Raw genomic sequence first — 137163 nt, 5'->3', positions numbered from 1 at the left:
TGGGCAATCATAAGAATTTGGCTTTTACTCAGATAGGAAGCCACTAAAGCATTTCGAGTAGGGGAGTGTATACCTCAGTTAAAAAAAAACAAAACAAACAGCACAGAAGAATGTCAAAAGTCTCACTAGCTGCTCTAGAGAATAAGCTGGAGTGGACAGAATCAGGGAGATCAGTTAGGAGGTTGTAATAATCCAGGTGGGAGATGACTTAGGTTAGAATGGTAGCAGTGTAGATGAGAAGTGGTTCAATTTTTGAATGTCTTGAAGCTTGAAGCAACAATTTGTCGTTTGGATGTAAGGTGTGAGCAATACAAAATTTTGAGGAAGACAGCATGAGTATTAACCTAAGCAACAGGAAAAACGGTGTTAATATTAACTGAGATGGAGAAGACTAAAAGAGTAGACTTGGAAGGGAAGATGAGGACTTTGATTTGGAACATATTTTGAGTTTGAGATGCCTAGTAGATGTCATAGATATTCAGGTATATGAGTTTGGAGTTTAGGGGGAAAGTACAGATTGTCAGTAATTTAATTTTTTTAAAGTCATAAGACTGTGAGATCACCAAGGGATACAATAGTGGTAGAAAAAGTACAGGATCCACAGACTGAGCTCTGGGGCATCTAACAATAAGAGGTTAGGGAGATGAGAATCAGCAGAGGAGACAGGGATGACCAGTGATGTGAGAGGAACACCAAGGGACTGGCAGTCCTTGAAGCCACAAGTGTCCTATTTCTAAAACATGTGTGCTAACTTGTTCTAGACTTCTGGGATTCTATGGTTCTATTTTGTTTATACCTAAACATCAGTTATAATTTGTTCTTATGAGAAACTGAATTAAGAGTGCCACATGCCACTGTCCCCAATTAGCAGAAATGGATTCTTTTGACCTTGAGAAAATTGAACGCCCAATTACTCCTAGGCATGGTTAACTTGCTGCATTTGCTCTTGTAAAAGTAATGTTCTTCCATGTCCATAAAGTATCTAGGGCTAACACTAATGTCCATAATTTATAAGTGGTCTGCAAAACAAAGGTTCCATTGTCTAATAAACTTAGAAAATCCTAGGTTAATGTTAAATAATTATTAGGGGACTTTTCATGCTGTGGCCTATGATTTTCTAAGAGAAGATTTAGGGTCATTTATTTGACCCTGAGATTTTCCCCCCAATACATAGTAACTTTTGTAAAATAAATTTTAATTTTGAAATGATTTCAAACTTATAGGACAGTTGCAAAAATAATACAAAACTCATACAGAGGGCCCCAATCAATATGATGGAATGAGATGCTTCAGGGCTCCTTCCCCCCACAGAAGCTTTGAACAACCAGTAAAAACTGACAGAAACATCTTTTTCAAAGTTCCAGAAAACAGTTGAAGGACTGCAGGAACAAGGCCAGTGCTGAATCAAGAAAAAGGTTGCTTAAAAAGTAGTAGGATCTCATGGTGCCCTAGGTGGTCCCTCCCCTACCTCACTGGCGTGGCATAGAGCTGGCCTGCACTTACACTGTGGACCCCTGGTCCCAGTTCTGTAGGGATCAGAGTAACACTTATGCACATACTGGGAGCATGTATGTCTGGCCCAATCTCTTTGGCTGCCAGCCAAGGGACTGAACTGGGACACTCAGCTCAGGCTTAGCATTTCAGAACTTGCCCTGTGTGTAGAAAGCAACTGACAGCTCTCCTACAGAATGCTGTGGGAGAACAGTCAAGTTGTGGCAGCCTGGGGCAAGGGATTGCTAGTGGTAAGACATAAAGTGCAGTGCACAGGGCCATGAGGGAACTGTTTCCTAGGGAAGAGAGGACACTTGTATCCACGTGAATGGGGGATTTCCTAGAGCCACATGTGCACACCCAAGACAATGCATACACAGAAAGAATCAAGGAGGCCCCTATACTTTGACATGGAACTATTCTCGAAACTCATTGTATGGATAAGTTCTGAAAGAGAGTGCTTGCACAGGTCAATGTGCAAAGACGAGGAAAGATGTTTTCTTTTTTTTCCTTTTTTGTTTTCAGTTTTTTGTTAGCTCCTGGCATTCAAGGAAAGTTCTGTCATAACTCTAGCTGGATACACGCTTAAGGAACACATGCCTCAGAGTCTAAATTCCAGCAATAACACCTTAAAATATTAAAATGTCCAGATTTCAACAAAAGGTTACAAAACATACAACAAAACGAGAAGCAATGGTCCAGGCAAAGGAGAAACCATCAATAAGGAGGACCAGATCTGGGATATACCAAAGACTTAACAATGGTCCTAAATACACTCAAAGAGCTAAAGGAAAACATGCAAAAAGAACTAAAGGAAATCAGGAAAACAATAGATGAATATAAAGGAAATATCAATAGAGAAATGAGAGGAACCAGATCTGAAGACCACAGTAAAAAGAAATTTAAAATTCCCTAGAAAATATTTGAAGAGTCTTCTGCACTTTCTACATTTTTTTCTTAAATTGCTCCCGTTTTTCCAGCCTACAATTAGTGTAATAGTCACAATATTCCATTAGGGATTCCACACCAGGTCTTCATGAACAGTAAGTAGTCATCATCAAACCTTGGCTCCGAAAGGAATTAATGCTTGTGATGAAATACCCTAAATAAAAATTTGGTTATGATTATTTCAATATATTGGTACTAGAGAGAAAATATGGCAAGTTATTTAGCTGGTTATATTTTAACCTAAGTTCAACACTGTCTTAAAATGATTGATCTCTTGTTAAAAAAAAACTCAGTTTGTGGCTCTGCTGGTTTGGATGTATTATGTCCCCCCCAAAATGACATGTTCCTTGATGCAATCTTGTGGGGGCAGACATATTAGTGTTGATTAGATTGGAATTCTTTGAGTGTTTCCATGGACATGTGACTCAATCAACTGTGAGTGAGATGTTTGGATAATTTCCATGGAGTTGTTACCCCACCCATTCAGGGTGAGTGTTAATTGGATCACTGGAGTTGTATAAAGGAATTAACAGACAGAAGGACCTCAGAGCAACTGAGAGTGACATTTTGGAGAGTAGCTGCAGCTGAGAGACACATTTTGAAGACGGTCGTTGGAAGCTGACACTGACATTTTGGAGAACGCCATTTTGAACCACAACCTGGGAGCAAGCAGACGCCAGCCACATGCCTTCCCAGCTAACAGAGGTTTTCAGATGCCATTGGCCATCCTCCAGTGAAGGTACCCTGTCGTTGATGCCTTACCTTGGACACTTTATGGCCTTAAGACTGTTAACTTTGTAACCAAATAAACCCCCTTTATAAAAGCCAATCCATTTCTGGCATTTTGCAAAACAGTAGCATTAGCAAACCAGAACAGTGGCATTTTCTATATTAAAGTTATAGGAAACAGGGCCTTTGTGTAATTTTGACTCACTTAACAAGATCTCTCTTAGCTTTGGGAAAGACATTGGCTGGTAATGTGAATTAGACACTCAACTTTTCATTATAGATTTCCTTCAAAATCTATTCCTCAGGTATACTCAACCTTGCAATGACACAGGCTCAAGAACTTTGTTGAACTCAGCCACCAAGTTATATCAGTTTTCTTTACATTCATCCAGCCATCTACACATATTCACATCCTGTAACCATTAAGTTCCTACAAACTGCCAAGTACAGACTTGGGAAATTAATGCATAAAACATAGCTTCAAGCCTCTACAGCCCTAGTTTAGTTAGTGGCAGCCTCAGAATTTGATGCAGGAGGAAGCACTTTGGCTGCAAGGAGGTGGTGGCAGGGGCTAAGGGACTTCTCCTGATGTCTGTACTACCCAACCCTAACTGTTTTAAACTTAGAATATATCTTATCTGGGGGGAGGGCTGAAGGAGGTGGGGGGCAGGTCCAAAGCCTCTCTAAGCCACTCATTGACTTTTCCTGAATGGAGAAAAGGACACTGGAAACAAACAGAAATGAAAGAAAGTGTAACATACCCAGCAAAACATGGCACCATTCAAACAGAGCCCAAGAGTTATTAAAAAACACCACCACCAACATTCAAACAACTTCCCAAAAGGAAACTTCCCAAAGTTTGTACACTTTACTAGAAATGATCTGTGTATGCAGTGTGCATTAAAATGGCCTTATACTATTCCTGCTACATGGCTACGGACATGATGCTAAGTGAAATAAGTCAGACACAAAAGGACAAATACTGTATGATTCCACTAACATGAACTAACTAGAATATGTAAACTCACAGTCTTAAAACATAGAATATGTGGTACCTAGAGATAGAAGCTAGAGAAGAGGAAGCAATTACCTAATATGTACAGAATTTTTAATGAGATTGAACTTAAATGTTTGGAAATGGATAGAGGTAGGGTAGCTCGTTATTGGGATTATAATTAACAGTGCTGTATTGTAGGTGGATTTTATTGAAAGAGTTGTTTAGAGTCATGTATGTCACCAAATAACACTACAAATATAAATAAGTTTCTGCATGAACTAGTACAAATGTACAACACTTGTACAAAGAGTTAATAATAGAGTGATATATGGGGGAAATTTATCTTTTGCAAGGTACAGACTATAGTTAACAGTAATACCTTAATATTCTTTCATCAATAGTAAAAGGTGTACTACATCAATACTAGGGGTTAATAATGGGGGGGAGGATAAGGGATATGGGGTGTTTGGGGTTTCCTTTTTTGTGTGTCTATCTGATAGTTTTCTTTTTGGGGCAACGAAAATGCTCTAAAATTGAGTGTGATGATGATTGCACAATTAGGTTATGATACTGTGAGACATTGATTGTATACTTTGGATGGAATATATGGTATGTGAATATATATCAATAAAATCTGCAGACAAAAAAAATTATGAGGGAAAATTTAAAAAATGGAATCACCCTAGTACATTTCTCTGCAACTTGCTTTTCTCATGGACAATCTAGGTCAAAGATTAACTTTTTTTGAGCAGTTAGCATGTACCAAGCACTGCTATAAGCATCTCACATGCATCAACTCAGTCACTCCTCTTAATAAGCCTAGAGGACAAGCACTATTATAATGCTTACTTTACCAAAGAGGAGACTGAGGGTCAGAGAGGTCACGTAATATGCCCTGTAATTGGTGGAACCCCAATCTGAACCCTGGCAGTTTGTTTCCAGACCCTATGTCCTTAGCCACTGTACTACATTGCCTTTCTAAACAGAGTAGGATCTGCCTCATTCTTTCAGATAGCTGAATGATGGGCCATGGTTTTGATATAACACCTTTGAACTTTTCCTATTGTTAAATTTTCACATTGCTTCTAATTTTTTGCCACTACAATTTTGCAATAAACATCCTTTGTACACACACACACACACATGCACACACACACACAATTCCCCAGAGGGGTTCAACAGCAGATTAGAGCTGGAAGCAGAAAGAATCAGAGAACTTGGAGGTAAGACAATTGAAATCACTCAGTCTGAGGAGCAGAAAGAGGAAAGAATGAAGAAAAATGAACAAAGCCTGGGGAACCAGTGAGACACCACCGAGTGTACCAACATATGCATTGTGAGAGTCCCAGAAGGAAAAGAGAGAGAAAGGGGCAGGGAGAATATTAAAAGAAATAATGGCTAAAAACTTCCCAAATTTAGTGAAAGTCATGAATATTCATATCCAAGATGCTCAATGAATGCCAAACAGGAAAACAGAAATAGACACACACCGCAGCATGCAGGTGAATGCCAAAGTTGAAGAGATAATTCTAAAGGCCACAACAGAGAAGCAACAGGTCACATGCAAAGGAGCCTCAATAAGACTAAGTGCTGATTTTTCATCAGAAACCACGGAGGCAAGAAGGCAGTGAGATGATGTATTGAAAGTGCTTAATGTAGGGAGCCCCAGGACTCAGTCCCTCCATCTAAACAGCTATTAAACAGGCAGAAACTGTCTGAAACAACTCTTCTGGGGCTCTGAAGCCAGAAGAACCCTATACAGCATCCAGGGAAGAGCAGGAGGAAGAGGTTGATAAACTACAGTAAAGAACAGTGAGTTTCTCTCTCCATGTTGAGCAGCTGCCAGTGCCCATCCCCCACTCTCATGGTGGGCCACCTTGGGGTCCAGTCCCTGGCTACTTCACTGAGGACAGAAAGGGACATAAAAATCCTTTTCCTGAGGAACAGGGTGGGCATGATGGATCACTGATCACTGCTTTTGATTAACGAATTTGGATTTCTGTGTCCCAGCTCTGAACCAGTGTTTCAACCCACCCTGGACAAAGTTGATGGCATCCATTGTTTCAACCCCACCCTGGACAAGGGTGGAGGTGGTGGAGATTTAAAGATGCAACACTTCCTCAGGGCTCCAGGGGATGGTTACCTGAAGAGCTGAATTTACTGGGCAGGCCAAGAAAGCACAGATTTGGGGAGCCATCAAAGAGGCCTTTGGTGCCCTTCCTGATCCTCTCCCCAGGGCACTTTGGAGCCAGTCTGCACCCTCTTTTTGGGTCCCTGATCCTGTTTTGACTGGGAAAGACTCACTTGGGAAAGTCCTCTCCTGGGTGACCCTCCTCCTAGAATTTGCGCTCTAGGCAAAAGCAGCTAGAGACAAGGAAAGGAGTGTAAAAGCTATAAAGGCAATACAAAATCAAACAGAAAAGATCAAGATTCCCAGAGAAGGAACAGATGAAAGGAAGCTTTCTCCTGGAGGTGAAACAATTGCACAAAAAATGCAATCTTAAAAATTGTGCCACATATCCAGTACAAAAATCAGATGAAGAAGAGCTGAAAAAATCTGATCAAACATGGACTACTCTAAAGGTTTAGACTAAGGCAGACTAAGAATCAAAGAAGAGCCTAAACACAAAGCCAGCCAACAGTGAAACCTTAGACATGAGAGAAAAACTGACCTTCAGAGTAAACTAATCAAGATAATCAAATGCCTAGACATCAGCAAAAAAATTGCAAGCCATGAGAAAATATGGACTAGTCACAAGAACAAATTAAAACTTCAGAGGATACTCAGAATTTAGAACAATATATCAAAGATGTTCAGACAAATCTCCCAAATCAATTCAAGGAGATGAAGGAAAACGTGGCTAAAGAGGTAAAGGATATTTTTAATGCAATTTTATTGAGATATAATCACAAAACATACAATCACTCAAAGTGTGCAATCAGTTGTTTACAGTATCATCATATAGTTGTGCATTCATCACCACAATCAATCTTTGAACATTTTCATTACTCCAAAAACTAAAATAAAAATTAAAATAAGAAAGAACACCCAAAACATCCCATTCCCCTCCTACCCCATTGTTCATTTACTTTTTTAAAAAATGCAGTTTTATTGAGATATATTCACACACCCTACAGTCATCCACAGTGTACAATCAATTGTTCACAGTACCATCATACATTTATGCGTTTGTCATCAGAATCAATTTTTGAAACTTTTCCTTACTCAAAAATAAAAATAAAAGCAAAAAAGATCACATAAATCTTTCCAAGCCCTCCATCCCACCATATTCTTCATCTAACTTTTGTCCCCATTTTTCTGCTCATCTGTCTACACAGTGGCTAAAGGGAGTGTGAGCCACAAGGTTTTCACAGTCACACAGTCACACAGTGCAAGCTGCATAGCTATACAGTCCTCTTTAAGAATCAAGTGGATATAGTAGGAGCAAGTTCACAGAAATGTTGCTATATTAGGTAACTTTCTTGGGGTAAAGTAGGAACATGTTGGAAGTTAAGCAGTTATCTTAGGTTAGTTGTCTTTTTCTTACTCCCTTGTTATGGTCTCTTTGAAATGTTCTTTTATTGTATGTTTGTTTTCTTTTTAACTTTTTTTTCATACAGTTGATTTAAAAAAGAAGGGAAAGTTAAAAAAAAAAAAAAAAAGAAAAACAAGGAAAAAAAAAGATGTAGTGCTCCCTTGAGGAGCCTGTGGAGAATGCAGGGGTATTCGCCTACCCCACCTCCATGGTTGCTAACATGACCACAGACATAGGGGACTGGTGGTTTGATGGGTTGAGCCCTCTACCACAGGTTTTACCCTTGGGAAGATGGTTGCTGCAAAGGAGAGGCTAGGCCTCCCTATGGTTGTGCCTAAGAGCCTCCTCCCGAATGCCTCTTTGTTGCTCAGATGTGGCCCTGTCTCTCTGGCTAAGCCAACTTGAAAGGTGAAATCACTGCCCTCCCCCCTACGTGGGATCAGACACCCAGGGGAGTGAATCTCCCTGGCAACGTGGAATATGACTCCCGGGGAGGAATGTAGACCTGGCATCGTGGGACGGAGAACATCTTCCTGACCAAAAGGGGGATGTGAAAGGAAATGAAATAAGCTTCAGTGGCAGAGAGAATCCAAAAGGAGCCGAGAGGTCACTCTGGTGGGCACTCTTACGCACACTTTAGACAACCCTTTTTAGGTTCTAAAAAATTGGGGTAGCTGGTGGTGGATACCTGAAACTATCAAACTACAACCCAGAACCCATGAAGCTTGAAGACAGTTGCATAAAAATGTAGCTTATGAGGGGTGACAAGGGGATTGGGAAAGCCATAAGGACCACACTCCACTTTGTCTAGTTTATGGATGGATGAGTAGAAAAATAGGGGAAGGAAACAAACAGACAAAGGTACCCAGTGTTCTTTTTTACTTCAATTGCTCTTTTTCACTCTAATTATTATTCTTGTTATTCTTGTGTGTGTGCTAATGAAGGTGTCAGGGATTGATTTGGGTGATGAATATACAACTATGTAATGGTACTGTAAACAATCGAAAGTACGATTTGTTTTGTATGACTGCGTGGTATATGAATATATCTCAATAAAATGAAGATTAAAAAAAAAAAAAAGAATCAAGGTCACTCTGGCGGTTTGATGTGCTGAGCCCTCGATCATGGGACTTGCCCTTATGAAGCTCATTACCGCAAAGGAGAGTCTAAACTTGCATGTAATTGTGCCTAAGAGTCTCCCCCTTAGTACCCCTTTGTTGCTCAGATGTGGCCCTCTCTCTCTAACTGAGCCATCTCAACAGGTGAACTCGCTGCCCTCCCCCCTACGTGGGACCCGACTCCCAGGGTTGTAAATCTCCCTGGCAATGCAGAATATGACTCCCGGGGATGAATGTGGACCCGGCATTGTGGGACTGAGAGTATCTTCTTGACCAAAAGGGGGATGCAAAATGAGACGAAATAGTTTCAGTGGCTGAGAGATTTCAAATGGAGTCGAGAGGTTGCTCTGGTGGACATTCTTATGCACTATATAGATAACACCTCTTAGGTTTTAATGTATTGGAATAGCTAGAAGTAAATACCTGAAACTACCAAACTCCAACCCAGCAGTCTGGACTCCTGAAGACAATTATATAATAATGTAGATTACAAGGGGTGACAGTGTGATTGTGAAGACCTTGTGGATCACACCCCCTTTATCTAGTGTATGGATGAGTAGAAAAATGGGGATGAAAACTAAAGGACAAATGGGGTGGGATGGGGGGATGATTTGGGTGTTCTTTTTTCACTTTTATTTTTTATTCTTGTTCTGGTTCTTTCTGATGTAAGGAAAATGTTCAGAGATAGATTGTGGTGATGAACGCATAACTATGTTATCATACTGTGGACAGTGGATTGTATACCATGGATGATTGTATGGTGTGTGAATGTATTTCAATAAAACTGAATTTAATAAAAAAAAAAAAAAGAATCAAGGTCACTGAGTTGCAGTTCGACAGCTTCAGGTATTTCCCTCTAGCTATTCCACACTAAAAACTAATAAGTGGTATCTATATTGTGCATAAGAATACCCACCAGAGTGACCTCTCAACTCCATTTGAAATCTCTCAGACACTGAAACTTTATTTTGTTTCATTCCACTTCCCCCTTTTGGTCAAGAAGATGTTCTCAATCCCATGATACTGGGACCAGGCTCATCCCCAGGAGTCACTTCCCACCTTTCCAGGGGAATTCACACCCCTGGATGTCATGTCCCACGTAGTGGGGGAGGATAGTGAGTTCACCTGCTGAGTGGGCTTAGAGAGAGAAGGGGCCACATCTCAGCAACACAGAGACTCTCTGGGGGGGGGGATGATTCCTAGGCACTATTATAAGTAGGCTTAGCCTCTCCCTTGCAGCAACTAGCCTCACAAGGGAAAGCCCTCAGCTCAAGGGCTCAGCCCACTAAATTGACAGTAGAGGTAAAGGATATTAAGAAGACAATGTGATGAAGTGGGTAGCTGCCTCTTGCCTGGGGCTCACACTGCTGCCTAGGGTGCCCCAGGGGCTCTGTGGAGGCTCATCCACTGCCGTAGCTCCGGGGCCCATTGGGACCCAGTGAAGCCCATGCTGCACCGACGGCTGTGCTTCCACAGCCTGCACTTGCCCTCCTGCTCCTCCTCTTGGTGGCAGCTTTCAGATGCCAGAGGGAGGCCCAGACCATGGACTTGAGGGCCACCCTTAAGACCATCTGGAATGGCTTTCACAAGCTAGACATGTTCCTGAACACTGCCTTGGACATCTTGGAGGTGAGGAAAGGCTCTGCCAGTACAAGTGCAGTGGCAGATCTAAGCCTTTCACATGTTATGGTTATAAACCCTCCTGTTCTAGTTTGCTAATGCTGCCAGAATGCAAAACACCAGAAATGGATTGGCTTTTATAAGGGGGGGTTATTTGCTTACACAGTTACAGTCTTAAGGCCATAAAGTGTCCAAGGTAATGCATCAACAATCGGGTACCTTCACTGGAGGATGACCAATGGTGTCCAGAAAACCTCTGTTAGCTGGGAAGGCACATCGCTGGCATCTGCTCCAGAGTTCTGGGTTCAAAATGGCTTTCTCCCAGGATGTTCCTCTCTAGGCTGCTCCTTCTGTCTGATCTTATATAGTGCTCCAGTAATTTAATTCAGGCCCACCCTGAATGGACAGGCCAATACCTCCATGGAAATTATCCAATCAGAGTCATCACCCACAGTTGGGTGGGGCACATCTCCATGGAAACACTCAAATAATTACAATCTAATCAACACTGATACATCTGCCCACACAAGATTACATCAACGATAATGGCGTTTTGGGGGACATAATACATTCAAGCTGGCACACCTCCCCACCGAATGGACGTGGCTCTCTGTTGTTTGGTGTTCACCTTAACATTGGCATCCCTTCTCTGACAAAGTGCTGCAACCAACATGATAGGTGCTACAAGACCTGTGGCAAAGGCAAGAATGACTGTGATGAGGAATTCCAGTATTGCCTTTCCAAGATCTGCCAAAACATGCAGAAAACACTAGGACTAGCTCAGCGGACTCGACACATCTAAGACTCGCGCGTGTGCGCACACGCACACACACACACAAACACGGCCCACGGTTACACCCTCAGTCACATGTGTGAGACCCACACAGACAGATGCACACATAGGCAGGCAAGGGCCTACAGATACCCATCCCACACACAGACCCACACACACACTCACACACTCTCAAACACACAAACCAGAAGCAGCAGCCGAGTTGGATGGCTTCCTCAAAAGAGGGCTGGAAAGTTTGTTTGTTGCCAGCAAAGGGGCCTAGACATTCTATGAAATGACTCATACTGCACCTTTATGGACATTAAAAGTTGCATTTTTCTGGATTAAACAACAATAACAACAGCAACCTTTGAACCCTGACGTGTGAGGGGCAGGGTGGGGAAACTCTAGGGTGGCTGCGTTCCCACTGGGCGTCTGCTATGCCTCTGCCTAGCAAATGTCTCAGGTTCATCCTCGCTTCCCTGTGGGATGAGGGTGACCCTGAAAGAGTAGAATCACCTACCTCCTGGTACATCCTCTTGGCAGAATATGAAAGGGGTGAAATTGAAGGCTCAATGAATCCCCTCATAGACTCACCCTACTCACCCCCAGCCCCAGTCTGGGGTAACTGGGATCAGACCTGGCGCCCTCCACCATGGTGTCACAATCTGAGCCCTTCTTAATCTCTCCTCCTATTCGAGCACCCTTCCTCTATAATGACACCTCCTTGCACAACTCCAGGGGGCACCATTGTCATTATATAATATATGGAGCCACATGTGATGCAACTGGGGCCCATCTTAGGAGGGAACTCAGGCTTGATGGCTGCTTGTGTGCCCTGTCACCCAACATACTCAAGCAATTACTTGGTGCCCCTCTCCAACAAGGCTGCCATGTGTTGGCATTCTGGTTCACCTGCACTGGGCTGCTGGGCAACTGACCAAGGCCAGGGCATCCCCAACTTCACTTTGTGGTCACATCAGAGGTCAAAGAGACAGGCTAACCAGACTGCTGGTCCCTCTGCCTCCCCCCACTGGCCCCCATCCCTGCACCTTCCCTGCCCCCCTGTCCTTGCCCTCTAGCAATAGCTCCTTGGACTAAGGCCTCCTTGTGCTCACTTGTTTTTCCTGTTTGCCACGTGGGGAGGTGGCTTTGGGGCATCATTGGGAATCCCCGTGGGATCACAGGGCATAGCAAGGCCACCCCTCACAACACAAGACAGGTGTGGGGCTAGCAGATGTCAGGTGCTGAGAGGTTCCCTCTGGCTCTTCTAGATAGTGGCCTGAAAACCCTGCATGCTTTGCTGCCTCTGATGGTCGCCCTTCTGCCCTAGTCCCACAGACTTTTCTAGGCCGAGCCCAGAGACTCCCAGGTGTTTGCCTTCATTTCCTGAACTCTGCTGGAAGCCACTTCTTCCTTATTTTTTTTCCAAATGAACCATAGCTTTGGGTCCCCCTTCCCTACACACACACGCACACACACACACGCACGCACATGTACATGCACATTGGTCCCGCCAACCCAAAGGGCACTGAATCTCTGTTTCCCCAACACCAGGCCCACTTCCTGGCTGTGTATGTGGTGGGGCAGCACCTCCCAGCAGCCACCACACCCAGGGTTGACCATGTTGACTGTCCGCTCAGGGCCAACAGCACCACCTAGGTCCAGCCCATCCTGCTCCTCCATGCAGCACCCCCTGAGCTGCTGTCCTGTTTGTCAAGAAGTGAAACCCACTGAAGCCTGAGGCTCCTCTGAAAATTTTGTAGGGGCTGTCATGATGCCTAGAAGCAAAAAAGGGAAATAAACATATATCTCTCCATTTTAATAATAGTAAACTGAGGAGGGGAATCAAGTAGCTTTCCCAGGGCCCCAAGCCAGGCATGCTCCCCAGCCAAGGAAGTACACCAGTCAGATTCTCACCTGCAGTTCCTGTGTTTTAGCCTGAGCACACCCCTACCCTCAATAGGTGCCAAGGCAACAGACCATCATCCCAGGTGGTATAAGTTGTCCCAAGGAATTCTATTTTGTAGCTACTCAGCAACCTTTTTTAGAACAAGCATTCCTTATGCTGACAGGTTCCAACCTGGGACTTAAAAGTATTTCTTTCGGCCATTTGGATATCTAGGGCCTGGCCACAGAAACCCAAGAGATAGAATCTGGAGTTAATCAAGCACTTTAACAAAGGGGTGATTACTGGCTTTATGGAAAGGATTATTGGGGGCTTCTCAGCTTTTCCAGGTAGGGAGCATTCCTTTCAAACCATAGCTTCTCCCAGCTTTTGAATATGCTTCTCTTTCCAAAAGTTTGATCGATAGGCAACTTTTCTGGTGTGTGTCTGTGGCGGAGAATAAGGGCCATGTCCACAGAAGCTGTGGTATTACAGTGTTTTGTTCTGGTCCCAGGTTTGAAAACAATTTGTCAAGGCCAAGTGATTTTAAGTGAAACAGGGAAGCAACTGACCACCTTGTCCCCTAAGAACCCAGGGTGATTTGCAGAAGAACATGGGCTAGCAGGCACTACTTGTAAAAGGGGACAAAGAGGAGGTCAGAAAATTGCCAAGGTGGAAGGGCAAGTTGAGTGCAGATGTGGCAAGGTGACCCTATGGCAGCTGTGGGCAGCCAGGGGGGCCCCTCCACTCCAGGCAGGAGCCAGGTTCTGAGAACTGAGGAAGTTGAGTTGGGGTTGGAGTGTGGGGAAGAAATGGGACTGGAAGGAGAGAGGCTGAGAGTGCACGGCTGGATGGCACAGCCTGGGCATCCGCGGGCAACCCGAGAAGGGGAATTCTGCCAAGTCAGGGAATGAGCCATTGGCAGAGACAGCATGGCTGTGGTCAGGAGAGTGGTGATCTCAGCCTGGCTGGCCCCGCCTGGCTGGGGCTCACCCAATGGGTAATTGGAAGAGCAGGGAGCCAGGTGGGAAAGGACCCGGCCGACTGGGAAGCAGCGAGGCCATCTGGGAAAGGCAGCCCAGCTGACCTGGAGCCAGGGAGTCAGGAAGGTCATAAGGTTGGCCCATGGCTCCCCAAGGCGAAGTTGCAGAGGGTTTTTTTTTTTCATCGCGGTGGGTGGGGTTTGCTTTGGCTTCAACTCTCGCATCATGGGGCTTCCGGTCAGCTCTGGCTGCAGAAGGTGGGAACTTATGGGATTCCCATGAGCCATGGGCTGCAGGTCACTGGCAGGCATGAGGGCCAGTCACCATGAGCTGGCTGTCCCCGTGCTGATCTTTCTCCCTGCCCTTCCCAACTGAAAGACCTCTCCTCGTGCTCTCCGTAGAAGGGATCCGCCATTAGCCATCAGCAGCTTCTGCCCTGGCTCAGTCAGACTTTCTCCAGAGAGATGGGTTGAGAAAAGAGAAATGACGCTGAAGATGATCCTGAAGATAGCTAACATTTATTGAGGGCTTACCAGGTGGCAGGCACTGCCATAGACACAGGTTGTCTCTATCAGTCCTCCCCACAACCTTGTGAGGTGGGCTCTTGTTCTCTCCAATTTAAAGATGAGGAAAGCGTGGCCCAGAGAGTTTAAGTGCCTTGCCCAAAGTCACACAGCTTGTAAATAGTGCAGCTGGAATATGAATCCAGGTCTGTCTGAAGTTAAAGACAACTGAACTCTTAGCAAAATGGGACAGTGTGTGTGTGTGTGACCATTAGTGAGTTTCAAGGTCAGTGTAAAAGGTGCTTAGGGATTCTAGGACCTGCCACAGTTTTCAAAGGTGAGCCTTGTGGGCAAGAGGCCAGCAGAGAACTGTAGGTCTCCAGGATCCAGAATCCCCTAGGGGAATGAGTGCCCATTTATAAAAGAAAAAGAAGTGGAAACCTGCTCTGGGAACTTGTTTCTGGGACTTGGCTATGGATAGCAGGGAGATCTCAGGGGCTAGTGTCCCAGTCCAGCCACTAGGTGTTTCCCTAGAAACCTGGAATCTGTGGCTGCCTTCCCTGCCATCATCCAACACCACTCCTGTCCTCCAGTCCTCTGTGTGTGTGTGTGTGTGTGTGTGTATGTGTGTGTGTGTGTGTGTGTGTGTGTGTGTGTGTGTGTGTGTGTGTCGGGGGGAAAGCATCCTTTCTCAAGGCTGGTGAAATGCAGACGCTGGTGACTGAGAAGGTCCCTGAACCTCAGGCCATTTGGCCATCCCCACGCCTCAGTGGGCCCTCCTCCCCTGGGGCCCCTTCAGCTTTGCAGTTTTCTGCCAAGAAGATGTCAGGGCTGAGGCCTGGCTGGGCCCTGCCCCCAAACCATGTAGAGCCATAAGGAGTGAATTCCCAGCAGAATCCCTCCCAGAGCCTCCCAGCCATGGGACCAGGTGGGAGACTGGTATGGATGCTGAAACAGGTCAGAGGAGGGGGCAGGAAGAGGGAGATGGAATGGGAGACTGAGGTTCAAGTGCGACCTCATGTAGGGCAGCCTAGCTTTGGACTGGAGAAGGGAAGCCTTTGCACCTGCTGCCCGCCAGCCCCTCCCCCCGAGCCCCTCTACCCCCAGCCCCTCCCCTGCGCTGGCCGAGTCACATCCTCCCAGACCCTTCCCCCCAACCTCACCCCGCCAGGAGCTCTAGGCCCGACTTCCCTAGGAAGTCCCCGAACCTCTCCAGTCGCCCCAACCGCACAATATATTTGGCTGGGATTCAGCAGTGTTTGGCATATTGCTCTCGAATTGTATCCTCTGGGCATCTCCTGGCCTCACCTACCGCCCTGCCCTGCCCATATTCGCGCTAGGTCCGCACACAGCAGGCGCTCAATAATCTGGAGTGCAGGGCACCGGCCAAAGACGTCAGGCGAGCGTAGTGCACGGGTCGAGGGGGCTGGACATAGCCTGCCAGAGTCCCCCGGGAGGGTATTTCTCTCCGGGGCATTGTGTGGGGGCTTCCGGCTGCGGAGGACCGGGACAGGTAGCTGAGAGCCCCGGGGTTCGCCAAGTGCGAGCCCAGTGGGGGACTTTGGCCAGGGCAGGGGCGCGCGACGTGGACTCTAAGGGAGCCCTGTTCTCGCCGTCACCCCCGCGGCGACCAGCCGTAAGGGGAAGAAGAGGCCTCGCGGGCCCCTGGCACGGCTCTCCCTGCCTTGCTGGCGACCGCGGCGGGCCGGGTGTGGAGGGGCGCTGTTTCCACCAAGATGCCTCGTCCCTCCCTCGCTCCCTCCCCCACCCTGCCCGCCCGCGGTCCCTCCCGTCGGTCCCTCCCTCCGGCTCTTCCCTCCCTCCCGCCCTGCCTCCTTCGCGCCCGCCCCAGCCGCCGCCTGCGGGGACGTGTGTTTCTCTGGTGCAATTTCCCCTTTCGATCGGTCGTTTCGGTGCAGGGCTCCGCCGGCTCGCGCCCCCCTCCCCGGGCGCCCCGCCGCCCCACTGCCCCCTCTTGGCCTGGCCCTCCGCCGCGTCGACCCGGCTCCTCCAGCTCTCCACCCCGCCCCCCGTGTTTTATCCGGGGCGCCGCCGTCTCACCTGGTATTTGCATCTCGCCCTCCAACTTGCCTTTGGCGGCGCGACGTGTGGGAGAGCCCTGCGCCTCGCCCGCCCGGACCAGCCTGCCCCGGCGCCGAGGTGAGTCACGGGCGCGGGGCCGCGGGGGCAGGCGGGCAGGGAGGAGAGGAGGGAGGGAGGGAAGGAGGGAGGGGGACGGCGGCCCCGGCGGCGGCCGCAGGGACCGACCCGGCGCCGCGCTCAACTTCCACTTCTCCTTTCGCCGGCGCCGAGGTCCCGGCGCCACTTGCCCAGCCCGGCTTCCAGAGGGAGAAGGCGAGCTGGCCGGGCTGGGGACCGGCGATTCGGCCGCTGGAGCGGGGAGGGGACCGCGGCGACCGAGCCTGGCCCGTAAGCCACCCGGCCCCCAGGTACGTCGATGGCGCGGGTTCTTCGTGACTTCAGAGACCTCGAAAAGTTTGTCTGAGGGCGGGACCGAGGACGCCGGGGGCCCCAAAGCGTAGGGGTTAGGGGCCGGCGAAAGGGTGGGAGAGACGCGGCGTGTTGAGTTCGGCTCTTTGCTTCGCCCCACAGCGTGTGTGTTGGGGAACCCGGGGTTAGAAGTGGAATCGATTTCTGGAGTTGAGGGTGGGGGATCAGTTTTTCGGCGCCCGGGGCAGCCCGGGCTCGGTAACAGGGCGGATGGTGACACGGGCCCCCAGAAGCTCGGTGCCCGAGGGTGGGAGGCTGGGCCGGGCAGGCGGAGCCTTAGGGCTTCAGAGGTCAGGCGCTTTGGGGTTAAAACAAGCCCAAACCTATGACTTGGATAATTGAATCGCCAAAATAGAGACCTCTTTGGCAGGGGCCGGAGTTTCCGTGTGAGCCAGCCGCCAGCCTTCCCGCTCCCGAGTTCCCGCTCTCCCGGGTTCTCCCGCCTCCTTTGCTGCCGCCAAGGGGACTCTGCAGCTGCATAGCGCGGGGTCGTCGGCCGTCAGCGCCTTGCTTTCGGGGGCTTTTGAGGAGGTAGCCGTTCTATGAATTCCTGGCCCCTCCACCGCACCCTAACCCTGCCGCCCTTCCCTCTATGCCGGGACGTGGCCTTCCCGACCCGAGTCACCTCCTGACCCCTTGGCACCTCGGCTCAGCGAGGTTCTCTGGCTGCCCCCCACCCTTGTCCCCCACCACACCCAAGCCGAGGGATTTGATGGCCATTTGATTCCCGCCCCTCATCCCTTTGCCCGAGATAGAGGCCTGTCTGGTCCTGCAGCTTCTTCTGGTTAATGTTTGACAGTTCGTTGTGGCTAATCATTTTAATTAGCTCTTAAAGTGGGGAGGAACAGTTAACCTTGGACTTCTCTATTTTGGCCTGGTGGGGCCTCAAATGGGAGGGGTACTGGGGAGGTGGGGAGGTAGGAGCGGAAGTGAGGTCACCACCCCGAGGGCCTGAGCCACCACTGCTGGGCCCCAACAGCTGGAGGGCACGCCCATCGGGGGACTCAACCTCTGCAAGCTGACCCCTAGCCTGAGTGCCAGTTTGGGGAGGGGGTGAAGGGAACAGCTCTAGCTCTCTCCCTTGGGGGAGACAGGACATCCTGGCACTGCAAATGCCCAGGGAACCCGTATGCCCAGCAAGAATGCAAATCCTTCCTCGCAGGGTTTTACCAGTTATAAAGCACTTTCTCAACCATTAATTCAGAGGACCTAGTGCAGAAACAGCCTAGCGGGAGCTATCTTTAAGTGAAGATTATCAGGGAGAATTTCCTATGCCAGCCAGTGTGGGGAAGAGGCTACCTTGCATGTGGTTGTCTCTGGGGCTGAGTTCAAAGCCTGGGATGTCTTGTTTTGGGGTGAGGGGCATGGAGCAGGCTCCACGTTGCCACACTCACCCAGGCTGTGAACCGAAGGAGTGGCTTGTTTGCAACTATGTCTGGCATTCCTCCCACTGCTGCACTGTGTTTGCTCGGTGGTTGCTCAGGAACTGGCGCCCACCCCTGGGCAAGCTGGGGGCCCCAAATCCACCCTCCCCCTGCCTAGCTTTAAGGGGTGGCACAGTGACTTCTGTCTCCTCTATATAGGGATCTAAACACGAGGGTGCTGTGACCTGTCATTCACAGGTCTGATTGATGGGATGTCCCAAATGCCCCTCGCCTGCAAAATCCAGGACTTTTGTCGCCAAGCGGCCCAGCCAGAAGCAGGCGGAGGGAATTGCTTTCTTTGGGGAAACCTCTGCTCCTAAGTTTGGCCCTGGCCCTCCAACTTTGCCTCCAACCCTTAGAACTCAGTTATGTTTCTAGCTTTGTTATCCCAGTCAATTGTATGCCTCATTTTCTTCCTCTGCCCAACGAGACCTACCTCATAAGGTTATGGCGAGGATCAAACACATTAATTCATATAAGCTGCTTATTAGGACAGCATGTGGCACATAGTAAGCAGCAGCAAGCATTACGATATTGTCTTATATGGTGCCTATGACTCCGGTTCCATTCAATTCAGCACACATTTACCAAGAGCCGGTCCTAGGACTGGACATTGGTGAGATGAGAGTGAGGAAAATATGGAGATGAAGACCACCTGCCTCCCAGGACTGTGTGTACCTTCTTGTGTGGGCAGGGGTGGGGGTGGGAGATGTGGGAGAGGTCAAGGAGAGCAGATAAATAACCATAATGCAAAGCCAGGCTCTAAAGGCCAGGCCAGTACAGGGAGCCGGGCACCCCGGACTTGGCAGCTTCTCCTAGCCAGGAGACTCCTGCTGGGTTCTGGTCTGGACAACTCCTCTGGGCAAAAGCTTGCGCTGGGATTTGGGAGAAAGAGGAAAAAGAGAGCAAGCAGGTAGCAAGCATTCTGTAGTGTGGTTTGTTGGGTTCCAGGGCAGGATGGCATCACTTAGCGCCACTCCCAAATGCCCCTCTAGCCCCCTGAAGTGGCAGGCCCAAGCCTGCCATGCCCCTTGCCTCCCACCAGGGTTTCCGCATTGAGCTGGAAGGGTCCTTGGGCAGCCTTCTCCCCCCAGCCTTGGGCCTGTCCCCACCTGGGCTTGGTTCTCTCGCCAGGATTTCTAAGCTGCAAAGACGTTTCTGGCTTCACTGCCAATTTATTCCTTTTGTGGTTCTAAGACTGAAAACTAGTCCCGCAGGGGAGAAAGGAAACTCATCCGAGGTACCCAGAAGCCCTGGGCGCTTTCCTAGGGGTCAGGGGCTTTTCTCATCAACACCAACCTGCCTGAAAATCTCTGGCCGCTGAACCTCGTGTGGTGTAATAGCAGATGCGCCACTAAATGCCCTGTAGCTTGGCCCCCAGCACTGGTTGCCAAGGAACTGCTGGTCAGGGGACTTATGAGGTTTTCTAACCTCATAGGGGCTGCTGAGTTGCAATTCAACAGACAATAAATGTTAACACCTACTGTGTGCTCAACCTGTGCTAGGCTCTATGGGGGAGCCCAGAGAAGGAGGTGGTGGGAGAGAGATGACTAAGCCACTGGAACAATCAAAGGCAAGGCCAGGCAGCCAGGCCAGCGGCTGGTCAGGTGCTAATTGTGCTCCTTGGAGCAGGGGACAGAGGCTGCCAGGACTCCGAGGTCAGGGGCAGCTGGAGGAGGGAGGGAAGGCTTTGTGAGGGACTCAGGGCTTGAGCTAGACCTTGAAAGGAGGGTGGGGGCCACACGGAGAGATTTGGTAAGCAGAAAAGGGAGAAAAGACTCCTTTCTCTCTATTCCCTGGTTACAGACTGACCTTAGAAACCTGGGTAATTGTTTGGCAAATGCATGCCACATAAAAGACCCGGTCAGTGAGTGGGGGTGGCTCGGTGCAAACCCTGAACTCCACTCCAGGAGATACAAAGTGGCTGGCCCAGACAGTGAGACCGGCGTGTATTGATAAGACACAAAGGGTGGCCAGGCTTCCCTGCCACCCAGGCTGAGGGGATTCACTTTGAAACACCCCTCCCCATCCCCCACACACATACACACAACCCTGGGGGAGAGAATAGGGGAGAGATGCAGGGGACACTGGAAGACAAGGAAACTGACACGCCACAGGTGTTCAAGGCAGGCACGGGCTGGCCAGATCCCACCTTTCCCCAGGGTTCTGGGATTTCTCTAGAAGCCCAGAGGTTCAGGCGGAGGACAAGGCTTTTCGTAATTGTTCCCTCATCGGCCAGCTGGGAACTTAAGGGTCTAGAGAGTCCCACATATTCCTGCCTAGACCACCCGTGCAAGGGCAAGGACTAGCCATATATTTGTTCTGTTGCTTTTGTGTCTCCCATGGTGAATAGAACATGACTGGGTGTAGAGGGGGGCATGGCTGTTGGGTTTAATTGCACACACACATATACACGCATGCACCACTCATCATCTCTTCTCTCTCACTGCCCTCTTGTCCTGTCTTCTCCCCAGCACGTTTAACACTGCAGGCACAAACCAGAGTGCCACAACTTCTTGTCTGGGAAAGGTGAGTTTCTTGGTAGAGAGACCACAGCCTGTGCCCAGGATGGGGAGGAGGGTCAGGTAGCCGGGGAGGGTGTTTTGTGCAAGAGAGTCTGCAAGGGAAAGCGCTGGGACATTTGTCAGAGAGGCTAACAGGAGGTTAAGCATCTTGCTTGATGGACCATTTTCTTGTCCCAGTGCTGGCACCTCCTGCCTCTCAATTTGCCAGCCCTTCCCGGAGCTTCCTTTTCTCTTCTGATATGACCCAGTAGCCTTCCCAAGAAGCACAGGTTCCCTGAGTTCATATCCCAGATCTACCACTTACTGGCTTTGTGACTGTAGGCTAGTTACTTAACCTCTCTGAGTCTCAGTGCCCACCTCACAGGGTTGAAGTGAGGATTAAATGAGATAAGGCATGTAAAGCACTCAGTGTAATGCCTGGCACATGGCAACCCTGCAATAAGCATTAACAGTTGTAATTCCTGTGGTTATTATTGTTGTGGTCATTTCCCCTTCGCACACACTTGACTTTGCCAGGTTCCAGGGATCAACCATTTCTCGGGCAGTGCTGGCAGGACACACCACACCCATTCCTGAAACTGAGGGGGAGATTTTCCAGGTTTTTCTGCTAACTTTTTGTTAACTCTGCCATTGCACAGGATGAGGAGGGGGTGTGGGGTAGGGGGGAGGTGTGTGTGTGTAATATATAAAGTCTTTCTGAGTGGCAGGCTGTGCTGTGGTGAAAAATGAAATTCAGATCTTTAATATTTCTATTAACATTATCATCTTTATCTCTTCACTATTTTCCTCTTGAGTATCATTCTCTGCAGAAATAAGAGTGAGGCCCTTTGAGAAAAGGCCCACCATTCCACCCCTTGGAACTATTTAGCATTTGTCCATTCAATATTATTATTACCCTACCGAGGGTAGAATTCTGGGAGCTGACTGGCTAACCACTGATCACTTTCTCCCTCCTTTTGCTAGAAATAGATGATGAGTCTGTTCTGGGCCAATGCCCAGAGACCTTGGATTGGGGCTGGGGCACTTCCTTTGCCCAGAGGAGCTCCCCAGGAGGACAGAAGCCATTCTCATTCCAAAGGGCCCCTCTCCCCAGAAAGTAACTTAGAGGTTCCATCAGCTATTGAATGGATTGTGTTTGCTTGAGGAGTCTGTGGCCACCCAGGCAGCCCAGGATAAACTGGACCACCCCTGAGCAGAGCATTCCCGGCAGGTTAGAACTGCTAGGCCTTGGGGGATGGGAGAGTGGGCAATTATTCTTAACCTCCCCAAATTCCCGATGACCTGATAACAAGGAGGAACTTAGACATCGATTTAGGAGATAATCTGTCTTTTACCCACAATGCCCCCTGAGGATAAGAGAGGCTAGTTCAGCACTGCTGCTTGAATCCATGCAAAAAAAACACCTGTCTCATTAGGTGACCATTTTCTCGGCACCATGCTGATCCTAAAAAAAAAGAAAAAAAACAAAAACACAACAGTCCCGCCCCCTGCTCTGAAGGGTCTCAACGCAATTCTGGGGCATGCACTTAGCCCCATAGCAGACCGGAACTGACATGCCAATGAGCCTATGGCACTTAATGTTTGTAGATTGAATGGGTGTGATGGCTTGTCTAGAGAAAGAGCATTCTTTTCCTTCCTCAGTTTAACTGGGGAAGGCTTCTTGGGGGGGGAAAGGGCAGATGGCCCTTCAAAAGAGGAAAGACAGCTTACTGGGTATGCTATAGGAACAGTCTAGGCAAGGGGGGATGATAAAGTTGGCAATGGGAGGGAGCAAAAGAGCAAACAACACAAGCCCATTAGAATCAGCTCCCTCAGTAAGCCCCAAGGTTCAAAATTTGTCTCTCATACTGGTGGCACTGAGGAATGTGTTTTTTAGGAGAGCATGGGTGTTCTGGCTTCTTTCGTCATACTTTTTAGGTGTGTCTCTTACAGGCAGAATAACATTGGGCTTGATGTTTTTTAGGATCTCAGAGGGTTGTTCTGAGGATCACTATGTGTAAAGCACTTAGAAAAATGCCCAGGACATAGAAAGTGCTTTATTGTTCTTACATAGTAATATTACACAGTAAACTTACATAGTATTTGCTGCTTTGTTACTGTTACTTTTACTTTTACTTTTGCCTTTTTCTTTCTTTTTTTGAATGGCTTTATTGAGGTATAAAGGACATACAGTAAACTGCACATATTTAAAGCATACAATTTGATAATATTTGAATACATTTATACCTGTGAAACCATCACAACAATCAGATAGTGAATAGATCCATCACCTCCAAGTTTCCTCTTTGTAATCCCTCCCTTTCATCTTGAGGCAACCACTGATCTGTTTTCTATCACTATAGATTAACTTGCATTTTCTAGAGTTTTATATAAATGTAATCATATAGTAAGTCCTTTTTTTGGTCTGGCTTCTTTCATTCAGCATACTTTTTTTTTAAGATTCATCCCTGTCTCTTGCTAAGTAGCATTCCATAGTATGGATATAACACATTGTTTATCCATTCATCAGTTGATGGACATTAGGTGTTTTTTCCCCAGTTTTTGGCTATTACAAACAAGGCTGCTACAAACATTTGCGTATAAATCTTTCTACAGATAGCTGTTTCCTTTTCTCTTGGTTAAATACCTAGAAATGGAATGGCTGGGTCATACAGTAGTTGTATGTTTAACTGTTTAAGAAACTGCAAAACTGTTTTCCAAAGTGGTTATACCATTTTACATTCCCACCTGCAGTGTGTGAGAGTTCCACATCCTCATCAACAGCTGAGTATATTCAGTCTTTTTAATTTTATCCATTCAAATAGGTGTACTTTGGTGTCTCTTTGTGGTTTTAATTTGCATTTCCCTAATGACTGATGAAATTGAACATCTTTTCATATGCTTAGTTGCCACTCATATCTTTTTTGAAGTGTCTGTTCAAATCTTTTGCCCACTTAAAAATCAATTTGTTTGTTTTCTTGTAGTAGAGTTTTGAGAGTTCTTGGTATATTCTGGATACAAGACCCTCATCAGATACAGGCTTTGCAAAGATTTTCTCCTAGCCTGTGGCTTGTCTTTTCATTCTTTTTTCTTTCATTTTACAGTGTCTCTTGAAGGAAAGAAGTTTTAAATTTTGCTGAAGTCCAATTTATCAATTTTTCTATACTTTTGGTGTTATATCTAAGAGCTCTTCATGTAGCCCTGGGTCGCAAATATTTTCTCCTATGTTTTCTTCTAGAAGCTTTGTACTTTTAGGCTTTACATTTATGTCTATGACCCATTTTGAGTTAGTTCTTGTATACTGTGAGAGGTATGGATCCAAATTCTTCTTCGTTTTGTTTACAGATGGATATTCAATTGTTCCAGCACCATTTGTTGAAAAGGCTAGTGTTGGTCGACTGTAATTCCTTTGCTTTTTTGGTAAAAAATCAGTTGTCCTTATGTATGTGGACTTACTTCTAGACTGTAAATTCTGCTTCATTGATATATTTGTCAATCTTTACACCAATATCATATTGTGTTGAATATCGGATAATTCCTGAAATCAATTAGTGTAAGTCTCCCAACTTGGTTATTTTTCAAAGGTGTTTTTGGGTATTTTAGGACCTTTGCAAATCTATATGAATTTTAGAGTCAGATTGTCAATTCCATTTTCTTTTAATACTTGAACTTATCCAATTTATATTAATTGTTATAACAGATACATTTGGACTTGCTTTTGTAGTTTTATCTTGTAATCATGGTTGACCCTAGTGTGTTACTCTCATTTTAGAAGATGCTTATTTTTTCACTGATATCCTTAGGCTAAAGAGTTCTTAATTTTACTATGCATTTGTATTTTATTATTTATTACTTGTCCTTAATTTATAACCTATTTTTGGTGAATGGGTCCATGATTATCTGCTCCATGCCTGATTTTATAGATGCCAATCATATCCTTTTTCAGCCTTGTCTGCTAGACAACAAATGGCCTCAAAAATATGTTTCTCCTCATATAGTTATCTTTACACCCAATTTTCTTGAATCATTTCAATTCTCTAGACCTCATCCAGCATCATGAAGTCTTTCCTGAGAGTCCAGTGATCAGATCAGCACCCAATATTCCCAGGGTGCAAGCACTGTAATTTTGTACCAAGAGAGAATGCTTTGATAATGACCTGATCATCAAGTGCCTTCTTGATTCTGCTTGGAATAAATGATTCTAGCCAGTATGTGTTGCCCCTAACAGAGGCTTGGGGCAAGAGAAGAAGTCATGTTTGAGCCCCAGAGACTTTTGCCCCCCCCCCCCCAATCTATCCCCACTCCCATCCATAGATCATAGCCCTAAGATCTATCAGGATCTCTTTTCTAGAGCTTTCACTCATGTTGGGAATTTACATGGACTTAATTCACAAATTTCCAGACCCATGTTAGAGTCAGGAGAAGATGAAATAGGCTTTGCTCCCATGGATTTTACTGCTTGTTGGGGAAACAATACATACACATGAAATAATTAAAGAGCATTTGGAATTTGTGGTAGAATTTAAGAGTTATGGGAGTTTAGAGAAGGGGGCAATAGGTGTGGACTATAGTGATCAATAATGGGATTGGGAAGCTTGATTGGGACCATGCTGGATGGGCACTATTTGATTAGCCAGAAAGAAGCAGCAAGGGCATGGCAAGCCTGAGAAACTCCGTGAATGAGCCTGGAATGTTCCCTCAGGGGAACATGAGGAGACCACTGGGCTTGAAGCCCAGGCTTGAGTTGGGAAATCATGGGAAATTAGGCTGAGTAGGTAGGGTGGAGTCAGACTGTGAAGGACCTTTGGAAACCAAGCAGATGAGTTTGGACTCTTAGGCTCTGCTGGGTATGGCTGGTGTGGCCACAGCCGTGGATCTAAATGTGTGCCCTGGAGTAGGAGTTGGCACCACCTCAGAGCTGCAGGAGGAGCTAGCAGAGGCAGGGCCAAGACGGAACTTGGGCTTTTTGCTACACCAAGTGGAGGTTTTAGCTCTTCAAACGGCTTCCACATCCGCTCCCTATAGCTTCCTAACAGAGAGAACAGGTATGAAAAGGAGATGGTGAGGCCAGCTCGCTCCATGGCTAATGGTGTGACAGGAGGCAGGATCACCTACCTACTGGTCTGCCCCACTATTTGCCCCAGTGCCAGGTCTTAGGTTAAAGCCAGGTAGCTCCAGGTGGTCTTTTAAAATGCGAATGTATAAAGGAGAGAGGTGACACATTAACCCAATATCAGCTATTAAGGCAGTCACACCAAACGGTTTATTATGATTTTTGTGAGTGGTGGGGCAGTAGGATCCTGGGGAGATGGGATGGCTGCCTGAAAGTTTTGGTAGGGGGAGAAACGAGGAGCCTTCACTGCCACGGGGTAGCACGAGGGCAGCAGTCAGCGGGGAGGGAGGCCTGAGGCTGCAAGAGCCATGTGACATGGCGTGCCTGTGGTTACATAGCCCATTAATGGCCAAATTGCCTTAGCAGAGTTTTTCCAAACTTTCCCACCCAAGTGTCCCAAACGATTGAATTGTATCCTAGAGACCTAGAAGGATACAGTCTGGTAAAATTTCTTTGATGTGTGGTGCTGTTTCTCAAGTGTGACTTTTACAATCCATGGCCTAAAATATTGGTGATTGTTTAAATATAAAATGTTCAAAATGATTTATCATCGAACAGAAGGGAAGCCCCGGAGAAATGATCGGGTTTGTACTGTGGCTTTGACTCCTAGTCTGGGACTTGGTCAGTTTTTGCAAGCAGGTCCTGTCCCTGTGGTGTCTGCCTATCAGCAGGTTAGAACTTGATCTTTCAGGATCTTAGCCCAAAGTGCTGTGAGGGAATTTTATTACTCTCAACATGTTCATTTACCTGCCGTCCCTATCCTTGTCCCCCTCCTTGGTTCATACCCACTTGATGGAAAAATCTCAGCATTCTGGGGAAAAGTCGTTTGACTTGTTCAGTGGTTAGCTCTGGCCTCACCCCAGCCTTTGGGTGGGTGAACAGATCCCAAGGTGGGATGGAGACAGCTTGGAACCTGTGAGGCTATGAAGTCTGGGTGGGGGTTGGCCAAGGTTGTGCCCAAGGATTGCCCACCCCACCTCCTCCTCCACACTCATCCTGCAGCCCCTCATTCAGCCCCACTTTTAGCTTGGAGTATTTACAGTGCTCTCCAATTAAAACAAACAAATAAAAAAACCCGCGTGTACTCTCGGAGCCTTCTAGCCTAGTGCTGCCTTCATCTCTTGGCAGCTGGGGATGGAAGAGCCATAGAGGGGCTAACTTTGTGCAGCCTGGGCACTCATTCCTGTCCCCGTACCCTGCAGATAGAGAAGATGACGATTTACAAAGCACACATGCCCTCCGCAGTTTAGGCAAGTTGGATAAAGTGCTAGGAATATTCAGGGTTCACTCTGATAGGCAGGGCCCCAGGCACTGAGGGCCTGTGCCAGGCAACAAGTTTTCATCCACACCCCCTGCCTGCCAGGAGCACAGTGTGTGGGGGGGGCGGGGGGGGGGGAGCAGGGGCTCCAGGTTGTGGGTGCCTGTAGTGACGAAACCAGAGCAGGTAGGGCCCTGGGCAGGCTGTCTGGGCTGGGTGGGGTGGGGCGGCCGGCTGGGTGAGGCCCAGATTCCCCAGTCTGATAAAGGAGCCTGTAAACACCCAGCAAGGGGAGGGGGCAGAGGGCAGGCGACCAGATGGCAGGAGAGGGGGAGGGACCGGAGCCCAAGCCTAGCTGCAGGAAGTGGGGCTTGATGTGGAAACATCCTGTCCAGCAGGGGCTAGACCAGTGGCTATCAGCCATCACTCCCTCCACCATGGAGGCAAGTTCAGCTGAAGGTGGGGCTGCCTGGGCACCGGGCCAAGAACCTGATTCCTGACATCTCAAAAAGATATGATCTATGGGTCTCCATTAGGGGTTGCTTCACCATGCAGCACTGCTGGGGGGCGGGGTGGAAATCAGGACCCAAGTTACTTTCCTTGGAGGAACTCCCCAGTAGAATTGTCCGAGAGAATTTGATTCTCACGAGAAGAACCACACGTGACATTTAATTCTAGTCTGCCTTGTAGTGCTTTATAATTAGAACCTCAGAGTGGCAGAGCTGGCAGAGCTGTCAGCAAGGGCTCCCCAGACTTATCCCCTGCACTTTAGAGATGGGGAAACTGAGATCCAGAGAGCGGTGGAGACTTGGCCAACGTTAATGGCAGACCTGAAATGAAAGCCCCTGGTCTAGAGCACTTCCACTGCCTGTTGCTTTGGGGTCCCCCACCCAATGCTCATGCATAGGGTTGGACCTGCCTTGCACACTTCTGACCTCAGTAGCTATCCTTGCATAGGGTTACAGAGAGGCTGGTAGGAGGAAAGAGCTTCGGAGTCACAAGTCAGGAGACCTGGGGTCTCTGGGCCTCAGTTACTGTTTTGAGATATAATTCACAAGCCATCCAATTTACCCATTTAAAAATGTACATTTCAGTGATTTTTAGTATATTCACTGAGTTGTGCAACCATCACCACTATCTAATTCCAGAACATTTTCATCATCCTAGAAAGAAACCCTATACCCACGAGCAGTTTTTCCCTATTTTCCCCCAATCCCTGGGCCTCAGTTTTGAAGAAACATTTGCTATAGGGTGTTATTGTTTAGGCAGATAGGCTAGCCCAGAGTACTGGGAACTTAGATACCAAGAGAACCTACAACAGAGAAGAATAAGGTGGATCAAGCCCCTGGCCATGGGCCTGGCACATGTGTGCTCAGGGCTGGCTTTCCATAAATACTTGAATAAACATGTGAACCAACACCCCAAGGTAACCAGACTTACATGATGTGTAAGCCAAGAGCAAGTGTATATTTATGGGGCAGGGACTGTGCCGTGGCTACTCCAGATCTGGGGCCAGATTAGGAGGAACTCTCTGGAAGCAGTGGGCTCCTGAGGAACAGGCATAGGGTTCCCATCCCACCTCAACAGAGCTGGAAGCTTTCTACTCCCCAATCCTCTTCCTCTCCTCAGTTGGGCACAGGAACTCAGATTGTTACCCTTTGGGGGTAGACTTGGCCCAGGAAGTTAGGATTCGGTGATCAAAACGCTTTGGTTGAGACTGAGGATGGGACACAGGCCTGGGCAGCTTTGGATGAGGGGGCATCATAGAGGGTCTGAGCCTTCCAAGTCGGGTATCTTGAGCAAGCCCTGATCTAGGGATCCTTGTAGATGGTCTTCAATATGGGAAAAACATGGACTTTGAGATCAAGGACAGCCAGGCCTGGGTTTGAGTACTGCCTCCATTCTTGACAGGCAGAGTGACCTTGGCCATGTTACTTAATCTCTTTTGAGTTTCACATCTACCATTTTGAAAATGGAAATATTAAAACAGAATTATTATTAACATAGATTGTAAGGAAAACAAAATTCAAAGAGTATCATCTTTGGAAATAAATTTGGGTTCAAACCCCAGCTCTGCCACTTACTACTGTCCCAATTAAAGAATATAATGTATGTAAAGTGCTTGGCACAATGCTAACCCCCAAGCATGCACCCAGTAAATGTAAAGCCCTGCCACCCTCCCTATGCTTCTTTCTGTCGCCCTGTAATTTTTGCTGTTTGACTCCCTTCCCCAGAAGCAGGGGGAGCAACTTAAAGTAGCATCAGAGAGTCCAAAAGAAAATTTTGCGCACCTTTAAGCAAGTACCCACACCCCTCTGCCCCTCCTCCAGCAGGCCCGTGGCAGAGGCTGCAGCGGCCACACCCGCCGCCCAGGGCACAGCGCTAGCTCTGGTCAGTGCCAACCCCTCAGGCGCTTATCCAGAGCTGGCAACAATCTCAAGTGCTTCCCTCTCCTCCGCCCAGGCTAGATGTGCTTTCCAAACACGTGCCACCAGCTTGGAGTTGGGCTTGTAATCAAACCCTCGCTCTGGGTTTGCACTGCAGATGTGGGGAGGGGCTGGCAGGAGCCCAGGTGCACGTCCAGATGTTGTCTCCAGGGCTTCCTTGGCGGCCCTCATACCAGCTGCGAAATAGCATTTACTCCGACTTGCAGGGTTGTGCAGGCCCTCCCCTTCGGGGCAATGGGGCCCTAGCGCCAGGGGGATCTGGTTCCTATTTATCCTTGGGGGCATGGAGGAAAAGAGGAGAGGGAAAAGTGGGACTCAGCTCTCTTGAGAGGAGTCCTGGCTGGGCAGGGCTCTGGCCAAAGGTGCAAGAGGCTGACCTCTCAGAGATGAGAGAGGGATCAAGACCATCTTCCCATCCATACTTTTGCTGGCCCATCCAGAACAATCATTTCTAGGGGTCCCCTTAGCTTCTCTTGCCATTGCTTGAAACTCATGGAAGAATACTACCATGCAGAGGAGGGGGAGTGGCTAAAGTGATTACTTTTAGGCCCCTGTCCCAGGCAGCAAGGTTTCTAGAATCATCCTCATGTAGTTTCAACCTGTCTCTAAGAGGTCAGGCAACTGGGCAATGGTCCAGGACCTCGGGCTGCTACTACAGTTCTGGCCCATTGCCTTGGGAAGGTCTTGCAGAGCTGCTCATCTGCCCTCAAGGTCCCTCCTGGGCCCTACCTTGCGAGGGCAGCTGTGGAGGGGAGGGGGTATTTACAAGCATAAGTCACCACACCAAATCAGCAGCCACTACTGAATGTGATTGTTCCCCATTCCATAACCCAGAAAATGCCACTACCCTTGACCCGCATGTGAGACAATACTTTGCTCTCCATTGTTGCCTCTGTCTATTGGTGCTAGGGACAAGCCCTCTGCAAAATCGGAGTGTGACACTGATCTCAGTGTTACCTACCCCTCCACATTAAAGCTCTGCCCCCCATCCTTGGCTTGCTGTCCCCAGGCCCTCTTGCTTCAACTCCTCCCTCCATCCAAAGCCACCCAGGGTTGGTCCCTACTGGACCTTGCTCTCAGCCACAGCATTTCTAGTCCAGTTTTTTTTTTCCCCAGTCCTCCCAAGGCCAGGCTTGCTCGGCCCCCCCAAAGCGATAACCAGTTAAAGTGATAAACTCATTCCTGCTCATCTGGTAGCAGGAGAAAGTTTGCCAAGACTGCTGTAGTCCCCCTCCCAGGTAATCCCTCCCTCTCTCTCCTAGCCTGAAGCAGGTTGAGAGAGCAGCTGCTGGAGCGTCCCCTGGTGTAGACAACTGTCTCTTCAGCCATCCTGTGAGGGATCCTCCCTACTCCCCACTCAGGGGCCCCTCCCCTCTCTGCACTCTCGGACCTGTGTGGGGCAGGGGCGGGGCTGGGAAGGCCAGCAGGCCCTGAAGGGGAAACTGCTGAAACCCCTGGGACAGGAAGTGGCAGAGGGGCTGTTTCCTCTGACAGAGCAGGGGTGCAGTGAGGGCTGGCCCTCTCTCCTGCTCCACTGTGTGTCTGCTGTGGGCCCTGGGAGGTTGGGTAGAGGTAAGAGCCCTCTTCCTGCCCCCATCCCCAAAGGGAGGCTTCTGGCCCACTGAGGGGATGGTTCTTTCAGAGGCGGCCATTTTCATTTTGCAGGAAGTGGAATTCAGAGAAAAGGGTAGACAGGTCACCAGAAAGGTTAGGGAGGGGCGGGGCAGGTGAGTTTGGAGCCAGGGGGGCCTGACAGTGGTAGCGGAAAACCACAGCCGGGCAGGGGAACCTTCTGTAAGCCCTTGCCCTAAGAGTGAGTGATTGGGGCTGTGCCTGCTCAAAACTGTGAGTTGGAAATACAACAGATTGCAGGCTCTGAATCCTAGAGCTAGAAAGGGCCTTGGACTATCTAATCCAACCCTCTCATTGTGCAGATAGGGAAGCCAAGGCTGACTAAGTAGAAGTGACTTGCTCAAGGTCACATCGTGAATCAGGGGCACAGCCAGGGCCAGAACTCAGGTCTCCTAACCCCTAGACCAAGGCTTGCTTTCTGATGAAAATCTGCCGAGTTTGTATTTGGGGGCCCACATCTCCCTCCAGGCACCTCCACTTCCAAGTGCTCCGTGACATTCTTCTCAGAAGCGAATTTGATGAATTCATTCACATTGAAGGGAGGTGAGGGAGTAAAGCCTTTAGTTCAAGAGTCAGCAGTTTTTTCCCATAAAGGGCCTGAAAGTAAATATTTTAGGTTTTGTGGGCCATACAGTCTCTGTTGGAACTACTCAACCCTGCCATCATGGCACAGAAGCAGTCACAGGCAATACATAGGTGAATGAGCATAGCTGTGTTCCAATAAAACTTTATTTATGGGCACTTTGATTGGAATTTCGTACCATTTTCTTGTGTCATGAAATGTTCTTCTTTTGATTTTTTTTCCAACCATGTAAAAATAGAGAAACCATTCTTAGTTCACCGGCGTACAAAAAGACGGTGTGCCACCTTTGACCTGTGGGTCATCATTTGTTGAGCCCTGATTTAGTCTGAGAAGTCAAGCTAAGGTGTTATGAGAAGGAGGAGAGAACATAGGAGGCCGGGAGGAAAAAGGTAAGGCTTTCAGGAGGTGACATTTTGCTTTGGATCTGGAAGGATGTGTGAGAGCTGGAGAGGTTTCTGAAGTTGGATAATAAGAGGATGGATACAATGACCTTTCAGCTCTCTTTTACATTTGATATCCTGGAATTCTGATTGAAGGAGGCACTTTCAATAGTGGGGATGAGAGGCAAGGAGGAACCCCAGGAGCTCGTGATGAAATCTGGAGGTGAAGCTGCTTTCCCTGTCTGGCCAGGTCCTTGAAAGGCTGTCTTTCCACCTCATCCTTTCTTGCCCCCTCCCCTTTGCATAGGCAACGCGGGAGTGTGGCTTTGCCCCTGTGCCCTTTACTTTCAGGGGCCTGGGAGGCAACCAGCGGGAGAAGGGGGAATCTGGGCGGGGCTCACAACCTGCTCGCTGCCCCGCCCACCTCGTGGAAACCCGGATGTGAGTGAGGTGCATCCGCCTCAGTTTCTAGGACACGCGCTGGCTGGGGCCTTGACGAAGAAAACTGTCCTTTCAATAAATGTTATCTGCCTTAATATCCTGTTGGTGTGGAGTCACATGTTACCCCAGCTTCTAAAAAACCCATTAATGAATTTAATTAGTTTCTGGTCAGTGTTCCCGTTCCCTGCCCCCCCTCCCCAACAATGAAAGCCAGCAGGGCCTACCCACCTGGGGGTGGGGATGGGGTGCTTGCCTTTCGAAGCCACTGCTCGTTCAGCACAGGTAAGTCGCTGCCACACTATTTACCCGGATAATCGGCTGTGCCCCGCCAGGCCTGCTCCTTCGGCCATTGATTGCCTGGGGCCATGATGGGTGGGAGTGTACCTAAATGACTCTCTAGGTCCTCCTTTTCCCGATGAATCCTGTGTTTGAGGAGATAATCTCAACTAAATTGTCCAAACAGAACTCATCTTCTTGCCTTATTTCCTGCCCCAGCTACTCCATCTCTTTTAACATTCCTACAGTGAGAACAGGTGACAAATCTAATGTATACCCCATAGTCGTCACACACACACCCCCTCCTTTTTCGTGGATCTAGGATTCACCTTCTGGGTTCCAGCTGCCTCACCCAGTCTCATTCCATCTCCTCTACACACGGATCCATTCACATGCCCACACCAAACGTATCTTCCTCAAGGACTGCTTGCTTTCTGTCCCACCCTTGCCCAAGAATCTAGAGTAATCCCCAGCTGCTTACCATAGTAAGTTCAGATTCTACTGCCTGCTGAATCAAGGCCCTCTCCACTTGGCCAACATATTTCCCTGACTCCCCAACCAATCCCCTCCTCTCCCAGCATGGCCAAGCTGGTTTCCTCAACCTACCATAAATTTTATAGTTGTGGCTTATGTCCCCCCTCTTTTCAGCCTTCATTTCGTCTTATCCCATCATCTCCATTTCCCTTTATTCCTCTCCATCTATCTAAAGACATGCTGAATACTTCATGAGCAGCCACAGCCAAAAGGACACAAATCAGACCAGGAAATTGAAAAGAAAAAACAAAAAAAACCCACCTTCAGGACATCACAGAGAGCTTTTGCCAACATTAACTCACTGGCCCCTCACAAGGACCCCCTTGATCAGGTACGACGTTGTTATTCTGCTCTCCGTTTTACAGATGAGGAAAGTGAGGCTTGGGAGTCCAGTGGCCTGTCTAAACCACGAGGCAAAGCTGGATCTTCTAGCGGGGAAGCCCATGCTTAGTCTGCAGGGACTTCTAGGGGCCCTCTCCTAGACTGTACTTGGCTTTGGCCCCTTTCCTGTGGCATGTTCTCCCCATCATTGGCTGGTTTTTCGCTTCCCAGAAGAACTTTGTGCCACTCTGCTTCCTCCTGGTTCCTGGAGCATTGGAGAGGAGGAGATGGTGGACTGCAGGCACCTCCAGGAGATGCTCTTTTGGCTTTCCCAGCCCTGAGGAGATAAGGCAGCTGGGGAAATTAGGTTCCATTTGTCAGTCACCCTGCTCCTCCTCCCCCCTCCCCTACTGGGGCTTCTGTAGTGCTCTTCTTGCCACATAACCACAACCCAAAGGGCTGGGGTGGGGTGAAGGAGGTGAGGACGGGGAGCTGAAGCCCTCCACCAACCGCAGCTGTCTGCCCCTCCCCGCAGGGCCCCCAACTCAGGCGAGGAGTCAGTCCTTTCCAAGCCAGCAGCTGGTACCCTCCAGCCCCTCCTGTCTATTTTCTGGAGCCAATGGGGGACTTCTGGGGGTTTATGGAGAGGGGGGATTGGTCCTCTTGTTCTCAGTGTGGTCACCTGAAACTCATCATCTGGTTGAGTGCTTTTTAATTTTCAAAGTGCTTTCCCACCGCCATCTTTATTCACCCGAGCTTCACTGGTGAGTGCCTGCTAAGCCTGGATTACATTCACCCCTCACCCACTTTTAAAGAGGAGGGAGAGCACAGCTCGGAAAGGTGGCTGACTTTTCCAGGGTCACACATCTTGTTGGGATGCAGCCAGGAGACTTGCTTACCCCTCCCACCTGGGCCGTGTACCCCATAGATGGGCCGATGGGACCTCCAGAGAAAGAAGGGACAGCATCTTTTGCTTGTCATCTCCTGTGACCCTGACCTCTGGGACAGGGCAGGGCCTTGGAAGGTAGGGTAGGACTTGAGCCAAGAAAGAGGGCAGCGGGCAGCTGGGGAAGAGTTCAAGGCCTACCTCACCACTGGAGTTCTGACAAGCCCTATGCTGGAATCGGGCAGTGACCAAAGGGCAAGGAAGGAAACTGGGTTTCTTGTAAATAAGCACAGAGAAACCCCAACCAAGAGAGCTTGCAAAACCTTTATTTTTTTCCCTCCCTCTTCCTGATTTCATCTCAAATGGTGGTGGGGGGGAGGGCACTAGTGGAACGAAAGGAGTAGAGGAGAAGGAGCTGACAAAATAGCTGCAGCCAGGGCCGCTTCTCTGGGCACCTGCCAGAGGAGGACACTTTAGTCCAGCCCTAACTGGGCCAAGGTGGGTTGGAATCCCTTGGATGGGTTCATTCTGCTCCATCCATGACTACAGACTGAGTCCCTTACTCTGGCCCACTATCTCTTAAATACTGGTCACTTGGCACAGCATACTATTAGCTGGTGGAGGGGCTGTTTTTAAGTAGAGGGTACAGCTGTTCCTGGGGTAGTTTCCATTTTGTTTGTGGCCATGGGGGCAGGGGTGTTGAGGGAGTGGGAAATGGCATGAAGGAAATTGTCACTTCCTTTCCAGAGAATTCCAGCAAGGTTTCATGGAGGACAGGGTATTTCAGGAGTGAAAACTGGCTCAGAGAGGATGAGGGACTGGAAAAGAATTCTGCTTTGTGGTCTGGCTGACCATCTGGCCCCCAGGTTTCTTGGCATGTGTGAAAATGCCACGGGTGTTACCAGTAATTTTGTGAGAGCCATTGACTCTGCCGAATGGGTGTAGATTTAAACTCACTCCGCAGGGACTGTGGATGTGGCTTCCACATAGGGGCTGTTTCCTGTAGGGGAGGCCTAGATGGGTGGGCTTTGGACACTGCTTGACGTGTTCCAGTGACAGCCCCCAGAAGGGTGTCTGTATGTCTGTAGGGGGCCTGGCCGTGGTGAAGCAAGAGCAGTCCAATCCACTTCTATTTTGCTTTGGTTTTGAAATGCAGTCAGAACCAGAACCACAAAGAGCAAGAAGTGTACATTTGCAGGCCGTGGACATAGGCATCTCATTTCCCTGCTCACTGTTGTGGCACACATGCTCCCACCCAGCGTCCAGGGGCCATAAACTCTCACAAAAGGCTTCACTTTCAGTCCAGGTAGGGCAGGCCCTGGGAGCCAGGGATCCTGCAGTGTCTCGAAGGGAGCTCTCCTCTCACCACCCTGGGAGCTGGGAGCTGTGCAATGATGGAGGGCCAGACAGGGAACTTCACCACCCATTGCTAAGGGTTCCCAGACACCTCAATTCCTTGACCCAAATGTCTGTGCTGCCCCCCCAACCCCCAAACACACACACCCCTCATTCAGCCAGCAAAGCAGTGTCCAGGACTCTAGGCCACTGAAGCTGCATCCCAGCCAAAGGGCTCTGTAAGGACGCCAGAGAGGGGAGCCCCTGATGTGGGCCTCTCTGGCCTCCAGCAGGGCGGGCCTTCTGTGGTGGTGGCTTCTTTGGTTTCAGGTTCCTGGGAGAGGGAGGTTATTTTGAGAGACTGGGGTAGGGGGTGGTTCACTCCTTTGCAGGGGAGAGTGAGTGAAGATGCAAATGAGCCTCCCCCCACCTCTCACTTTCAAATCCTCAAACATCTGAAGGGGAAAGGGGGAAGCTTTCTAGACTGGAAGGTTCCACTGGGGGTGGTAGAAAGAGTTTTCTTAGCCTTGGGTAAGGCAAGAAGGTAGGACAACTACCCCTTCCTTCTACCCTTTTGGAAGTCCCCTGCCCCTTCACCTTAGCTTCAGGCTAGAGCCTGGGGCAGAACAAGATCACCAGGGTGAGCCTTGAATACTGGATACAACTGCACTATACTTCACCGTCCTAGACCAGCAGAACCTGCACCAACCGAGTCCTGAATTTAGACACTTAACACTAGTCGCCAGCTAAAAAAGAGTGACCAGATTAGCCCCTTTCTTTTATATCAAGCCTCTTCTCTTCATGATAACTGCCACAGGTTTTATACAATACAGTGCAGTACTCCAGCTGCCTTCCTCTCACTCCACCCCCACCTCCCTAGTAGAGTAGATCTTGAGGGGCTTGCCCCAAGGACCACATTCTTAGCCTGCTGCTGGCATTCTCTTCCTGGGAAGCAAACAACTTTGAATTTGTGGTGTTGGTTGGGGGTGGGGGAAGGCGGCAGCAGCCCTTTCGCCAGCAGAATGCTGGGCCCTGCCCCCTGTCTCCCCCACCTTCACCGCAGCCTCTTTGAGCCAGCTTTGGCTTGGGTTTGTCATTCTCATGAAGGAGGCCCAGGCTGGCCTGGAGGGGGAGGAACTGATGACTTAGCTTGCGGCTTTGCTGGCCAGCCCAAGGCAGCCCTTTGACACACAGAGACGGCCCCACATATGTTCTCACACCGGGGACACACGCATACACCTTGCATGCATGCGTACCCTACGGTGTGTGTTTGCACACTCACAGCAAACACAGATAGTGTGCTTGGGTAATCAGCAGTGCAAAAAGTACACAGATGTAATGCACATAGAGTGCACACATTTCTCTCATTCTTGCATAAGACCAGTACATGACACCCCCCTCTGCAACAGCCAGCGTATACACGGCTATGCTTATTGTCCAGTCAGCACAGCTGCTGAACGACCGTTCACACATCTATTCATGCATCCATCCCACAAACACGCATCGAGTGGGCTGCTACACGCCAGGCATGATGCAAAGTGCTAAGGTTTCATCAGTGACCCGTGTCAGGGCATTGTCAAGAATGTCAGGAGTCTTCCCTGCCTTCAAGGAAGCCACTGTCGAATTGGGGCAGTAAGGAACCTTCCTTACTGCCCAGGCAGGCAGCAGGGTCATTGCGGAACGACCTTAGTGGAGGGGCGGGCGGTAGGGGGTGGGGGTAGTGGCAGACACAGGAGTTTCGTGTTTAGACAAAGTGGGATTAGGTGAAAGTGATCGCCTTGCCTTTGATTAGTATGAGAATGCTTCCCGGGGGGGCAGACAGACAGGCCTGTGGGAGGGTGAGGAGCTTCGGAATGCGGGCCTTGGGGCGCTCTTGCTAGGGGAGACAGACCTTCCAAGCACAAATGGCCCTGGGAGGCCTTGCAGGCCACCGGCAGTGTCAGGCGGGGGGAGGGGTGGAACTCAGGACAAGGACCGACAAGGACTGCAGTTTCCCCACGGCCTCCTCTGACTCCTGCTGGAGGTGGACCTGGCAGGGTTCGGTCTCTCATTCACCCCAAGAGAAACTCAGATCTGACAGGTTGTGTTGAAGGACTTCTCAAGGGTTTTTTTTGGGGGGGGTGGAAAGGGGTGGGGGTGGGGGTGGGGAGAGGGCAGAGCCAGCCTTGTGGGCTAACGGAAAGGAAGTGGGAGAGGCCTGGGTGTCTCCTGGGGGGTTGGGTGAGGGGGGAAATGGTCATCAGGGAGGTCATCGTGGTCCCCTTCCCTTTCCTCCTCTTTCCCCCTTCCTGAAGTTCCTCATTACTTTCAAGGCCAGGAGAAGGTTTTGCCATCCTGGCACTGCCAAAGGAGTGTCGAGGAGGTAGGGGTCAAGTGTGTTGCTCTTGTGGTGGAACCAGGCTGTTAATAGATCACCCCCCCCACCTACACACACACACGTGCACATGCCACCAAAACAGAACTCTGAGAACCAAAGACATGGTACCTGGAAGCTCAGAAACCCAAGGAGGGAGGTCGGAGTTGAAGCTGGGGATTTGGGAGGCAGGCATGGGTGTGACCCGCTGAGAACATGTTGAAGTGCAGCAAGGGAGCTGACAGTCCTGAGGTGTGGAGACACAGGAAACTATTGGCGGGCGGATGACCTGTGAGCTCCTTTGGAGTTGCAGGCTGTGAGCCCGTTCAGGGAGGGGAGGGCTTCAGCAGACAGGGAAGATTTCCTGGAAAAGGGGCCTGAGCCGGCCCTGGAGGCTGGGGAAGTTTCCGCCGGCCCCTCCCCCAGCTGGGGTTCTCCTCACAAGTTCCCAGGGTGACAGTTCAGTCTTGAAACTGAAAGCAAAGCTGAACCAAGAACGCAAACCCACCCATAGCACACAGGCCTTCCTCTCCGGCGGGGGTGGCGGCGGGGCGTGTACGATCACATAGGACATCTGGGCCACCTGTCCTTTCTCCAGGCCCTCTGGAGGCGTGGCTGGGAGTCCCATTGCTGTCCCTGAACCAACTGGAGCCAGGCTGAGTCTGGAAGAGTACTCTGTGTACCCACGTGTCCCCCCCACACACAAAAGATTCTTTCCCAAGCCAAGGGAATTTTACGGATTCGTCATGCCCCATCCCTGAGGCCAAGCCGGGTCCCTGGCTTTTCCCATGGCCCCACCCTTGGGGATTAATTAGTCTTTACAGTGGAGAGAGGCTAAAGTCCCTCTGTCACCTTCTGGAGGAGGGAGGGAGGCTGTGCATCTTCGAGGCTCGCTCGGGGTGCAGATGCTGGTGACCCGAGCTGGCACCTCGGTTTGCCACTTCCCACTGGCGGTGACTCAGGTGACTTCTTCTTTTCTCCTCCTTCCTTTACCTGCCTCCTTTCCTCTCCTTCCCCTTTCTTCTCTCATTGTCCTCCTCTGTTTGCTTTGCCTCTACTGGCAGTCTGCCCTGCCATGGCAGGGCCCCTCTGGTTCACCAGCTGGCCTGGGAATAGAGCTCAAGGCAAGTGACTTCCTCACTGCCCTCATCTCTCCCTTTTCCCTAGGTTGCTCCTGCCATTGGCCCAGCCCAGCATGCAGCCTTGAGCCTGGCTTAGGCTCCCACCTACCCCAGCTCTCTACATTCCCAGTTTTCCTGCAGCTCAGGGTGTTGGCTCTAGGCTCTGAGGGACCTGAGCAGCTTCTCATCCTCAGGAAAAGTCCACAGCTCCAGAGGGCCTGGCAATTCCTGCTGTCAGCTCCCTGAGGACACAGTATGGCTATTACCCTGCAGCCCAGTGACCTGATCTTTGAGTTTGCAAGCAACGGGATGGATGATATCCACCAGGTACGGCCCCAGAGCACAAAGCACAGTCAGCCAGTGCAGACAGACAGACCCAGACAGGCAGGCAGACAGCCAGAGATCTGGCTAGCTGGGAGGCTAGCCAGTCAGCAAATACTGGTCAAGCCCCTACTATGCTCAGTGCACTGGGCCTGCCTGCCAGCCAGACTGGGCACCAGCTAAGTCACTTGTGCAGCCAGTGAATACTCAGTGGGCAGTCATTTCATGAGCCAGTTGTCCATGTGCAATTACGAGACACGTGCGATTACCAAGCCGGCCAAGCAGCTGCTAAGTAAATCAGCTGAGCTGTGGGTCAGTCAGCCATGTGGACTGGATGCACAAGGTGTAGACTGACAACCAAATGATTTTTCGGCCCTTCCCTTCACCTGCTGGGATGACCACATAGCAAGGGTGTGAACACTGCCAGCTGGAACTGCAGGTGGAGTCCAGCCCCTGGCGTCTTCACACTCGTGTCTCCAGCCAGGGTTACATGGGCCCTCCCTCATGTAACTGTTTTTTCAGCCCTAATCACCTGAGGATCCAGGACAAACTGAAAACCAGGTCCTTGGGTGGGAGGAAGTTGGAAAATGGGACAGAACTCTGGCACTCGGGTCTCCACTGCTCCATACTTTGCCCTGCTCTTGGCACTGGGCCCAAGAGGGCATGTTTTCCCTGTGCTTACATGTCCCATTGAATGGGGTCCTGGCACACACGTGCCTCCCTCCACTCCCCTCTTTCCACAGAATGGAGAAAGCAGAGGCAGTCAGTAGAAGGAGTGAAAGATTAGGAGTCAGGAGCCCTGGGTTCTGATCCCAGTTTGGTCACAGAGTCACCTGGGCAAGCCCTGCAAACCCCCGATCCCCGCAGTCTGGGCTGCCATCTCCCCATCTTCACAAAGAGGAGATCCAATTGGATTTTCTCTAAGGACACCCCAGCCTAACACTGGTGCTCTTTATCCTAAATCCTTATGAGGATGAAAAACTTTTCCAATCCCTACCGCTCTGCTGAAGGCTGCCCCCTAGTGGGCTCTTAGCACATCGCCTAGCTTGTTCTTATATCGTGATTAAGCAATTTATTGAATACCTCTGTTGTGCCAAGGTTCGTGGAAGCCATCGTGTGAGAAGGGAAGACAACGTCCGACCATACCTGGGCTCTCAATGCTACTTGCCGTATTTTACTTGTTTCTAGTCTGCTTGGTAACCATTTCTGTGCCTCATAGAAACTGTTCTTACCTCCCAACCCCACACCTGCCCCTTCATCCTCAGCAGAGAATCACTTGCCCAATCTAAAGAGAAACTCAAAGTCAAGGGTGCTCTCAATTGCTCTCCCTTCTCCCTTTTATCTTATCTATAACATTGCTTGTTCTTATTTCCTTTTCCCCGGCCTGGGAGGAAGAAGTGTCCCTCTTCCTTCCTAGGGCAACCCCCTACCCCTGTACATAGTCTGTTCTCTCCTGCCTCCTTTAAGACCTCAAACCATCAGTCACATCCTCCCTTTCTCTTGGATCTTTCAGACCTTCCAGATCTTTTTCCTCAACCTAGAACATCTTCAGGTCTCCCCAACCCCAAAAGAAAACCTTCCCTCCCTTCTGCCTCCCTCCCCCAGCTCCGCCCTGCAAAAATACCACCTTCTTAGCTCCACCCTCTGTTTCTACTTTCTCACCTCCCTTTCGCTCTTTTTAGGAAATGCTTTTTATTGTGAAATGTATCAGGAATACAAAAGAGTGCATAAATCATCTATGCACAGTTTAAAGAATAACGATAAAGCAAATACCTATCTACTTATCACCCAGGTTAAGAAATAAAACATCACTTGTCTCCTAGAAGCCCCCTGATACCTAGCACTTAATGAGCATTTACTGTAGGCCAGGCCCTGCTTTAAATGCTTCATGCATATCGACCTGTTGAAACAACCCTCGAGGGTAGAGACTCTGGTTACCCCAATTTTGGAGATGAGGAAACTGATACACAGAGAGGTTAGGTAACTTGCTGAAGGTCACTCAACTACTAAGTAGCAGAGTAGGCTTTTTGAACCCAGGCAGTCTGGCTTTAGATCAAATCAATCCAACAGATTGTTCTGAGGTCCTGGAAATGTTCTCCATTTGTGCAGTCCAGGATGGGAGCCACTAACCACGTGTGCCTATGGAGTGCTCAAAATGTGACTAGCATGAACACAATGTTGAATTTGAAATTTTATTGAAATTTTAATAAATTCACACTTAGATTTAAGGAGCCACCGTGGCTAGTGGCTATCTTACTGGACAGCCCCAGCCCTAGAATCCATGGCCACAGTCACTACCCTTGACTGCCTGCTCCAGTTTGTCCTCTCTGAGATCCATTGTGACCTGGCTTGGGACACCAGCATGCTCCTGAAACTGCTCTAGCCAAGGTGACTGCCTGGTGGCCAAACCCAAAGGCCTTTCATCCATTTTTATTCTTCTGGATCCCTCAGGAACATTAGACAGAGCTTGCCATTCTCATTCATGGGAAGAAAGAATCCACATTCCCACTCAAGAAAATTGGGAAAATACCGAAAAGGAGAAAGAAGGAAAAAAAATCACCCAAAGTCCCACCAACCAAAATATAACTATTATTAACATTCTGGTTTACTTCCTGCTCTACATAATTTAGGAAAAAAACGTAGTTGCAATCACACTCCTTTTTTATTTAACATAGCTCAATTTCAGAGCAACTATATTCTCCATCTGTCTAATTCTCATCCTGATCTTATCCACTCTAAGGAGTTTAGTGACCACCAGCAAAACCTTTTGTGCTCTTGGACACTTATTTCTGACTCCCTGTTAGGCATCTCTGTTTAAAATATCCCAAAGATACTTTGGAGTCACCATATCCAGACACTCCACCCCTTATCTTTCTCCCAAAACCTCCTCCTCCTCTCATGTTCGCCATTAACTTGAACAATATCTCCATCCACCCACTGAATCAAGCTGGAAACTTGAAACCCTCTTCCCCATCCAGGCTGTTACTGGGCCCTGCCCTTTCTACCCCTATAATGCCTCAGTTCTTCTGTCTTCATTCCCACCGTGGTTGCCACAGACAGAGCCCTAGGATGCCTGCCAATCTGAGCCCCTTACACTGGCTACAAGCTGGGTCCCCAATCTGAATATAGGCTGAGTCCCTTACCCAACTACAGATCGAGCCCCTTGCCCCTGCCATTGACTATTCCTTTCCCAGTGGCTTCAGAATGAGCCCAACCCTTCTCAACTGAGCCCTGATCCTGGCCACAGATTACCCATAGTTACAACCAATGAAAATGCCTGCCCTTGGTTGAGGGCAGGTGGTGCAGAGCTAACCCGTCTCTCTCAATCAAGAGCCCACTCGAATTACTGTCGAGTAATGTTAGACCCAGGGCTGTATCATCCCATATCAAGGACAGCCCCCCAAGGGCTCCAGGAACTAGGAGTTGCAGGAAGGGCCAGTTTCTGGTAGAGAGGGCTTCCTAGAAGAGGAGGGTGGCCCTTGAACCAGATCCCTATCTTCTCCATAGCTGGAAGACCCCTCGGTGTTCCCAGCTGTGATCGTGGAGCAGGTACCCTACCCCGAATTACTGCATCTGTACTCAGGACTGGAGCTGGACGACGTTCACAATGGCATTATAACGGATGGGACCTTGTGCATGACGGAGGATAAAATCCTGGAAGGCAGATTTTTGCTGGCAGGTCTGTTCCCTTCCCAGGCAGGCAAATATGGTGGAGAGAGGGGTTCTGTCTCCAGGGAACAGTAGCTGGCTGAATGGCTTCCAGGGGGTGGTTAGGACAGGCAAAAGGTAGTGCTGCTTTACAGAGGAGGGAACCATCTTAATGGGTGCATGATCATTAGAGACAGGGTGGGACAATGAGGTGTGGAGACCAGCTGGGGAGGTGTGGAGCAAAAGGTGGATAGTGAGGGCAGGAGACTAGGGCCCCCGCGGTTCCTCTGCTTACCTCTCCCGTAGCTTCTTAGCCTTCTTAGCATCATCCTCCGGGCTGGTTCTAATTATAGCTGTAGCCCCTGTCCTCTGTGCCCTGAGGGGACTTTTCTTCTCTCCTCTCCCTCCTCCAACCTGGGGCCAGATGACAATGAGGTAACCTCGCACACCATGTCATCCACCGAAGTCTTGCTCAATGTGGAGTCTCCCAACAACATCCTGGATGAGAAGCAGATCTGTAAGTTTGAACTCCAGTGCCTTAACTCAAGACAGCAAAAAAAAATTCCACTTGTAAATACCTCATATGTGTAATGGATTCTCAGGCACGTGTGCATACAGGTTTATGAACCCTCACCTGCCAAAATATATGGAAACACACTCTTGAGCTGTGGGTGGGATGGGAGGGGGGGCAAGAGGGTGCTAGAGCCAAGGAAAAGATGGCCAGGGTGACTTATCAGGCTTCTCTGTTGTCTTGCCTGGCTCCCAGGAAGACTAAGAAATGCAGGGTGTGACATAGTTGGGGTATTGGCATAGGATTTTAGAAATGTACTGGACTGGGAACATCCTCGTCCCTTCCCTGTTCTTGGAGGCCAGCCCCTAAGAGGGCTCCGATCCCAGCTGTCCCCACCTGACCCCTACTTCCCAGAGGGCCCCCAAAGCAGGCTCCTCCCATAGTCCCTGATGCCCTAAAGCCACCGGAGGATCCCCTGCCCTAACTGCTCTTTCCCGGAAAGTGCTGTGATATATTGGGGAAACAAAGCCCTGAGGCCAAAAGCTAAGAGTCCTAGCTTTTTACTCCTGTCACTAATGTTCATTCAGGATTCAACAAATATTTACTGAGTGCCTGCCCATAGCATGCCTTGCCATCTCTGGGTTTCAGCTTACTCACCAGTAAAGCAGAGGGCTAAACGGTTTCTAAGGCCCCTTCAAGTGGTAAAATGAAGTGAATGACTAAATCGAGGTGGCCCTTTACCCTGGATGTAGCCCAGGAACTTCCCCACTGCCACCAGTGGGCTATAAAATGTGGCAGCTGTGATTGGGGGCAGCACGTGCCCACAACATTTGCAGATGTTTCCTCCTCTCATGTGAGGCATTTTCAGGTGTATCCTGCATCTGGGGCTGTGTGGACGGGCACCCACCCCCTCTACCCCACCCTGCTCCCCATATGCACCGGGCCCCAGCCACCTCAGGCCTTTCTTCTTGCAGTCAGCACCTCCGAAACGCCTCCAGACTCAGACCCTGCTCCAGCTGTCACTCTGCCCAACTACCTGTTTCCTGTCTCTGAGGCCAATGCCCTGAACAGGCAGGGCGACACTGGTGGCCAGGAGGGGCACTCTCTGGAGGAGAAGGTCTCCAGAGAGGAAAGTGCCAAGAAGACTGGGAAAATAAAGAAGAGAAGTAAGTATCTCTGTGTGTGTGTGTGTGTGTGTGTGTGTGTGTGTGTGTGTGTGTGTGTGTGTGTGTGTGTGTGTGTGTGTGTGTGTGTGTGTGTGTGTGTGTCTGTCTGTGAGGGGTTGGGAGTAGGGGTGGAGGATCAGGGAGACCATAAGGGGGGAGTGAGCCAAGGGTCACAGAACCATTAGGATTAGGAGGACAGTGCTCTGGTAGATGGGGATGTACCAAAAGGCTTCCCTTCTGTAAAACCTGTTTCTCCACCACTGACCTGCCAGAAGCCTGCCATTTTTCTCCCACCCCCACCCCTGCCCACTCCTGTCTGCTCAGTTTATACAAGAGCTCCTCCAGAAAGGCAGAGAATGCCCACGGGTTGACTCCTTGGCTGGGAATCCAGGCACCAGGCTTGAACCCCAGGCCTGTCCCTGGACCTCTGGTGGCCTCTGACTATAAAAGACCAGTCATGCCATGTGCTTATCTTCCTTCTTTGAAGCTTAGGCAGCTTATAGAATTGAGGCCATATATGGGAGAGGACTTTGGGCTTTCCCAGGCTCCGGTGTTATTGATTTACTCAGGTAATGGCTGGTTGAGCCTGCCCTGTCAGCATGGCAACTAAAACCCCAGTACCACACACTTGCCTGCACAACAGTCACACTTTAGGCTGCCTTTTCATTTCAGACATTCTTGTAGGTGGGTTATAGTCTTACCAAGGTGACAGATTGGCAAGCACTTCGTTTCCCCACATCGTTGCTGTGCTTTGGGGTCAGAATGACAGTGGGCCACTGGTAGCTGGGGCTGTGGAGGGTGGTCCTGGGCCTCCAGCCCTGGTGACTTGACACCTCCTTGACCACAGTCTCACACCCAACTCCGTGAGCTCCTGGGCCTTCTCTCTTGGGAGCCTGACCCTGAGCACTCACCACGGTGTCAACCTCATCTCGCTCTCCCACCTTCCCCTCACAGTCCGGAAGACAAAGGGCAACCGAAGTACCTCACCTGTCACTGACCCCAGCATCCCCATTCGGAAAAAATCTAAGGATGGCAAAGGTATGGCTGGAAGTGAGGTGAGGTGGGGCGGGAGCCCTTTCCCAGCCTCCCGGGTATCCAGGCTGTCCCTCACTGCCGGCTCGTCTGCAGGCAGCACCATCTACCTATGGGAGTTCCTCCTGGCCCTTCTGCAAGACAGAAACACCTGTCCCAAGTACATCAAGTGGACCCAGCGTGAGAAAGGCATCTTCAAGCTGGTGGACTCCAAAGCTGTGTCCAAGCTGTGGGGGAAACAGAAAAACAAGCCTGACATGAACTATGAGACAATGGGGCGGGCACTGAGGTAATTGCTACTGGGGCACTGAATCTCTATCCCAGGAGAGTCACCAAGCTCTTCCTTATCTCCACGGAGTCTCTCCTGCTTCCAAGGAGACCTGATTCATCCTTTGAGGACATGGGTCACATAAGTCTCCCATTCTCTTGCTGCTCAGCCATGGACCTCTGGGAGGGAAAACCCCCTTTCTCTGGCATCTCTATCCTAGCCTTTCTTCTTTATAGCAGGAAGAGCGTTTTAGGACCTCCATTTCCAAAAAGGGCTTTTTTCATGTTCTGCAGGCCACAGACCTGAGGAGACAGGCTTGAGTTGCCCCGAGTCGGTCTCTCACGCTGGGAGATTCCAGAAATGCCTGCCATCCATCCCCTCACTCATTTCTCCATCCCTCATTTACCCCCTGTACTCTGCCCCAAAGCAGGGTGAGAAAGGTTAGCATTTAAAAACCTTTTCCCTAGATCCTTTGAGCCTTCAGGAGATCTCAGGGATTTCATAAAAGCCTTCTGAGTCCAAGACTTGGCCTTACCCCTTCCCTTGGCCTTGGGCTCCCATCTGGCTCCCCTGCCAGCCTCAGCCTCATCTTCCCCCACCTGGGAGGGTGGTGTGGCGGGGGGGCCCTCCCCACTCAGTCCCCAGCTAACCCCCACTCCCTGACACTTTTCCCCCAGATATTACTACCAAAGAGGCATCCTTGCCAAAGTGGAAGGGCAGAGGCTGGTGTACCAGTTTAAGGAGATGCCCAAGGATCTGGTGGTAATTGAAGATGAGGATGAGAGAAGCGAAGCCACTGCAGCATCTCCTCAGGCCTCCACCTCCTCAACTTCCTCCATCGCCTCCACCCGCCGAGCCAGCTCCAGGGTCTCGTCCAGAGCTGCCACCCAAGGCAAAGGCAGCTCTTCCTGGGAGAAGCCAAAGATTCAGCATGTTGGTCTACAGCCATCTGCAAGTTTGGAATTGGGACTGTCTCTAGATGAGACCCCCACTACTTCTGCTGTGCTTGTCTCTCCACCAGAGAGCCAAGTCAAACTCACCAAAGCCATGAGGTAAGGACACCAAAGAGATTACAATTCTTGCCAAAGTACCTCGTTTTGGGGGTCAGTCTTAAACCTTTGCAAAGTTCCCCTGAATTTCTGGTTTCATGGCATCCTTACAGAATGCCTGGGAAGCCAGTAGGGGCACTTATTGGTAGGATTCTGATTGCACGAAAGGAAAAGTGACTTACCCAAGGCCACACAACTGAGGCAGAGCCCGTACTTGACCTGAGGAGGGGGGCTTCTGCTGCCAGGGGAGGCTGTTCCTGTTACCCCTGAGTGCCCCCCCCCCACCCGCAAGCAGCTACCAGGGGCCTCCCCATCTGGGTCCATCTCCCCAAGCCTCCTTCCCTCCAGAAAAGAGGCCAACAGACAATGTTACAGAGGCATCTGCTCTGCCTTCTTCAGGACCTCAAGGCCACCCAGCAAGCCCTCACTATTTTTTGTCCATGCTGAAGAGGTCTCCAATTTCCCCTGAAAAGGTTGGACTTCTGGGTTATGTGCATGTAGCTCTCACTACTCTGAAGTGGGTCACTGAGATGCTCTTCTGAGGAGGAGAGGCAAGAGCTCTAGAAAAATTTAGAAAGCCTAGCTTTGAGTCCCTGCTCTACTGCTTACTAGCTGTGTGATCTTGGGCAAGTTACATAACTTCTCTGGGCCTCTCCTTCCTCAAGGTGTAAAATCAGATTATTATTCTTAATAAAGTCGTGGGCTATTTTGAGGATTGAGTGAAATGCTGCAAGCAAATCACTCGAAATGAGTTCTGGCCTCTACTAAGCACTCAGTAAATGTTAACTGAAGCACCAACAAGCAAACAAAATGCCTTCAGCTCCGTTCCTCTTGTGCCCTCCTTCCTAGTCAGTTGGAGGATACCTCCTCCCTTAACCAAATCTGTTTCCTGTCTCTTCTCAGTACTCCTTCAGTGCCCAGCAACATCCACCTAGGAGTGGCCCCTGTGGGGTCGGGCTCGGCCTTGACCCTGCAGACAATCCCGCTGACCACGGTGCTGACCAACAGGCCTCCTGCCAGTACTACTGCTTCAACCCAGCTTGTTCTCCAGAGCGTTCCACCTGCTTCGACCTTCAAGGACACCTTCACCTTGCAGGCCTCCTTCCCCCTGAACACCAGTTTCCAAGAGGGCCAGGGGGCAGCACCAGGGGCTCCGCTGATTCTCAGTGGCTTGCCCCAACTTCTGGCTGGGGCCAACCGTCCAGCCAATCCAGCACTGCCCTCGGTCACGGGCGCTGGACCAGCAGGGCCCAGCTCTCAGCCCCCCGGGACTGTCATTGCTGCTTTCATCCGGACTTCCGGCGCCACAGCCACCCCTGGGGTCAAGGAGGGGCCACTCAGGTCCTCCTCCTATGTGCAGGGCATGGTGACTGGGGCCCCCATGGAGGGGCTGCTAGTTCCTGAAGAGACCCTGAGGGAGCTCCTGAGAGATCAGGCTCATCTTCAGCCACTTCCAACCCAGGTGGTTTCAAAGGGTTCCCAGAATCAGAGCCTTATGGGGAACCAGACTTTCTCTCCACCCAGCCGCCCCACTGTTGGGCTGACCCCAGTGGCTGAACTTGAGCTCTCCTCAGGCTCAGGGTCCCTGCTTATGGCTGAGCCTAGCGTGACCACATCCGGGAGCCTGCTGACCAGATCCCCAACTCCAGCCCCCTTTTCTCCATTCAACCCAACTTCCCTCATTAAGATGGAGCCCCATGACATATAGACGAAGGGGTCAGGGAGAGTGTGATCCATCAGGCAAAGTTGAGTACCACTTTGATATGGACTTCCTGTAGTAGAGACTGACTTGAGTACCCCGCCCTTAAATCTCAGGTGGTTGTCAAAGCACCTGACCCCCAGCCTCCGCCCCCTGCCAAGCATCACCATGGCCAAGCTCTGCCCAGTCTGACCATCCCTAGTGTCAGACCATGGCCTTCAAGAGCACCTGGAGATACGCTCTTGTCAGGACAAATGGGCTGACTTGGTGAGCGAGGGCAAATCTCCGGAGAAGTTTGTGGCCAGGGGGAGGTTTGTGGCCAGGGCTGGTGCAGGGGCTTAGTGAGAAGAGTCCTTTTGCCTGGCTGTGTCTCACTATGTACATTCCCTACACAGGGAATTCGCTATCCCACATGTGAATATCTCTGTATGTATTTGTGTGTATTTGTGGGTTTCTTTCTTAGTTTCTTCATGGAGAACGGGGTGTAGCTGTGAGGTCTTCAAGGGTGTGTCTCTCCGCGGGTCAGCCACAGAGATGGGCGTTTATTTTTCAAGGGAAAGCATTATCGAATTTCCTTTGTACAAGCCAAGATTCAGTTGCTCTGAGACTATAGGGTTGGATCCCCAAATCTGGAGAGATATCACAGAGCTGGAACCGGTACAGGGTAAGAGAGGTTTCATGAGAGTGTTTGTTGAGGACACAGAGAAAGCTGAGTGGGATAAAATCATGAAGAGAGAGGAAGGGACTCAGTCCTTGGCAGCAACCCCCACAGGCTAGACTGAAGTACTCTTCCTGGAGTTTGCCTCATCGCCCACCACTGTCACCATGCCAACAGGCTGGAAGCTTGGCCACCCCAGAGTGCTTTGCTGAAGGGTTTAGGCAGGGGCCAAGTGCCGTTCAAGAGTCAGACCCAGCCACAAAAAGTCCCCAACCAGGGCTGAATTCACTAATTGCTTGTGCCTAGGACTTGGGCTCTTTCTGTAGCACCGGCCCTATGCAGGACTTAGATCCTTCACTGGCACTCTGGCCTCCATCCCTGGTCCTGGGTTCCCTCTCAATGTATCCCCCTTGCCCCTGATGTTTTCCAGCTGTTAAGTGTTGCTGGGGATAATCGTGTAATGGGGCCACCTCCATTCCTGCTCTCTCATGAGTGCTACACCGTCCCTCTGCTCGTCTCCTAGGTGTGCTAACCCACTCCCACAGTGGCAACAGCAGACCTTGAGTGATGGCAGACCTTGCCCTTCACTTCCAACTTTCGCACCTCACTCCCATTCCCCCTACACCAAAAAGACAGGAGCCATCAGTCGTGTGCTCCCATGGGGCCTCTCCTGTCTACACTGCTCCTTGCTTCTCCCTTTCCTCTTTCTGAGAAGGGTTAACCCATTCTCTATTAAAGTCAACCCCGTGGCCTAGCACCTGGGTCCCCTCTCCTCACCCCTCTCTGAATTAGCCTGTCCCTCTCCTGCCTAGTGTCTTCGCCTGGCAAGGCTACGAAGTCAGCCTCGGAACACATCTTCCTGGTGAATTTGGTTAGTGTGAATTAGCACCTCAGGACCTTTGCTATGTCCTCGGTGTAAAACCATTCACTTGACCCAACTACCTCCCCTGGTTGCTCTCTTTTTCTCCCTCCAGTCGCTGCCATGTCAACTATTGTCCTCTCCCATTCTCTTCTTTTCCACCCTGCCTCCAACTCGGGAGGGAACTAGATACGGTTGTGTAAGTACATTTACTACACATTTCTAGCAGTTGGCATTAAAGTGTCTTTTTCTAATAAAATCAGTTCATTATGACAATTTCCTGGTGGTTAAAAGTAAAGCATCTCTAGAAAGGGCTCACCTTATAAAAATTTGGATAAGGGAGCACCATGTGGATTAGGGGTGGCCCTGCCCCCTCCTGAAATCTGGTTTTTGCCCACCCTTCACCCCACCCCACCCTGGAACGCCACAGAAACTCATCATCTAAAGGTCATCAATACCCTCATGGTCAAATCGAATGGCGGTTCCACAGTTGTCTCTGTGAGCCCTCAGAGCACGTGACACTACTTCCTATCCCCTCCCACACACTAGCCTGGCTGCTCCACTGCCCTTTCTTTCTGCCCATGCTGGTACCTCATCTGTCACTTGAAGTAGGGGTGCTCCTCAGGGGTTTTGTCCATTCTTGTGACTCCAGCTGGGCCCCTTGGGGATGAGTCCTAGATCTAGAACCCCAGCCAGCCCCTACTTTCCTAACCTCCTGGCTCATGTTGCTACTGGCCTGTTGGACATTTCCATCCGGATGTCTGTCAGCCCCTCCAAGATAACCCCTCCAGCAAAAATGGATTTCTGTATCCTTTCCACACATATAAAAAGAACCTCTCCAAAACATGACTTGCTTATTTCTGTTAACGGTGCCACCATTTTCCCAATCTAAGCCAGCTGATGGTTGCCTTCACTTGGCCCTGTCCCCTTTCTCCACCTCCAAAATGTGGCTGGGCATTAACTCTTTAGCTGCTGGATCATGAGGCAGTTCAGGTATCCTGGAGGAGGGGTAGGGGAGCGCTTGGAGGGCTCCAGGGCAGTGGTCCAGAAGTATTTCAAGCTTAGCATCAGCCCTGCCTTCAAAGACCCAAGTCCTTGGCCTGCCGTTCCAGGCCCTTTACCATTCGCTCCTAACTGCCTTCCCCAGTAGTCTCTCTCACTGCTCCCCCACCTGAATGTACTGTTCCAGTCAAACCGTTGGCTTCGCTGGCCTTTGAACATGCCTAGTGCTTTCCCACCTCTGTGTTTTGGCTTTACTTGGTTCTGCGCCACAAAAATGCTCTTTTGTACCAATCCCTCTAACACTGACTAAATCGTACCCATCCTTCAAGACTCAATTCATGGAAGCTGCCTCCCCAGACCAGGCCAGCCATGAGCTCTTTATTTTGAAGAGTGCTTAGCAACTGGTCATGAACAGCCTGTGACATCTCCTCTAACCCCAAACTGTTACTTAGACCTTTAATGACCTGTGCCTATTTAGTCTCCCCATTAGTGTGTGGCCTCTTGAAATGTCAGGTCAGGCTCTGTATCACCCACAGAATAGGGTGTACTATGAAGCATGTGGTGAGCATCAACCAACAGTTACTGACTGAGCTGGTGGGAGATAGGGAACCAAACTTTGCGGTAGGTGACCTCTGACCTCCCACCCATACAGGCACGCCCCCCAGGTGATCCACTGCCAAGGGCCTGCCCTCCCTTGTGCAGTGCCCTCATGGAACCTCCCCCCATTTCCGCCTTAGCACCCTAAGATCTGTTACTACCTTGAACATCCTCTGCACCTAAAGAAACTTCTGTCTGGTTTCTTTCCTATGCAAGGTGTTAAACGAGTTAATCTGATAAATTAACCTGTGCTGATAGAGTTCCGGGAGAGGGCTATAGAAGAACCACTGGTGACAGGTTCATTTGAACAGGGCACCTGTTCAACATCCCTAACTTGGCCATGGCTTAGTGGAGTCAAGGGACCCTGATCCCCCCCGCTGCTGGCTGATGTATGACTCCCTCCTCTGGGCTCCCAGGGCACTTTGTGTATACCTCTTAGTGTAGCACTCAGCACATGGTAGTTCCTTAACTATTTGTTCGGGTATGTTTCCCCTCCGATAGACTGTGAGCTCCTTAAGGACAGGGACTGTGTGTTAGTCACTGATGGAGCCCCAGCTCCTAGGACAGTGCCTTGCACACAGTTGGTGCTCAATAAATGTTTGTTGAAAGAAAAAAAGAATGTCTGAATGCCTTGAATCATGGGGACTTCAGCCTTATACTATGGCAGGCAAGAGGGGAGACAACCCGTACTTGGGGCCACGGCAGCTTTCTGACCCCTCAAAGGTAACACTACAGGCAGCTATTTCATCTGTTCATGTCTCTAGCCACCTCCTGACAACAGATCCCACGAAGAGCCCAGGGCTGCTTCCAGTGCCTCGCTGTCACCAGGAGCCGCAGGCAGGCAACTCCTGAGCTACCCCCCACCACCACCCCCCCATTGCTGTCTCCTTCCAGGGGCCACCTCACCACTACTTCCTCAGCCCTGGGCAGGACTGGAGTGGTGGAAATGTCAGGTCTGGCGGGAGGGGCAGGACAAGAAGTTATTCTGACAACCAAAGGCTTTTCCGACCCCTCCACGTATTCTAAAAGAGGCCAAGCCGCTGGATCCGGGGTGAGTGAGCTCATTCCCCTCCGGGCTGCTCCCAGGGCTGGGGGGCCAAGCCGGGCGGGAAGGGGAGGCGGCGTTCAGCAGGTGGCGCTGTCGAGCTGGCGCTGGCGGGCGGGCAGCTCGGCGGAGCCCAGCTAGGGAGGGACGGCCGAGGCGGGGCCTACCGCTCTCGGCGGAGGCAGCCGCGGCCGGCATTCCTTCCGTCCGTCCGTCGTGCATCCGCGCCCCCAACTGTCCACCAAAGGCTCGGGTCCCACCACCAACGCCTTCTATTGCTCCGGAGCTTCGAACTTTACCCCCTCCCTCCCCCCCCCTCCACTTTCTGGGGGCAATTTAGCAGTCGACCGGGCGCCCTCTCCCCATTGGCCAGTCGCGCCGGCCCCGCCCCCCTCCCCAGGGCCCCTGGCCCCGCCTCCCGGCCCAGCAGGTGAGCACGCGGCGAGCCCAGCCCTCCACGCCGCCGCAGCTGCTGCTCCTGGTGCCGTGGAACTGAGCCCGCAGCCGCTGCGCCCCGCTGAAGGACGCACGACTCTGCCCGCCTCTCCGCCCCCGCCTGCCTTAGGTACTTGTGGGGGCGCCGCTTTCTACCTTGAAATCGGAGAGGGATCGAAGTGCAAGTGATGTCCGTTCGCCAGCGGAGGGCCCGGATCGCTCGCTGCGTGAGCCCGAGCTCTGGAGGGCGTCCGTGCCCAGCACCCCTCGCGGTGGACGCCCCTACTCTGGGGAACACGTGGAGCCCCGGCCCGCCCCGCTTCGGGGTCCAAAAGGCCTGGGGACTTTGTGACGCCCCCTAGCAGCTGAAGAGGCTTTTGCGGGAGACCCGAGTCTCCCTAACACACGCACGCGTGCGCGCGCACACACACCCCACCCCATATGCCCATGGCTGTCCACGGCTCCCCCAAAGACCATCACCCATTCCTTTGGGGTTATTCTGGCTTTATCCAGATCCTCCCCCTCCTAAGTTAAATGGAAACCCTTATAGTACCTCTACCCCCCCCCCAGTCTATCCTCTCTTCCGACTCTCAAGGAATTAAAGAATATAGATGGCTCCTCTCCTTTTTCTCTGCCTGCCCCACCCCCAACTCGTTTTTATGTTTTGATGAATCAAAACAAACAAAAACTCTCTGTGCTCTATCACTACCCAGTTTAAAGTTTCCCCACGGTTCCCATCACCTAAGGCAACAGGCCAAGCCATGCTCCTTGGCACGGCCTGTCCTTCTCCCCTCCCCCCACACCTGTCCCTTCCAGCTGCAACACTGAAGTGGGTCACAGCTTCCTGCACATCCTAGGCTTTTCTTTGTCCCCAAGGGTTTGCTGGGACTGTCCCCTCCATTCAAACATTCTCCCCTGCCACCCCGATTTCCTACTTTTCTACTTATTTAAGTATCCGCCAGGCATCCCCTCTCCCAGGAAGTCTTTCCTGAGCACTTCAGCCCCCTTGCCCAGGCTAGCTTGAGGCCCATCCCTTTGAGCTCCCATAGGCAGCTATTCTAGAGGGCCTTGGGATCAGAAGTGGAGAGGGGAAGGCCAGTGAGGGACATTAATGCTGTGGCTCAAAGGGGATGATGCCCCACCTTGGGGCAGAAAGAGCCACATCTGGGTTGAGGCTGGATCCTGGGGCTTGAGCAAAGAGAGCAGCTGAAGTTTACTCCCGGGGATGGCTGCACTCCAGCCGGCGCCAGACACACCGATTCCCTCACCCATACACTCTTTGCACAGGGCTCCCCCAAGAGTTAAACCACAGTGGGAGGCCCCAAGAACATAGCTTAAGAGGTGCTAGCATTCAGAAGAAATCATAGCTTCTACCACTATTTTTCAGAATCGGGAGGGAACGTTGTAAGATCCTTGGTCAGCACCTTCCCTTCACACTAGCTGGATCTTAGGAGACCAAGAACCACGGAAGGCCTACTCGGTGAGCGGGTGGGCAGAGGAGAAGCTTTGCTCAGATCTGCCAGACACAGTAGTGAGGGTAACAGCGAGAGCGTGCAGCCAGCTGCCGACTTGGGTGGCTGGGGACAGGAAAGAGAGCCAGCAGACAGGTGATTTTCTTGATTTTCTTGTGGCTCATTCCCACAGCCACCAGCCCTGTCCAAAAGGAGGGCTCCTCTCCTGCTTGTCTTCCCCTCTTGCTGCTGAAGGGAGCCATCACAACTCTGACTGGGTTGCCAGAATCCTGTCACTCTTATGGAAAAAAAAGGAATGCAGGCACGCACCCCCACCCTCAAACCAACAGGACCTAAGCCAGAGAGACTGAATTTACCCGGCCAGCTCACCTCCCAGGACTTGCCCCGGCCTTTCCTTTTCCTTCCAGATCTTGACCCAGTGACCCAAATCTTCACTAGCCACAGCATCTTGCCCTCATTCATTCTACCCCTCAGGATCCAAAACGGCAAAGCAGGATCGGGGTTTTTCCCATTTCCTCCAGCTGGATGCTCATCTTCGTCAGCCACTGCAAAGCCACGAAAAGCCATGAAGGGCAGAAGGCTGAAAAGAGAGACAGGAGACAGAAGCCCTGACACAGATTTTTTGGTATGCAAATGTTTTTGACTCCACAGTCTGTTGCTTAAAATGAAACATAAATGGCAGCCAGAATACACACCCTAATGCAAAAAAAGTAAAGGCAAATATAAAATAAACCACATAATACCCCAAACAAAACCAAAAAATCCAAATGCAAAACCCCTCAACTTTATATATATATATATGTATATATATATTTTTTTTTCCAAAAAGGGAGAACAACTGTTCAAAACCAACTGGGCAGTATGGTGGGGGTGGGGAGCAGTCCTACAGAAGGGGGCCTAGAACATCCCCCTGGGAACAAAGAACAAACACAATACAAAGAAAATAACCACCAATGCTCCCACATGGGTCAGGAGCCTCCAGAGAACAGATTGTCCCATCCTCAAACTGGCTTTTTTTTTTTCTTTTTTTTTTTTTTTGAAGTCTTTTTTTTTTCCATTTTCTTCTTTTGTTGTTGTTTTAGCACCTGTACAATAAAACTGTACCATCTCCAACCAGAGCCAGCCACAGCGAGGCCCTCCTCCCTTTGGATGGCACATACTCTCTACAAGGATTGTTCGGAAAAATAGCAATTGGTAGAAAAATAAGAACAAGAATGAGAAAGCCAACATCACAGAGGGGGAGGGGCAGGGATTGAGGAAGCAGCCCGAGCTCCTCCCTCTTTTTCTCCCTGAACAAACCCAGGGCTGGAGGGCCCCGGAGGCCAGGAGGGAGGCCTGGCAGGCCGGGCCTCTGGGCAGAAGAGTAAGCCAGGGCTGGAAACAGTCTCTTGCCCTCACCTTGCAAACCGCTGAGGCCTGGATTTCCCATCTGGCAGTCAGTCCCAGAGCCCTCTGCAGATTCCAAAGGAGAATGGGGGGCAGAGGGAAAAAGAGGAGAGGGGTGCTGCAAGTCGGGAAAAGGGGAGAGGTGGAGGGTGAGGGCTGGGAGGAGACAGGCTCCGGTATCTAGAGGGTGAGGCCGAAACGGGCGGCGGGGGTGGGGTTGGGGGGCGGGAAGGCAGGGGTAAAGATGCAGGAACAAACTCATTTGTGCACTGTGAAAGGAGCAGTGATGAGGAAAGCATGAGGAAGGGACAACCTTGCCCCTCAGACCCATTCTCAACTCTCCTTTATTAGAGTAACTCATTAATCTCTCACCCCACAAGCCTCCCCTCCCCAGTAAACACTAATCTCGAGATAGCAGGGTTGCTGCAAAGGGTAGCAGGGGGTGAAATGAGAAAAAACTGGAGGGGGGGGTAGCACCAAAACCTCAGGATTTACCCCCAACCCCCAAGGCCCTGGGCCAGCACCAGCCAGTTTCATTAGTCACACATCCATGTCTCCCCACCCCGCCCCCTCCCCAGTGGGAAAACAGGAGTAAGTTTGTCAGAGGGAGAGAGCAGCTCCAGAGCTTATCAAGAAAGAAACAGAAAGGAGGAGGTGAAGAAAGTCCCTCAATACAAGTTGTCTCAAATCATCACAGTGATACAGACTTACCAGAAACCAATGAAACAATACAAATTAAATACTAATAAAAATAAATACTATGAAAGACAGAAGAACACGGGAACGGAGGGGGCGCTCAGAGATTTGGGCTTTTCTGGTTTCTCCGCAGGACAGGCCGTGGCCACCCAGGGCTCAGGTTTGGTCTTGGTCATACACAGGGAGGCCAGTCCAAAGGACCCCAGCGCCGCCTCCCACCACCCCCAGGACCTCTTGTCCCCAGACGTGGAGTTCAACTTTCCACCCCCATCACCAACCATGACAGCAATGATGACAGGGAGATGAGAACTAATTGTAACCAAAAAAAAAAAAAAAAAAAAAAAAAAATCCAGTCACTAATGCTGGCATTGATAAGGCGGCTTCTTGTTGGTCCATATTATTGCCTCATTCTGCAGTCTGGTGCTCGGTGGGGAAAAGACATGGCAGGTGGGGGCAGGGTGGACTCAGGGGAGAAAGAAGAAAAGGGAGGGGCTGTTTCCCCCGTCAACTGCTCCATGATTGGAATTCCACCTCAGACCCTAGGAGCCGAAGCAGCTCTGGCTCATACCGCACCAGCTCCACAGTCTCAGAGGAGCCTGGGGGGGATCTGTCCTCCAAGCCTCCAGGCCTCTCAGCAGGGGTCAGCAGCTGACTCAAGGCCACCTGCCGGTAAAACTCTGCCTTGGGCAAGGTGGCAATTTCAAAGTGCGGGAATCGAGCCTGAAAGATCCTCGAGGAAAGCTTCAGCCTCTTCAGGACGTCTGTAAAGAGGAACCAGTTGCAGGGCCTGGAAGAGGCAAGAATGGGAGTTAGGGAAGGGGGCTGAGGGGAAGCGTTGGAGGACAGATACGGGGTGGGGGTGGGGGCACTTTGATAAGCCTGAGAAGGCTGGTGCAACCACTGGATTCTAACCTGACCGGTCATTCTCCCATGTGACGTTAGTCCAGTCTGGCTATCCCCCTTCCCACGCTCCGCCCCCCCCCCCCCCGCCCCCACTAAACTATAGGTTTCTTGGGTAGAGGTGAGGCAGATACTTTCTCCGGTCCTCTACACTGCCTGGCCCAGTTTTCAGCTAAATGTGAGCATTCAATCCCTGACTGACCTGTTCCAAAATGAGGGAGAAGGGAGGGAAATGGGGAGCTGGAGCAAGCCTTCCAGAAACTACAGCCCTTAGCAGGCCTTCCCCAGGACTCAGCCTGCACCCCTGTGCCCTGGAGTCTACCATCTTCTGACCCCTGCCAACCCCGTGTGGTTTCCCTTTCCCGTTCTCACTCCTGCTTCCCTTGCCTTCCTGTTCTCCAACATCCCCAGCAGAGGGGGAGCCGTGGAGAAAGGCCTAGACTGCGGGTAATCCAAAAGGCATTTCTCTTTGGCTCTGGAATGCATTAGACAAGTTTTTTCTCTGGCGGCAGCAGAGGCAGCACCATCGTTTCTGCAAGGCCGGAGCTCACATTACAGCGAGTCTGACTTTGCTGAGCACACTCGACTGGGCGGCAGCCTGGGGACAGCTGGGAGGGGTACAGGAGAGGCCAGTCACAGGCCAGGCGCTTGCTCTGGTTAAACCAGGAAGGGGACAATCAAGAATGGCTGCATCCCCAGGTTAGTGGTCCCACATTAACAGGGTTTTCCCTCGATGCCATTCCACTGTCCCAGTTCTAGCCTCCACCACTTCTGGCCTGCACTATATTGCATCAGCCCCCTAACTGGTTTCCTTCAGCCCAGAGTAACTTCTGCATCCCACCCACCCTCATCTGATCCACTAAAAGAAAATCTGACCGTCTCATTCTCTCCCTCAACAATTTTCATTGGATCCCCAGTGCCTCCAGACAAACTCCAAATTCTTTAGCATGATATTACCTAGGACCATCCAAACATCACCCTATCTCGACTTCTTTAGCCAGGTCTCTACCCTACAACCCACCCACCCTGCCAAGTGCCAGTCATTTGATACAAGACTACCCACTGCTTTCTGAACATACCACATACTTGTATGTCTCAGTGCCTTTGCTTGTGCCCTGCCTTCCATCCTTCTCTCCTTTCTGGCCCAGTTCACGTGCCAGGTCATCTGTGAAGCCTTCCCCCCAGTGTAAGTGACTGCTCATCCCATCTTCTTCAGTGTTAGGGCTCTTGGTTTCTACCCCTTTGATAATATGTCTAACAGAGCCCATTTCCGAAAGGACACATAGGAAACTTTAACTGAGGTTCTCTCTGTGATGTTAGGAATGGGGGTTTGGAGTGAAGCAGGACTTTTATTTCACACTTAACACCCTCCTGAACTGTTTGAGTTTTTCACAATAAGCATGTATTACTTTCAAAATAAATCTACTTAGGATATTTTGTCTTTTATTAGTTTATTGTATGCTTGTTTGTCTCCTCCACTCGACAGTGGCTTCTTTGAAGGCCAGAGCTGTGTTCTGGTCATCAGGGTTTGACCAGGCACAGATGCTTAAGAGATGGTGGAATTGAATGTTCTGTACAGCACCTAAAATTTGTACCCAGACCCATAATCCTTATCCCTAAAATGCAACATTTCTTTCAAATGACAGCAAACTCTTGTCATCTCACTTGATCCAGGTATGGAGTGTTTTGTATTAAGAGAAAGGGGCCACAGATCCCATACACTGGAACGACCACTTTCAAAGAATAGAAAAAAAAAAACAACCTTGGAACATGAACACTCCATGGTGATCAGAACTCAATCTTGCTTTGATGATTCAGAAGGCACTTCTGAACCCCACATGGCCACAGAGTCATCAGTCTACACCCCACCCCACCCCCACTTCTCAAAGAACAGAAATTTCCACATCATGCTGCAGCTGTGGGGACGGGCAGATCCAGAATAAGCTCTTGAGGCTGGATTGTCAGGAAAACCAGCTTTGCCAGAACCGAGCTCTCAGTGAAAACATTGAAAAGCTGCCTGCCTCTCAGCAAGAGGTTGCCCCGTGTTGTCCACACCTAAAGCAGACTGCCCTGGTACTTTTTCCGCTGGGGCCCAAGATCCTGTTTCAGAGAAGGAGGTGCTGAATACTTTGGAGGAATTAATTAACTGTGCAATACTATATCCCAGAGGCCCTCCCCCGCCCTCCAGGAATCAGCTTATGCCCAGAAGAATAAGGACCAAAAGCCCCTGAAAGTTGATCCCTACTAGTGTCATCATATAGGCTATTTTTATTCTTATCAGGCCTTGGGGTGGGTGGGTGGGGGAATGCAAAGAAACTGTGGTTAGAGTTGTAAACTGAAGGTCTCACCCTAAAGGTTTCCCAATCCATCTTCCTCCCCTATCACGTGCACTTACTTTCTGCCATTTCACCTTTCTTTCAAGAGGGTCTGATATTTTTAAAATAGGTATCAAAGAAAAATCGTCCTTAAACTTGTCTGTGCAGGTATTTGAAATATGCGAAGATAACTGCTAAGAAGCAAATACTTGATGACACAGGCTAAGAACAAATAAAAGGACCTTCCGTCCAGACATTCTCTTAACCAGCACTTCCATGCATCCACAGTCCAGCGAAAACCAACAAGAACCATGGCCTGCCAGCTGCTGAACCCCCTTCTGAATCATCAAATACAGATTTGATTGGGTTCAGTGTAATGTTAAGTGTCAGGTATACTCTGGTCTCTGAAAATGGGTGATCCCTGTTATAACACACACAGTAATCTGAGATGACAGCATTGACGCCATCATCTTTCCAACATTAAGGCTACAAGAAACCAGGCTGTAGATTACTTAAGGACCCTAGTGACCACACAGCTATGGCAACCATATGTCCCGCTTTTCTAAGAATCTCAGTTTCAAATATTCTGTCTGGCTGTCCCCAGAAACCACAAAAGCGTTCCAGAGATTCCAATAGTTCGCCAGCCTAAATATCTCCCAGATCATCTCTTATACCCAGGAACAGCACAGAAAACCTCCAGGGAGTGAATCTTGGTTTTGGTTCAGGAAATCCATCCAGTTGAGGGACCTAGAGCCCACAGCCTCTATTAAGAACCTAACTAATCTGGGCTGGAAAGTCAGGCTGGCCTTTGTCCTACATTAGCTTTCCTACGCTCCAGTGCTCCATCTCCAGGTCTTCAGCTTCCTCCTGGAGAATCCCACCCTGCCCAGGGAGGTGGGCCAGGGGTTGCCAGGATCCCTGTGCTCAGTCCCCGTAGATAACTCAGACACTTACCCACGGGACACTGACACTTGGAGGTTGTAGCAAGGGAGAAGAGGCTTGTCTGAGAGTTCAAACATGAAATCATCCTCTTCCACATCTTCTCCTTCTTGATCAGAGTTCCCAGGAGGATTACGTAGGAGGTCACAGGCAAATCTGTCTTTTTCCTCTGCAAGGGCAGCACATAGGGAATTAGGACTTAGCTCCCTGTATAAGACTGAAGAAAAGAAATGCTTTGACAAGTGGAAGGGGCATGAAGTTTGGTGATTAGGAGACAACAAACTGGGCCAGGGCCAAGGTGCGCTGATCCCTTGGCTCACAGCTTTGAGATGGCACATGAAAGTCCTGGTTCTGAAAAAAAGGGATTTTGTGGACAGCGAGTCATTATATTCCTTCCTCCTCAACTGGAAAAAGCCAGGTGATGGTGAAGGATGAGCTGCTCAGCTGTTGAAAACGGAAGACTGAAGACACTGTCAGCAGTCAAGGGCTAGATACAGAGGCTTGCCCTTCATTTGCTAAAGCCTTCATCAACTGCCCCACTGTGTGCTGGGATCCCTAGAAGCCCAGAGGGGTCTCAGATGGTTCCCTTTCCCAGCCACATGTCTGGAGGTGGCATGTTTCATTCCATCCCAACCTTCTCCTTCTCCAGCTTCCCTCAGGCTTCGTGGAGGGGGGGCTCTGGCCCAATGGGCAAATGGCAGACAACCACCATAGATGAAGACATGCTTATCTTCCAAGAAAGGGAAGTGTGGGCCAGAGGGCCAAGGACTCAGGAGACAGCAGCTATCTCAAAACCTGCGTGTGCATTGTGGGCCAGAGTAGGGAGGAAACGGTAGCTGCCAAATGAGAGGCTGGGGCCTTCTTTAGGGTGGGCAATACCGGAAGAGATGATGATGCTGATAGGGGCTTTGGGCAGAGTTAAGACAAAGAAAGGGAGAAGAAAGGGCCCTGGGAAGAGAGAATTGAAAAAAAGTGCCCAGGGTGGGGAATGGGAGTGGGCTAATGAGGGGTGGCTTTGTCCAATTTGGCGTTACATTTCCTGGTTTAGGGAAATGAATTCTGGGTCTGGGGGAAGTGTGGGCTGGGGCTTTGGCTGAAAAGGTTTGTAAGCTACTAACAGATGGGGGAAGGATAACTCCACAGGCTCACTTCTGCCTTTGAGAAGAATCAGGGCAACCCCAATCCAAACCCACAACTCTGAGCCATAGACAAGGGTGGGGGGAAATCCACTTAAAGCTTACCCAATACAGAACTGCTGTAAAAGTCCCAGGATACTCCAGGATCACCTTCTGCCCGGCCCTGGAGATCCGACAGGTGATCTGATGAGGGAAGAGAAGGCAGTGAGACAAGGAGGGTAGGCTGGAGAAGGAATCCAGAAGCCAAGTACATGCATATGGGCCAAAGAGAATGGGAGAAGGGAAGGACCACAAGAGGGGCGGGGAGCTACTGGAGAGCAATTTGCTTCCTGCTCTCAATTGCAGGTGGCAAACCAGCTGCCAGGAGCCACACACAGCCCACTGACCACTTGAGGTCTGGCCCAATGTTTTAAAACCAAAAGGTTTAGTGGACTTCCAACATTTTAAAATGGGGAGATGGCATATAAAAATCCAGATTTCCAGCTTTTCTTGAGAACGTCCAAAAGGGCAACATTGTGTCCACATTCCTACTAGACAGCAGTTGACTTGAGGAAGAGGCGGGACATGCACTCTCTCCAACATACCAGTGCCCATCCACCCAGCCTACCTCTGCTCTTTTACGTGATGGACTTCAAGGGCATTTAGGTTTGAGAACCCTGTTTTAAATGGTCTAAGGAGTTAGTCTGCAAGCAGAATCCTGCACCTCTCCCAGGATTTTAATTCCATGCTGGCACTGCTCACATATCCAACCACGATCTCTCCAATTTAAAGTAAGATAAGTAAGTATATTCCCTTCTGTTTGCCTCTGGAAAATATGGGGGAAATGGCTAGGTTTATCCTCATAAAAACCACCTGTTTCTACTCCTAGGTATATACTCAAGAGAATTGAAAACAGGACACCAGTGTTCACAGCAGCACTAGTCACAATAGCCAAAAGGTGGAAACAACCCATATGTCCATCAGTGGATGAATGGCTAAGCCAAATGTGGCGTAGCCATACAACAGAATATTATTCAGCCATTAAAAGGAGTGATTGTGGTGACAAATGCACAACTACGTGATGATACAGTGAACCACTGACTATACACTTTGGATGGATTGTATGATATGTGAATATATCTCAATAAAATTGCTTAAAAGTAAAAAAAAATTTTAAATAGAAGCATGAAGAAGAAAATAAAATTAACCCCAAATTCTACCATCCAGTGATAATTTGTGTTTACATTTTAGTGTCTATCATCCCAGTCTTTTTTCCTCTATTTCTTTACATATTATAAATGTGCTTTATAAAAATATGTGCATATTTTTATAAAACTGGGATATTATTTATCCTATTTTGTAATCTATGTTTCCTTTAATGATATGCTATGAATGGTATGCCATAAAATATGTGATTAAAATATAAAATATATAATTTTTTTTAAAAAAAGGAATGATTGATTATACACACTACAACGTGGATGAACCTGGAAAAGATTATGCTAATTGAAAGAAGCCAGATTCAAAAGGGCAAATAGCGTATGATTCCATTTAGATTAAATGTCCAGATAGACAAATCCATAGAGTCAGAATGCAGATTAGTTGAGTGGCTGCCAGTGGCTGGGAGGAGGCAGGAGTGAGGAATGGCTGCTTAATGGGTACGGGGTTTCTGTTTGGGGTGATGAAAAAGTTCTGGAACTAGACAGTGGTGATAGCTGTACAACATTGTGAATGTACTTAATGCCACTCAACTCTATACTTAAAAATGGCTGTAATGGTCAATGTTATGTGTATTTTGCCACAATAAAAAAAAAATTAAACCCTTTTGCTTGCTTGAACTGAGGACAGACATCAAGTCATCCCTTAGTCTCCCTGTTTCCTGGCTAAGTATCATTTAATGGAATCATTTCCCCTCTTGGGAGAGCCTGGCCGCTACCCCACTGTTCTGAAGGGGTTGAGCGTGTGCCCCAGAGATGGAAGAGAATCCAGGTGCTGCCCCAATGTTTGAGGAGGGTGGGGCTGAGAAGGTGGTTTCCCCAATGTGTGGATATGTTGCAGCACTCACCCTAGCATTTGGAAAGAAAAGGGCTGCCACAAAGGCCCTTAGGAAGGGTTAGACTCCTGCTCTCTCAAGCCCCAAGGATGCAACGTTGTTCTGTAAATGATTCTCAGACTTTGAAATCTAATGGAGTTTGTCCTGGGGGTTTTAGGAACCGTTTTGGTTCTGTTAACCCTGTTTTCCTTTCAGTTTCTCCTTACGGCAATGGGAATGTTTATTCTACGACTGTCCCTCCTTTGTATATTGGCAGTACATAACTTGCTCTAAATTTCACAGGTCCATAGCTAGAGGAGAATTATGCTTTTGGACAGACCATGCCTGTAACTGATTTTGATGGGATCTTGTACTAACTATTGTTACTGAAATGATTTATGTTTCTGTGATATTGCTGTTGAATGAATGTATTTTGTATATGGAAAGATCATGTCATTTTGGGGTCCAGGGGGTGGAATGTGCTGGTTTGAATATATGTCCCACAGGTATATGTCCCACAGGTATATGGACTCCAAGCTAGGCGCCATGCCTCCACTCATATACACTGTGGTCATATGGGCTCTGTGCTGGGACCCAGTTTCCACCCATTTACCCCATAGTTATATGGGTTACAAGCTATCCCCCAGCCTCCACCTGTGTATCCCACAGATATGTGGGTTCCAAGCAAGGATCTGGCCTCCACCTTTCTACACCACAAGTATATGGGCTCCAAGCAAGGCCCCACACCTCCAACCATCTACACTGTGGGGATATGGGCTCTTAAGATGGAGCCCAGCATCCACCTATCTACATTGTGGGTATATGGGCTCCAAGCCGGTCATGAGCCTCCACACATCTCTCCCACAGTTATATGGGTGCAATGCTGGGCCCCAGCATCCACCCATCTAGAGTACAGAATTATGGGCTCCTAGCTGGGCCCCAGCCTCCACACATGTACACTCTGTGGAGATGGGCTCCGAGCCAGGTCCAGCCTCCAACTGTCTATACTCTGGGGATCTGGGCTCTGAGCCTGGCCCCAGCCTCCACCTGTCTATACCACAGGTATATGAGCTCCAAGCTGGCCACCAGTCTCCACTTATCAACACCACATGTATATGGGCTCTGAGCCAGACCATAACTTCCACCTCTCTACCCAATGGGTATATGGGCTCCTAGATTTGCCCCATGCCTCCACCCATCTACACTTTGGGGATATGGCCATTATCTTTGATGTAATCTTGTATGGGCAGACGTATCAGTGTTGATTAGACTGTAATTCTTTGAGTGTTTCCATGGTGATGTGCCCCACCCAACTGCGGGTGATGACTCTGACTGGATAGTTTCTGTGGAGGTGTGGCCCCGCCCATTCAGCATGGGCCTTGATGAGTTTACTGGAGCACTATATATGCTCAGACAGAAGGAGCAAACTTGCTACAGCCAAGAGGGACACTTTGAAGAACGCATGGAAGCTGAGAGAGTAGCTGCAGATGAGAGACAGTTTGAAGATGGCCGTTGAAAGCAGACCCTTGCTCTGGAGAAACTAAGAGAGGACAAATGCCTCAAGAGAAACTAAGAGCGACATTTTTGAGGAGCTGAAGCCTAGGGAGGAACGTCCTGGGAGAAAGCCATTTTGAAACCAGAACTTGGAGCAGACGCCAGCCACATGCCTTCCCAGCTAACAGAGGTTTTCTGGACGCCATTGGCCATCCTCCAGTGAAGGTACCCAATTGTTGATGTGTTACCTTGGACACTTTATGGCTTTAAGACTGTAACTGTGCAACCAAATAAACCCCCTTTTATAAAAGCCAATCCATTTCTGGTGTTTTGCATTCCGGCAGCATTAGCAAACCAGAACACTCCACATGGACACAAAGCAGGTCCACTGGTTTTCATGACAAATGTGTCATATGTGGTGCATGGTCCGGTGACTGCCAAAATGGCTAGCACAACTGGCAAGCTGACTTAGCTGTGTATGCTTGCCACCAGCCCTGAAGTGACACCTGGGCAACAGGACAAGAGAGTCCAAAGGGCACAGGTGAGATGAGGATGCCCACTGAAAACCAAATCCCAGGAGGAGGCTGGCAGCCACTCTTAAAAGAGCAGAGTGAGTTTCCCCCAATGGGAAGCACTGTCTACCCCAATATGCCCTCCTGTTGGGTCGTACATCCCATCAACAAGAACACCGATCAGCTGTTTTGAGCTACTGAAATAACTAATTTTCCAGCAACTTTTAGGAGATGAAGGGTTTGTCCTAGTAGGAAAAGGTAGCAACAGAGAAGCTTTCAAAGTAATAGCTGAGAAACCAGAGTGGAAAACTTTTACTCCGGTACATTAGATCTTTTGTGCAAAAGATCCATGAAAAAAAATAGCATCTCCTCTAAGGTCATGGCTGCCAGCTTATGTGTGCTCCTGGAATCTGTGCCACTTGAGAGTTGGAAGTAGTTTCTTCCAGAGACGTTTGTCAATGCACAGGGTCTATGCTGTACCTGTGCTAGGTATCATGGGAGATAAAAAAATGAGATTACAAGTTCCAAAAAAGCAGGGATGATGCCTGTTTTGCTCTTCATTCTCTCCCCAGCATTTAAGCTCAGTGCCTGGCACACAGCAAGAGTTTAAGAAATACATGGGGAAGGAAGGAAGGAAGGATGGGTGAGTGGATGGATGGATGGAATGAAGGAAGGATGGAAGGGAAGAATTAATTATGGAAGAAAAGAATGAAATAAGGAAGAAAAGAAAGGAAGGAAAGAAGGAAGGAAGGGGGAAGGAAAAAAATAATTAAGGAAGAAAAGAATGGAAGAAGTAATTAAGGAAGGAGGGAAAGAAGGAAGGAAGGACAGAAAGGAAAGAAGGACAGAAGGAACAGAAGGAAGGAAGGAATGAACAAATTAAGGAAGGAAGGAAAGAAGGAATTAAAGAAGCATGGATGGAAGGAAGGAAGGAGAGAAGGAATTAAGGAAGAAAGGGAGGAACTGCTCCAATATGAGACTATAAAGTAATGTGCCTGCTTAGCCGACATGCTGAAACACATGCATTCAAATGACTACTGTCCCTGAGAGGTTACATGAGGATTCCATTAGAACAGCCCTAGCTCACCACATTCCTGGGGCTGTGCTCTAGGAACTGCCTGCAGAGCCCCCGGCACATTCCTCTAATTCCCTTCACTGATTGCAACTCCTTGTTGTTTTGCAGGTGAAAGTGTCTTCCTGAGACCTCCACAAGTTAATAAGCAGGAGCAGAGCCTCTGAAGTCAGAACAGGCTCATGAATGGGCACACACAGAGCCCCAAGGTTTGCTAAATGTTGTAGCTTTGAACGTCCGGCGTAGACGTTCATATATGATCAGGACGAAGACTGACTTTCCTTTTCCTTCTTTCCTCCTCCCTCCGACGTTTTATTCTTACCCTTTCCTTCAAAAGTACTCTCTGGGACTCACTGTGAGGGAAGAGTCTCTCTACCCCAACATGAGCGCTGCCCCAGCAACCAGTTCCCCTATTTCCCAGGTTCCCATCATACCCCTCCCCATCTCCTCCAACTAAATCACCAGCTGAGGGACTTGAGAAATGACAGGAAAAAAAAAAAAACAAAAAACAAGCCGTCTTCAACATGGAGTCATATGGTAGAGGTCTTGGCAGGAAAAACAAAAACCTGTGATTCAGTGACCTCCAGTGGTAAATTGCTAACCCTTTCATCAGGGGCAGGGAAAACAGTCCTGATACTTCCACTGATGCCCCAAACCAAATGGCAATGGCTCTCTCCCCACCCCCACATTCTTTCTGACAGAGGAGGAAAAACGAGTCTGTTTCCCTTTGGTTAGCTTGGATATTGCTTTTTTTCTTTAAAGGGTCAAAGGTAAATCAGTCACATGCCTGCATGTAATTTTAGCCCAAGGGGGAGGCCTTCCAAAGGCCTTTCTGAGGGTTTGGGTGGAGGGTTTGGGTGGCTTGGTGCGCCAAGTCGAAGAGATAGAAAGTTTATTGTCTGGTCTTCTGTACACAGCACAGCACCTAAAACATAACAAGTGCTCCATCAATGTTTGGTGACTGAATGGATGAATGGATGAATGAATGAATGAATGAATGAGTGCTGTGACTGGTCTCAGGAGAAATGGGCCTCTCACTTCCAGCAAACCCCACATAAGAATATCCATATTTACAATTCAGATGAATGGCTGGCATCTTTTGTTTGACAAAAGGATTCACTGTAATATCTGTAATAGTGACATCCCTTTGTATATTTAAAAAAGGATTTGATTCCCTGACAAGTGTTCCAGAACAGGGTCCTTGCACAAAGTGAGGGAACCTCTACACGAAGGCACAAGGCTGGTGAGCTCACTCACCTTTCCTGCCTGCAGAAAATGGAGCCCTCTGCACCCTACAGGGATTCACCTTCATTTTCTGCCCAGTGGGATCTCCACTAGGGTAAGATGAAGACAATTGATCTATAGAGAGTCTGGTTAGGCAAATGCTTGGGGGTGAAAAGCAGAAAGCTTTTTAAATAACTCAGCCAAACAGGCGAGGTTGAAAAAAAATCCAGAAGCCCACGCAAATGTATTTAGGTGTAGGGGTTGGGGAGGTGGGGTGGTGGAGGGAAATGACTCCCCAACTTCCATCCTCAATCATTGCTCCGTACAGCCACTATGCTACTGTACCCATTGGTTCTCTGAGATTTGGGAGTGGGAGTGGGTGCAGAGCAGGGGTTAAAAAGAGGGAAATACTAGCTTCAAGACATCAAAAAGGCCCCTGATTGAAGTAATGCACAACGATGTGATGATACTGTGAGCCACTGATTGTATATTTTGGATGGATTATATGGTGTGTGAATATATCTCAATAAAATTGCATTAAAAAAGAAAAAAAAGGCCCCTGATACTGTGTGATCTCACATGAAATAAATATGCATATTCACAGAGACTGGAAGAAGATTACAGGATACCAGAGGTGGGGGTGGGGGTGGGAAATTGGGAGTTGTTACTTAATGGGTAGCTTCTATTTGGGGTGATGGAAAAGCTCTGGTAATAGATGGTGGTGAGCGTAGCCCAATATTTGAATGTAAGAAACACCACTAAATCGTATACCCGAAGGTGTTTAAAAGGGAAATGTTATGTTGTATATATGTTTCTGCAGTAAAAAAAATTTTTAATAAATTCAAAATAAATTTAGAAAACAGGCAAAACAGTGACAATGAAAAAGAGCCCCTAACAGTGGCACATTGTGAATGTACTAAATGCCACTGAATTGTTCACCTTAAAATAGTTAACTTACGTTATGTGAATTTCACCTCAATTTGTCAAAAAAAAAGCCTCTGCGTACTATCCCTCCATCCTCAAAAAACAGCCTTTGGGTCCATATTTCCCTCTCCCCAGAGCTTGCCTGCTTCACTGTAGTGTTGGGCCAAGGGCCTACATCCAGGCTTGCTACAAGCACCTCTCCCTAACACTTGATATTTGCATGGAAAAGAGGTGGCCTAGTTTATAACAGTCCTTTCTGGTTCTGGCCCCCATTATTAAGCTACAGCTCCAAGCCCATAGAGTTGAGAAACAGTGTCAAGATTTGAATGCTGTTCAGCCTGGAAAGAGCTAGGAAGTGCCAGAATTAAGAATGGTCTTCTCTTTAATCTCTGACACAGATGTGCCGGCTTGAAAGTATTATGTCCCCCAAAATGCCACTATCTTTGATGTAATCTTGTGTGGGCAAATGTATCAGTGTTGATTAGATTGTAATTCTTTGATTGCGTGTTTCCATGAAGATGTGCCCCACCCAACTGTGGGTGATAACTCTGATTGGATAACTTCCATGGAGGAGTGGCCCCACCCATTCAGCATGGGCCTTGATTAGCTTACTGGAGCACTATATAAGCTCAGACAGAAGGAGCAAGCTTGCTACAGCCAAGAGGGACACTTTGAAGAATGCACTGGAACTGAGAGAGGAGCTTCAGCTTACAGAGACAGTTTGAAGACAGCTGTTTAAAGCAGACTTTTGCTCCAGAGAAGCTAAGGGAGGACAAACACCCCAAGAGCAACTAAGAGTGACATTTTTGAGGAGCTGAAGCCTAGAGAGGAACATCCTGGGAGAAAGCCATTTTGAAACCAGAACTTGGAGCAGACGCTGGCCACGTGCCTTCCCAGCTAACAGAGGTTTTCCGGATGCCATTGGCCATCCTCCAGTGAAGGTACCTGACTGTTGATGCATTACCTTGGACACCTATGGCCTTAAAACTGCAACTGTGAAACCAAATAAACCCCCTTTTATAAAAGCCAATCCATTTCTGGTGGTTTGCATTCTGGCAGCATTAGCAAACTGGAACAGGTTAAGTTTAAGGAGGCATCAAAAGGCTGGCCAGCAGTAGTTGGACACTTCAGATGGTTTGCATGATGTGTGAATATATCTCAATAAAACTGAGTTAAAAAAAAAAAGGCTGGCCAGTACAGAATTGCTTACCTTTAAATGGTTAATTTTCTGCTCTACAAATTTCACCTCAATAAAAACAAAACAAAACAAAAGGCTGGCTAGTAGTTGGGATGAGTTGACAAACATGAGGAGAACAAAGGAAAAAAAGTGTACATTTCTAATTTTTTGTTAACTACTGAAAAACAGTTTCAACAGTCAATCTCCTTTGGGATTTTAGAGTAGGGGGTGGGGTAGAAAAGAGTTCATTTGTATGAGGTGGTCAGAGATAGCTTTATTTGGACCCACAGAGCCCCAAGACCTCAGGGTGGCAGTCTCTAGCCAATAAAGGCACTTGGACTAGACGATTTTTACAAAGTGTGGTGTCTTTGTCATATTGCGATGCTCTGGATATTCATTTGTGCCAGGTTTTACCGGGAATCAATTCGGCTAGAGACAGCAACATGTGTATGTATGTAAGAGAGAGAATGGGAGGTCATAAAGGGAGACTGAGCCCTGACCTCAGATGACAGTTTGGCTAAAGGGGAAAATAGTAATCCCTGGTCCAGGACAAATGACTCAACAAGCATCCCAAAGCTGCTCTAGCCCTCAAGGACAGGGGCCAGGGTACCTAGAGATGGGGGGGTGGGGCAGGCCTCCTTCCCTCAGCTAGGGAGAAGTAGGCTCAGGTTGTGAGGGCCTGAGGCCTGTCCACAGTGACTCCAGGGCTTAGTTGGCTTGATCTGGATGGCAGCTGGCTGAGCAGGACCTCCCATCACCCTCTCCTAGCTTGCATTAGTATGAAGGCACTGCTCCCTACCTAGTTCTTCCATTCAGAACCTTTAGTTTCTCTGTTTCTTTCTCCATCACCAGCTACTTTGCTAACCTTTGTTGGATAAACAAATGAGCCCCTGGTTGGGAGCCCAGAACTCTATCTCTGGTGGGGGTTTGTGTGCGTGTGTACGAGGGGGTTGGAGGGGATGCACGTTTGGGATTAAGTGGGGCCAAAGCCCAGGTGCGGGGAGGGCGTGGTCTTGGGTAAATCCCTGGTCCTGATGGCTCTCAGTTCTAGAGAATTTCTACCACAGACGTTGCAGCTCCAATGAGAATCAGAAATACAACTCCCAGCTGCTCCTTTACTCAGGCAGAATGAAGAAATAACTGCTAGTGCAAGGCCAAGCAGTGATGTCACATAGGAGGCGGGATTCCTTTAGTCCGAGGTCAAGTCTGAGGAGATTCCGACTGAGCATGCCCAAAGCTAGAATCCCCCTCTTCCCTCTCCCGCCCCTGCCCAACTCGGTAGAGCTCTCTAACTGCAGACAAATAGCTGGTATCCACTAATGAGAAAAGAAATGCATGTTGGCTTATGGCCTTAGCCACGGGCCTGAACACCACTTTTTCCAGAGGGGGCAGGTGAGGAAAGAAGAGAAAGGAGTGGAAAGAAGAGGGAAACTGGGATGCAGAGGGAACATCACAGTTACCACAGGCAAGGGCTGTGAGGAATAAAGCTTCAGGAGGGGTCCCAAGGGTTTCACTGTGATCACAAACAAGGAGAAAGTACAAAAACAAAAGCAAAATGCTAAGTGTCACTTCTTTGCAACTGACATCTCATTCAAAGCACAGGTTGACACATTATTGCCCCAAATTAAATTGATTAGAGGGACTGCTGTTCCACAGGAGGCCTACCCCAGATCTTTGGCTATGAAACAGGTGTCCATTGGTTACCAGGACACCAAAGAGGAAGGAGACAATGTGGACACTCACAGCCAGGAGATAAGAGGAAGTGGACTTTGGGTCATTTTCAAGTATACAGAGATTTCTACGGAGCATAAGGGAAAGCAGGTGAAGAGGTCAGGCACCCCTCATGGAAAATGTTTGAGATGAAGGGAGACTGAGCGTATCTCCTTCCCATAAGATCAGGATCAGAGGCCAGCCCCAAGGAGGACAGCATCAAGTGTGGGCCAGGCTTACCACTAAGAAAGCGCTTCATGGTGTCACTGCTGGCCAGCTTCATGGCTGTCTGTCCCGAGTAGGTGGCCAGTGTGGGATCGGCCCCATAGGACAGCAAGAGCCACATGGTCTCCAGGTTGTCATTGACCACCGCGTCATGAACTGGCCTGTGGGGATGATACGGGGTGAGGCTGACCAGGCCCGAGTGGGAACTGGGATGTCTAGGCCTCAGGGAAAATGAGATGACCCCAGGGTGACCCCAGGACAACTACTTCTGGCCTACACTCCTCCCCACTACCATTTCCCCACCCCCTTCTCCTCTCTTCGTGCCCCTTGGTCCTCCCTTTCTTCTCTCTCTCTCCCTCTCTCTCTCTCTCTCTCTCTCTCTCTCTCCCTCTCTCTCTCTCTCTCTCTCTCTCTCTCATGTATCCCCTGCCCACACCTTGGAACAATCCCTAGGGAATAGTGTGGCTCCACTGGTAGTCCTACAGTTCAGGGGTGAATGGATCTCAGAGAAGAAAGTTAAAGTAGATGCTAGGGTAAGAAATGAAGGAACCAGTTGCCCACCCAGGAGCAGGGATGAGCAAAGCAGCTCCACACACCATGGGGTGCCCAAGCAGAGCATGCTTTGGCCCAGGTCCCCCTACTGGGTATGCAGCTCATATCTCTATTTTGTACAGTAAGTAGGCCCCCTGATAGTGCAGAGGAGAATGGGTACAATTTCTTTAAGACACTGCAGATTTTTTTTAAAAAAAGGTCAAATCTGAAATGTCATCCCAGTCTCGCATCCTGACTGAGACAGGTGCACCTTCAGGATGGTTGGAGGGAAGCCTGAGCGGTCTTCCCTGATGACAGCTGTGAATGATAGGATGATCCCTAGATAACCCCAGCTTCCCGTTAGTAACCAATATATAGACTATCCATCTGGGACCTCATCACCCTCTGCCCCAAACTGGTTCTCTCTTTGGTCTATAGAAGCCTTTCCAAAACACCTTCTGACAAGGCCTCTCTGCAACTTGCAGCCTGGTGGGTCACAAAGATCCAGGCCAGGGCTAGTGCTTTTGAGAGTGAGGGGCTGAGATGGGGATGAGAGTGGGGCTCGGGGGAGGTGCAGCCTCCTTGCCTCGTGCCGTCCTGTGCACTGCAGTTCACATTGGCCCCGTGCTCAAGCAGGATATTCAAGATGTCAGTCCAGCCCCGGGAGCACGCTTCATGCAGGGCAGTGTAGCCAGCGTTGTCACGGTGATTCACATCCTCACTGTCCTTCTGGAGGCAGTAGAGAACAACATCCTGTGGGGACAGGGACAGGGGCTCCATCACCAAAGACAGGTCTGATTCTTGAAATCGCCACAGTTAGATTCGAAGCTCCTCAAATGTCCAACCAAAGGAGTCTTAGAACCTGGCCTTTATACTGGGGACTCACAAGCAACCTTGAAATCTTTTGTAAACGAAGTCTGTCCTAACAGCCACCGCCAGGGCCTCTGTTTGGAGCTGTTTCCTTGGCAGTAGGGATGCCTTCCTATGACTAAGAACCCTCATCTGGGTTTCAGCTGTTGGGCGAGGTCCTCCGGAGAGGCTCACCTGCCCACCCAAACTCTAAGATCTTGACTTCAGGCCCTCCAGTTCAAAGGCCCAGACTAGGGAAATGAGACATATGGTGGGGTGGCTGTGGAGACAGAGCACAGTCCCTGGTGACAATTTGAGAACAAGGAAGAAAGCACTGTTTCAAGCACTATCCCTGGATGCAGGAGGACCAACATTCATTCCAGGGTAGTAAGTTCCAGCCCTCCTCTCAAATCTGGATTGTTCCAAGTACCATCCAGTACAGTCAGTCATTCTTCATTAATGATTAACTTCCCTGGGCTGAGACAACAGGACCAAAGGTGGGACTCCGGGGCCTAGAAGCACACTTAACTAGTCTGGGATGGAGCTAGAGAATAAGCTGAGGGGAATGGGGGAGGTAGCCAGGCTGGCAAAAGCTACCAGCTGCCTGGCTTTTAAACTAACGCATTCCACCAGTGCACGGTCATCAGCCCTCTCCCAGGCACTGGTGAGATGGGGAACTCGGCCATTCTGAGTGTCAGCTCGAAGGGTGGCTTGCTAGAGCATCTGCACTTGTGCATGTGTTGGGTGTGCTGCCCTCCTGATACAGAGACGGTTATGCTGCCCTTCCCCAGAGCCCTCTTCTACTACTCTTCCCTCCCTCCTCTGACAGGCCACTCTAAATGCTCTAGCCGTGTCCTGTTTGGTTCTCCCATGGCTTCACATTTGCTGGTTTTGAAAGGAAAAGAGCAGGGAATGGGCATTGATTTTTTTTTTCTCCAGGTCTCCCTTGGCAATTATCCTGGTACCCACCACAGTAGATGCTCCTTAAAGATGGCTGGACTGATGGCAAGACACTGTCAGGTCAGCCTCCTGTGCCGGCTGACCTGGCTGGGAATGGGGCTGACTCTGAATGAACTAGGTATACGCATCAAAAGCCTTAAAGAAAAAAGGGGCAAGGGCATACCCTGTAACTCAGCAACTCCACTACTGGGAGCAAATTCTGAGGAAATAATCAGTGTGGTGGGAAAAGATACATGTTCATGAGAGTACATAAAAAAAAAATAAATAAAATAAATGGGAAGCAACCAATGTGTCCAACATTATAATTTAGTTACAGTAAATGAGTCAGTCTTCTACACCTGGCCTGGTACTTGGGAAACAAAAAAACCTTGGTTTAAATTCAGACATTATATGTATAGGTGTGTATATATTTGGGGTTGTATATATATGCATATGTCTGTATATATGTATATGTGTTTATGAATATGTATATATGTATGTATTAGTTATGCATTAGATCTTAGACAAATCACTTAACATTGCTAAGCCCTAATTCTCTCATCTGTAAAATGAGGATAATAAAACCTACCTCCACCTGCTTACTGTGAAGGTTAAATGACATTAAGTAATCAAAGGAGGTGCTCGATAAATCCTGGCTTCCTTCCTTGCTTTCCAATTCATAGGGAAGTAGGAAGCAGTGAGGTTAGCTCTACAGGAAGTCGAAATGAGGGGAAGCTGGAGGAGGTGATGAAGATGTAGCAACAAGTACCCCTTGATCCTCTTGGAGATGGGGAGCCACCACACAGAGAAACTGAATACAACATGAAAATCCCAAAATCCCATTTCTGGCCTAGGAATGTACTGGATGATATTGAGTTACCATTTCAATTACATTCATCATAAATTGACCTTCTTGAGCTTGCATTCCCACACACCAACTGGGGAAAGGGAAAGGTAGCCCCAGAGACAATCTGGGCAGAGGAGGGCAGCCCAGACTCAAGCCTTCAACAAAGCCCTGCCCAGACCACAAAAGAGCCAACAGAGGGAAGTTTCTCTGCAGATGTTCAGGCCAATGGCATCCCGGGGTTGGGGAGGCCCCTCACCTTATAGCCAAGACGGGCTGCCCGCTGCAGGAGGGTCTCGCCAGCATTTTTGTTCACTATGAGCCGTCGCGCCTCTGGTGGGATCTGCCTGGCCGTAGGTGACTCCAAGGCCTCCTCTGGGCCAGCACTTCGGGACTTAGAGGGTGTACATGGTTCTGTGGGCTTCACTGAGGTGGGAGATTTGGGAGATCGTGTCTTCTGCTGGCTCCAACGACCTTTGCCCTGGAAAGCAGAAATGCAGTACTGGGTTAGGTCAGGCAACATACCCCAAAATGGCCACTCCCCCCAGCTACCAAGGCCATCTCACCTTATCTTTGTCCATCTTGTGTTCTGCTGACAATATCCCAAATGGCCTAGACCACTGTCAGGTTTGAAGCTAGATGCCAGGCCAATCACTAGCCATCTAGAATATTTCCAGGATTGGCACAGGTTCCCATCCATTCTCACCCAGTGGGGAGATGCCAAGAGGCTCAAATCCTCAACCCCTTAAACCAAGGAATGTGCAAGGGACTGGAAATCAGAGATTGAGGAGTCATCCCAGCTTCCCCCAGACACTCTGCATGCCTTTTTTACCTGCATCAATCCCAATTCATTGAGGTTTTTACAAGTAATGTCTATAAATAAGCTGAAGCAAACTCTGAGAGTAAAGAGAAGCAGAGGGAGACAGCTATCATTGACTACCCAAGCCAGAGCCCAACTTCTAAAGCCTGCACTCTTATTGCAACTACTTACCCCCACCTCAAACCCTCAACCAGGCTTTTCTCATCTTTTATCACACCATGTCCCCAGAACATACTCAGTCCCACCTAGGGTGGTGGAAAGAGCTTAGGCTCAGGAATCAGACAGACTTGGGTTTGCATCCTGCCTCTACCATCCACTAGCTATAATACTTGGGGCAAGGCACAGTCTCTCTAAGTCTCACATCCTTCCTTGAGGGTCTTTGAGATAATCAAGTAGAAAGAGTCTAGAACAATGCACAGGGTAGGTGCTCAGGAAAAGTTAAGAATTCTTTCCTTGTGAGGGACCCCTGTGTGGTTTTCCCCTGCCACCCCACCCCTATTTTGAACTGGAATGCTTACAGCAGGTTCCTATGCCTGTCCCACCATAGTATATTGGGTAGATGGGGACAGCATCTTGTCTCTCTAGTTCAGAGGTATTCACATCATGAGCTTTATTCAAGGAACCAGACCCAAGGAGTCACATCTGCACCTGGACCCAATTTAGATAAATGAGATTCTAAATGCTCAGCTGATGGCTGTAATTGGATGAGATTTGGAGAGGGTCTTGGAAGGAGTCGCTATACCTTGATTGTGGGAGGGACATGAATATTCAGAGGCCAGAGGGTGGACTGTGGTAGCCAACCTCCAAACTGGCCCCTGATGAGCCAGCCCCACCTCCTGATATTCATGCTCTTGTAGCAGTTCCTCCTACATTGGACAGGACTGACTTGTATAACCAACAGGAGATTGCAGAAATGACAGCATAAGACTTCCAAGGCTAGGTCCTAAAAGACTTCTGCCTTGTTCTCTTTTGGATCACTCGCTCTGGGGGAAGCCAGCTGCCATGTCATAAGGACACCCAAGCAGCCCTTCGGAGAGGTCCATGAGGCAAGGAAAGGAGGGCTCCTGCCAATGACCAGTGTCAACTTGCCAGTCATGTGAGGGAGCCACCTTGGAAGCAGACCCTCCAGCCCCAGTCAAGCTTTCAGATGAACGTAGCCCTGGCTGACATCCTGACTGCAACTTCATGAGAGATCCTAAGCCAGACCCACTCAGCTAAGCTGCTGCCCCTGGAAAACAGTATGAGACAATACATGTTTGTTATTGTTTTAAGCCTAGAAGTTTTAGGGTGATTTGTTACATAACAAAGGACAACTAATACATCCCACTTATCCAAATCCTTCTAGAGCACCAAGATCTCACTTTAGATCCTGCAGCTTCTTCAACATTCTATAATACTCTGCTCCCCACTGCCCTCCTTCTCTGCGCCCCACCCCCACCCCGATCACCTAGTCTGAATCATCATCTGATGCTCAATGACTCCCTTTCTCAATTTCTTTCCTTTCTTGTTGCACAGGTGAGTCTTGCCACCCCTGCTAGTTTTTAAGCTCCTTGGTGGGGCACGGATCATATTATCATCTTTTTTGTTCCTCACACCACTTAACTCAGAGCTGGGCACAATACTGCAATGAATACTTGTGGACTTGATTCAAGCCAGTCGTGTGCAGGGCCCTGCATAACCTGAGAAGTTGCTTAGAAAGACATGAAGCCAGGAAAGGAATGGCAGAGAAAGGCTGAGGTTCCAGGGCATTTGCTTCCTCTGGTAAATCCCAAGACAATGAGAAGACGCTGCCAGTCCCCATCCCCAAAAGGCAGAGAGGTACAATCCCTAACAGGAAGGTACCAGCTGAGTGTATAATGCTGCTTTATTTCCAGGAGGAGAGAGGTATATAATGGCTGTACTGGAAAGGATGCTGGGTAAAGTATCCCAGTTTCAGCTATGCCAAACCAAGAGCCAAAGGATGACTCTCTTTCTGGGGGCCAGTGCTACCAGAGCAGTGAGAGAGGCTGCCTGAGAAGAGGAGGAGCAAGAACAACTGTGGGATGACCCCACCCCTCCTTCTCTTACCCACCCTAGCTCTGAGCCCCTGTGGGAAGGAACCTTTGGCCAATGCTCCAGCTTTAGTGCAGCAGGAGCTTCCCCCGCCCTCCCCCTGCCTTGCTTCCCACTACAAAGCACCATGCCATGGGGGCAACAGGAGCAGGTGGTGGTGACTGGGAGAGAAAGAAAGGCGGGAGGGAGAAAGAGAGGCCCTGTGAAGGGACAAAACCTCTCTGGGAGGAACATTTCAGCAGACACACTGCCAGGCAGAATAACCAGACAGAATCACCAGAGTGTGCTGCTGAATGTCAGGCGGCTGGTCACCTTCGTGTGGGATGGGGCCATCTGAGTGTCTGGGGAGGAGCGGGAGGAGGGAGGGGGAGGGGGCAGGCAGGGGCCTGGGACTACCACCTTTTGCCAGAGCTGCTCAGAATTGCAGCATTTCCCTGTCCAACTGCGCCCCCTCCCCAACCAGTGTCTCCAGGATACAGACAAAAGCCACCCATTCAGAGTCTGAGAGACATATGGAAAAGAGCCTGGGCTTCAGAGGTAGATAGGACTGACTTACAGCCCGGCTCTGTCATTCGTGACCACTGAGTAGCTTCGCACCAGTCCCTTCACCTGCCCAAGCCTCAATTTCCTCAGCATAAAATGAGGCAAAGAATGGTGCCCACCTCACTTCTCTTGGCATGGGAATTAAGAGCGATCATGTAGACAGAGCACTTAGCACAGACCAAAGTTCCCAGCTCTTCCCCCTGTCGCCCTGTTTTTCTCCCAGTGAAAGGCAGCAATCCCACTCCAGGGGTCAGAGGGAATGGACACTGCTACTTGCCACTCTGTGCCTCTGCTCCCTTATTCTTGCCTCCTCCTGAAGCACAAGGATGCACAGCAACCCTCTGAGAGCACTTTACAGTCATCAAAGCCTTTCACATACACTGCCTCCTTTGTTCCCCCAAGCACCCTTGTGAGATAGAAAGGGCAAGGAGTACCATCTCTATTTTTAAAGATGAGGAAACAGACTTGAGTACCTTGTCTTAACTGGAACTAGATTCCAGAAGGAGGAGGGGAAAGGAGGGAGAGACAAGCACCTGCAGTCTCCCATCTTTTGTCAGTGCCACTTGGGGATCCCTGCTCTGGAGCTGGACTTTTTGTTTTTCTAGTTGCCAATAACAAGTAGACATTATGGGCAGACATTTGAACCTGGTCCTTCACTTCCCGCAAATGGAAAGCACATCCGGGACAAGGACTGTGGGTTTTTCCTAAAGGTACAAATGTGGAATCCAACACCATGAACATCAGACCCCAAAGAGAAGTTTATTTGGAACCAAGGTTCTAGGAACTCTTGCTTGGCCACTGATTGGTGAATGCTCACTTAGTCACGCCTATGCTCCCAAGAGAAACACACACACTGGGGAGCGGAGGTGGGAAGGGTAGCTTCAAAGCAGGCCCGAGAGGGATTCCTTAAGCCTCACGCTCAAGCAACCTTTTTCTGGGCATCAGCATCCTAGCTTCTGTAAGTTGTTTTCTACCTTGACTGACTCAGAAAGCTCTGTGATTGGTTTCCATTGAGTTAAGCCCTGACAAAAGCTTCATAATTGGATGTTAACAAGCTATTCAGGCTGACATCCTGCCATATTCTTTAATCCATCCTCAACCCAAAGGAGACCCAAGGACTGTAGAGAAAAGCCATCTTGGACCAAACACTATGGTTAATGCTTATGGTTAACAATAACTTTAGTTCCCATTCTTCCAATTCCCCCAATGCTTCTAGGACTGTTTTAAAATGCTTTAATAAATATGGCTTAATTTGCTCCTCTCCACCCACTCACTCTCTCCATCAGAGGATTACTGACTGAGTAGCTTGGTGGAAAGTCGGCCTCCTCTAGCCCACTCCCCTCCCCCACAACTCCCCATGCTGGCCGCCCACCTTTGCCTCTTCTGAGAGGTTTGCCAAGTGCTTGGTCTTGCACTTGCGCTTTCCTGATGGCTTTTCTGGAGTTTCAAGGCAGGGTGGCTCCTCCAGGTTATGTGGGAGGAAACCATTTGGTGAATCCAAGATCCCCTGGGCTTTGTTGGGCAAGAGAAGGCTCCTGTTTCTGAGGCGGTGCTCCAAATTTTGGGAGGAAGTCTTCTGCTTACGGGCCTTTAAATCTGAAGGCAAGAAACAGGAAAGAATGGATGTCAGAGACGTGGAACACACAGAAGCATAAGCCTTCCTCTCAGCTTCCTCTAAGATGAATCAGAGGACTTTGGGGATTAGAATTTCTGTGCAATGTTGTACAGCTATTACCTATCAGCATCTACTGCAGTGCTGAGTACTATGCTAAATGCTGCTTGAATGGGCACTCAAGTTGTTCCTCTACAAGCAGGAGTCAACTCCCAGCCCTGCCAGCAGGGGGCAGCCCAACTGCTTGTTCCCAAGATTATTAAAAGGATTTTCCCACAGCACAGGGCAAATCAGAACCTTCTTTTCAGGTTTTCCTCCATCCCCTTTGTCTCCTTCTCCACTCTAATATGAAAACAAATTTAGCAACTCTGCTGAAGTAAAGTGTGAAGTTTATTGGGGTGGGGAGTAAATGGCAGAATGCTTCCTTCATAGCCTCGGCTCTACTTACCTGACTGCCCTGTTTGCCACCCTCTGACGACATAAAGAGCAAAGCCAAGAGAAACTCCCTGCAACTAGAAGGTGCCATGTGTCTACTTGACTGGTGATCAATGGCAGAAACCTGCTGCCTTCCGCAATTGGGAATCAAGTCACTGGTGTCACTGGAACACACCTGGCAGCATCTATAACTCTAGCCACAGTTCACTGAACAAAGCACATTCTAATTCAAAAAGGCCTGCTGTGAAATCCATTATCAAGTGCCTTATCCCATCGGGTCTGTCCTAAACCCCATACGTAGGAGGGATAGATTATTACATGGATTACTGGCTTGGCCACTAACCATGTGACTGACCAGAGGCAAGTCAATCTCTCTGAGCCTCAGTTTCCATATCTGTAAAATGGGGAGAATATAATCCATATCATAGGGCTGGTATGAGAATTAAATGAGGTAATATATGCAAAAGCCCTTCATAAAGTGCTATAAAGAGTAGGACATCATTATTGTATTCTTCAAGAGACAGCTGTTTAAGTAGGGGACATACCTATGTCTTCTTTATTGTTCTCCACAGAACTAAACACCATGCCTAGCAGCACATGGCAAACACACACACACACAATACAGCACATCTGGGAAGTGAATGACTACTGCCTCCCTCAGTTTCTCCAATTTGTGGAATGAGGAAGTTGAGCCAGATCCAAGAGTCCTCAGACAGCCTCCCTGACCTTGACACAAGCTCTCATGTGTGACATTTTTCCAAGGGCAGATTCAGATGTACAAAATCATCATTACAGTAAAAAGAATTGGCTATAGGTTATGCACAGCTCTTAGAGGACCAGCTGTAATACCATTCCTTTCTCTCTAACCCCAACCCACTAGAGGGTCCCCACAACCTGTCTGAGAACTATTGTGGTAGATGATCTATAATGGTGCTCCCAGCCAGAAAATTCTAAAACAGGGCTTTTGATGCATCAAGTTTGGGCTGAGGCAAAAGAGGAAGGAACAGAAACATGCCTTGTGAGGACCTCAGGAAATATGGGGAAGCCATATTAGAGCTTTCTATGCCACAGAAAAAGAAACATGCCCCCTACCCCATCTACCCAGGCTCTGGAGTTAATTCAACAAAGAAGAGCAAGTGTTTTATAGCAGTGTGGAAAGGAACAGAGAGTGGGGTTAGGAGGTATGTGAGTGGAAATTGCTCTTCCTATCACCTTTACAAGTCAAGAAGGAAGACAGGAAAGGACATGAGGCTCAGACAGGAATAAAGTGACCTGTCTAGTTCAGCCTTTGCCTGATTCTCTATAGGAAAGATAGACAGTCATAGGAGGAATTGGAGCTTTCTGAGAAGACAGATGCTCGCCAGGCAATTCCTATGTGAAAACAGCATCTTCAGAACTGGAAGATGATCAAACCACAAACCAAAGCCAACTGCTTCAACTCAAAACCCTCAGCCATATACATGGAGGGAGAATGGCCTACTTTTCAACAACCAGAGCTGCCTCCAAATCACACAGGATGCTTTGATAAGTGGTGTTCTCCATGTTACTAGAGGTGTTTGAGCAAAGGCTACCTGTCAAGAATACTGTGGAGATTTCCACATTGGGTGGAAAACCAGAGCAGGCAACCTTGAATTCCTTCTGGTTCCAAGAGCTGATAAGTTCTGTAGGAACCTTCTAAACCAGGAAACCAGCCCCAGCACCACCACCACCACATAGAGATCAGATGACGCAAAAGTACCTCTTCAACCCAACACAAGTGGCTGAGGCCCATGCCTCTTTCCTGACCAACAAATAATGGCTCTGGCAGAAGAAAGGGACATTTGCCCCTATTCTCTCTCATGTAGTTGATCAAAATTAAATCCATTATGCTCTTGAGCGTAGGGTCAGGTAACATATATATGTATATGTCCATTTAGACAGATCCAGAAATGAGATTAAATCTTTTTTGCATTTTATAAACCCAGAATCTATTACCCTCTCAATATATGGTTATTTAGTTTTTGCTAAAAAGGAGACTGCAGATGTTTACCTGTAGCTCTGGGTGAATACATTATAGAAAACAAGCATTTGTGCTTCAAGGGCAGAGGTGAGGGGTGTGTGTGTGTGTGTGTGTGTGTGTGTGTGTGTGTGTGTGTATGCATGTGTGTGTGTTTTTATGATGCCCAGAGATGTGCTTTTTGCTCATTTAGATATCCTCCCTAGGATTGGGCCTCAGCAGTACTTACTGGAATGTACTGATATTAGCCTCTTGTGACCATCTGTGCCCCTCTATGATTACATATTATAGCATTTGACATGGCCAAAGAAAGCCTGCTTTTCTCTTTGGGCTGCCTGCTTATCCAACTCAGGTCCAACAAAAATGCCACTTCAGGTCACCTCAAAGCTTCACTCTGCCTCTTGATAACCTTTGTGGCTTCGACTAAGAAAGCAAAGTTGCGCACACTCCTTTGTGACATTATTCTGTTGGTTTGAGAGAAAACCAGGCCTCCGAAAGGACCTGACTCCCTTAAGCCAACCAGAGGACTTCTTGGTAACAGGATGCCCCATGCCAAGGATGTCACCATGGCCTTGCCCAAGGTTCAGACTTTTAAAAGAAATTGGAGGGCTCAGGCCTTCATGTCCTTAGTTTAGCTGTAGGGCAGTTATAACTCATTCAATCTCAACCCAAAGCCAATACTTTGGGGATGGGTTTGAGTGACCCCCTCTGGTAGCAGGAGATCATAGCACCGGGTTTCTATGGGTCCAGAGGCTTGGGCTAGTGTAAAGACAGACGTGGGTTCCAGAGAACACCCGAGATGCCCGAGGGTCCCCAGAAGCCAACTGGTTGTGGATTGGGGAAGGGGTGGCAGCAGACCCCCCTGGCCAGCCTTACCTGCTCTCCCTTTCCGCCGCTGCTCTTCTTCTTGCTCAGTCAGGTACTCCCCAGTCTGATATTTTCGGCTCTTCTGCCGTCTCCGTTTCTTCCTCTTCACCAGGCCCTCCTCCTCATCTTCCTCCTCCTCCTCATTGGTGTCCCACATTTGCCGGGCAGCCTCTGTCCTCCAGGGCATTTCTCGGGCTCGCCACAGGTGCCTGCGGCCCTGGCTCAGGAGGCTCTTGTCCTGGGCATGGTGGCTGCGATACTGGGTGTCCCGTTGGGTCTTTCTCACCTTTCGACGCTTAGCCGGCATGGGGGTCACCTCCTCTTCCTCCTCTGTGGGGAAGACTTCCTGGCTTCCCATGTCACTGTCTGCCATACCAGCAAAGGAGCTACAGATACTTCCTGTGGATGGGATGTACAGAGGACTGTCAGGTACACTTTCAAAGGAAAAAGAGTATGGTGTAGAAGCAAGTGTTCTGGACCAGGAGTTTGAAGGCCTGGGTTCAAGTTCAAGATTTGCCAGTTATTAGCTATATGCTTTGGGCAAGTTCCCTCATTTCTGTTTCCTCACCTATAAAACAGGGATACTGCTCTGTGCCTTCCTGATCTCATGGGGGCTGTTTTGAGGATCAAAGGAGATAATTCTCCCCTAAGTGCTTTACAGAGTCTTTGTACAACTATAAAGAATTGAAAACACACACCCTTACTCAAACATGTCACCGTGTCACTTAAATTCATTCCACAAACTCTTACTTAGTGCTTGCAAGGTGCCAAGCATTGTGTGAGGTGCAGGAAAGGGCCAAAGGTCCCTGCTCTTGGGGAAATTGGGGTTTAATAGAGGGTGAAGGGAGGGTAGAGTGGCATCGTGTCCCAGCCCCTGCTCATTCCATGGCACCACCAATCTCACTGACCGACCCACCCTGGACAAGCAGAATCATCACAAAAGGAGAGTCTCGGGAAAAGTGAAGCGATAAGGAGTCCCTTTCCTGTGACACAGCCTTGTTTGGTCACGCCCAAATGAGCCCCGGCCAGGCCCTCTTCCCTTCAATTGACCCCGCCTCCTGTGGAGTTGCCAAGAGTGCAAGGGTGGAGCTTTCTCTCTGGCACGACCCCCTGCCCCTGTAGCTGTTCCTCACCACTGGGCCAGTGCTTCACCCTCCTCTGCTGACCATTCCAGTTTGAATGGCACCTTTCCTGCCCTCCTAGGTTACCTTGCCAAGAGGCCATTTTCTCTCCCCACTATTTCCTTCAACTATGCTAACAACACAAGTGCAATCCTCAATTGGCCTGGTTTAGCGCTGCAGGAGATCTGACACCTTCCACAGAAGCAGCTCTGAGACACTACCATCTTTCTCCTGGGGCATGGCTATGAACTTGTCAATATCCCAACCCAAGCGAGGTCAGCAGAAGAAAGAAATGATTCCAGGAAAGCAGAACCACCCTTGGCCAAAGCTTTAAGTCCGACAGACCCTTTAAAGACAGCAAATATCCTGCAAACTTTCCATTACGCGGACCAGGCAGGGAACGAAGTGTTCTAGTTAATCTAATATTCTGGTTAATACGGAATCACCATAGAGATCGCACAGGGATCACCAATTTCCAAGGAATCAAATACAATACAATGTGTTTAACACTAAAATGCGACTGGCTGTAATGTAATCACTCTTTTGATGATTCAGAGGACACTGGGATTTTGCGAGGCCTCCAGGCCATCATTGTGAGCCCCAATTACCACTGCTGCTCTCCTTGTGCTGAGGTGCCAGTTAATAGAATGTCAGATAACTGAGTTTACACTGTACTCTGCTTCCCCGTTTTATTCAATTTGCCTGGAAATCTGGGGGGACCGGGGCAACCATCTCTAGCCCTAGGTACCAACATGGAGGCAGCAGAAGAGAGTGGTGGCTAGAAAGGGCTATGATTTTTTCAACACTGGGGCTTGATAAATACAAATTCAAGGGACCCAATGTGATTCTGCTGGCTCTGATAGTTCAATGACCATTTCCAATTCTGATGTCGCCTGTCGCATAAGGCAGGCAAGACAAAGGTCCAGAGGTTAAATATCCACGCGTGAGATGGTCCGAAGAATCACCAGATGCCAAAGCTTGGAGCAGAATTGACTCTCCTGAGCAGCACAGCACTTTCCTCCTTCTGCCACTGTCTCCTAGCAAGAGATGTCAAATCCCTGTTCTGGAAAACTAAGCAAACAGTCCCCAAATCACGGGCAAGACCTGTTCCCACCCCTCATGGGCCCTCTTGCCTTTGCAAGGAATCGGGCATCTTGGCACAGTAAATCAAATTCCCGACCCTCAACCTGGGCCAAAGGGATTTTGACCTCTCTTTTCAGAGAAGATTCCAAGGTGGGCCATCCACCTCCGAGGACTCACTCACCAGACTGGCTGCGCGTCCGGGTGCTCAGAACCACTGGGATGAAGTCACGGAAACTGCTCTTGGCCTTCTTTTCCAAGGAACCTGGAGTCGTGTGTGGTTTCAGGGCAGAAGGCAGAAAACACAATCAGTCTGAAGACCAGGAAACCCATCTGAGTGGCTCAGATGCAAAAATCAAGGAGGGTTTATGTTTACTCTGAGTTACATTTATCAGCTCTCCCTACACTGCAATTGCATACGTATCTCTTCTAGAGAAGGAGCACTTGCTGATGGATTTTGAAAACTGGGGGTTTGCTCCTATTTGCTGACACTAAAAAGGGGAGTACATGGAATTGATGGGATAGCTTGCCAGAAAGTAGAAGGCCCAGCTGACTGTAAGACTCTGAGGCCACTACTCCTCCACAAAGTTTTAACTGAGCTGAAACAGGTCCCAGAGAAGGGCAACCTCAATGAAGCTTAGGGTTGTGAGGGTTGAGAAGAGGAAGATGGGAGTAGAGTATGGCAAACAGAGGAAAACTGCTATATGAGAACAGACTGGAGGAAGTAGGTCGCATCAGATGGGCAAGAGCATGAACACAGACCACTGTGGTCAAGGATAACCAGGATTCTCTCTCTGATGAAGGCGCAGAGGAACAATCTGTGGCAGAGCCTGCAGGTTATAGGCTGACACCTCCCCCAAACAACCTGTGGGTCCCTAAATAATAAGAAAAATTTAGGATGCCTCTAAACCCTCCTAGCTATTTGTATTAACTTTGTACAATAGGAGTCTTGCAAATATACACAGGGGTAGAGAAATCAGTGAAATGAACCCCCATTCTGCTGTCTTCATCAAATTCCCCATTAAACCGGTTTCTTCATTGAGCTAAGACCCACTGCAGGGTAACTGGTTGGCTATTCTGTTGTAGGACGGAAAACCACCCCTCTTTGACCTCCAGAGTGTGTCTTAGTCTAGCTCCTGGGTATGCAGAATAAGTCCTACACCCTTCTCCCAGGCCTTTGACCTCAGAGGTGTCAATTATGTCTTCCTCCATAGCAAAGGGGGCTCACTTTTCTAGTGTGCCTCAGCACCCCCATACACACACCTGCCATAGGGACCCTTGTCCAGCCCTGACCAGAGGGTCAGGGTCTGTGGGGCCTACCTTCCTCGTGGCCATCGGCTCGTTTTCCTGGAGACTGGGACTCCGGCTTTGTTGGCTTCTGGTGCTTGTGCTTTACCCTGACTCCATTGTGCTCTTTTCCTGAATCTGAAGCCCCCCGGGGGCTTTTCTTGGTGGGTTCCTGGGGGTCACTGGGCTGCTTCCGGCACTGAGGAGGGGTAGAGGGAGAGAGGTCTGAGAGGTCAGTTTTGCTTTTTAAGAAAGCTCTCCTAATGGTGAGTCATGTCCCCCCATTTTGGACACATGGCACGAGCTACCCAGGGTGGAAGTGGGGGGGGGGGGAGGCCTGTCTGCTGCCTTCCACAGTGGGGTAAAGAGGCTTTTGGGGGACTGAACCCAGTGCCCCAGCTAATCCCCATAGGTGTCCACACCCTATTGCCTTTAATAGGTTTACAGGGTCTATGTTCATAAGCCGAATAAACACCCAAAGTCACTTTAAAAGATGCGCAGTCAGGACCCCAAACTCTATATCCAAACACCAAAGGAGAGATGGGAATAAAAGAAAAATGCCTCTTCTGTAAGTTGATTGATTAAATTGTTCAAATGACTTGACTGTGAAGGGTATTGATACTAACAACTGGAAATATTCCCAGTACGGACAAACTGAAGAAAAATCACCTAGTTTCATGTGTAAATTAATACCGGAAAATAGACTCAGCTAAGGCAAGAAGAAAACATGAAGCAGGAGCAATTCAAGTTTTCTCATACTTAAGAAACACAACAAAAAGGTCCAGGCACTATTTTAATACCACTTTACACTCTGCAACACTTGCAGCTTTTCACAACACTCAGGTCCTATTTGCTTTTATCCTCCCAACAACCCTGAGTGGAGAAGTTAACATCATCCCATTCAACAGAGGAGGAAACTGAGGCTCCAAGACAAGACGCTAAATGATTCACTCAGGGCAACACAGCCCAATGTGGCGACTCGCTCAGGGTTTGTCACTGACCAGGAGAACCCGGAAGCTGGCTCACCTGTGCTTGCAGGGAGAAAGTGGCAGAGTTGGGCCTGGCCCCTAGCCTGGGCTTCCTCGTGTCAGCTCTCACTATCTCTCCTTCCCAACTTGCTTCCCTGATGATTTCTGCTCAGTCCCACACTCCCTACTCCCCAGTGCATCCACAGGCCCAATGGCTGTGCTTTACACACTGCCAAGGACACTCTCAGCCTAACAGAGTCACTACACACTCCCCCAAGCTTTGGGGTCTCTCTGCGCCACCAAACAAGAAACAGGGCAAGGTAGGGATTTCCACTATTCTGTGTATCTCCAAGGTGTGCAGAATAAGCAAAAAGGCTTTAACAATGAAAGCAGGTCCTAGCAGGAAAGGAAGAGTTAAACCTGCTTGAATTGTTTTTCCCCTGAGCAAACCCACACCCCACCTTCCAGAAGATCATCACCGTCCAGCTCCAGCTAAGGGAATGGCAGATATCTTGTTGATGGGACATTCTCTTTGGCAGGGGAAGGGGGCCTCAGTCCTCTGGGGACAGGGAGTCACCATTGCACATCAAATTCCAGGGACACCCTCCATCCCATGACCTCCTCCTGCTTCTAATTCAGGAGAGGGCTGAGCTAACATTCAATGTGAGTTCAGTTTCCCCTTTGCTTACTGCCAGTTCCTGCAAACAAAAGTATTAAGAGAAAGAAAGAACTGAGGAGGAAAGAGGAAAATGGGCAGCTGCTGCTTAAAACTTGACCTTCAGGTATGGCTGGAGAAAAACCATTTTAAATCAGGGGGAAGAAAGTCAAATGCACATAAATTTGAACATGTCCTATTTATTTCTGAATATCATTTTTAGCTGGCTCTTTCTAGTACAGATCGTTAAATTTTACTTCCCAAGATAGACAAAAACAAGCAAAATAGAACATCTAGAAGGGATTTCTGTCTGTTACTTCTGCAAGGACAGCACTGAAAATAAAAATATATTGCACACTTCAACTCATGCAAAAAGTTGGGAGGATGGGGAGACCTCATAAGATGAAGGTTCTGGTTAACAGAGTTTTGAAATACTTTCCAAAGAATTTTCCAAAGGATGAGGAGAGAATATACCCAGCACCAAATGAAGCAGAAATCTCTTTGCTGATGATTCAGAAGGCCCTGCAGGATTCTGCGAGGCCTTGGGGCAGGTGCTATAGGAAGCAGGAGACTGTTCTGATGCTTGGGCGTGCCCTGAAAGGGACTGTTGTGAATTAACACCTGATCTTTGTTTGCTTATCAATGGTTTCCTACTCAAGAAACTGGAACATAAGAAAAGAAAGATCTAAGTTATTTGCTCTCCTGAAAACTGGACATTTACTATATCATTACAGGCAGTCGCCAAGGGCTGCTTCTAAGGCCCCTGATCCTGTAACCTTATTCCTTGCCATCTGCAGCTGTCAATAGGACCAGTGAACTGTTCACATAATATATAGGAAGCGGCAGTGCCTGCTCACCATTGAGTCATCCATAAGACATAAGCTCCAACAATACTAACGGCCGCCACTAACACTTACGTGATCACTTACTACGTGCCAGGCACTGTTCTAAGCATTTACATAACTCATCTCATTTAATTTTGTTCTAAAAAACAGCTCTATTGAGATAATTTCTTGAATTATACCATGCAATTCACCTATTTAAGTGTACAATTCAGTGGTTTTTAGTATACTCACAAATTGTGCAAACATCGTCACTACCTAATTCCAGGATATTTTCATCACCCCCAAAAGAAACCCATAGAATCAAGATAGTGGAGTGAGATGCTTCAGAGTTCCGCTGCCACCCCCCAATCCCCAGACAGAAGCTTTGAACAACCAGCAAGAACAGGCAGAAAACATCTTTCTAAAAACTCCAGAAAACAGTTAAAGGACTACAGGGACAGGGTGAGTACCAAATCAAGAAAAAAGCTATTTAAACATGGCAGGATCTTGTGGCACCCTGGCTGTCCCCTACCCCACCCCTCATCAGCTGGGTACAGAGCAGCTGGTGTTCCCAGTGCGGATCCATAGTCTCAGTACTGGAGGGAGCAGAATAAGCCTTGTGCACGTACTATTAGCTTGTATGTCGGGCCCCATCTGTCTGGTGGTGGCCTGAGGGACTTGCTGCCCCAGAACTTGCCCTGTATGTAGAAGGCGGCACACCAAGCTCTCCCACAGAATACTGTGCAGCAGTCAAGTCATGTTGCCTGGGGCGAGGGATTGCTGGCTATAGAACATAGAGTGCAGTGCCCAGGGCCATGAGGAAACTATCCTAGGAAAGAAGAGACATTTGTATCCATAAACGGGGAATTCCCAGGGGAACATGCACAGGCCCAAGATAAGACACATGAGCAGAAAGGATCATGAAGGCCCCTTTGCTTTGACCTGGAGCTATTCTCTAAACTCATTGTATAGATAAGTTCTGAAGGAGAGCAATCACATAGGTCAATCTGCAAAGACTGGAAAAGGTGTTTTTGTTTCTTCTTCCTTTTTTTGTTTTTGTATTTGTTTTTGCTAGTTCCTGGCATTCAAGGAAAGCTCTGTCATAAAAGTACCTAAATAAAAACTTAAGGAATAGACACCTCAGAGTCTAAATTTCAGTGATAACACACTAAAATATCAAAATGTCCAGGTTTCCCGCTCTCTCTAACTAAGCCACCTCGGCAGGTGATCTCAGTGCCCTCCCCGCTATGTGGGACCTGACTCCCAGGGGTGTAAATCTCCCTGGCAATGCAGGATATGACTCCCAGGGATGAATCTGGACCTGACATCATGGGATTGAGAGCATCTTCTTGACCAAAAGGGGGATGTGAAATGAAATGAAATAAAGCTTCAGTGGTTGAGAGAATTCAAATGGAGTCGAGAGGTCACTCTGGTGGACATTCTTATGCACTATATAGATAACACCTCTTAGGTTTTAATGTATTGGAATAGCTAGAAGTAAATACCTGAAACTATCAAACTCCAACCCAGTAGCCTTGACTCTTGAAGATGATTGTATAACAATGTAGCTTACAAGAGGTGACAGTGTGATTGTGAAAACCTTGTGGATCGCACTCCCTTTATTCAGTGTATGGATGGATGAGTAGATAAATGTGGGCAAAAAACTAAAGGAAAAATAGGGCAGGGGGGATGATTCGTGTGTTCTTTTTTCACTATTTTTTTTTATTCTTATTATCACTTTTTCTGGTACAAGGAAAATGTTAAAAAAATAGATCGGGATGATGAATGAACAACTATATGATGGTAATGTGATCAACTGATTGTATATTTTGGATGACTATATGGTGTGTGAATAAATCTTAATAAATAAAAAAAGAAAAAGCATGAAAATAAAATTTTCCATAGCAAAAAAAAAAAATATGTCCAGGTTTCAACAAAAGATTACAAAACATTCAAGAAACAGAAAGTGATGTCCTATGTAAAGGAAAAGATTAAAGCACTAGAAATGATTAATGAAGAGAACCAGACCTGGGACATACCACACAAAGACTTTTTTTAATTGTCCTAATAATGCTCAAGGAGCTAAAGGAAAACATGGAAAAAGAACTAAAGGGAATCAGGAAATTGATAGATGAACACACAGAGTATCAACAGAGAGACTGAAATTATAAAGAGGGACCAAGCAGAGCTGAAGACCACAGTGACAGAAATTAAAAATTCCTTAGAGAGGTACAACAGCAGATTAGAGCTGGCAGAAGAAAGAATCAGTGAAATTGAATATAAAAACATTGAAATCATACAATCTGAGGAGCAGAAAGAAAAAAGAATGAAGAAACATGAACTGAGCCTGAAGAACTTGTGGAACACCATCAAGTGTACCAGTATATGCATTGTGGGAGTCACAGAAGGAGAAGAAAGTGAAAGAGGCAGAGAGAATATTCAAAGAAATAATAGCTGAAAACTTCCAAAATTTAACAAAAGACATACACACACACACACACACACATACACACACACACCTGACATGCTCAAGGAACTGCAAACAGGATAAACACAAACAGACCCATACTATGGGATATTATAATAAAACTGTTAAATGCCAAAGATAAAAAGAGAATTCTGAAAGCCTCAAGAGAGAAGCAATGTGTCACATACAAAGGTGCCTCGACAGGATTAAGTGCCGATTTCTCATTGGAAACCATGGAAGCAAGAAGAAACTGGGAATAATTTGTAAACAATTTTTCAATAAGGTTGACTGTGAATGTTTGGAAATGGATAGAGGTGTTGGTAGCACATTACCATGTGTGTAAATAACAACGTGAATCATGAGTGTGACTGCGGTTGAAAGGGGACATTTAGGGTCGTGTATATCACTAGAAGGAAGGCTAAAGGATGAAACAAGGGACTGTATAACATGGTAAGCCCTGTTGGGGATGATGACTGTGATTAACTGTACAAATATAAAAATGTTCTTACATGAACTAGAACAAATGTACATCACTATTACAAGACGTTATTAATAGGGTGGTATATGGGGGAAATGCACCTAATGCAAACTATGGACTATAGTTGACAGTAATATCTTAATGTTCTTCCATCAATTGTAACAAAGGTACCACACCAATGCTAAGTGTCAATATGGGGGGGGGGTGGTATACAGGGCATGCAGCTTTTCTTTTAGGAGCTATAAAAATGTTCTAAAATTGACTGTAGTGATGAAAGCACAGCTCTGTGATTATACTGAGAGCCACTAACTGTACACTTTGGATGGCCTGTACGGTGTGTGAATAAAACTGCTTAGAAAAAAAAGAGAAGACAGTGGGAAGACATATTTCAACTGCTGTAAGCAAAAACTTGCCAACTAATAATTCTATATCTAGCCAAACTTTCTTTCAAAAGTGAGAGAGACTGAGACATTCCTAGGTAAACAAAAGCTGAGGGGGTCCACGTGGGACCTGACTCCCAGGGGTGTAAATCTCCCTGGCAATGCAGGATATGACTCCCGGGGATGAATCTGGACTCAGCATCGTGGGATTGAGAACATCTTCTTGACCAAAAGGGGGAAGCAAAATGAAACAAAGTTTCAGTGGCTGAGAGATTTCAAATGGAGTCGAGAGGTCACTCTGGTGGACATTCTTACACACTATATAGATAACACTTTTTTGGTTTTAATGTATTGGAATGGCTAGAAGTAAATACCTGAAACTATCAAACTCCAACCCAATAGCCTTGACTCTTGAAGACGATTGTATAGCAATGTAGATTACAAGGGGTGACAGTGTGATTGTGAAAACATTGTGGATCACACTCCCTTTATCCAGTGTATGGGTGGATGAGTAGATAAATGGGGACAAAAACTAAGTGAAAAATAGGGTGGGATGGGGGGATGATTTTGGTGTTCTTTTTTATTTTTATTTTTTATTCTTATTCTGATTCTTTCTGGTATGAGGAAAATGTTCAAAAATAGAGTGGGGTGAAAAATGCACAACTATATGATAGTAATGTGAACAAGCTGATTGTACACCATGGATGACTGTATGGTATGTGAACATATCTCAATAAAACTGAATTTAAAAAAAAGCTGAGGGGGTTCATCACCACTAGACCAGCCCTACAGGAGATGCTAAAGAGAGTTCTGCAGGTTGATAGGAAAGGACAATAGATCAGAGCCACATGAAGAAATAAAGATCTCCGGTGAGGGTGATGATATGGATAAATATAAATGCCAGTAGTATTGTACTTTTGGTTTTTAACTCTACTATTTTCTTCCTACAGGATCTAAAAGGAAAATGCAGAGAATGTAATGATAAATCAGTGATTTTGGACTAAAAATGTAAAAACGTAACATAAAGGTAGGGAGACAGAGGGGTATAAGAACATAGTTTGTATACACTACTGAAGTTAATTTGGTATCAAAGCAAATGAGACTGTTAGAGACATAGGATGTTACATTTAAAACCCATGTAACTACAAAGAAATTATCAAAGGATATGCAAGCTCATAGAGACAGAAAGTAGAGTGGTGCTAGGGGCAGGAGGAGGGGGAATGTGGAGTTAATGCATAATTGGCATAGCATTTGTGTTTGGAGAGATGTTAAAGTTTGGTAATGGAAGGTGGTGAGTCTACCACAATATTGTGAATGTGATTAATCTCATTGAATGGAATGCGCAGGAGTGGTTGAGATGGTAAAGTTTATGTTGTATATATGTTCCCACAATTAAAACAAAAAAAGAAAGAGCAACTAAAGAGACAATGACATTTAAAGGCAATACATGATCCTGGGTGGGATCTAGCAAGGGAGGAGAAAAGGCTCAAAGGGATATTATTGGGACATATAAAAAAAAATGAAATATAGACTGTAAACTTTTTATCAATGTTAAATTTCTTGAACTTGATAACTGTACTTAAGGTGGTTATATAAGTTAATAACCTTGTTCTTAGGAAATGCACATGCCAGTAATAAGTGTTTGAAGAGTATGATGTATATGCCCTACACACAAGTGTTCAGAAAACAGAAAGAAGGAAGGAAAGAAGGAAGGGAGGGAGGGAGGGAGGAAGAAAGGGTAAATGTGGCAAAATGTTAATACTGGTGGATCTGGGTGTCTGGTGGTGGGTGTGTTAACATGCACTGTATGGGGTTTGTATTATTTTTGTAACTGTGCTGTGAGTTTGAAAGTATTTCAAAATAAAATCTTAAAAAATGAAACCCTGAACCCATTAGTAGTCAATCCCCCACATCCCCAATCCTTAGACAACTACTAACACAGATATACCTATTCTGTCTCCAAAGATATACCTATTCTGGATGTTTCATATCATCTCATTCAATCTTCACAAGTCTATGAGAAGGCACTATTATTGCCTCATTTTACAGATGAGGAAACTGAGGGCCAGAGAGATTGAGTTACTTGACCAATATCACACAGCTAGGAAGTGGTGGGGCCAGGATTCAAACTCAGGCTCTCTGCCTGGCTCCAGAGTGCACACTCCTCACCAATATGCTATACCGCCCCTCCTGAAGATGTATTCCCACTGCCTGGAGTAACTGGCAATGTAGTAGCCATTCAACAAACATTCGCTAAATGTTTAATGAAACAGTTATACATAAAGAGAGTGGAAAATAGTATGGCATAGCTGAAGGAGGACTTGATCCTTAGAGCTGAAAAGACTAGGGTTTGAGTTCCAGCTCTGTCATTTAGTAGCTGTGCAATTTGGGGAAATTTACCCTCTCTGGGCCTCTGTTTCATTCATGTTCTCATGTGAAAAGCATGTGTAGCATTCACCTCATAGGGTTTTTATAAGGATTAAATTAGGTAATGTATAAAAAAGCACTTGTTCTACAGCAGGAGTTCAATGAATGGTAACAATTGTTAATATTAATTATGATTAGTCTTATTACCACTAAGGGCAGAAGGTGGCTGCCTGACCAAATGTTACATGCTCTTATGTTATGACCTATGTTCCTACTTTGCACGTTTCTGACAGAGGTAGTTCTGAGGTCATTGAGTAAAACCACTAAAACTCTATCCTAGAGGTTCTTAACCTGGAGTGCATAGATGAATTTTGGGGATGGGGCACATTCATAAACCCCCTGAAACTAACGGTAAAATTCTGAGGCCACTTTTCTGGGAAGAGGATCCATTTCTCTCATCAGCTTCTCAAAGGGGTCTATGATGCCCAAAAGAGTGAGAATTTCTGCCACAAACAAATTCCTGGCGTTCTGGCTAGAACTCTGTTCATTAGTGTTTATCAGCATCCAATTTGAAGGCTTGTTAACATAATTTCAAATTGCTCTATATTTTGCATAAGCCCCATCCTCAACTGCTTAAAGAAACTCCTTAGCTCACCAGTGGCCTATAGACCCCCCACCCCCTTCTGAAGAACCACCGGATTCAAATCGAGTCCTCCTGGCCCATCTTTTTGCCTAGAACTTCAACATCAATAGCCTATTAAGATTTCAAGACCCAGATGCCCACCCACCTTGCATGCCAAATTCCCAATGGTCCAAAACCCCAAACTGCCACTCCAAGCATTAGGGGGTTAGGAAACGGATGGATTAGCTCAGAAGTCGAATTGTCTCTGGCCCCTCAAGGCTCCAAGCATGCTCCCCCGACAGTGCCAGAACAATCCTGTCAAAGGCCCCATCCCTCCCGGGGCCCCTAGTTCTCAAGGCCAGCAGTTGTCTCAGTAAAGGAAAAGGAAGAATGGTTACTCAGGGAAGGGTCTGCTATTAATTCATTTCCCTCACCAATACCTTTTTCTGCTTTCCAGCCTCATCTGGGACAATGGCTCCCCTGCCTCAGGGACCAAATCATTTTCCACATCCTACAAAATATCAGTGAGCCCCTCCCCATGCGAGAAGACTATATATGGACAATGTGACTTTGCAAAGGGAGCAGCAGGTCATTATTCACTTTACAAAAGCCTTCCGATAAGTTTGGTTCACAGAGTGTGCTCAAGAACACTGTGCAACAGTGTAAAACAAAGTTGACATCTTCAGAACAAAATAAGCCACCGGTGCCTCTGTCCTGCCCTCCACCTCATCCCAGCACTCACCTTGGATACATGGGAACTCCGGGCTATGGGCTTGAGTTGTGTCTGCTGCTGCTCCTCACTTTCCTTCTCTTTGCCACACCTCATTTTCTTGGGTGGCAGAGGTTCAGTCATGTCATCTGGCTGCCACTTGTTCTTGCAGGCAAAGACCCCTACGCTTTCCTGTTTCACTCGAGCCTGCCCAGCCTTTCCCCGAACCTCAGCTTGGCCCCTCTGGGTTGCTGCTGGGAGGCCATCAGCCCGGAAGCAGGTTGCTAAATTGAAGACCACATCACCATCCACCTTCTCCATTTTCACCCGCCCCAGATCCACCTGGCTCCCAAGCTGTGAAAGCTCTGTGCTGGAGCCCCTCTTGCCACTCGGAACCACATCCAAGATGAGGTCCTTGGGACGGCTGTCATGAGGTAGCAAAGGCAGCTCAGGCATCTTGCGCAGATTCTGGGGGGTGGCCAGGACCAATTCATGGGACATGTAGGTAGCCAGCACTTGGTTCTTAGGCTTTGCATCTCCTGCCAGCTTCGGGCTGCAAGTCCCTTGGGGGCCTTCCATCTTAGGAGTGCTGTCAGAACAGAGGTGGCTCTCTGATTCCTCAGGCCCCTGATTCACTCTTACGTCCCCACTGCCAGGCTTAACGGACAGGGCTAGGGTCCCTGTTTGAGGGCTGAGAGTCAGGAGGACAGGATTGACTTGTTCTTCATAAGGCTTGGCAGCAATCCGGCAAGTTTTGTTCTTTGTGACAGGCTCCTGCTCTGGCGCAAAGGGGCCCCCAGGCCTTGGCTGCCCCTCGGGAAGTCCATGCACAGCCTCACTGGAGCTGAGAGGCGGCATGCCAGAAAACTCAGAAACCACGCTGGTGGGCCTGATGGGTACCCCCCTGACTGGGGGTCAGCTGCCCGGCACTGGAAATGCCTATGGAGAGCAGAGATGCTTGGTGGTATGGCGACCAGCCAACAGGTAGGACCTGGGTGCTGCTGGGTTTCCCATTGACTGAACACCGCGGATAAATATTTGCCTGCCCTGTAGGTTTCCATAAAGAGAGCTCCTTGGTTTGGCACCCCGGCAGCCCAGGGGCAATGCGGGCTGGGGTATAACGTTTGACTGTGCTTAGCTGTCCCTCGGCACCTGTCTGGCTGCCCTTTTTGCCACAGGTGGCGACCGTGCTCTTGGGTTCTCCTTGATCAATGATGGAGATGGGTTCCTGCTTGGGTAGATGGCGAGGGTCTCGGGTGAGGCTCAGGTTTGGGTCTCTGTTCAGCAGCAGGGATGCAGGCACTGGATTGGCCACACCCACATAGGTGCCAGGAATGGTGCTGATCAGCGCAGTTGAGTTCTTCACCCAGGTGCTTGGGTCCCCGTTCCTCATGATCTCGGGGAAGATGACAAAGGGCGAGGAAGTGGAGCCCAGGCACGAGGTAACATTGCTGCCAGCAGCCTGGGTTGTGCGCTGAGACCTAGACAGGACCGTGGAGAGGAGGGCCTTGCTGCTGGTGTGCACGGGGGTCAGCACAGGCATGGGGGGGGTCTTACGCTGGTTCGGCAATGGAAGCTTCTGGCGGTTGGATTTGGAGGAGAGGTCAAGGGGCATCTCGCTGCACTCGGGTGGGGAGGCCATCTCTCGCTCCAGCTGTGGGGGTGACTTGAGAGGAGAGAAGGTAACAGAAGTCCCTTCTGTTTGCTGCTCAGTGCCACCTGGCATCTTGGTGGGGTGCAGTGGGGCCGAGCTCACGCTGGGGGCTGGCAGTAAAGGCTGTGGAGGTGGAAGCACCTTGGCAGAAGCACTAGAGAGGGAAGTGTCTGCCAAAGGCCCAGGGACCCCATCGGGGGCAGGCTGGGTGCTGGTGCTGCCGGATGGGGAAGCGCAGGGGAGCCTGTTCACCTCCAGAGAAACCAGTTTGGAATCAGAACTCAGAGGCCGGGCCACAGAGAATGCATAAGGGTAGGACCGTAGCTCTGGGGAGGCCAGCACGCCAGGAAGACACCTGTCCTGCAGGTAGGAGGGCAGGACAGGGAGTGTAAGAGTGGAGGAGACCCCCAGGGTGGTTGGCAGTGTGGCTACACTGAGTGGCTGCCCACAGCTCGGAGGCGGGATATAGACCAGTGGCTGGCTCGGCGTCAGCACTGTCCCTGGCTGAAAGGACAGAGGGACTTTTTGCATAGCTGGTGCCTGAGCTGCAGGAAAACACACTCGGCTCAAACTAAAGGAGGCCGGGATGGGTGCAGAGGTGGGAATGGCAGCTGGTGTGGCAGCCGGCATGGGCGTGGGGGCTGGAGTAAAGATTGGGGCTGGGGTGGGGGCAGGCACTGGTGCAGGAGCGAAGGCAGGGATGAGGGTGGGAGTAGAAGGCGGCCCAGAGGAGGGGGTTGGGGTGGGCATTGGCACCGATGGAGGGGCAGGAGCTGCCGGAGGCGTGGACGCTGGCATGGGAGCCAGAACTGGAGCGGGGACAGGGGCGAGGACCAAGGTCGGAGCTGAAGGGGGCACGGGGGCCTGGATCAGAGCCAAGGGAGGGGCTGAAACTGGAACCGAGAGTGGGGCAGGGGCTGGAGCCGACAGGGGAACCGGGCCTGAGGGGGGAGCAGAAGCTGGCACGGGCACCAAGACTGAAGCCGAAACTGAAAGAGGGTTTGAATCCGAGATGAGTGTGGGCACTGATGGTGGTGCTGGAGCCAGAGCCGGGACTGGTGCTAAGGGAGGGGAAGAAGCTGGCACTGAAGTGGCCACTTGGACAGGAACTAGCCCAGAATGGGGCACCGGGGCAGGGACAGAGAGGGGAACCTGGAATGGATCCGGGACAGACGGGGGGACAGAGGCTGAGCCGGGAGCAGGGGGACAAATGGGGGCCGGCAGTGGACTGAAGTTAGTGGTAACCAGAGGCAGAGTCCCCTCCACAGGGACACCAGTTCCCAGAGTTGCCAAAATAAAAGTATTCTTCTCCACGCCGCTGTGCCGAGAGTCCAGAGCCTTGACCCCGGCCTGTGAGCAGTCAACCTGTTTGCTCATTTGGGTGTTGATGGGAGTCCAGGAGCAGTCGGGCCTGCTGTTGCCAGCCTCGGCACTGTCAGCAGAGGGAAGCTTGAGCACATCCTCTGGGCTGCTCAGCGGCACCAAGAGGCCCTCGGCCTCTGCCACGTTCCCAGCATAGTCCATTTGCAGCTGGGTGTCGTCAGGCTTTTCTTCTGACTTGTGCCCAAGTTTTTCTGTTGTACTGCCATCTGGGTCTGCCCCCCGGGCATTGCTGCCACTACCAGCTGCTGTGAGCTCCACCTGCAACAACAGAGCAGTATGCATGTCTTAGCGGGGGGGGGGGGGGGGTGCAAGTGTCCTGAGGTCCCAAACGCTCAACTGCTGGTCCCCTCGGCAACTCGACCAACCAGGCAGCAGCAGACGCCAAGGAGTCAGTCAATTTCTGTCTGACCTACAGCAACTCCTGGGAAACACCCTGCCCCTTCCTACCCACCTACCCCCACCGCCCACCCTCCCACCAACTTCTCGGGATGGCAGGCTGGGCACATTGCCAAGGCAGCTCAGCTCCACCCTTTGGCAGGCAGCATGTGGCACCACATGGCCCCTTACCTTGGAAAAACTGCTGCTGACACAAAACTCCTGAGATTCGAAGCTCTGGCAGTCACCTGTCGTGGACTCCTCATCAGAAAGAGGTGCTCTTCTGGCATGGGAGACATAACCAGAGAAAGGACATGAAATCCAGCCTTGGAGCCACTACCACCTTCTCCAGACAGCCCCCTGCCTGCCTGTTTGTTCCTATAAAACCTTCCTGTCTCATTTCCTTTGGTGGCCTGGGGGAAATCGCAAGGAATTGTGGGGTCCAGGTTGCAAAGTGGGGCCTCCATGCCCGGGTTTGCAAGTTCCTGCAAAGAAGCCTGGTCTGGCTAGACTCCCCACTTTAGGTTGTTTCTCCTATTTTCTGGGGCTCTCACTGGGGGTGTGGAGGAAACCCCAGCACCCTTGCCTTTTCCCCGGAGCTCACTCATCAAGGAGACCTTCCAGGAGGTACAGGGCATTGCCAAAAGGGGTGATGTGAATCCCTGAAATCCTTAAGAGGCAGGCAAACAGTTTTCCTTTTAAGTACGATCTTATTTTAAGTCTATATGGGAAGCTTGCTGAAGGTGCTGTGTGGGAAATCCTTTTCTAAAATAAATACCCCCTCCCTGGTGTTTTGTGTTCTAAATCTGAATCATCACCTATTCACCTGACGGGTTAGCCTACAGCAGGTGCACGTTTATGAGCACACATAATGATACTAATTCACAACCACCAGATCACCGGGTGCCGAGAGGAATTTTAAGGTACTCCTTTCCCTCCAGTCTACATTACCCCCTTCTTTAGAACACCACCTGGCTCCAGGCCAGCGCCTTCCCTCCCACCTTCTACCTTTGCCTAAGTTCCATCTCTTCCCAGCCCCACAATCTCCCCTCAGCCTCCCAGCACCGCTGTGTTAGCCTCCATCCCAGCGAGAGGATGTAAGGCCACAGACCCCAGATGCAGGTTGGGATACCCCAGAGGGAAGGGCTCGAGGCCAGAGAGCTGGATCCCCAAGGAGGAAAAAGCAATGGTCCCCTGACCTGCTCTAGAAGTCTTCTCCAAATTTCAGGTAAGAATCTTGGATCCTGGTACATCCTTACAAAAGGCGCATATTGGGTCAGACTGGGAGGGTGAAGTTGGAGGAGGAGAGAAACCCACTGAAAGTTTGGTGGTTTAAGTACGCAAAAATGTACTGCCCCCTGTCCTAGGAAAGACACCAATGGGGCAGGAGCTGTTGGGTATGCATGGCAAGAGAGGGAGGTTTGGGCTAAAGAAGAACACACTGACATAAAAACTGCAGCACATTTCCTAGATGGGCAAGGCTCAGGAATGTGCTGCGCCTCTGGGAAAATGGACAGCGTTCAGGTTTGCCTCCCTCCCTTCTTGGGAAACTTGCCCAGGCTCTGCAACAGCCCCTGAAGAAGCCAGCTCCCCACCTCACCAGCCACCCTGGCCAAAGGGCAGTCAAGGTGCCCAGAACCTACCCCAACAGGAAAGGCGAGGGCCCTGCTAACTCACTCCGACCTACTGAAACAGGGCACCAGTTGTGGACTCTGAAATTGTACCTGGGGCAAAAAAAGCAAAAAAAAAAAAAAAAAAAAAAAGGCAAGGGGGATCACCACGGGCCTCTCCCCATCTTTTCAGGGCTCCAGAAGGGGCTAACCTAGGGGGAAAGGCTGGTTCCCTTTAAAAGGCAGCTAGGATGGCAAAAGTGGGAGGGTTCCACTGCTGGAAATGACTGTTGGTGACAAACAACAGAAATGGTTGTAAGGAGAAGCAAGGGCTTTCCATGCAGTCAGGGGGCTCTCAGGGAAGGGGAAGAAGGGAGGGCCAGAGGGAAAGGGAAAAAAATACTTTCACATCAACTGAGACACCAGAAAAGTAAGACCTTTTACCCAGACTTGGGCCGGGGGGGAGTGTGTTCTAACTAGTCTTGCCAGGGATGGTTTCAGGGGAGAGGATGGTGGCAAGGGGAAACAAGCAGCAGTCCCCCCCACCACCACCTTCACCAACCCTGCAGCATGGGGGAACACAGAAGGAAGATGCTATTTATTTATATTCTTTCCCTTCCTGACCATACAAAGGGGAACTAGCTGTATACTGGAGCCCCCTTTCTTGACCTCTCACCCGCAGGAAATTGCACTTGGGGGCAGAAACCCACCAGAGAACTGCAAAGCCAGGCAAGAGAAACTCTGGCTGTGCCCCAGAGCAGCAGTCCTGGCTACTCCAGCTTTACCCACGCCTAAGTGCCAGCCCCAGAGGCTCTGGGAAAATGTTGTGTGGTGATGTTTCAAATCCTCCGAGGAAAGGGGTGTGCAGAGCTAAGCTAACGTTAAATCGCTCCATTGAGAGAAGAACCCGGGACAAGAATAGCTTGGGGGTGGGGGTGGGGTCAAAGCAGGCTTCAATCAGGACTGAAAGCCAATCCCACTGTTCCTTCCCACCAGAGATGGCCCTGGCTGCTATACTCAAGGCTTTGTTGAATTTAAACCAGAAACGGCCACAACCTTTCAGAGCAGTTTCCCTAATTATTAAGAGCCAACATTCCTGTCAAATTGGACCTTTTACAGTTCCTGTTGGGCCCCGACTACATGGACGAAAGAAATGTACAACCAGGCTCTTTACCTTCCAGCCCCTGCAGACTCTCCCTATCTCCAGCCCCCAATACGGACTTTATTCCAGTCAGAGCCTTCCCCAAACATGCCATGCTCTCTTTTGCTCCACAGGGATTACCAACCCTTGCCTCAAACTCCTATTCATCCCTGAAAACACTGCTCAAATATCACTGCCTCTGGGAAGCCTTCTCTTCTTGCCCCAAGACGTCTGTCATTTCTGCATCTACACTCCCATAGGACCTGCACAAGCCAGTCTTAGAGTCCTTGCCAACAATCTACCATGACTACTGGTTTGCCCATGTTGGGAGTAATAAAGTGGTTTGCTGAAGGAAGGAATGACTTAATGCTAGAAAGGAAGCAGGCCAGCAAGGAAACCGACAAATTTAGCTAAAGGATTTGACTAGAGCTGGCCTCCTGGGGCCAGCAGAAACCCCATGCTCCCTCTGCCGGCCATCCTTGACCCTATCTGATGAAGCTAGGCAGGCTTCTAAAATATAACTTCAAGATTTAAACCCCAGCTGCAGCTTTACACCCAAAATCTCTAAGTTCTACAAGTTGTAAGGGCTGAGGAAGATGGTTTTCAAAGAAAGAGAGATCACAGTTCTGGAAATCGGCTGTAGCGCAGCGTAGATGGTGGCACAAAGGCGATGACAGGTAGAAGAGATCAGAAATAACAATGCTTCAGAGGTCTTCACCACTAAGCATATTTGGTAATTGAGCATCCCAAGAAAGGTGCATAAAGAGAAAAATCAGATTTTGGGCCCACTTCCTGTTCCTTTCTTAGCAGAGATTTATAATGGACAGGGAACCAAGGTAATTCATCCATTGGCATTTTGAAGGTTCTAGTTCAGATCTCTGCATCAAAGTCTCAGCTACTTAAAACTAGATCAACTTAACCTACCAATGAATATGTACTCAAATCAATCCCACAACCTGTCCCAACCCCAGAGCATCTCTTAGTAATTATCTAAAGATATTCCTCATACGCAAAGGAAAACACTCATCTTACTCAGCATCTGCGAAGAATTTTGTCTTATTTTCCTAGGTCTTGACTTGTATATTCTAAAATTAAATTCCTTTTGAGTCCATCTCTAGCTTGTTCTCCAGTATAGAGAACATTAAGATACCAGGCTTCAGGGAATGGCTTAAAAAAATAAAAAGTTCTATTTCTCCTAACCCAAACCTCAGATACGTTCACACTTCTCCAGTTAGGAACAGAAGAAGAAAGTAGATAAACACAAAGACATTCATTCCTTTTCCCTTCAAAATTGCACACATACATCTGCACACATACTTTCAACACCAGATCTTGAATCCCAGAAGAAGCTGTACTGTTCTGTGTTCTAGGTGATTTATCTGATGTATTTGTATTTAAACACTCAATGGACTGAAAAATCAGCTCAACACCAGCCAAGATGGGGTGCTATGCCTTCTCTAAAAATGGTAGAGGCATTGCGACCATCACATACAGTGGCCAAGGGTTATGAAAATCAAGTATAAAATCAGAAGGCCATTTGGAGTGCCCAGAGTATGGGGCATGGTCAGGAAATGGCATATCTTGGACAAACAAATATTTTGGTGAACAGAAAGTAAAAACATAGAGACCAAACAAGCATCAACAACTCTCAAGACTGTATTAAGAAACAAAGTTAAACAGTGTTATTTTCCTTTGATACATCATAAAGGTCTCTCGACAGATTGTCACTCGCCTTGTACAGCAGGAAGGCGCTGATTGCCAGAAAGCCCCCATCAGAGTTTCCAGTATAAAGAGGAACGATCACACAGCCTTTCTTCCAGGCTTAGGTCAAGGACCTAAACCACCAGGGGTCTCCTCTCCAGGGTCCCTCCCCAGATGCTTCTCCCTGGAGGCCAGCCACAGCTGCCTTTCCAACATCCTCACCTCTCCTCGTTGATGCCACACATGCGAATCCGATCAGAACTGGTCCAGTTGTGCACGCCGCTGTAGAGCGGTGCCGTAGAGATCATGACAGCCAGTCACCACCCAGATAGGACCTGCTATGGCCACTCACCCCTGGAGAGAAAGAATCCAAAACAATCAAAACTCATAACAGGGACAGCTGCTTTAACAGCCTTTTACACAGCAACGTTTAAATAAAGGTAATTATAGCATCAAAGCAGTCTCTCTAACGAGCCAGCCTGCTATGGAAAAATAAAGTCCAAGTGGGAACGAGGAAGCACCAGCTTTCCAGGAATCCACAGGTTTCAGGATAGAGAGGAGGACACTGTTAATCATCTTAGAGTGGTTTTTAAATTATCCTAAAGACAGAAGTGCTTGAGTATTGGCAGGAAATGCCATCTAGTACAGATAAATGAGATGACAGTAGGTTTTTCTACACACATTCAGCCTAACCAACCACATCTGGAGGGTCGTTCCCATATATGAACAATGTATCAAAAGACTACTGGGGATCTTTTGCCTATCTACTCTCTAATCCATGGGTACTGAAGTATTTGAGTGACGCAGCCAATTTAAGCTCTCCAGAGGAAACACACGCTTTCTTTATAAGCCCTTCAAAATTACTCTATTCTGATTTCAAGTTGGACTTAATGCATATATCTACCTGGTTTGAAGCTCCCTCCAAATCAGATTCAAACCTCCTTGTATCAGTGTTCCATCAAGAACCGTACATTTCTGTCCTTGTCCTTTCCTCACAGCATGTTATCCCCATGACCTACCACTCCCTTCACCAGCCAATGCCCAGCTCTCTCCACCACACAACTTACTTTCTAAAGAAAACAAGGCATCAAAGACAACAGGTTTATCCAATGAGCTTACTCGAGACCCTTAAACCCTTAATTTATTAGCTAAAATTCTTATTTATCAAAGTGCAACTGGACAGGACACTAAGTTGATCAGAATTTTATGCTATTCTCCACTTTCCAGACAATGAAGCAAATAACAGTGAAACCAGCACACCAGGGTTTTGTTTCATTTATCCTTTAAACATTTTTCAGAACTTGTCCATATTCAACACAGCATCAACTATTTATTCCTACTTTGAGCTTCCTATGAACTCCTACCATGGGCCAGCACAGTCGTAGGTACTAGAGAGTCAACAATGAACAAAACAGACAAGATAGTGGAACTTACATTCTAGTGGGAGGAGACAGGCAATAAACATGTTAAATAATCTGAGGTTATAGTATGTTAGAAGATGGTGGTATAACACTGGCCAAGGGACACAGGCATGGTCTTGGGTGGAGAGGAGGTAATGGCTACAATTTGAAATAGGACCATCAGGTCTTGCTGAGGAGGTGACAAACAACCTGAAGGAGGTGAAAGAGTGAGCCATGTGGGTATCTGGGGGAAGAGCATTCCAGGTGGAGGGAACAACTTATGCAGAGGTCCTAAGGCAGGAGGCTGCCAGCCTTGACCAAAGGAGAGAGCCAGAGCACACAAAGAAGGGAGAGAAGTGGTAAGAGAGGAGAGCAGATGAAGACGGACTCATTCTCTTCTTGGTCCTCATTCCTACTCACTGTCTCTGCAGCATGAGCTACTGCTGCCCTCGCCTTTTTTTTCTTCCTACTTTACCCCTCTCTTGGCTTTCCTGACCTTGTGCCTGCTGGCTTCTCTAGGGCCCTTCTCAGCAGTCCAATTCTTTGCTGGTCAATCTCCCTCTACCCTCCCCAGAAACCTGGGCATCCACAGAGAAACTCTGGCCCTCATCTTGCTCCCCATCCCTACTCACTTCTGCCCACCCCCTCCATCTCTTCCCAGGCTGGTTTTCTCTTCCTACTGCCACCCCCCCCCCTTTTCTCTCTCCCCTTTCCCTTCCCTCTCAATCTCTATTTCCCTAGTCTCTCTTCATTCCTTCCCTTACTCCCTGTGTCTCTTTTCCCCCTCACCCCTCCTCTTCACCCTACTACTCTCCTAGCTATCTCTCTTCCCCCCTTCCCTCTTATCTCTCTCTACAGTCCTCTCTCCTCCAACTTTCTTACCTCCAACCTCTCTCCTCTCCCGTCCTCTTCCCCCAATCTTCATCTCACCTTTCCCATTTCCCTCAGTCTCACTTCAGTCTCTTCCCACTCTCCTCCTCCCTCCCTTTCCCCTTCTCCCACTGCCTCCTCCTTCCCTCTACTCTTTGTCCTGCCTCTGCTCTCTCTCAGTCTCCCTCTCTTTCTGTCTGTCTCCCTCTGTCTCTTTCCCTCCTTCTCTGTCTCTCTAGCTCTGTCTAGCTCTCTCTGGCTCTCCCCAATCCCATTTCTCTCACTGTGTGTGTGTCTTCCCTGCCCCTCTTTCTCCCTCAGCTCATGAGCGCCCAGTTTCATGTGCTGACTCCCAAATCTGCAGCTCTAGCCCTGACCTCTCTCCTTAGGCACAGACCAGAATTTCCAACTGCCAGCCACTTGCTGCTAATTGGACGTCCACTGAGCCCCTCCAACTCAACACGTCTCAAACTGTACTCATTATCTGTTCCCGTAAACATCTCCCCACCTCCCCAACCCCAGCATGTTTCCTATCTTAATAGCACCACTACCCCTAGCCTGGAAATTTCAGCATCATCCTCAACCCTCTCTCTCCTCCACGGCCACATCCAATCAGGAGTCAAGCCTTAATAATGCCATCTCCATCGTCTCCTACTCCTCTTGCCACTACCCTGATGCAGGCCCTCATCATCTCTCGCCCAGAATATTACAATAGCCTCTTAACTGGTCCCTCTGCCGTCAATCTCTTGATTCTACAATCAATTCATCTTCTAAAGTACCAGTTTGATCACAGTCACCCCCTCCTCCCCAAAAGCCTTCAATAGCTTTCCTCTGCCTGAGAAATCAAGCTGCATTTCTTAGCACAGCATTCAGGGCCCTCCATGAACCTGGCCGCAAACCTCCTGTCTAGCATCCTCTTCTGCCACATCCTGCCATTTCCCTGCCACCCTGGCCATCCCTGACTCCTAATCCTTCCCTAAACAGACCATCCAGTTTCAGGACTCTGCTGTTTCCTCATGCTGAAATGGCTTATTCCCATGCACCAACCCCCTACCTCTCTGTCATCCCCCAAGGCCTAGTTTAAATGTCTTCATGTCATCTCCACAGCCCCCATCAGGGAGAACCCCTCCCTCTCCGGTTCTTCTCAAACACTTACTTCATACCTCTACCACAGCACCGATTCTTAGTCTCCTCTGCCGTGCGGTGAGTTGGTGGCAAGGCATGTCTGTCTCCTCCACCAGACAAATTAGCTACTTTAAGGTAAGAGATACCATCTTTTTTGTCTCTGCTTCCTCCGCAGTGTCTTACATATAGTAAGTACTCAGTAAATGCAATGTTATATGCAACTGAATTCTGGATGAGAATTGAGGTGATGACCCTGAGAAATCACAAGAAGCAAAATCAGCCAAAAAATAAAGAAATAGCCGCTCAGTATGCTTACTTGCTGTAGGGAAAAAAAAATTGTACTTTGATGAAAAAGCTATGCCTTGTCCATAGCACACCCTTCCAGGCTGTCAGATTCTAGCCCACTTCATTGTGCTTGGGCTGTTGTGCACTTCTGTAAATTGCAGGTAACTGGTGGATATGCAAACTCTGTCTTGTCCCATAGAGTTCGGATTGACTTCCCTCCCCCTTGTGGAGAAACCAGTTTTGCCTCCATTTGCAATTCAATTCCTTGACTCCATATAAATTTGTGCTTTTTGACTTTTTCTTTGAACTGGTTATAACATCTGTCTGGTTCTATTCTTGATTAACGAGTAAAATAAAATCTTTAACACATGTTCATTTTTCTATTTGTACAAGACTCATGATTTTACCTTTTCCTGAAAATTACCTTCTAACATTACTAAGACAGTTATGTGAGTCAACACATAATTTTCAAACAATTTTCAACGAGGGGCAAGACAAATGGATTGTCCGCTTTACATCACTTCACCAGGTCCCCATTCCCTGCAATCCTGGTTATTCAAGTTTTTACTGTTTCTTAGAGTGTCTTGGAATATCCCAGCTTAAGAAACAAATCAGCCTAGAATGTTGGCTGATACACCAGGTACTTTTTTCATCCTTTCTCTATGTGATGCATTAGAGGATTCAGGCAATAGAAGGGCTGTTCTTGTCATAAGATGTATTTCAACATCAAATACAAGTTTTGGTTGCTACCTGAATATTTGTAGGAAGCAGCCATAAGTCAGTGACCACAGATTTTTCACTCTCAGGTTTATTTGTGTTCTGTTTAGAAAGGATCAGTAGTTGGTGGGGCCTGGGACAGAAATCAGAGGGGAATCCTGGCATTTGCAAACAGCACAATATGTCATCATTTTGGTAAAGAGCTTTCAGGACACCACCCCTGAAAAAAAAAACAACAAAATAACGACCACATGATACACACTTCCTGACTGCCTCGAGAGCAAAACTTATACTGGAGACCCCCATTTCCGTGAGATCCTGAAAATAGAAGCATCTACTTAAGTCTTTGCCTTCCCAACTTGTATTGTAATTTTGTCAGGACAGTACTCCTGCCTATCTAATGCCCACTGTTGCTAGGTAACGGTAGCCTTTGAAAATGATGGAGAGGGGAGTGTTAGAAGGCATAGGGCAGGAGAGCACTGGGGTAAGGGGTCTACACAAGAAGGTAAGAACAGGTTCCTGATGGCCACCATCAGATAGAAGGCACAGAAGTTCCTCAAAGGAACTTGGAAGAAACTTGGTAATCTCAAGTGACCCTGGAAGCACAGGCACAAGGATATGAAATACCTCAAAGGATTTTCCCAAATGTTACCACCATGAAATTGTTAAGAAATGAACAGCTGCATGGCCCAAGAATCAAATGCTGGTCACTGCCTGGAAGGCAGCGGGACCACTGTGAGCCATCCCCACTTCAGGGGAAAAAACTCAAAATACACATCCAACTCATGGCAGGGACACAGGAGAGCACATGCTCCACCAACCCAAAGTGATGAGCACGGCTGAAAGAAAAAACTCGGTAGAAAAGTCCCGTTTCAATTTAGGAGGCATGTGCATACAGAAGTAGAAGGACTGACCAAGACCCAAAGGAATGAATTCAACAAGCAGGTAGTCATACACTGGCAGCAGAAAGTAGGTATCTGGACATTATCACCACACTATGGAACCGGGGACACCAAAAAAACGGACTAATAGGTGAGCAGTAACTTTAAAATGGAGAAAATAGCAGCTAAGCCAAAGGTGAGCAGTAGTGGAAGAGAACCATAAAGAAGCACAGATCTTAAAAAATAAAAAATAAAAAAACCAAAAGGGGAGAGAAAAAAAAAAAAAAAAACACCACCAGAAGACAAGGGCAGGTGTGAAAGGCACAAAAGAGAAGCCCATGGCATGTAGGAACCAAAAGGGAAAAAAAATGAAATAGGGGAACCTGAAATATTTCACCATCATGGGCTAAACTGAAACACTGTGGGGAAGCACTAAGGACAGACATGTTAGAAAAGTTTAGAGAGCATATGTTATCAAAAAGGGAAGAACAATATCAAATTATAGCCCAAGTCAGAGTAAGAGGGAGTTGGTAATAGGGGACATGCAGAACTAAAATCTCAAAGGAGATTCTACATATGGGGTAGAATCTTGCTATGTTTCGTTTTGTTTTGAAATGAAGATGCCCAAACAAGCAGATTTCACAACAGTTATGAGCAGAAGCATGGTCATCATGCATATGAGGAAGAGAAGGACATTTAAAGGAGGTAATAGAGTATCTATCTGATGGATGTTTTTCACCAAGGTAGACATTGTTTTAAAAGTTTTTAACTTTGCTTCTATGTATATATGTTATATTCTACAATAAAAAAATATGATTTAAAAAAAGTTTTTAACCTTGAAAATGACCAGATAGGGTCTTCACCCAGTTGACAAGTTCTCCAGAACCATGTCAGTCTCTTTGTGGCCGAAGACCCCTTATATGCAGAACAATAGGAGGTGGCAATGGATGGGACACAACGAGGCCCTCCACACACAGTGTAGAACCTGCCCATTTATTCATGGTTGGACTCTGCCACCAAGACAGTAAACTAGAAACCCAAGACTAAGAAGGTCTCAGTTAAACTATATCTGGTTAGTACTTTAGTACTCCCCCAGGCTTCTTTTGGTTCATACTGTCTGGCAACCTGGAAGCAATTATGGCTTAGAAAATGAAAGAGCTGGAAAATATTCATCTTGAAACCTGGCCCTAAATCTGTCCTCAAGAGGATAGGTGTGGCCAGTGGCCAGTTTAAGGAGGAGGGTTGGGTCAGTGATGACTAATGAGTAAAGAAAACCAACTTTAGGACCTATTGCTCCAATAGAAACACGGAGCTCTGGGTAAAGTTCCCATAAGAAAGAGGCATTCACTTTCAAACATCACAGAAGCAAAAGAGAGGTCACCCCATTATTCCGCTTTGGGAAAAGCAGCATTTAAGACACCCCCGAGGAGATCCAAAAGACCACTGAAGTTGAGCTCCCAGGGTCAAAGTGAAAAGACCATCATTTCTGTACAGTCACCTGAGAGCCTTTAGAAAGAAGTCAAAACTTCTCAAAATCATTGTTTTCAAAAGGAAAATGTACACATATTCAACAAGGATGAATTTACCTGGCTTTAATATGGAACTCTTACCATAGATCTTACCCACCTTATCTCTCTACCTCAGTCCACAGGAGACAAACATTCCTGTTTTCTCTACTTAACTACATACCCTAACCCCTGCCCTCCAATGAGAAAATTCTAATTTAAATTGCTCTAACTCAATGATTTCCCATATAAAAATATTCTAATATTCTCCTCAGCCCCGCCCCAATACCTATGCCCCCTCACTTTTCCCTACCATTAACTAAATATCATCATTCCCTGACACTCAGTCCTAGGTACATGACCCAATCACTTAACTTTGTTTACCTTCATGCTAGTTCCTCTACTACCATCAGCAACCCACCCCCAATCAACTAGAAATAATCTGCCAGGCAATTTAAAGAAGGAAGAAGGGCCCTTTGAACTGTTCACCCCAACCTTCTGCCAAACTAAAATTATTCTAGCACTTTCTATCCAAATATTTCCACTGGTTTCCACCCCAAGGGATCAGTCTTATAAGGGACATTGCATCCTGTTCTCAGATACATTAATTCCTGTATTTATCAACAAGGCTAAGCAGTTGCCTGTACATGGCTCCAGCATGGACACATTCATGGATGCCTTGGGTAGTTCTGTGTTTAAAAATCTTACCTATAAACATTTATGAGACTTGATACAAAGGAATATTAGCTGTTAAACACATGAGAACCTCCTCTTTCAAATAAATGTAGTTACTTCCAAAATAGTCACATTGGGAGGCTGAACATTTATCTCAATGCAGTGGCTAGAGTTTGTAATCTCCCTAGAGCTCCTCAGTGAGAGTTAACATCCAAACCTGGGCCACACCCTGTTCAATCACCTCCCTATTGCTGAATCCCAAACCTTTGAGGGTCAATGTGATGTTTAGAAATTGCCAAAATCCATTCAGAACCATCTAATCAAACAGCAGCAATACCCCCTGAAAAGCGATATACTTTAGCACCTATAGCCCAAGGTGAGAAAACCTGGAAAACACTTCCAGCCCCCACTTCGCAGCCAACTGAGAACATTTACTATGTCATCTGTAAAATGGGAATAAACTAGTCCCTATCTAAAGTTGAGACTAACATAAAAACACATGAAAGAATTAAAGGTAACCTACTATATTTTCATACCCCCAGGTAATTTTAGCTTTTCTACCCACTGCCATGATACATTTTTCCTACTACTCAAATAGTTCTCATTTCCATTTCTTGCCATAAGGAAATTATTTTACTTCACTTGGGGAAAACACCTCATCACAGCTTTATACCAGACCTGGGCTCTAGCTACAATATTTTGTACAATATCTAGATTTTACAAATAGATACCTAGAAAACCTAACAGATCATATGAAATGAATCAGCCTTTTTCAAAACACAAAGCCATCTCAAAATGTCACCCTAAGTAACTAAGGTCATGTTTTGAACACTTATAATTTCTGCTAGATCAAAAATACAAGTTGGCTTTCCTCAGTCTTGGTCTTCAGCAGGACCATGTGAATATTTAGTGTCTTTCCTACTGCAGAGTTGAATCACTGTAATCTGAGACCTGAATCCCTTTTGTGATGTTTCTGTGTCCTCCCAGCTATAGGCTGTGACACTGGCCCTCTGGTGTCTTCATTTCAGTAAACCACATTCATGATATGGGATTTCCATGATATGGAATCTAATGAGGATTCCTCCTCACCCAACTTTTGTTGTGTGTTTTTAAAAAACTCTCCTGAACCTCTTACACAAATACTTGGGGAGGCCATTATCAGGTTATTTTTTTCTATTCTCCCACCCCAGACCCAGGTAGCTATGGGCCCAACAATTATATATATATATGTACACACACACACACACACACACTAATATAATATATACATATATAATATAAATATATATTATATATATACACTAATACTACATACTTTATATGTACTTTATATGTGTATATGTATACACTTTATATGTATATATACTTTATATATACTATATTATACTTTATATATGTATATATACTTTATATGTATATATACTAATATATATATATACTCACATATATAAAAAATCTATCATTAAATAGTATTAGCTCACAGAATTTCAAATCCTCATTACTGACTCAACCTGCTACCAGTCTATAGGTTACTCAAGGCTAGAAGGAATATTTTCTACTTCTTTTATAGCCCCTTCCCAATAGTGTCTAGGATGATACAAAGCATACACTATGTACTCAATAAATACATGCTAAGTTATCGAGAACAACTGAAAACCTCTCTATATCATACGGAGACCAAGAATCCATGTAAAAATCACTGGATCCATGGATTCCTTTTCTTTCCTTTGCTCTCTCAAAAACTTTTTCTTTTTTCTATTCTTTACTTGCATGACAAAGACAATCACAGAAATAAAATAAAATTGGGCTGGAGCAAAACAATAAAATCAACTTCCAATGATCTGAGCATGGCTTAGCCACAGCTAATTTTTACCCCGGCTGACTTATGGACTGCCTTCTGCCACTGTCAGTAGATGTGTGCTCAGGGAACAACTCATTTGAATATTTACCTAAGCAGAATATAAATAGGAAGGTAAATCTGCTGGGGAGGGGGGCAGTAGAGAATAATAATACATTTCCAAAGTCCAACAGAAAGATTGGTTTGTTAACTGACCTACTGTTTTAGATTGGCCTGCTATCACTCTCCCTATATATTGTCACTGCTTATGGAGAGCTGATTGTTGGCACCCCAGTCCACCCCTGCTGCAGAGAGGGAATCTATTTCACATGCCATCATTTTTCCTTGCCCAGAAGTTTGGTTTGGGGATACCTGAGCTATTTTAGATACTATTCTCTCCCATTCAATCGTTGACCAACATTCTTGTCACAGAACCATACCAGACCCGGGCTCTATCTTCCAGCTTTTGTAGAACTTCCAGATGTCACAGACAGCTGGAAAGCCCAACCAGTCATAATTAAACACATCAGCCCTTTTCAGAAGGCAATGGTTTTCTAAAATGTCATCCTAGTAACTAGGCTTGGGCCATTTTTTAAGCATGGCCCAAAATTTTCCCTGAAGTTTCAACTGGATATACAATCTTCAGTTCCTGCACTGAAATATTGAGCAGTGTTACAGCACAGCTGTTAAAGAAGCTGCCACTTCCACCTCAAAGGTAGATGCAATAATGCAGTGGTGAGCCAAGCTATCTCTTCCTACCACTTTGTAAATGCTCAATGTGTACTAACACAACAGGAATATGGAGAAAGAGCACAGAGAATCAAGATACAAGGGAAGCTCGGGAGCTTGCGACAACTTTCATTCTGCAACCATGTTTCCCATCTAAGTGATATGCAATTGATTAACAACATTTAGACAATAATATAATAATAGATACCACTTATTGAATACCTACTATGTGCCTGGCACTATATGTACATGCTATTATGCAATTCTCACAACCCTCACAATCCCCACAAATGGATAGGATATTAGTGTTATCCTATCCATTTTATAGGTGAGGAAACCGAGCCTCCAGGTAGTTAAGTGACTTGCTTCATGCCAAACAGCTAGAAAGTGAGAGGGCAAGGACTCTAAGCTAAGCCTGTATGTCCCTAAAGCCCTCTAGGTGATTCTGCTGCACACTAAAGTTTGAGCACCACTGCACTATACTAACCTGTGCACGGTGCAACCAAGTTAAATTGAGTAAAGTCTCATCATTATAAAACACCTAATCATCTCATGGATTCAGGTATAGAGTGCATGGCCTCACCCTTGGGATCATGGTCATGGATAGTACACCTCTCTACAGAACTTGGAAAAACTAAAATCCACTTGTTCTCCCTTGTCCTGACACCAGCGTTATAACAAAACTCAACTGTACCCTTACATGGCACTAAGATTTCTAGGCATACCTTAGCAATGAGGTAAGCAAAGTTTGTTTCTTAGCAGACAGTTGGTAAAGAAGCCCGAAACACAAAGCTCTGCCTGCCCCTTAGTACTCTTGATTCTTCACGGATGCTTAGATTAAGGTCTTCTTAAAATCCAAATGAAGATGTATCCTGCCTCACATACTCTGATGTGTCAATCTGAAAATCATTACATTTTGCAAATAGTACATTGTTTCTCTTTAAATACATCACAATTCATTGACCAGGGAAAATGTGACCTTGACAGGCAATTTGTTAAAATGTTTTAAGGGGGAAAAATGGCTTTTGCTTTAAAAAAAAATGAGACAGAGAGAGAGCACATTTGAATGCTGGGGACGGAAACACGGAGTTAAATTTTACTCGTGACCAGAATTCAACTTCAGTTTGCCAAAGAAAGTTTTCATCATAAAAGACTGTTTTTAAGTTGTGAGCAGTAGGAAAGGGTACAATTTAGAAAAAGAACGGTTTGTATATTATTTTTAAGGGTGACCATTCAAAAACTGGCATTAATAAAGCAAGCTTGCATGTGAGAGTATATAAAATACTGTACTAACGTCCTAGTGGCTAGAAGGTAGATTACCTATTATAACCTCCCTCTTTGGCTGTCGTGACGCTAAACACTCTGACCAGCATCGATTCACACCTAATTTGAACTCTGGCATTAAGAAATTTCTTTTCCTTTTGAAAACTACCGTCTAAGGGTCTTCCTTCCTCCTTCCATGACCATCAGTAGTTTCTCCCCTTTCCCATCTATTTTATCCTAACAACCTTCCACTTATCCCCAATGCTCTCTGTTCCACGCTAATGTTCACTTCCCCCACTCTAACTCAACCAGGACCTCCTTCTCTCTGAATTGTGAATGCTGGTTAGTCCTGGAAAACAGCTCTCTACTCCCTGTGGCCATTCTATTCTCTCCCAAACTTAGCTTAGCCTAGAATCAATGAACCACAACTTCAGATGTCATAAGGTCCAACCCCCTGATTTGAGCCTCTCCCTCCATGCCCCCACCTCACCCTCTAATTCTGGCCCAAGGACCCTCATGCCTCACTGTTCTTTATCCTCTTTCACTCTAGAATTCCCATCACTCACCTCCTTATATCTAGGATCCCTCCCACTTACAAACAGGAAAAACTGGTGTATTCCCACTTTCTCCTTATTTCAAGGCCATTCTATTTAGGACAGTGAATCCCTTCCCCCATTCAGTATCCTTACTTTGGTCTAGATTTTCTAATTAATGCTTAGGCTTGTAGCCCTGGTTCCCTGCTAACCCCTGCCTCCTGGCTCCTACCATGGCAGTAGTATCAAAGGCAAGTTTTTACCTTTTCCAACACCAGCTCTAAGTGACACATGAGTAAATGTCTTTGTCCTTTAGCTCTTTATTCCTCTCTTTTTCTCTCACAATCTGTGTTTTTTAACCTGTCAACCATCTCTGCATTCTCTATTTCCTTATAGGTAAATATATTTATCTTTACATTTCTTCCTAAGTGCTAGTTTCTCCCCAATCCTACTTTTACCCAAGATCTTCCTTATCTCTTGCCCCATCCTTAGTAATTCTAGCATGAAAGTGTAAGGAAACTTAAATATTCTTCAAACTTAACTTTGGAAAACAGTATCCTGGAGATTTCAAGATTCCACTTTTTCTTTACTTGGCCGTAACACAGGACCAGCAATGATCACCTTTCTTTCCCTTTTACTACCCAACCAACTCTCTTCCTGACTTCTTTTGCCTTCCTTCCTTCTAGCATTCAAGTCCTTTTCTCCCATAATTCTGTTCCCCTAAAAGAAGCCCCTCCCTAAAACCCATAATCCAGCCTGATCATGTCACGGGAGCCTCTGCCACCTGTACTAAATGTTTTTTTCCCTCCTATTGAGTGAACTGCATCACAAAAAAAGCAAAGAGACCCCTGGAGGAACCCCCTTTGTGTCTCAAGAAAGTCCATGCCACTCTCCCTACCCTTTCCTGGCAAATCAAAATAGCCAGATCCACGGGTGCCTGTCAGTGCAGCCATCATTTCTTCTTGAACTTCCTCTCCACTCTGACCAATCCAAGCTGCAACAGCAGAGCTTGCCAGGGCCTTAGCTTTCCTCTGCCCTGTCCCAATGATTTGCCTTCCCTTCTTTACTGGCCCATTCTAAAGAGCTAGTCCTCCTTAACCCAGACATTAGGGACCCTTCCCCTTTCTCCATCAATGGCTTACCAAAACTCCTGTTCTCAGCTACAGAACAGAAGGAAACCTACACCCCCTGCTGAAGACCTGGTGACACGGTCGGCCCTCTTAAAGAATTTTAGTAAGGCTCTGTGCCCTAAGACCTGGACCCCTGGTCCCCTACACTTAAACCGAGGGCAGCTGCCTCATCACCCTATCAAAAGACGTGCCTATTTATTCAATATCCACATGACTTAGTCAAAATGACCATATCCCTTCCTAAACTCTATTCTCAATCTTCAGATTCCCTTAACTGGACTCGCCCAACCCCCTTGCTCTTCCTTCCAGTCCTTCCTACTAACTGTGCTTCTCCATCAGAAACGTACAGGTTCTTCCTCAACTTTTTGCTTCTATTTGGGGCTCCCGGGTGCTTCTTGAGATTGGGTTGCCCTCCTTAATCCCAAGTGGGATCCCCTATGTTTCTTTCCTACATGCTATCATCGTCTTTAGTACCACATGGTGACATCACTCTCCAATTTGAGTACCTCTAGACTCTGCCCCAAATATCCTCCACTGTGCCACCTACCATCTCCCCCATAACAAAGCTCCCTATATTCCAATATTCAAGGACAGGAGAGACAAACAGAGAACTAGATGACCTTTAAAGTGCCTTCCAACCTTGGGGTTTTATTATCAACCTAATCCACTCCCAACTCCAATGCACCCCCTCCCCCGTATATTTCCCCATAAAATGTTTCAGCAGCGCGACTCTGAGACATAGCCTTCTAAGTTGAAAGAACCATGGGGTTAACCCAGCCTAACGCTAACCTACAACTGCACCCCCAGAAGTCCCACCGAAGGTTTCTGCAACTACACTCCAAATCTGTGCCCCGAGACGACCTCCAAACTGCCTCGAGAGTATTCAGATGTAACGCGAAGTTACTGGGCCCCCTTCCTACGTTCCCGGAGAGAGCCCCTAAACCCTGGGGCTTGACACGTTCTCGCCGGGGACGCCTGCCCTTAACGTCCACTCTAGGAGACACCAAGAATGAATGTGTCACCACATCGACAGTTTCGAAGAGCCAACAGTGAAAATCTCAAAACAATAAAACAAAAACCCTAGTGCTTCCACCGGGGGAGGGGGTGTGGGCGGGCGGAATCGAAGGGCACCCCCACCGGCCTGTGCTGTTGGTCTCCCGGGTTTGCAGTGTGCTTCCCTCCCGCCTTTCTCCTCACATCTTTGCCTACAACAATCTCCTGCACCTCCATAACGCTAAATCCCCGAGCCGAGGTGCGGCCGGCTCCTCCCAGCCTGGTCCCGGACGTCCCTCTGGCCCAGCCTTCCTCTCGGCGGGACCCTGGCAAGGAGGGCCCCCTCCACCGTCCAGCTTGCCTCCCTATCCCTTCCCCGGCCCCTAGGTTCCCCTGCAGGGCTCTGTCCCGAAGCAGAACCTCGAGGAGCCAAGCCCACGAGGCCCGTCGCGGGACCCACCACCCCCCCTTCCTTCTCCCAGCACCTCGTCCTCCATGCACCCGGCCCCCGGGACTCCTCTTCGTCGTCGTCCCGGCTCGTACCGCCCCCCGTCGGGGGCTCCACCCCCCGCCTGCCCCCGCCCCCAGGACGGCCCCCTCCCCACCGCGCGCCGCTTGCGCCCTCTGCCCCGGCACGGGACTCCCTTTGGCCTCCGTTCCCCGCCCAGAAGCGGCGGCGGCGGCGGCAACGGCTGCGGCGGCCCCAGCAGGAGCAGCAGCGGCGGCGGCAGCGGCGGCGGCAGCAGCAGCGCCGCCCCGGCCCCGCCCCGCCAGAGCCCCACGCCCCGCCCGCCCGCCCCGCCGCCGGACTGCTCCCCCCGAAGCCCACCACTGAGCCCCCCCACTCCCCGGCCGCGATCCGCTCGAATCCAGCTCCGCCGGGCCTGCTGTCCGTTCCTCACGCCCCTTAGGACCCGGGGTGGGGGAGCCCGGGGGTTCGCGGCAATCCCTCTCCCTGCTTCTCCAGGGGCTGGGGGATTGCCCCTGATCCCGAAACCCGGCCCGGTAGCTGGAGCCTGCCTCCTTCCAGCCCTGGGCTTCGCTCTCAGACCCCTTGCCTCCAGGCCTGGCGCGAAGCGGGTGGAGGGTTTGTACGCCAATCTCCCTCTAGCTTGCCGGGGCTAGTGTGAATTGCCCCCGATCTCATCCTCCTTCAATTTAAGCCCCCTCCCCGCCGCGCCCGGCCCGGCGGCCCCCGCCCCTAGGGCAGCGGAGCCAGGGCGCTCCGAAGTCATCCCCCGCCTTTTTTCCAGGGACTCGGATAATTGCCCCTGCCCCCATCACAGCACTCCCACTCCCAAACCCAGGCCCCGCTGCCACCTAGGGGTACCCCTTACCCTATGGTTCCTACACCCCAGCACCGGGGAGAAAGCAGCTCTGAAGAGCACCCGTCGCACCTCCCCTCTGAGGTTGGAGGGTATTTTCTCCCGGTCTCTTCAAAGACTTCATCACGGACACCACCACCCCACCCCCCAAAAAAAACCAAGCCCTTTCTCGCCCTGCCCAAAGCCGACCAGCCTCCCTTCGAATAGTCGGGTCCTTGGGGGGTGGGGGGGAACAGGGAGTTAACAAGACCGTAGCCTCCACCTCCCTTTCCGAGGAATGGGGTAATTCCAATGGTTTCCCCTCCAGGATCAACCGACCCCCGTTTCCATGGAGACCCCCGCCCAGCCGGGAAGAAGACTCTCGGATCGTGGCGAACAAGTCTCACCTGGCTAAGGGAGAAGGGGGTGAGGAGGGGGTAGGGTAGGACAGGGATGGGGTATGAAGGTGGTAAGTGGAGGGGAGCTGTCCCGAAGGGAGGGGCGAGGACAGAGAGAGCTCCAGGGAGCGCTACGTCCAGGGACACGAAGAGGACGGCGCCCCCGGGGGGCAGGCAGAGCGGCCGCGGGGCTAAGAAGGGACAGGGTTTGGGGAAAGGCTTAAGATAGAAAGAAGCGGGTGGGGGGATACAAGAAAGCCGGGGACTCAAAAGGGGTGGAGGGGTTGGGGAAAAAAAAAAAAGACGCACCTGTTCCCGGGTCGGCTCCACGGGGAGGTTCAGGCCGCCACTCGGGCTCCCTCTAACCCCCTCTGAACCGCCACCCGCCTAATACCGCCCCGATCTGATGCCCCCCCCCTCCGCCCCTTATCGCCACCGACCTCCTTCTCCTCTCTCTCGGCGGCGGCGGCGGTCGGACTCTAGGAACTGAGAGGAAGAAGGGAGGGCTCAGCAAAGCGGAGGAGAGACAGAGCCACACACTGGCAGCAGCCGCGGCGAGCGAAAGAGTGAGGGGGAGAGCGGTGTGTGTGTGTGTCTGTGTGTGCGAGCGAAGCCTGGTGGAGTGGGTGCCGGTCGCGGGGCTCGACGGGAAGTGGAGTCCGGCCTGGTTCGCGGGAGGCGTCAGCCCCCGCGCCACGGGACTACAATTCCCAGAATGCCGCCGGCGCGGGGAGGGGGAGAATAGGGAGGAGGAGGCGAAGGGAGGGAGCGAACAAGAGAGGGAGGGACGAAAGCAGGGAGCAAGCGGCGGCGAAGGGGGCAGAGCCAAGCAGCCCCGGTGACACTGGGAGGGGAGGGGAGGAGGAGGGGATCGCTGCGAGGACCGAGCGGATTCCGGAGAGACAGCGGTGGCTGCAGCAAGCCGGGCAAAAAGCTAGACTCTCGGGAGAGGCGGAGGTGCTCAACCCCAGGGGGCAACAAGAGCCCCACGCCCCCCCAACAGATGCCCCTAGAAGAGGGAGGTTGAGGAAGGGAGATCAGTGCGCGGTGGCCAGGAGCTTCTCTCTCTTCCAACCTTCCCCACCTTATGCCCCGACCTGACTTTCTCAGGCCACTGGTGCCCGATCCAGTGTGCAAATCCGGAGACCCCAAATCCCGCCTGCTGAGCAACACAGAGCAGACGCATTCAGTCCCCTCCTCCCAGGGGCCTAAGGGAAGCTCCCCTCACTGGCAGGGCGTGACTCCCCCCTTCTTTCCGCCCCCCCCAATCGTCGCCACCCCCATCTCCCTCCCCGGAACCCCTCCCCTGAAGCCAGGGCTCGCCTCTCTCTCTCACCGCCAAGACAGACACGGAGTCCCTCAGGGTACGACCACCCAGTCCCCTCCCTTATATTCGGCACCCTACCCACCAGTATCCCCTTCTTAGCACTGCCTCCTTACCTAAGTAATAGTGGGGGAGACCCGAGTTGGACTGGTGGCTACTTTCCCTCCGAGACTGGCTGTCCTCCGCCACACCGACCTGTGTAGGGACAGAGCAGTACATTAATACTCGCATTTCCCCCACCCCCAGGTTCAGATCCCCGTGGAAATGGCTCACCAAAAAGAGGGGTTGGTAGTGGAAGTGAGCAGAGGGTGAATCCCAATCTTCAACCCCCATCCCAGGCGTGAAAATCCTGGGATTTGTCCCTTTCCTTAAAGGCCATCAAATAGCTTGGGGGGTGGGTGGGAGGAGTGGACGTGGGGGTAGATTATATAAACCCCAACGTCCAAGCGACTCGAAGCGACATTACATTGTGGGAATAAGATAGGAACTAGGTTGCCACCGCGGGAGGGAAAACATGCCCCCCCAGTCGCCGTCCACCCCCCCCCCCAAAAAAAAAACACCCGCATATCCCTAGGAGAGTCAGAAGGCCGAGAAAGGAGGGAAGGCGGTTTGAGTGCTGGAGAGTGAAAAGGTTGTAGCGGGGAGGGTCCGCGCCCGCCCCTCCCCTTGAGAGCTGAATCCAGATGCTAAGAGGTGGATGAAGGGGGTGCGGCATAATTGCAGACGGTGTCTTTCCTTACTTTTCCCGGAATCGCAGCCGAACACCGTCTAACACAAGGAGTTGCTTACCAGTCAGTCCCCTAGCCCCATTTGTGCGCGTGTGGCTGCCGGAGCCCGGGAAGCCCGGGCACAAACTCCGCGGAAGCTGGCCTTCGTCGCCGCCGCGCTGCCGCGGGCCTCCCTCCCTCCGCTCCCGGCCCCGCTGATCTACCTTCGCCCCCGGCCGAGGCCAGACCCCGCTCGCAACTCCACGCCCCTACTCCACCCCCGGCTCCCCCTCCCCTCGCCCTCTCCCCGCCGGTCCGGCCCAGCCCCTAGCGCCGCCCCGCCCTACTGCTCGGTCCCGAGCCCAGCAAGTGCCCCGAACTCGCCCCCCGCCCCCACGCCCAGGCCAGTCCGGCCAGGCCTGGTTTCCCCCTCCCGCCGCGCCCCGCCCCCGAATCCACGTCCTACTTCGCCACCCAACTCGGCCCGGTCTCGGTTCGGCCAGCGCCCAGGCCACCAGCGTCCCCAGTTCGGTCCGGTGTGCGGCCACCCACCCCGCCCTTGCCTGGGTGCCGGCCTGGCCCACTGCCTGCGCCCGCCGAGCCGGCCCAGGCGCGCGGTCCGGGTCCAGTTCCCGGTGCCGGCCTCGGTCCCAGCGGCGTTGCCGCGTCTCGCCACGAGGGCTCGGTTCACGCAAGACCAGAACCTGCACGGGATGGGGGCCGCGGAAAGCAAGTTTCTTTATCTTCCCCCCGCCCCCGCCGCAGAGCCGCGCGGTCTCCCCCACACACACACCCCGCCCGCGGCGCCCCCTTCACCTGGGCTGAGCCCCCCAGCCGCTGTCGCAACTTTGCTCTTCTCCACGCTGCCAGGGAAGCGGGCGAAGCGGGAGGAGGAGGGAGGTGGCAGGGGGTGCTGGGATCAGGCCGCTGGACTCCGGGAGGACACGTGGGGGAGGAGGGGGAGGAGGAGGAGGAAGGGGGGCCGGGCCTGCAGTTCTCGGGGCTCCCCCTGCCAGCCCCGGGGAAGCCGGAACCCCGCCAGGCAGCCGCAGACCCCGCACTGGCCACGGGGGAAGAACGGAGCCACCTTCCTCTGCCAGCCCACGGCTCCGGTGGTGGGGGGGGTCGAGCAACGCCGCTCGGGGTCGAAAAGCGAGCGTTTTCGCTTGTGCTTTTATGTGTAACTCTCTCTCCCCGTTTTAACTCTCAGTTTATGGGGGGGGGGGTTCTTGCCTGCCGGGGAAGGTGGGGCGCCCCCGCCGGCTGCCCTGCCCCTTCCCCAGCCCCCCACTTCCCTACCCAGGGCGACCTCGGAGCGTGGCTCCGGCGCTCTGGCAACCGAGGCCGCCCGCGGGCGCAGCCCCAGCCCCGGCGCCGAAGTGGGACAGGTGCTGGGGAAGGGAAAATGCCGGGGCTCGCTGCCTCTCCTCGTGTCTCCCGGGCGTCCCACCCTCCGGGCTGCAAACCCCCTGGGCCGCTCTCAAAGGACAGCCCCTCGTCTGGGTAGCGGGGTGGAGGGAGGCATGGGGGTGGGGGCCAGGGCCCGGGGGAGGAAGAAGGAGGAAGGGGTCGAAAGGTCTGTAAAGGGGGAAGCCTGCACGAGTTGGGGCCGAAAACCCTGCTCGAAGACGACTGGGCTTCTGCCTGCTTTCCTTGGGCTCCTCTGGCACCAATCCGAGCCCCCTTGACCCTTACCCTTTACCCTAACGACTCCCCGCCTCACCAAAGGAATAAATCCTCATATGTGTTTACATCCCAGGCCATCCCCGGGACTAAAGGGCTGAGAAGCTTGCGGTCCACATTCGAACTCTGATGACTTTACATTAACTCCGAGGAGAGAGCAGCTCGGAAGGAGCTGAAGCTGCCAGCAAACTTCCTTTCAGTCTTCGGATGTCTCTTAGCAGCTCCAACCCTGAGGCTGCCGTGGTGACTTCAAAGCCATCACCTCTGCTGGCCAGGAGTGCAGTAGGGGAGGTGCCCAATAGTTCCTGGAGGGTTCCGAGCTTTGTAAACGGAATATAAAAGGAATAGCAAGAAATTGGGGAAAATATCTTTATGTGTAATTATGTCAACGATATTTATTATATATTTACCTATACTAAGGAAGCCAGAGGGTCATTTTGACTAGGTGGAGCCATGCTGGAATGTCTTCCTTCTCCTCCTCCTCCTCCTCCTGCCTGCCCCCTCCCTTCTCGTAGGCCCAGAGTTTCTCTCTAAGCTATGGGTGTCTTCTCTCCTTTGGAAGAGCTCTAGAGATGGCAGTTGAGACTTGACTGCTATGTCTCCCTCACCTGGTTTGAGGGATGTGTATGGGTATTGGGGAGGAGGGCAAGTTATCTGAGACCGTGGTGGCTTTGCTGTTGCCTGAGGCCTGGTGTTCTTTGACCCCTCATTCTTGTCCTCACCAACCTCAAAATCCATCGCCAGCGATGTGGACACAGTGCTCACCATTTTACTTTGCTTTGGGAACCTCTTGGCTTGCTTGTTTTACTTGGCCCTCCCACCTACTCATGCACCCTACCACTACCACCTTAAAAAGTGTTTGGCCTAAGTCGCACCAAGAGAAAGTGAAGATGTAGAAACAATTTGTTTCAGCTAATCAACAAATGAACTCAAATGTAGGAGGGGAGGAATCACCTCTAAGGGGCCTGGTAATTCAGACCCCACCAACTCTGCTTTGATTTGAGTTGGCTGTCTTCACTGATTTTAATTAATCTAGAAATTACTCAATCCCCACTTCTCTTAAGGCTCTGAGGGCCTTAGGGCTTCTTCGCTCCTTGTTTAGAGGCTGAAATGGATTCTGGCCACCTCCATTCTCACTAGTCTGTGTCTCTCTCACAATTTGGCTGCATCATGTATCTGGCGAAATGAAGGTTGGGGCAAGATGGTTATTTCCTGGCTGTAGCTCTAGCTTCTCTGAGCCCTTTCCTGTTGGGGGCCAGGATTCCTGCCCTACAGGAGACGATGGGAAACCAAGGAGCAGGGTGGGGAGCACTGTGGGAAACCTTGTAAAGAATGTAGATATTAGTGATTATTTTATTTGAGGCTAGAACCACAACATAACCATAATAATAATACCTTACCTTTGTACAGCATCAGTGTGTTGACAAAGCCTTTCCACTTACATTATTTCATTTGTTTCTCAATTTTGTAATTGAAGAAACTGAGTCTATGAAAATCTGTGAGTGGTTTGCTCAAAGTCATATGGCTAGTGAGCTCCTAAGCCAGGACTCAACCACAGTAGACCTAACGCCCTTCAGAGTTCTTAATGTGGTACAACGCCTCCATTTAATGCCAAAACATTCCTTTCAGGCAGATTCTTTTTATAATTATTTCTCCCACCAATAAAATCTACTGGTCTAGGCATGGACTCTTGGAGAGGCAGCTTGGTGTCATGGAAAGAGAATTCTTTGAGGAGTTCTAAGAACCGGGTCCTGGTTGTATCTTGTCAAAAATCAGCAGTGACCTCAAGCAAGCTTGATACCAGGTACTGTGTTTCAGGTCCCTTTGTCCCCCTGTATAATATGGAAATCAATGAACCTGCCCTACCTCCCTCACAGAGACATGGCATGAGCATCAAATGAGGTAATGGATGGGAAAGAGTTTGGTATACCGTGAACTACTGGACTCGTTCAAGAGTTATTATCAGCCTCAGCATCATCAACCTCCCTAGTACAAAGACCTACGGGTCACTCCAGCCTGGACCCTGCCCTCCTGAAGCTTTACAAGACAAAGCAGGGCATTTTGGGGGGTCCCAGGGTAATTTAGGCCCCAAGCCAACCTCTGACTAAATTCATTGGATAATTGCTTCAGTTCTCTGCTTTGTTCTGCAATCAGAGTCCTTGTCTCTGGTAAAACGGCCCAGCCCCCTATGACCAAAAACTAAAACTAAAAATATAAAACCCAATGTGTTAAAGCTTTAAAATATCAAAGCGAAGCAAATTTGAAGCTTATGTTTTCCCCTTCTTACACTGCACCCCAGTAAGTTGAAGGGGGAAGTCAGGTTTGTAACCCAGGGTCTGGGGTACTGCCAAAGAGCTCATTCTAAGCCACCCTGGTTTGAAAGGGGACCAGGGGAGAGTGGGGTACAGAAAGAGCCTTGCAAATTCCTGGAAACAGTATAGGGCTGGTATTAGTTCAGCAGGGCTGACCATGTGTTAACACCATGTGTGCTCTAGTGTTTCACTTTATGTTCTGGGGAGGGGCAGGGGAGGATTCGATGCCCGCTATTTGTAAATCTCAAGCTCGCAACCCTATTACAGTGGGGTTGCGACTGTAGATGCATTTTGGTGGCCCACTAAGGGCTGGGGACCAAGAGCTGGCTCACTGAGAACAAACGATGGCCGGCCAGCCTCCTGAGGAAGGCCTGGTCTCTGCCCTCTCAGGGCTGCAGGTCTAGATGGGGAGACAGAATGTCTGGTTAAACTTAACTCTGTAAACAACCAAAAACCTTTCTGGATTTTATAGCCAAAGGCGGAAAAGCAAGGAAGGGGGCTCGTATCACCCCAGAGGCCTCTCCAGGTCAGCCCCCTCCAGCTCACTGACCCTCTTTCCTAAGACTCCTAGGCACTTAACAAGGTTCTTAATCAAACATACAGTATTAGAGGTGGAAGGGACTCTCAGAAATTATCTGCCCTCCTGAAAAACTGGCTTTGGCTGCCCACTGCTGACAAAATCAAGTCCATGAGCAGTCACCTAGCTTTTAGGGCCCTCCCCAATCTGGTTCCAGTTTCATTTCCTTCCACATCTCTCTACAAGCCCTCTGTTCTGACCAAAACGGGCCTGCTATTCCTTGGACAAGACACGCACTTTCTGGACTCTACTCCCTTAGCATATTGAAATCCCACTCAGGCATTACTCTTTCATAATGCCTTCCTTGACTCCCACCCCTTCCCCCTGGAAGTTATCTGCTCCTCCGGGGTACCCTTTACAGTACTTAGCTTGTCCCTTTATTTAGCACTTCCATTCTCTGCCCAGCTATCCTTCCTTGGATGAAGGGACCCAGTATTTCTCTTCTATGTATCACAGCCTCTTTCCTCTCTCCCTGCAACATCCCCCCCTCCCACCTTGACACAGAGTAGGCCCTCTGTAAATGTTAGTTAAGTAAATGAATGAAGGGGTTGAATCCCTCCACCACTTAGTAGGGATATCACCTTGGACATTTAACTTCTTTCTGAGCCTCAGTTTCTTCATTTATAAAATGGGAGATAATAAATACCTCCTGAAAACTGGATAAGGATAAAATCAGTTTTTGTATGTTACGCACATAGAACAGTACGGGGGGGAGCACCTAGTAGACGCTCCATAGCAAATTTTTTTTAATCTGAGAAATCTTTAAAGAGTTCAGAACCTGAGATTGCGTGCTTAATTCAAGCCTGGGAATAAAAATCACAACCTGAACATAAAGAAAAAGAGAGGCAGGTTCTCAGCAAGGGGAATGGAAGAAAATTTACAAAGACCACTTTCACTAAAACTATTACCGCCCCCCACCCCCACAGGAGGCTAAAGAATATTGAGACCAGTACCCGGATCATGTTGAGTGGGTGCTCACCCAATTCTAGTTCCCGGAGCAGCTGTTTGTCTTGCTGTGGTAGTGATTCTGTATAGACTAAGGGCAGTTGGCATGGGACCGAGGTGCCCTGCGGAACCCAGACATACCATCCTTCCTCCCATCCATGTGCCTACACTTGAGCTCCCTTCCACCTGGCCAAGTCCTTCAAGCCCCACCTCCAGGACACTTTCTCTAAATGCTTTTTTTTTTTTTTTCTGCAAAGCTCTCCCATCCCTGAATGCCTGGCTCTGGAGATAACTGCACAGCTTAGCACTTAGTGATTTTCTGTGCTCTGGACTGTAGTTTGACCTCCCCATCTGAGGGGAGGCACCTCATCGTAGAAGGTGGTACCCCCCACAACCCCTGGCAGCATTTGAGCACACAGTGTGGAATGAATACTTTGGGATTGATTGATGGTAGGCATTCACGGGGAGCAGTGGGAGCATGGGCCCCCCCAAGTCCTGCCCACAATGCCTTCTCCCAATCCCCCCCATGTCCGTCACACCACACACTTCTGAAATCAACCATTCACATGATGCCCTAATCTTTTCAGTAGCCATCTTGTCTCTTAGAATTTGTAAGTATCTGGAGGATAAGGGCCCTGTTTTACTGCGCCCTCCACCCGGCCCAGCATAGTGCAGAGGAGGAAGTGTCCACTTTGTGAAGAGAGACAAGATGATTAAAAAATAAGTTGAGATCTGAGATTTAGATTTTTTTTAAATCTAGGGTCTATAGTCTGCCTTCAGTACACATTCAATCAAACATTTACACCAATTATTCTCAAACTTTGATATACTTAAGAATCACTAGGGGGTGGGGAGCTTGTTAAATTTCAGATTCCAAGGCACCCTTCTACCTGGGGTTTTATTGACTAGTTCTGGGGTGGTGCCTGGAGCTCTGCATTTCTAACCATTTTTACAGGTAATTCTGAACCAGAGGATTCTTGGACTACAGTTGAAAGACACTGAACACTTTTTTTCCATTTTCATCATCACCAGAGATCCCCAAACTTTTCACTTCCAAGAGTTTTATTATTTCTTTCCCTTCAGGGACCCCATTTAACAAAGAGTTATATGTCACTTAGTTATGTGCCAGACACTGTTCTAAGGATTTCATAAATATTGACTCATTTAATATTCATAACAACCCCACAAGGCAGGTACTATTATTTTCCCTTTTTGTGGATAAAGAAATTGAAGCACAGAAACATTCAGTGTCTTGCCCAAGGTTGCCTGGCTAGTAAGTTTTGTTTTGTATTTTTATAGAGATGAAATTCACATAACATAAAATTAACCATTTTAAAGTGAATAAACCAGTGGCGTTTAGTACATTCACTATATTGTACATCATCACCTCTATCTAGTTCTAAAACATTTTCATCACCTCAAATAAAACCTATACCCATTAAGCCATAACTCCCCACCACCCCTCTTCTTAGCTCCTAGCAAACACTAATCTAGTTTCTGTCTCTATGGATTTGCCTATTCTGGACATTTCATATAAATGGGATATACAATGTATGATCTTTTGTGACTAGCTTCTTTCACTTAGCTTGTTTTTAAGGTTCATTCTTGTTGCAGCATGTATCAATTCTTCATTCCTGTTTATAGCCAAATAATACTCCATTGTAGGGCTATACCACATTTTGTTTATCCATTCTGTCAGGATTCAAATCTAGAAGTCTGACTCCAGAGTCTGTGCTCTTAACCTCCTGTGTTCAAAATGCTCATCTACTTAATCAGGGCCTATTTTCAAGTAATAATTAATTTGCCATTTTAAAACATATCAAATACATATAAATCTGCCCACCAGGTCTTCAGATCAGCCTGAGATAGCCACACTGAGGTCATTTAATTCCAGCCAAAACCAAAAGTCACTTGATGCTGTAGTTAACCTCAGTAGCCTCTACGGTTTCACTGGGCTTTATGAAATACCAGACAGAATTCACAAACCCTCCCACAGGCTTTTACGGGTTGGAGAACCCTAGTTTGAGATCCACTGATCATAAATCCCTGCAAAATACCCAATCATCAAAGACAGATTCCATCAGGTTGCTCAGTAGACTCTATTCACAATCCAGAAAATGGCTTTATGTATATCAGAAAGATTTTCCACACCAAATGGCAAAACAGAAAAGGAGCTGGGGCTTAACCCTAAGCATATTAGAAAATTCCGAACTCCAGAAAGCCATGCTGCCTGGGTATTCTAGTTTAACTAGTGTTTCACCACAAAGGATACACATGGCCATGTCCTGGGAGCCAATAAGACAGCCCCTTACCGACCCCCTGAAAGGTAAAGTCTAAACCGGACTTATCAGAGAGGCCTTCCAGACCTAAAGCGTCTGCTCTGACAAAATCCGAGGTGAGAATGCTATTCCAACACAACACTGATCGCATGATTTTTCTCCTGACTTTTCAAGGGTGTGGACAAAAAAAAAAAAAGAAGAAGAAAGAAAAGAAAAAAGAAAAAAAGAAAACAGCTTGCATCGCCTCTGGAGGTTTGTGATAGGTGTGCCCTATACCTGGGAGCCCCATTTGATGTTCTGTGCACCACCCTCTCCAAAGGGATCCCTTGTAGCCCTGTCAGAAACTGAACAACCAGGCTGGATTCAAAACCATTAGCCCTGACTTCGCTCAGCAGAACAAAACGAACATCATAGAGAGCCTGAAGGGGAAAAGATGCCACAAAACATGTCACTTGAGAAGCGAGAGGGGAATAGTGAGCAGTGAAGGCTTCTTCATCTCCCTTCATCTCTGTAGCCCGAGGGTCTAGAGGAAGGCCTCTGGCACTGATGGGAAAGCACTCAATACATGTTTGTTGATTGAATGACTGATTGAAAGAGAACCTTCTTCTTGGTCTGGAGGTCATTGTGGAGGCATCGTAGAGCTGCTCTGTGGGGACAGAGAATGGAGGGAAGTTGGCATGGGTCTGAAGTGCCCTACCAGGACCTACACAGACTATGTTTTTCTCTGCCTGAAAATTTCTCCCAGGCAAAGTTCTCAGAGCCTGCAAGTCTCAAAAGTAGATTCCTCCGAGTTCACTGTGTGCTTTATTCTACTGAACTCAAGTCAGAGGGACTTAACAGTGGCATAGTGTTGTGGGAAGAATCCAGTGACAGCACCTATATAAAAGCATATTGAAAAAATAGAGGGGCAGGGAATCCTTGCTAACTTACCAATATTGGCTGCGTATGGATCCAAATGACTCTTTGTATGTGCCATTGGGCCAGGTAGGTTTCTACCTATGGTCTTAACACTGAAAACACACACACACACACACACACACACACACACGCACACAGACACCCCACCCCGCACACACACATTTTATAATGCAGTAAACTTCTGCCAAAATCCAAATAACCAAACCCTCAAAGAATTGGAATGCTCTTTTTTGCAATATAATGCAATAATCCCTTACATTTGTATGGGGCTTTTCAGGTCACAAAGTGCTTTCCCATCCATGACCCCATTTGTTTGTTGACTGATGTTCATAAGTTCCCAAGGCGTTGCAAGATCCTGAAGGGGCTTGAGAAGAATCAAATGACAATGGCATGTGTGGTGTGAGCGGCCTTGGCTTTGTGCTGGCCCTTTGAACACCTGGCCTCTTGTTGTGGCAGAGACATCTAAGGGTACAGTGACTTGCTGTGCTGCTACAGAACTGCAGGGACCAACAGGCCTTGGGGGGCTGGGCTGATAGGAGGTGACTCCTGCAGCTGAAAGGAGCTGAGACTCACCTGCACATGATCAGTATTTTAGCAGGGGCAGAGGAGGTAGAAAAGTTGGGGAGCCCCTCACTAATTGCATTCCATGGATCATTCCATCAGTTATTTAACCAGCAGACACTGAACAAGCTCCTTTCCCCAGCTTGTTCTGGGTATTGAGGGTACAGAGACCAACAAGATGCCTTCCACACCTCTCTGGCTATATGGTTTGTGAGGTCTTCTCTTCTTCAAGTCTCTCTTTCTTATTCATTTTAATCCCATTTATCTAGGGTACAAATGTTCATGGAAGGATTTCCACCCAATTGCCCTTCACAAACACACATGACACTACACCTAGGGCCCCAAAATCTTGGGGGTAACCTGGCTGGGTTGGTCATGTGCCTGTACTGAGGAGAGTATTAAATAAACCAGATCCATGGGAGAAAAATGAAAGTTTGGTAGTGCATAGCAATAATTATATTAATCTCTCTCATCTGCACAGAACTTAATAGTTTACAAAACATTTCCATCCCTTATTACCTTGTTTGATCCTGTGTCCATATCATCATCCTTCACATTTAAAGACAATCTTCTGATTGTGATCTCCATTTGTGAGTGAAACAAGACTAAGGCAGGACGAAGAGTCCCTCCTGCTCCCTGGTAACAGACAGAATGGTTTGGTTTGGGTTTTTTTTTCCTTCTTTTTTTTTCTTTTTTCTTTCCTCTTTCTCTGGCTGTGCCGTCTGTGGAGCCTGGAGTTGCCTACAACTCAGCTTCCCAGCCTCCCAGGAGCCTGGAGCCTGGGGCAAGGGGCTGCTGGTCAGCTGGTCCCCCAAGCTGAGCCACAAGGCTTTTAGCTCCTACCAGGATGGGTAGGATGGGAAGGGAAGACCCTCCTCTTCAGGCCACCCCAGAGTGGGCCCCAGCCCACCTCAGCAGATTGGGCAGGTCTAGTCTGGGAGAAGGGGAGCAGTTTCAACAGAACAAGGAAAGGAAAGTGCCCTGAAGCTTTTAGCAGGATGTGAAATGAGCTCTGAAGCTGGGGAGGCAACTGCTGAACGCAGGCTTTGTAGGGTACAGACATACCCAAGGAAACTGGGGCTTACAGAAGATTCTGGTGAAGAGCAAAGAGGAGTCCCCACCCCCATTATATCCATTGAGTTTTTAGGCCTTTGTTTGTTTGTTTAAACCTGACTACTTTGCTCATCCCCATCCCCTTACTCCCATATCTTCTTCAACAGTTGAATCTCTTCACTGAGCCCCCTTCCATCCCATCCCTCTAATGTAGCCCCAATTTTCTGAGATAAAAATGCTTTCAGTGAAAGCCCACCCCAGAGAGTTCTGAAGCCACCTCAGCCAAACATTCTCACTCTCCCCCATCCCTCACTCTACATGGTACTTAGCCCTTGGCTGTGGTCATGCTAGTCATACCCTCCACCTGGCCCAGCCTTGGCCCCAGATGGGAATGCCCAAGAAACTAGGGAGGCATGGGGAGACATAAAACCACTGTGGCAGTTTGCAGTCATAGAGGATCAAAGCCTGTCTCAGGGTGGGAGGGATCAGGGCCATCTACCCTGGCCGCGGCATGCAGGGGGCCCAAACAGCAGGGAAACGCTGCTTTTAGCTAGTGACCATGTTAAAAAGGAAAGACGGTGCTAAGTGGCTGCCATACTGGGGTGGGGACGGAGACCCACGACCCCCTCCCTTCATCCCTTGATGTGATGAGCAGTCAACAGAGGTTTCTAGAACGCCCAGCCTCAGAAACTCCCTTCCCTCAGGAAAGAGAGATCCAATCCCTTCTTTCCAGCCCTGGAGCCCCCCAGCGGAGCCCTCTTCCAGCCTCCGCCCTGACGTTTGGGGCCGGCGGAGTTAGCATTGTCGCTCCGGCAGTGGCAGCCTGTGCGGGGCGGGAGCGTGTAATTGCAACCACTTCCTGCCCCAGCTTGCCCTAGGGCTGGCCCCGCCCCTGAGGACAGTCGGGGCGGGGCCCAGGTACGGCGAGGGAGTCCGGTGGGGAGGGGGTGCTGTGAGTGGGGCCGCCATCGAGGGAAATCAGCTGAGACTCATGAAAGGGCTGGGGGCCCTCAGCGCAAGCAAGCCAGCAAGAAAGAACTGGGGCCTCGGGGCATTCTATTGGCACAATCCGTCCCTGCAAGGAAAGATCCAGACAACAGTCCCTCTCCTACTAGTCTCTGACTAGTTCCAGTATTAGCTTTATTCATGAGCTCTGAACATTCTGAAGCCCCAAAGGAGAGGGGGAGGGGAAAGCCGGGGTCTAAACCACAGGGATGCCCTCCCCTCTGGCCTTGACATTGCTCTTTCTGAGCAACTCAGGACACAGAAGAGAGGTAAGGGGTGGGGGCTACTGAAAAGACGCCCGTGGTCTACAACACCGTCAGTCTCCAAGTGCCTTTCCCTTCCTGCAGCTTCCAGGATTCGCCGGCAGGTTGTAGCTGTCCATCTACCCAGGCCTCGGGATGCCCAGCGTGTACAGAGCCAATCCTCACATCGGGTACTCTGGAGGTACAAAAGCAGCAGAAAGACAGCTCCCTCCACTTGGGGAGCCGGACATCGACTGGGCATTAGGGTGGCAGAGTGGACAAAGCGTGTGCTTTGTAGTCGGAGCTGGAGAGCGTAGCCCTGCCCCAAGCCCATCTATTAGCTGTGTGACATTGGGCTGCTTGCAAATCTTCTCTGAGCTTTGGTGTCCTCGTGTGTAAAATGAAGCTACTAATGCTTGCCTTGTGAGGCTGTGGTAAATATAAAATAATATAGGTGTAGGAGAGCGCTCGGAAAGCTATAAAGCACTGTACAAAGACAAGGCAAGGATTGTCATATTAAATGGGGTGGAGGTGGGAGAGACAATCCTGATGGGGAAATATGATCAGGCCTCAATGATCAGGGGCCATACTGTCCACCAGAGGGCTAAAGGAGCACACTGTAATGGGGCAATCAGAGGCAGGAGGGGGATTAAGTCTGGGTAGGCTTCCAATTAGAGGTGGGTCTGAGACAGGAGGGTCCCTGGGAGAAGATGGGCAGGAGAGGTGCAGAAAAAGCATGCCATCATTTCTCTCCTTTTGAGAAGGGCTTGCAACGGTCCTGGTTGCCTCAATTATGCCCATGTGAAGAGAGACCAGAGGTGGGTAATGGGTTTTCTTCGGCGGGAGAAGGTTGTCTGTCAGCCCTCAAAGTGTAAGGCAGCAGCTGGAAGCGCGCCGCTTACTCACATACCACGCCTGCAGCGTGCACACGGCTCACTGGAATGAACCAGGAATGTCTCCTCGCCCTCTGCAGACGGAGGAAAGCCGAGGAGAGCTGGGAAAGTCGAACACGTTAAATGACAGCTGCAGACCTGTAGGCTTCTCCATCCCTTGTGCACTCTGGCAAGGGCTGCCCAAGCCATGGGTAACCCTGGCCTTCCCTTTCTCAAATCAGCAGCAGCCCTGCCTCTTCCCACATGGGATGGGGCCATCCCCACTTGCTTGGTGTGTGTTGGGGGGAGGGTGTGCCGCCGGTGTGTAGCACTGGCACATGTTTTGGGGATACACCCACGTCTATGTATGCCTGCAGTCATGTGTGTGGGTCCAGCAGGTGTCTGCATACACACGTGTCTTAAATGTGTATGCTCCAAGTGGCGAGAATCCGGGACTGATGATTTGGGTCCTTCTCCCAGTTCTGCTCCGTCTGACTTTGGACCAGGAACCTTCTCATCTGAAAAATGAAGGGACGTGTACCAGAGCATCTCAGAGGGCCTTCTCAGCTGGAATGTTCACTGTTTCTATACTTAGTGGCTGCTTAGAAAGCCAGAGCAGGGGGGAAAAGTCAGCCAAACCAGTTATGACGTTGGCTGTCGACACTTCAGATGTTTAGGTTTGTAGATTCAACTTTCAAAAGGCCGGTTACTTGGCATTCTGTAACATCTGTTCACTTTCCAAGGAGTGGTCTTATACTGACACCCAGACTGTGGCATGATGGTGTTCGTATATTTGCTCTGTATGTTTACACATATGTGAGTGTGTCTATGGGTGCACATCTGAGGTGCATCACAGAATATTAGAGCTGAATGAGACCCTAGAGGTTATCTAATTGAATCTCTTCCATTTCTTGCTCATGTATTCAGCAGCCCTCTTGTGAGCATCCCTGCTCCCATGCCTGGTGCTCCTGGTAACAGTGCGGGGGCTGTTACCGTGCAGAGGGCTGCAGAGCTAAATAAGGCATAGTTTCTGCCCTCCAGGAGCTCACCGTCTAGCAGAGCAGAGGGAAACATGTAAACAAATAATTACAATACAGTGTGGTAGTAGAGGTATAAATTGTATTTTATGGGAGCACAGAGGAAAGACCGATTGATTCTGCAGGGGGGTGTCTGGTACGAACACTACGCCCGTGACCGTTAACAATGTGGAATTTTATCTGAGCACGGGGTGCTGAAGGCAACAGAGACACCTTGGAAACACATAGTGAACCAGGAGCGAGAGGTCCCTGGCTGGGAGTGGGAGGCTATGAGAAAAGACTGAGTGTGTCCACACAAAGGGCCTATCTGCCCACAAACAGCCGGAAAAGGACTGGCCAAATGGCCCACTGGGATCGAAACGGCCCACTGGGATCAACTGTGACCAGTACCTCTCTCAGCCATAGGCCATCAAGAGGCTCAAGTGGGGATGTTTGAGGTTGCTGGTGTCACCAGTTTAACTAATGTTGAGGTGGGGGTGGGGACCGAGAGGGAGGCCAAGGCAACT

At 48.9% G+C, this 137163-nt stretch overlaps 2 protein-coding genes across 6 annotated transcripts; one reads left to right on the top strand and one right to left on the bottom strand.

Annotated features, from left to right (window-relative positions):
- The first annotated feature begins 16457 nt into the window (after positions 1 to 16457).
- Positions 16458 to 51191, top strand: ELF4 (E74 like ETS transcription factor 4). Of its 5 annotated transcripts, XM_037821410.1 has the most exons (10): positions 16458 to 16745; positions 16899 to 17035; positions 39751 to 40031; positions 43533 to 43704; positions 44098 to 44190; positions 45159 to 45350; positions 46305 to 46388; positions 46479 to 46671; positions 47328 to 47702; positions 48603 to 51191. In XM_037821410.1, exons 3-10 carry the CDS (start codon positions 39960 to 39962, stop codon positions 49405 to 49407), a joined length of 1986 nt encoding a protein of 661 aa, XP_037677338.1. In that variant the 5' UTR covers positions 16458 to 16745; positions 16899 to 17035; positions 39751 to 39959; the 3' UTR covers positions 49408 to 51191. The 5 variants fall into 5 exon arrangements, with proteins under 5 accessions (XP_037677338.1, XP_037677342.1, XP_037677339.1 ...); XM_037821414.1 differs by lacking the exon at positions 16899 to 17035; XM_037821411.1 differs by lacking the exon at positions 16458 to 16745 and having other exon boundaries at positions 16839 to 17035.
- Positions 51192 to 57904: 6713 nt separating this feature from the next.
- On the bottom strand, positions 57905 to 123349 carry BCORL1 (BCL6 corepressor like 1). The gene is given in 17 exon segments (XM_037821773.1): positions 57905 to 58335; positions 61718 to 61871; positions 62944 to 63021; positions 73203 to 73348; positions 74305 to 74471; positions 76610 to 76831; positions 81138 to 81361; positions 84685 to 85074; positions 87061 to 87141; positions 88197 to 88362; positions 97667 to 98536; positions 98538 to 100928; positions 101238 to 101328; positions 105720 to 105851; positions 108924 to 109145; positions 122583 to 122661; positions 123256 to 123349. Coding segments are annotated over 14 exon segments (5349 nt in total). The 5' UTR covers positions 105806 to 105851; positions 108924 to 109145; positions 122583 to 122661; positions 123256 to 123349; the 3' UTR covers positions 57905 to 58052.
- Between the last annotated feature and the right edge of the window lie 13814 nt (positions 123350 to 137163).

The sequence above is a fragment of the Choloepus didactylus genome, chromosome X, assembly GCF_015220235.1.
Source record: "Choloepus didactylus isolate mChoDid1 chromosome X, mChoDid1.pri, whole genome shotgun sequence".
In the NCBI taxonomy this organism is placed as follows: Eukaryota; Metazoa; Chordata; class Mammalia; order Pilosa; family Megalonychidae; genus Choloepus; species Choloepus didactylus.
The sequence above is the reverse complement of the archived record's forward strand: the minus strand, read 5'-3'. Positions and strand labels throughout refer to the sequence as shown.

Bases quoted from the DNA above. Each gene is read 5' to 3' on its own strand.
- ELF4 (XM_037821414.1), top strand. From the start codon at position 39,960: ATGGCTATTACCCTGCAGCCCAGTGACCTGATCTTTGAGTTTGCAAGC. The intron at 43,705-44,097 runs GTCTGTTCCCTT...ACCTGGGGCCAG, and splicing joins AGGCAGATTTTTGCTGGCAG to ATGACAATGAGGTAACCTCG. The intron at 46,389-46,478 runs GTATGGCTGGAA...GCTCGTCTGCAG, and splicing joins AAAATCTAAGGATGGCAAAG to GCAGCACCATCTACCTATGG.